The following is a 136,913-nucleotide window of genomic DNA, read 5'->3' as shown; positions in this document are numbered from 1 at the left end:
ACCACATGGAATTCTTAAGACTTTTTAAAACTACTTTTCCCTGCCAAGGAGCAAGGAGGTAGCTTACCAATGGAGTTTCCATCAGCTCTGTTACTGGTCCTGATAATGATAGGGAGTTGTGTATATTACAGAAAATGTGAAGAGTAGAATAAACTAGGATGAACAGTATCAAAAAGTACTCTGATGACTTAGCACGTTTCCTTCCTAGTTTTCCCCCCAATATTTGCAATTTGAAATAGAATGCCTGTGTAGAAGGTGGGTAGTAGCTTGAGAATTATAAAATGAGCTTCACTAAATAAGTCAAGGAATGTAAGTGACATCATATCATGATCTTCCTCCATAAGGAAGCCCCTATATGGCTGTCACTAATTTTTTTCTTTGCTCTTCACTACAGGTCCCGGCATGTATCACTGCATGTATCATTACAACGTGATTTTAATTTTGTCTGGTATTTAATATTTAAATAAATTAACTCATGTTCTGTTTCTGTCTTGAATGTCACTCAAGAGTATGAAGGCCAGACTAGTCCACATTTTGGATGCAGCTTGAGGGTTTTATTTGCACTGCTGTATAATATTCCACTCGGTGTACAGTGTTGTTTACACTGTCTTCTACTCTCACATAAGGGTTAAGGAGAGGATGCTTACATCCATCGCTAAAATTTTATATTCTACTTCATCATTTAACACTGCAATGTAAGTGCTCACCACAGCATTAAAACTACTAAGTGTCACTGTATGTATCCAGTGTTTATATTTAATTTTGTATATTTTGGGGGTTTTTATTTAGATAGTTTCAACATCATTTTACTGTAAAATAAAGTGTCGGTGAACATTTTTACACATAAAGATTTTTATCTGAATTTGAAAACATTTCCTTAGGTCATTTCCAAAAATAAAATTACTATTTCCATTAAAAATTCAAGTATTTTAAAGTCAAAGTTCCCTGCAGAGGGGTTGTGGACTTACTTCTCAGGAATGGTGAGGACAGATGGCCTAGTCTCACTCACACGTGAGTCTATCCGTTTTCTTCAAGGCTCTGGACACAAATTCCACCAGGCTCTGCTGCTCCTGCCTCTGCGCGGGCCCGCCCTGCCCAGGGGCCGCCATGGCTGTTCCTGGCGCGCCACTGGACTCTGCCCCACAGACCCGCGTCGTGGTCCCGGGCTCGGCCCCTGGGCCTCTCCTCCCCGTGGGCCGCTGGTCAGGGATGTGCCGGCTCGCCACTGGGGCCACCAGGCGGCGCCGCCCCGTTATTGTTTCACATGGTCCGCACCGCCCTTTCCATTGCCCTGAAACACGTCTCTGCACCTTATTCGCCGCCCGCCCGCTCATTATTCCGCGCTCGGCCCCTTTGCCTCGTTCCTCCCTCCCGTTTCCCGCCTTGCTCGCCACCTTTCTCACCCCACCTGGCCGTTGACCTTACCCATCCCCCTGCCGTCGTCACTGTGCGTTTCCCCTCATTACCCGTCGGGGCCACAAGGCGGCGACACCCGCCCGCCGCCGCGCCTTCACTACCCGCTGGGATTCTCGATTTCCCACGATACCACCCCGGCCCACAAGGCGGCGACACTCGCGCCTCTCGCCTCTTTATTTCGCGCCAGGAGGAGCCGCCTTAGCGCGAACTTCCGGTCCGATGGCGAGTTGGGCCGATTTTCCCACGATACCACCCCGGTCCACAAGGCGGGCGACACTGCCTCATCACGCTCGTTTAGGTTGCCCCTGGGAGCCGCTCTTGGCGCGGCCACTTCCAGTCCAGCTGGCTTTCAGGTAGTGATTTTTCCCACGATTTTTTCCACGATACCCCCCAGTCCACAAGGCGGCGACCATCGCTCCACTCGCTCTATTAATTTGCCCGCGGGAGCCGACTTGGCGCGGCCACTCACGTTCCGCCTGGTGCATGCCGGGAGGCGCAGAGTGATGACGTGCTGCCGAGGGCGCGCTTAAAGGGCCAGACGGCAAAGGGCTGCTCACGGGCCGGCCGGAGGACTGAGAGCACCGCTGGCCGCGCCGGACGGTGGCGGGAGCCGAGACACTTGAGGCCGCGCGCCCGCGGGGGAGGGCGGCGGGCTCCACCGGGACGCGGGACGGGAGAAGTGACGGCCGGAGACGAGGTCTGTCCTCCGGTTCCTGAGAAATCAGGTCACCAGCCTCTGCAGGGGACTTTGAATTCAAAACACTTACATTTTCAATGGACACGGTCTTATTTTTGGAAATGGCCTGAGGAAATGTTTCCAAATTCAGAAAAAACACTTTATGTGTACAAATGTTCACTAACACTTTATTTGCAGCAGAGGGATCTGAAACGGTCTCAATCGAAACCGCCAATATATACAAAGTCGAATGTCAACGCCGGATGCGGGAACACGGAATGGGGTTGAATGGCGTGGAAGGGGCGTACGTCAGCGCGGAGCGTGGAAAGTGGAGAATTCTCGCGATGCGGCCACGCCGCCACAGAAGGAAGTGTTAAGGAAACGTCCTCTCCTCCCCCTCGCGTGAGGAGAACACGATGTGCACAACTGCGTCGAGTGGCCGTTGCGCGGCAGTGCAAGGACGCGGCCTGGCTGCATCCAGGACGCGGACGAGTCTTGCTTCCTACGGTGGAGGGACATCCAGGACGGAAACAGGCCGCCGGTGAGGGGGGATGGGGAGAGGTGGGGACGCGGGGGTGGCTGGCGGGCGACGCGGGGGGTGACTGGGGGGGAACGTGGTGGCTGGGGTCCCCCCCTCCCTGCAGCCTCTCTCGCGTCTCCTGCTCCCAGCCGCACGCACCCCCGGCGCGGGTTCCTTCCGTGTGGGGGCCCCACAGAGGCGGGGTTCAGGCGCTCACACAAGGCCCGCCCCCCGAGAGCAGGAAGTGAGCCCAAGGGGTCACCTGCACCTGTGGCCCCGGTGTCCCTCCGGGCCGGCCCTGCCCGCGTCTCCGCCTCCGCTTCAGCCTCTGCGCCCCGGAGCCCGCGGGAGAGCCGCGCCGGGAGGGCCGTGGAGCCGCAGTAACGAGGCCTGCCCCGGCTGCGGGCGCCCTGGGGACCCACCCCGTGGGCAGGAGAGCGGCCCGGGGGGCCTGTGGGTCAGCGGCTCGGCCGTTGAAGTCCGAAGGAGAGTTTGGCGGAGCTTCCCCTCCCCCCACCCCCCGCAGCCAGGTGGCCGCCCTGTCCTCGCCCGCTGCTGTCCTGTCCGCCCTCCTGAGCCTGGGGGGTCCCGCCCGCGGCCCTCCTCTGCCCTGCCAGCCCCTCTCCTGCCCGCCCCCCCCCCAGCCCGGGCGGTCCCGCGTGCCTGCTCGGGCTCCGGCCCCGCTAGTGGGCTCGGTCTGGGTGGGCGGCGGCGGCTGCGCTCGCGTCTGCCAGTCCGTCTCCGAGCGGCGACCCCGGCCCGCCGGTGGCCTCATCCCGTCAGTGGAGGGCCGCGGACCACCATGGGGCTCCCGGGGAGACGTTTCTCGAGGCACAGACGCCGCGCTCCCCGCGGGTCCAGCTCCTGAGGGCGCCGCCCCGTCCCCAGGACAGACCCCGCGGCGGGCACGGGAAGGCGGGGGCGGCGGGGCGAGAGGGTCGCTGCGCACTGAGCCGGTCCCCAGGCACCCCTGGGCGCCTCCTTCCTACGGGGGCCCCGGCGCGCCCCCATTCTGCCTCCCTTGGGGTCCCGCTGGTGGCGAGACCAGCGTGCAGGGCCACGGGGAGTCGGGGGCGCGGCGCGGGTCTGTGATCGTCACCCGTTTTCCAACTGGGGAGCCCCAGACGTTTGCGGGAGAATCGTTCGTCCCAGCGGTGGGGGGCCGGCGAGGGCTGGACGGCGCAGCTGGGGCGCGCGCGGGCCGCGCCTGTCGGGCTGAGGGCGCCCAGGGCCGCTGTGCGACCTGGGGGCGGTGCCTCCGCCTCTCTGGTCCGCGCGCCGGCCCCGCCCCAGGCCCCAGGCCCCGCCCCCGCGGGCACGCGCCGCCCCCCCCGCGCCGCTGCGGGACGGGAGTCTCCGGCCGAGAGGAAGCGGCCCGAACTCGCCGCGCCCGGCGGAGGCCGCCCAAAGACCCCGGAGCGGGGCCCGACGGGGAGGGCGCGGCTGCGCGGAGTGCGCATCTGTTCCCTCGCGATGCTGAGGCGGGGCGATCCCCGCGCCGGCCCCTTCCCCTCCCTGCCCGTCCGCCACCCTCCACCCACCCACCCCTGCCCGCCCACACGCCCGGGAGGAGACGGGTGCAGCCCGAGGACGCGGGGTCCCCCAGCACACGCCCGCAGCGCCCGAACCCCTGCGCGATCTGACCCTCCCCCTTTGTGGCCGCTGCTTCCCTGCCCCTTCCTGGGCCCTGCTCCCCTCGCAGCCCTGCCCCGGCCCGGGCCCTCCTGTCCTGAGGGCTGGTCCCCCGCCCCCCAACCCCACATCTGCTCCCCACGAAGCCGCAGCTCCCGGGACAAGGGGCACTGGCTCGGGGTTCCCTTCTCTGTCCCGCAGGTCCGGAACCGAGACTGCGAAGGAGCCGCCAGGAGCAGGACGCACGGGCTGGGGCCCCGCCGGACTCTGTAGCGGAGAGTCTCACCGCGCGCCGGCACCACCCAGGGGCTGGAGGGCAGAGATGGTGGCTGCAGGGTCGGGGAGCCCTGGAGGCGGGGGAAGGGGGAGAGGGGAGGGAGGAGGGGACCGAGGGGGAAGGGGCGAGGCCCTCAAGGCTCAGGGGCTTAAGCACACCAAGGGACCCCCCCCCCAGAAGCCGCCGACTTCTCGCACCCTGCTGCTGCAGTACCACGGGGCCCGCTGGGGCGGGCAACTTCTGCAGTCAAAAGAATAACCAGCCACTCCTCCCCCGGGCACGGAGCCCCCACCAGGTACTAAGTCCCCCCCAGAGGCACCGAGTCCCCTCCAGAGGCACTGAGCCGCCCCAGAGTCCTCCCTGGGGCCCCCCAGGCGCCATTGTCTGTGGTCCCCCGTTTCCCAGTAAGCAGGGGCTCTTGTGAATATTCGCTCATTTTGCCTGAATGTGCCCCCACATGGGCGGCCCCTGGGGATTCTGTTCATTCTCTTACACCCTACACACGTCATACCCCCCCTCCCCGTGCCCACAGCCTGGGCACAGCGTCAACTGACGAACTGCCCTGTGCCTAGAACAATAGGTCTGCACAAAAATCCACATTTAAAAAAAACGAGGTTTTCCAATTATACCGAAAAGTTTAAAGTGTGATGCATTCCCTAATCCAACACCTTTGAAAGTTTAAGCACCACCAAGAAAAACAAGAGTTTACTGGCCTTATAATAGATAACTGCTTTTGAAATAGGTCATGGAAATGTCTACGTTTCCGAATTTATTTTGAAATAAATTATAAGATCTGGCTTCACTTCACTAGTAAACTCCTTCGCTTGCGAGTCTAAGCAAAATCATCTCCTACACAGCTGCAGTGTCATCCCAACAGAGTGAATCTCTTCATGTCCTTGTCCAGGCCATACTCAGGTTTCCTTGTTCCACCCCCAAAAGTTTGGAAAACATGATTTATTTGAAAATAAGCCAATGATCTGCGGGTGTATAGCTGGAGGAGGAGAACCCAGACCCAGGAAGCTGCTCAGCTCAGCTCAGCTCAGCTCAGCTCTGCGAAGGAACCAGGGGCTGTCAGACTTTTTGCTTCTGGTCTGGCATTACCTGCACTGGCCCTGGCACACAGTAGGCCCTCAGAAAACATCTGGGAAATGAGTAAGTGGGGAAAGCCCCAGCCTGGCCCTGGTGGCCTGGCCCTGGTGCCTACCAGGTCAGGAATTGGGCTTCAGCACACAGTGGGTCCTCAGGAGTTGTAGGGTGAATGGATGCACGGTGAGCATCCACAGCTGTAGCCCTGGGGGCCCTCCAAGTCAGAAACCAAGCGTTCCGGTTCTTTCCTGTGCCTGGCCATTGGCACACAGTAGGTCCTCACGAAGCCCCCCCCCACCCCCCTCCCCCACAGCTGAATGCAAGTTCACCCAGCATCCACCCTAGAGTCCTCAAAGTTGAGGGACAACGCCCAGTTGTTTCCTCCCAGGGCCGCAGACACCATCTAGGGCTCAGCACCCACTAGGTCCTCAAGAAATGCTGTGCTGGACTATTTAGCGGAACGCGCTCAGGCCCGGAGCCCAGGGTCATAACCACACAGTCCAGCTCCTCCCTCTCGCCCACATTTCCCCCCGCCCCTGCCTCCGCACACAGTAGGTGCTCAGGAAATGCCAGCTGGGTGGTTGAACGAGTGAAATGAGACCCCAGTTTCCAGGGGCAGATTTCACTCAGGCGAGAGCCAGGCCTCCCCCGCAGGAAGTCAGCGCCCCCTCCCGATGCGTGATCTCGGGACGCCCCTCACTTGGCTTCCACTTGAAACTCCTTACCGGGGTGATTTCCTCACGTCGGCACGCGCGGGTCTGCGCCGGTCACCCCGACGGACAAACGAAAACGCGGACGGGCACGTGGCGGCCCATGGTCGCCCTCTCTCCCCTTCCAGCCCGTCAGCACCACGGGTTCCTGCGCTTCCAACCCGGGGTGCTGTGCTGGGCCGGGCCCCGCCTTCCCCGCCGCCCGGGACCTTAAGAGGCTCGGCGTCAGCGGGGGTCCTGGCCTGGCGCCGCCCGGCGAGCGGAGCGACCCGGGGGGTGGGCCCGAGGCCAACGCCGCCCAAGGCCGCCCGGCAGGAGGCCGGACCTCAGGGCAACCCCTGCGCCCCCCAGCCCCCAGGCGGGCGCCGACACCCGCTCCACAATTCCGGCCAACCGGGGCGTGACCCCCGCAGTCTCCGCCCCCGCTTCCCAGGGCCGGGGCCATCGGGTCGGGTCCCGCGCCCTTGCGTGGCTCGTGCTGGTGCGCGTGCCGACCCCCCCCCACCGCCCCCCCCCTCGCCTCGGGCCGCCCGGTGTCGGCGTCTCCCCGGCAGCCGGGCGGGGGAGCGGGGCCGTGGGCGCCTGCCGCCCGCACACCCCCGCGAAGGGGGTGGATTTGGCGGCGGCGCCCGGCGCGCGGTTCCGGGAGGCCGGGGCGCGCGGGCGGGCCGGGCCGGGCGGGCGGGCTGTGCGCGCGGCGCCCGACGCCGGGGGATCGCGGGCGCAGGTTTGCAGGGGAGGCGGTCGGCGCGCTCGCCGGGGTGGGGCCTGCGCGCTGCGCGGGTGGACCAGCTCCCCGCGGGGCCCGCGCCCGCCTGGGCTGCCGAGACGCCCGGTAGCCCCGCAGCCCACACGGAGCCCTGCGCGCCCGAGGTGCCGAGCAAGCCCGGTAACCCTGCAGCCCGCCCGGACGCCCGGCCCGCCCCGAGGCCCCCGCAGTCCGCGGGGCCCTGATCCACCGCCCCCGCCGTGCCCGGAGGCCGGAGGTGCCGCCACTGTTCGCCCCAAGTCTCCGGTAGGAGACGCGGGGCCAGGGGCCCATGAGGCGGGCCGGGGGCTGGGGGCCGAGCGCTGCGGGTGGGGAGCGCGAGCTCGGCGTGTCCGGAGCCGGCGCCGGGACGGCGTGCGCGGGTGAGGCGACCGAGGGGCGAGTCGCGATCCTGCAGCCGCGGGGGAGACCGGGGCGCTGAGTGGTCGCGGGGTCCGGGCCGGGGAGGGACCCGCAAGCTGCGGGGCGAAGCCCGCACTGAGCCGGGGTCCCGGGCGGAGCCGCGAGTTCGTGGCCGAATCCTGGGGTCCCGGAGCCGCAGGACGCGAGTCTCAGGCGGGGTCGGGCCCGAGCCCGCTTCGTGGAGGGCCGCGGCGGGGAGCCGGGCCGGCAGCGCATCCCCCCCCCCCCCCCCGTCCCCGCAGCCGGAGGTCGACCAGAGGCCCCGGCGGCGGGAGAGGGGTCGCGCGGAGGGCCCGGGGCCGGCCGCCGCTCCAGGCGCCCGCGGGGATCCGGGGCCTCGCCCCGCCCCCGAGGCCGAGGGTTTTTTGGCCTCAAATCGGCGCTTTTTGCCAGCAGAGTATTGGTGGCTCCTCTTGCTGGGCGGAGCCCCGCGTGCTCCCTCGGCGCTCTCGGGGTCTGCGCGCCGGCCAGGGCGCTTGGAAGCGGCGCGCCGCGCGAGCAAAGCCGGGCACCCTACGCGGTCTCCCGGCGGATGCTGCCTCTGCCTAGCAGCGGGGCGAGCGTGTCAAGAGGAGCGCAAAGAGCATCGCGGGCTCCAAGCAGCGGGCGGGGCTGCTGAGCTTCCTGGGCGCCCGTCATCCCCACATCCGGCATGGTGAGCTCTGTGGCCTGCACCGATCTCCCTTTGAGAGGGTGCCCTGCGCACAAGTGGATGTGCAGAAGGGGCTGCCCTGGCTGTGAATGTGCCGCATCCGGGCGGGAAAGATGTAGGTGTCCTGGTGGATGCGTGTCTGCAGTGAAGATGCCTCCATGGGCTCCAGGGCCCTGAGGGATGGCCTTGGGCCAGCCCTGTGGTTGACACAGTCTCATTCTTATGATGCTCACCAAGAGGCATGGGGGTCGTTCTTCCTGGCCTTGTGTGGTGCCCATGTCAGAGCACCCATCCCCCTTAGGACTGTGCCTGATTTTGAGTCTTGGGGCAGTGGTGTTCCCACCACTTTTAGACTCTAGCACTGCTTTAGTGTGCACCCTGGGGTCGACCAGATGGGCCAGTTTTTAGGCATGGCTTAGGGCTTTTTACTTCCAACACCAAAAAAAAATTACTCAAATCAGCTTGTGGAGTCATTCCCGTCCCACTGGTCGACCTTAGCAATGCAGTGAGTTCAGCACAGTCACAGCTCGGAAAGATGTGGGGCCACAAAAAGAAAAACTATAGGGGTCCTTTAGATAGCAGTGCAAGCAGCCCTGATAGGCACCCCAACAAGTAAACTCTCCAGGAAGGATACCTCATTGAGAGGAGGGCACATGCAGCAGGTGCCCACTTCAAACTGCTTGTTGAGCATCAGGAGTAGAAAGAATAAGGAACCTTCATGCATTCCAGATGGGTTGAGGCCAGAGAAGACTAAGAAACAGCAAAACCACAAAGCTGTACTGGACAACGCGACTAAACATCCAGCCGTTGAGGACAAGACGTCACCAACAGCTCAGGCAGGAGGCTCAGGCCTGGGGCACTGCCCCTTTGCACATCCACTTGTGCGCAGGGCACCCTCTCAAAGGGAGATCGGTGCAGGCCACAGAGCTCACCATGCCGGATGTGGGGATGACGGGCGCCCAGGAAGCTCAGCAGCCCCGCCCGCTGCTTGGAGCCCGCGATGCTCTTTGCGCTCCTCTTGACACGCTCGCCCCGCTGCTAGGCAGAGGCAGCATCCGCCGGGAGACCGCGTAGGGTGCCCGGCTTTGCTCGCGCGGCGCGCCGCTTCCAAGCGCCCTGGCCGGCGCGCAGACCCCGAGAGCGCCGAGGGAGCACGCGGGGCTCCGCCCAGCAAGAGGAGCCACCAATACTCTGCTGGCAAAAAGCGCCGATTTGAGGCCAAAAAACCCTCGGCCTCGGGGGCGGGGCGAGGCCCCGGATCCCCGCGGGCGCCTGGAGCGGCGGCCGGCCCCGGGCCCTCCGCGCGACCCCTCTCCCGCCGCCGGGGCCTCTGGTCGACCTCCGGCTGCGGGGACGGGGGGGGGGGGGGGGATGCGCTGCCGGCCCGGCTCCCCGCCGCGGCCCTCCACGAAGCGGGCTCGGGCCCGACCCCGCCTGAGACTCGCGTCCTGCGGCTCCGGGACCCCAGGATTCGGCCACGAACTCGCGGCTCCGCCCGGGACCCCGGCTCAGTGCGGGCTTCGCCCCGCAGCTTGCGGGTCCCTCCCCGGCCCGGACCCCGCGACCACTCAGCGCCCCGGTCTCCCCCGCGGCTGCAGGATCGCGACTCGCCCCTCGGTCGCCTCACCCGCGCACGCCGTCCCGGCGCCGGCTCCGGACACGCCGAGCTCGCGCTCCCCACCCGCAGCGCTCGGCCCCCAGCCCCCGGCCCGCCTCATGGGCCCCTGGCCCCGCGTCTCCTACCGGAGACTTGGGGCGAACAGTGGCGGCACCTCCGGCCTCCGGGCACGGCGGGGGCGGTGGATCAGGGCCCCGCGGACTGCGGGGGCCTCGGGGCGGGCCGGGCGTCCGGGCGGGCTGCAGGGTTACCGGGCTTGCTCGGCACCTCGGGCGCGCAGGGCTCCGTGTGGGCTGCGGGGCTACCGGGCGTCTCGGCAGCCCAGGCGGGCGCGGGCCCCGCGGGGAGCTGGTCCACCCGCGCAGCGCGCAGGCCCCACCCCGGCGAGCGCGCCGACCGCCTCCCCTGCAAACCTGCGCCCGCGATCCCCCGGCGTCGGGCGCCGCGCGCACAGCCCGCCCGCCCGGCCCGGCCCGCCCGCGCGCCCCGGCCTCCCGGAACCGCGCGCCGGGCGCCGCCGCCAAATCCACCCCCTTCGCGGGGGGTGTGCGGGCGGCAGGCGCCCACGGCCCCGCTCCCCCGCCCGGCTGCCGGGGAGACGCCGACACCGGGCGGCCCGAGGCGAGGGGGGGCGGTGGGGGGGGTCGGCACGCGCACCAGCACGAGCCACGCAAGGGCGCGGGACCCGACCCGATGGCCCCGGCCCTGGGAAGCGGGGGCGGAGACTGCGGGGGTCACGCCCCGGTTGGCCGGAATTGTGGAGCGGGTGTCGGCGCCCGCCTGGGGGCTGGGGGGCGCAGGGGTTGCCCTGAGGTCCGGCCTCCTGCCGGGCGGCCTTGGGCGGCGTTGGCCTCGGGCCCACCCCCCGGGGTCGCTCCGCTCGCCGGGCCGGCGCCAGGCCAGGACCCCCGCTGACGCCGAGCCTCTTAAGGTCCCCGGGCGGCGGGGAAGGCGGGGCCCGGCCCAGCACAGCACCCCGGGTTGGAAGCGCAGGAACCCGTGGTGCTGACGGGCTGGAAGGGGGAGAGAGGGCGACCATGGGCCGCCACGTGCCCGTCCGCGTTTTCGTTTGTCCGTCGGGGTGACCGGCGCAGACCCGCGCGTGCCGACGTGAGGAAATCACCCCGGTAAGGAGTTTCAAGTGGAAGCCAAGTGAGGGGCGTCCCGAGATCACGCATCGGGAGGGGGCGCTGACTTCCTGCGGGGGAGGCCTGGCTCTCGCCTGAGTGAAATCTGCCCCTGGAAACTGGGGTCTCATTTCACTCGTTCAACCACCCAGCTGGCATTTCCTGAGCACCTACTGTGTGCGGAGGCAGGGGCGGGGGGAAATGTGGGCGAGAGGGAGGAGCTGGACTGTGTGGTTATGACCCTGGGCTCCGGGCCTGAGCGCGTTCCGCTAAATAGTCCAGCACAGCATTTCTTGAGGACCTAGTGGGTGCTGAGCCCTAGATGGTGTCTGCGGCCCTGGGAGGAAACAACTGGGCGTTGTCCCTCAACTTTGAGGACTCTAGGGTGGATGCTGGGTGAACTTGCATTCAGCTGCGGGGGAGGGGGGTGGGGGGGGGCTTCGTGAGGACCTACTGTGTGCCAATGGCCAGGCACAGGAAAGAACCGGAACGCTTGGTTTCTGACTTGGAGGGCCCCCAGGGCTACAGCTGTGGATGCTCACCGTGCATCCATTCACCCTACAACTCCTGAGGACCCACTGTGTGCTGAAGCCCAATTCCTGACCTGGTAGGCACCAGGGCCAGGCCACCAGGGCCAGGCTGGGGCTTTCCCCACTTACTCATTTCCCAGATGTTTTCTGAGGGCCTACTGTGTGCCAGGGCCAGTGCAGGTAATGCCAGACCAGAAGCAAAAAGTCTGACAGCCCCTGGTTCCTTCGCAGAGCTGAGCTGAGCTGAGCTGAGCTGAGCAGCTTCCTGGGTCTGGGTTCTCCTCCTCCAGCTATACACCCGCAGATCATTGGCTTATTTTCAAATAAATCATGTTTTCCAAACTTTTGGGGGTGGAACAAGGAAACCTGAGTATGGCCTGGACAAGGACATGAAGAGATTCACTCTGTTGGGATGACACTGCAGCTGTGTAGGAGATGATTTTGCTTAGACTCGCAAGCGAAGGAGTTTACTAGTGAAGTGAAGCCAGATCTTATAATTTATTTCAAAATAAATTCGGAAACGTAGACATTTCCATGACCTATTTCAAAAGCAGTTATCTATTATAAGGCCAGTAAACTCTTGTTTTTCTTGGTGGTGCTTAAACTTTCAAAGGTGTTGGATTAGGGAATGCATCACACTTTAAACTTTTCGGTATAATTGGAAAACCTCGTTTTTTTTAAATGTGGATTTTTGTGCAGACCTATTGTTCTAGGCACAGGGCAGTTCGTCAGTTGACGCTGTGCCCAGGCTGTGGGCACGGGGAGGGGGGGTATGACGTGTGTAGGGTGTAAGAGAATGAACAGAATCCCCAGGGGCCGCCCATGTGGGGGCACATTCAGGCAAAATGAGCGAATATTCACAAGAGCCCCTGCTTACTGGGAAACGGGGGACCACAGACAATGGCGCCTGGGGGGCCCCAGGGAGGACTCTGGGGCGGCTCAGTGCCTCTGGAGGGGACTCGGTGCCTCTGGGGGGGACTTAGTACCTGGTGGGGGCTCCGTGCCCGGGGGAGGAGTGGCTGGTTATTCTTTTGACTGCAGAAGTTGCCCGCCCCAGCGGGCCCCGTGGTACTGCAGCAGCAGGGTGCGAGAAGTCGGCGGCTTCTGGGGGGGGGGGGGTCCCTTGGTGTGCTTAAGCCCCTGAGCCTTGAGGGCCTCGCCCCTTCCCCTCGGTCCCCTCCTCCCTCCCCTCTCCCCCTTCCCCCGCCTCCAGGGCTCCCCGACCCTGCAGCCACCATCTCTGCCCTCCAGCCCCTGGGTGGTGCCGGCGCGCGGTGAGACTCTCCGCTACAGAGTCCGGCGGGGCCCCAGCCCGTGCGTCCTGCTCCTGGCGGCTCCTTCGCAGTCTCGGTTCCGGACCTGCGGGACAGAGAAGGGAACCCCGAGCCAGTGCCCCTTGTCCCGGGAGCTGCGGCTTCGTGGGGAGCAGATGTGGGGTTGGGGGGCGGGGGACCAGCCCTCAGGACAGGAGGGCCCGGGCCGGGGCAGGGCTGCGAGGGGAGCAGGGCCCAGGACGGGGCAGGGAAGCAGCGGCCACAAAGGGGGAGGGTCAGATCGCGCAGGGGTTCGGGCGCTGCGGGCGTGTGCTGGGGGACCCCGCGTCCTCGGGCTGCACCCGTCTCCTCCCGGGCGTGTGGGCGGGCAGGGGTGGGTGGGTGGAGGGTGGCGGACGGGCAGGGAGGGGAAGGGGCCGGCGCGGGGATCGCCCCGCCTCAGCATCGCGAGGGAACAGATGCGCACTCCGCGCAGCCGCGCCCTCCCCGTCGGGCCCCGCTCCGGGGTCTTTGGGCGGCCTCCGCCGGGCGCGGCGAGTTCGGGCCGCTTCCTCTCGGCCCGGAGACTCCCGTCCCGCAGCGGCGCGGGGGGGCGGCGCGTGCCCGCGGGGGCGGGGCCTGGGGCCTGGGGCGGGGCCGGCGCGCGGACCAGAGAGGCGGAGGCACCGCCCCCAGGTCGCACAGCGGCCCTGGGCGCCCTCAGCCCGACAGGCGCGGCCCGCGCGCGCCCCAGCTGCGCCGTCCAGCCCTCGCCGGCCCCCACCGCTGGGACGAACGATTCTCCCGCAAACGTCTGGGGCTCCCCAGTTGGAAAACGGGTGACGATCACAGACCCGCGCCGCGCCCCCGACTCCCCGTGGCCCTGCACGCTGGTCTCGCCACCAGCGGGACCCCAAGGGAGGCAGAATGGGGGCGCGCCGGGGCCCCCGTAGGAAGGAGGCGCCCAGGGGTGCCTGGGGACCGGCTCAGTGCGCAGCGACCTCTCGCCCCGCCGCCCCCGCCTTCCCGTGCCCGCCGCGGGGTCTGTCCTGGGGACGGGGCGGCGCCCTCAGGAGCTGGACCCGCGGGGAGCGCGGCGTCTGTGCCTCGAGAAACGTCTCCCCGGGAGCCCCATGGTGGTCCGCGGCCCTCCACTGACGGGATGAGGCCACCGGCGGGCCGGGGTCGCCGCTCGGAGACGGACTGGCAGACGCGAGCGCAGCCGCCGCCGCCCACCCAGACCGAGCCCACTAGCGGGGCCGGAGCCCGAGCAGGCACGCGGGACCGCCCGGGCTGGGGGGGGGGCGGGCAGGAGAGGGGCTGGCAGGGCAGAGGAGGGCCGCGGGCGGGACCCCCCAGGCTCAGGAGGGCGGACAGGACAGCAGCGGGCGAGGACAGGGCGGCCACCTGGCTGCGGGGGGTGGGGGGGAGGGGAAGCTCCGCCAAACTCTCCTTCGGACTTCAACGGCCGAGCCGCTGACCCACAGGCCCCCCGGGCCGCTCTCCTGCCCACGGGGTGGGTCCCCAGGGCGCCCGCAGCCGGGGCAGGCCTCGTTACTGCGGCTCCACGGCCCTCCCGGCGCGGCTCTCCCGCGGGCTCCGGGGCGCAGAGGCTGAAGCGGAGGCGGAGACGCGGGCAGGGCCGGCCCGGAGGGACACCGGGGCCACAGGTGCAGGTGACCCCTTGGGCTCACTTCCTGCTCTCGGGGGGCGGGCCTTGTGTGAGCGCCTGAACCCCGCCTCTGTGGGGCCCCCACACGGAAGGAACCCGCGCCGGGGGTGCGTGCGGCTGGGAGCAGGAGACGCGAGAGAGGCTGCAGGGAGGGGGGGGGGACCCCAGCCACCACGTTCCCCCCCAGTCACCCCCCGCGTCGCCCGCCAGCCACCCCCCGCGTCCCCACCTCTCCCCATCCCCCCTCACCGGCGGCCTGTTTCCGTCCTGGATGTCCCTCCACCGTAGGAAGCAAGACTCGTCCGCGTCCTGGATGCAGCCAGGCCGCGTCCTTGCACTGCCGCGCAACGGCCACTCGACGCAGTTGTGCACATCGTGTTCTCCTCACGCGAGGGGGAGGAGAGGACGTTTCCTTAACACTTCCTTCTGTGGCGGCGTGGCCGCATCGCGAGAATTCTCCACTTTCCACGCTCCGCGCTGACGTACGCCCCTTCCACGCCATTCAACCCCATTCCGTGTTCCCGCATCCGGCGTTGACATTCGACTTTGTATATATTGGCGGTTTCGATTGAGACCGTTTCAGATCCCTCTGCTGCAAATAAAGTGTTAGTGAACATTTGTACACATAAAGTGTTTTTTCTGAATTTGGAAACATTTCCTCAGGCCATTTCCAAAAATAAGACCGTGTCCATTGAAAATGTAAGTGTTTTGAATTCAAAGTCCCCTGCAGAGGCTGGTGACCTGATTTCTCAGGAACCGGGAGGACAGACCTCGTCTCCGGCCGTCACTTCTCCCGTCCCGCGTTCCCGGTGGAGCCCGCCGCCCTCCCCCCGCGGGCGGCGCGGGCCTCAAGTGTCTCGGCTCCCGCCACCGTCCGGCGCGGCCAGCGGTGCTCTCAGTCCTCCGGCCGGCCCGTGAGCAGCCCTTTGCCGTCTGGCCCTTTAAGCGCGCCCTCGGCAGCACGTCATCACTCTGCGCCTCCCGGCATGCACCAGGCGGAACGTGAGTGGCCGCGCCAAGTCGGCTCCCGCGGGCAAATTAATAGAGCGAGTGGAGCGATGGTCGCCGCCTTGTGGACTGGGGTGGTATCGTGGGAAAATCGTGGGAAAAATCACTACCTGAAAGGCCAGCTGGACTGGAAGTGGCCGCGCCAAGAGCGGCTCCCAGGGGCAACCTAAACGAGCGTGATGAGGCAGTGTCGCCGCCTTGTGGACCGGGGTGGTATCGTGGGAAAATCGCGGCCCAACTCGCCATCGGGACCGGAAGTGTTCGCGCTAAGGGCGGCTCCTGGCGGGCGAAATAAAGAGGCGAGAGGCGCGAGTGTCGCCGCCTTGTGGGCCGGGGTGGTATCGTGGGAAAATCGAGAATCCCAGCGGTGTAGTGAAGGCGCGGGCGGGGCGGGTGTCGCCGCCTTGTGGCCCCGACGGGTAATGAGGGGGAAACGCACAGTGACGACGGCAGGGGGATGGGTAAGGTCAACGGCCAGGTGGGGTGAGAAAGGTGGCGAGCAAGGCGGGAAACGGGAGGAGGAACGAGGCAAAGGGGGCCGAGCGCGGAATAATGAGCGGGCGGGGCGGCGAATAAGGTGCAGAGACGTGTTTCAGGGCAATGGAAAGGGCGGTGCGGACCATGTGAACAATAACGGGGGCGGGCGCCGCCTGGTGGCCCTCAGTGGCGAGCCGGCACATCCCTGACCAGCGGCCCACGGGGAGGAGAGGCCCAGGGGGCCGAGCCCGGGGACCACGACGCGGGGTCTGTGGGGGCAGAGTCCAGTGGCGGCGCCAGGAACAGCCATGGCGGCCCCCTGGGCAGGGGCGGGCCCGCGCAGAGGCAGGAGCAGCAGAGCCTGGTGGGAATTTGTGTCCAGAGCCTTGAAGAAAACGGATAGACTCACGTGTGAGTGAGACTAGGCCATCTGTCCTCACCATTCCTGAGAAGTAAGTCCACAACCCCTCTGCAGGGAACTTTGACTTTAAAATACTTGAATTTTTAATGGAAATAGTAATTTTATTTTTGGAAATGACCTAAGGAAATGTTTTCAAATTCAGATAAAAATCTTTATGTGTAAAAATGTTCACCGACACTTTATTTACAGTAAAATGATTTGAAACTATCTAAATAAAAACCCCCAAAATATACAAAATTAAATATAAACACTGGATACATACAGTGACACTTAGTAGCTTTTAATGCTGTGGTGAGCACTTACATTGCAGTGTTAAATGATGAAGTAGAATATAAAATTTTAGCGATGGATGTAAGCATCCTCTCCTTAACCCTTATGTGAGAGTAGAAGACAGTGTAAACAACAACTGTACACCGAGTGGAATATTATACAGCAGTGCAAATAAAACCCTCAAGCTGCATCCAAAATGTGGACTAGTCTGGCCTTCATACTCTTGAGTGACATTCAAGACAGAAACAGAACATGAGTTAATTTATTTAAATATTAAATACCAGACAAAATTAAAATCACGTTGTAATGATACATGCAGTGATACATGCCGGGACCTGTAGTGAAGAGCAAAGAAAAAAATTAGTGACAGCCATATAGGGGCTTCCTTATGGAGGAAGATCATGATATGATGTCACTTACATTCCTTGACTTATTTAGTGGAAGCTCATTTTATAATTCTCAAGCTACTACCCACCTTCTACACAGGCATTCTATTTCAAATTGCAAATATTGGGGGGAAAACTAGGAAGGAAACGTGCTAAGTCATCAGAGTACTTTTTGATACTGTTCATCCTATTTTATTCTACTCTTCACATTTTCTGTAATATACACAACTCCCTATCATTATCAGGACCAGTAACAGAAGCTGATGGAAACTCCATTGGTAAAGCTACCTCCTTGCTCCTTGGCAGGGGAAAAGTAGTTTTTAAAAAGTCTTAAGAATTCCATGTGGTTACAGAAAAACATTTTAAGACGACACATGGCCTCCCGCTAGCCACGCGGGTGAGGGCAGAGCAGCAGCGTTGGGAGTCAATGTCAAGGTCACCTCATTTTTTTTTTTCAGTGAGGAGGTTTGGATTTCTAGCCTGAACCTGTGCTCCGGCTAGCTTTTAAACCCAAATAAACAACTTTTGCCCCTTTCCTTCATTTTTAAATTTAGAAATTTATTCGGTTTAATCCACAGCTGTATATAGCTTCAATTAAAAATAAAGTGAAAACCAGGCATTACTTCAAAGTCTAGGCCCTTCCAGCTTCCAAATACAAGAGAGTTGTCTACACCTATAGGAGGAGCAGGACAAAATAATGAATGGGGCCATGCTATTTCATAAAACAAAATTTTATATAACTGAAAGCTCCTCCCTGTGACTAGTTCATTGCCTTTACAAAAAGGGGGAAAAAAGAATAGAACAGAGGGGCCTCCCTGCGGGTGCAAGGGGTTAAGACGCTGCACTATAAAGCTATCACCAGCCACTGCAGCACGAGTTCGATCCCTGTCCAGGAAGCTGACCCACATGGCACAGCAGACCTCTCCTGTCATGCCCACTGTTCCCCTCAGCAGTGTATTTCAGTCGATCTGCCTGTTCTGTTCCCCACTCTGTCTCTGGTGAATCCTCTCACAACCTCCCCCCTTCTCTGGCTTATACCCCAGTTCTTGTACGCATAAATAACTTTTTTTTAAAAAGATTTATTTATTTTATGCACACAGGAACTGTGGCATAGGCCAGAGATGTGGGGGATGAGAGGATTCATCAGAGACAGAGTGGGGAACAGAACAGGCAGATCTACTGAAATACACTGCTGAGGGGAACAGCGGGCATGACAGGAGAGGTCTGCGGCCATGCGGGACCCTCTCCGGTCAGCCGGGATTGAACCAGCTCTGCAGAGGCTGCGGACAGCTTCACAGAGCAGCGCTGAACCGCCTGCGCCACCAGGGGAGGCCCTGTTTTAAATACAATTCACTTTTTAAAGATTTATTTTATTTTTATACAAGAACCGGGGTACAGACCAGATGCGCAGGAGCGTGAGAGGATTCACCAGAGACAGAGCGGGGAGCAGAACAGGCAGACTGACTGAAATACACTGCTGAGGGCGGCAGTGGGCAAGACAGGAGAGGGCTGCTCGCCATGTGGGATTCTCACCGGCCGAACGGATCGAACTGGGGTGCAGAGGCTGTGGACAGCTTCACAGTGCGACCCTTGACCGCCTGCGCCACCAGGGAGGCCCTAAATACAATTCTTCACACAACTCACTTTATTTGCATTTAGAGTTAGGACATTCTACCTTTTGATTTTTAGACCGTAAGAGGTTATGGAAGAATTTTGTCTTTATTTATCCCGCAGGCCCAGAGGTGATCTTTTTTCCAAAGTCCGAGCCCTGAGCCATTGGGCGACAGGGCACCCCATCGCCTCGGCAGGGGCACATTTGCACCTTAAAGCAAGCAGGGGGTAGAGAAGCAGGAGACTTCCAAGAGCTCACCTGGTCATCTGGGGCGCACAAGTCAGGCTCCTGGCCAGAGAAAGTCCATCAGACACTCCCTGAAGCTTGTAGTCCACCCCCAGGCCTTGTGCCAACATAATTCCAGCTAATGAGCAGGTCACAGTGGGCTGGGGCAGGCGGGCTAGGGCAGGAGGACAGGCGGGTCTGTTGCAGGCTCCGGGACTCCCAGCCTTTCACCGACAGTGTCCACCGCAGCCAGACCCTAAAATATCTGCAAGTCATTAAAACAGCAAACAAGGTTGCTTAAATTTCTGGGAAAGATTTTTTATTTTAAATCATGGTTAAAAATCCCCTTACCTGAAGCTGATATAAAAGCAAGGTTTGGGGCCTCCAGGATGGCGCAGGGGTTAAGCACAGCACTACGAAGCCATCCGCACGAGTTCCATCTGATGGAGGACAAGAATGGAAAGACGGGGAAGGAGGCCTCACAAGCCTAAAACCTGACTCACACAAGGAGGTGGGGGTCAAGGAGAATCACATGACCATTAACCCAGCTGTGGAGGTCATGACCCTTAAGCACCAGTGCCTTGTCACTAGGCAGGAGACCCAAGCAGGCTGAGATGCTCTAGGGAGTGGCGCACAGGCCTGCGGGGAAAGATATGGAGATTGGGCCCACCCTGGAATCTCTGGTCCTTCTGTAGTGTTGCCTGTTACCCAACATCAGCCACAAGCAGCCACTCCAGGGAGGAGCGACCCCTCCCAAAGAGGAAAGGACTGAATCGGGGCAGTCTCTGCACAGGCTCGGGGCAGTGCTCCCACTGCCCACCTGTGACTATGCAGGAGCCTCTTTTCACCAACTCTCTCTCCCTCTGCAGGGCAACAGCCTCCTGCCTGCCGTGACCTGTCAAGGCCGCCCGCCTGCAACCATGTGGGCCTCTCTCAGCAAAACCTGTCCCTTTCCTTTTCCCTAATAAACCTGCTCTTCAAATAGAACTAATGTCGCTGTCTCATGGAGAAACATGCCTGGGGAAGTCACCGTGTGCCGCTGAAACGGGAGCTCTGGGGACACCTTCCCCAGAGTGAGCCCCAGGACCCGCACGCACTCAACAACCTACAACATTTTGGCAACCACGAAGGGACTCTACACGTCATCTGGTGCCAACATCCCATCCCCAGCCAGAAAGGTGACCCCCAGGGCGCCGCAGACCTCTCCTGTCTCCCCGCTGCTCACCTCAGCAGTGGATTTCAGTCAGTCTACCTGTTCTGTCCCCCACTCTTTCTCTGGTGAATCCCCTTACCCCCACCCCCGCACCTCTGCCCTGCAGCCCAGCTCTTGTGTTCATAAGTAAATAAATCTGTAAAAAAATAAAATAAAATAAAATAAAGCATGACTAAAACATCATTTACCTGGAGATCCTGAAATGGATCCTATTGCAAACATTAAAAAGCAACTGTTATGGGGCCTGCCTGGTGGCGCAGGGGGTTAAGCACCACACTGTGAAGCAACCCACAGGCTGCTGCAGAGTTCGATGCCCAGCTGGCCAGGGAGCATCCCTCATGGCGCAGAAGACCTCTCCTGACTCGCCCGCTGCTCCCCTCAGCAGTGTCCTTCAGTCAATCTGCCTGTTCTGCTCCCCACTCTGTCTCTGGTGAATCCTCTCACCACTCCCCCGCCCCCGCCCCCGCCCCGCATCTCTGGCCTGTGCCCCAGCTCTCGTATGCATACACAAGAAATCTTTAAAAAAAAGAGCAGCTATCACCCAAATACATTATGAGAAAAATGAAGGCTCTTGGCCCCACATATCATGTTTCTCTTTGCAAATCATGGTGCAACAAGGTGTGGCCCAGACTCTGACATCCCGGAGTCTCTTCCGTGGTGTGGTGGTTAGGGGTTGGGGTCCGGCCAAGCTGCAGAGACTGGGGGTGGTGCACGCCCCTGTCATCAACAGTGATGGCTGAGGCCGAGGGGGCGGGGCCGCGCCTGCGCAGAGCCCGGAAGCGGAGCCCCGGCGCCTCAGGCGGAAGCGCGTGGCCCCAGAGACTACATTTCCCACAAGCCCGTGCGCGGCCAGGGTGCCGTCCGGAGGCGCGTCCTGAGGGTGGCGTTGAGGGGCCTTGGGGAAGTGGGCGAGGCCCTGAAGACTCGGGGCGCAGGAACTGCTGCAGGGCCGCGATGGGAAGGCAGGAACGCGTGGTGTCGCCATGGACTTGGGCTCCTCACACTCCCCCTCCTCTGGGGCTCGGGCGCTGCCTCCTGGCGAGGGCGAGAAGGGGCAACTCCTCGGCGGCCGCGGCGGGGCAGCTCCACGGAGGGCGCCCCGGGGTCCGCGCTCGGCCGTCCCGGTCGCCGGTGAAGGGCGGGCTGGGTCGCTCCCGGGGGGGCTGCGCCTCCGCCCCCAGTCCACCCGCCCCCGCCGCGCTCGCCCCGAGTCCGCTGGAGGCCGCCAGGCCCGAGTCCCCGTCCCCTCGGAATGTTTCTTGAAAGGCCTGAGCGGGCGCGGCCGGCAGCGTCTCCTGAGGATCGCGACATGGAATTGCGGGCGCCGCTGTCCCGGCAGGCGCCTCCGACAAACAGCCCCGTTTCAGGAGTAATCGCCGCTGGGCCGAAAAATAAGCAAGTGCCGCCCAGGCCAGTAACACCACGAAATGCGTCCCTGGGCACACACACAGCCTGCCTCCCCATGCGCACGGTGTAAACACCCGCACTTCTTTTCCAACCGTTCTGTCATTCCTGACCGACGTCTCAATGTCTTCACATGTCGGATTCAATATGTATCAGCAACATGACAATGTGCGTGTGTGCGCGTGTAGGCCACGAGAAGGTCCCTAACAAGCTCAATCCCTGGCCAAGGAGGTGACCCAGCACACCTCTCCTGTCTTGCCCACTGCTCCCTTCAGCAGTGTATTTCAGTCGGTCTGCCCGTTCTGTTCCCCACTCTGTCTCTGGTGAATCCTCTCAGCACCCCCACGCCTCTGGCCTGTACCCCAGTTCTTGTGTGCATAAATAAATAACGCTTAAAAAAAAAAGATAGGACTAATGAGGAGCATTTCAACTGCACCATCATGAACATGGGTGCAGAGTCCTGAATAAACGATGCACACTGAATAGAAAAGGACCTTTAACAACTTTACCGCATGAACAACTGGGAGAACGTGCTGGAATTAAAAGGGAGACCCAATACATGAAAAACTCTCAATGCAAGACTCCAGAGTAGCAGAATCGAGGGTGAAAACCGCATGATCATAGCCACCCACGTAGACAAAGAATGAGACAACAGTTAACACTCTTTCATGACACAGTCACTCGGCCCAATAGAACTGGACACACTAGCCAGGACTGCAATCCCTAATATTAAGCTGTCGACATTATGCAGAGTTATCTAAAGGATCGGAATAATCCCCATCAAAATTCCAGTGACATATTTGAAGGAAGAGAGACCCCACCCCCAAAATTCATGTGGAAAGGAATAAAAAGTGATTGTGTGGGGACGCCTAGGGACGTAGACTCACAGGAGCAAGGGCCGAAGGATTACAAGTTCCACTTGCAAAATCCACGGTGGCCACGTCACCCCTTTTGGATATAAAGGGGAAACTGAGCAGTACCTTCTTCCAGATTTAATGTGATGCGTTATGCACACCTCCCGGGAAATGAACCCCAAGCCCTCGTCAGGAGATCAGGGTAAAACCATGGCCAGATGAAATATTCAACATTCTTTAATAATAAAAGCGATGATCAGCATGCTTTACATGTTATCCAGAAGAAGAAAATATACTATATATATATAAAAAATATACTTTCCATTAAACTATTAACTGTTCTTCCCAACATTTAATTAATCTTATTTATTAAATAAATTTTATTCCCAAAGATTTCATTTTGTTTTATGCTTGTCAGGCAGAATTTTATGTTCATTTTTATTATATTCCTATGCATAATGTGAAAATTCCTGCCAGAACGCAGAGGTAATTCATATGAGGGAAAGAGATTTTTTGGTGGGGGGGGGCAAGGAGTCAGACATTCTTAATTATTTAAAAAAAAAACACAAGAAACTCTTAGTGTCACCCTGTAAACCCTGTGAACGTTAACAACAAGGATTATGTCGCTATCCATTACTCCAAGGACAGAGACTGAAATTCAGCCTGGCCCACACACCCTAGATCATCTGTTGCCATCCTCCTTCCATTAAGTAAATAGAAAAATATACCCAGCTCATGGGTTGGAGGAATCAATGCTGTCAAAATGGCCATCCAACCTAAAGCAATTTAGACATTCGATGCAATCCCAATAAATATCCCAATGGCGTTCTTCAAAGAAACAGAATAAAGATTACTGAAGTTTATAAGAAAACACAAAAGACCTCAAAGAGCCAAAGCTTTCTAGATATTAAAGGGGGGAAATGAAAGTATCTCACTCCTGATTTCCAATTATACTGTAAAGCCAGAGTAGTTAAAGCAGCATGGTAATGGAACAAAGACAGACACACAGATTAATGGAACAGAATTGAGAGCCCAGAAATAAAACCACATGTTTTGGGACAATTCATATATAAGACAGGAGCAAAGTCCATACACTGGAACAAGGAAAGCCTCTTCAATAAAGGATCCTGGAAAATTGACTGCCACGTGTAAAATAATGAAACTAGACCATGATCTCACATCACACATGAAAATCAACTAAAATGGATAAAAGACTCAGATATAAGACCTGAAAACATCAAATATATAGAGAAAAACCTATGCAAAATGCTCCCTAACATAAATCTCAGAAACATGTAAAGGAGAAAGTAAACAGTGGATACTATATCAAACTAAAAATTTCCATATGGCAAAAAAGACAGTAACCCAAACAAAGAGACACGGTCTGAATGGGAGAAAATACTTGCACACCCTATACCTGATAAGGAATTAATATCAAAGACCTACAAAGGACTTATGCAACTCAACAAAATGAAAACAACCGAATCAAAAATGGGAAAATTAGCTAAAGAGTCACTTCTCCAAAGAAGACAAACAGATGGCCAATAGGCACATAAAAAAATGCTATCATTTATCATCAGGGAAATGCAAACCAAACCATAATGAGACATGACCTCACCTCACAACTGTGAGAATGGCCCATAGTTAAAACACACACACACACACACACGTACACACGCAAGTGCTGGCGAGGATGTGGAGGAAAGGACCCTGTTACACTGTTGGTGGGAGTGTGAACTAGACTAGTCTGGACCCTATGGAAAGAAGCATGCGCGTTCCTGAAAAGACTGAAAATGGATCTTCCACATGACCTGGCAATTCCGCTCCTAGGGATCTACCCAAAGAGCACAAATGAGGGGCCTTCCTGGTGGTGCAAGGGGTATATAGTCTCAGCACTATGAAGCTCTCTGCAGCCACTCTGTCCTGAATGCAATCCCTGGCCAAGGAGCTAGCCACATGGTGCAGCAGACCCTCCTGCCTCCCCGCTGCTCCCCTCAGCAGTGGATTTCAGTCAGTGGACCTGTTCTGCCGCCCACTCTGTCTCTGATGGATCCTCTCACCATCCACCTACCCCCCACCAAGCCCTGTGCGTACACACACACACCCCGCTCTGCCCTGCATCCCAGTTCTTCTGTGCATATATAAATATTTAAAAGATATCTTGATTCATGAAAATGTCCCCTGGCTCTTGATTTACAGGAAGAAATGATTGGAAACCATCTCAATGAAAACCCCAGGAAACAATCCACTCTACCTCTCAGACTTATCAAATGTGACCATGTTCAGTCAAGAAAGTGGAATACAAAATTCTCGAGATAGTGTTATTCCAGCATGGATAGAAAACAGGAATGAACTCACCTAGTGTGCAGTGGACAAGAATGGACTTGGCGTCCAGTGGAACACGATACAGCAGTGACAGCAGCAGGCTCTAGCTGAAGCCAATCCTGGAGATCATCTTGCCCACATCTTGTTCAAAGAGTCTCCATAGAAAATGAATCGAAGAGGACTGATTAATATTTCACATACCAGACAAAATAAAAATCATGTTTTCATGCTACATTTCCAAATACACCATTATGTGAGACCGTGTCGTGAACAGCATGGGGAATCGTTATTTTTGTTAAGATTTATTTATTTATTTATTTACACAAGCACTGACTGGGTACAATCAGAAGCGCGGGAGGGTGAAAGAATTCACCAGCACCAGGGTGGGGAACAGAACAAGCAGACTGACGAAATACACTGCTGATGGGTCAGCGGGCGACAGGTCTGTCGTGCCATGTGGGACCCTCGCCGGGGGCCGGGGATCGAACTAGCTCTGGAGAGGCTGCGTGGGCAGCTTTGCAGCCCAGGGCTCAACCGCTGCTCCACCAGGGGAGGCCCAGGAATCGTTATTGTAAAGGTCACCTATTGGTGGGAACTCAGAGAGGAAGATGATGACATGTGATGGTATGTTTCTTCCCCAGTTCATGGGAGTTCATGTTGTGATTCTGTGATTCTCTTCATGGATACGAACTGTGCTTATACACAGGTGTTCTAGGTCACAATTCAAAATAATGGAAATCACCCGAAAGAGAGTCAGCTAACTCAGAAAAGTGTTTCTCTGTGGATGAAAGATCATCATTGGCCATAGTTCATTTTATTTTCATCTACGGTTGAAATTTCCTAGAATGTACACAGCTCTCTCTGAGGATCAGAACCAGTTGACCCTAGCTCATGAAAACTCACTGCTGCACTTATATCCCCGATCCTTGGCAGGGGTAAAGGAACCAGTCAAATTATTTTCAAAGTGAATCATTCTATTGTGGTCATAGAAAAACTACTTTAAGGGTGATACTATGGCCTTCCTGCCAGTCAGGCAGGCTTGGGCAGAGCAGACTCACCTGGAGTGAATGTCAAGGTCACCTCATTGATATTACTGAGGCAGTTTGGGTTTCTGGCCCGAACCTAGGCTCCTGATCATTCATAAATCCAAACAAACACATTTTGCCTTTTTTTTTATTATTAAATTTAGAAATATATTCTGCTTAACTCAAAGCTTTATCTTGCTTTCATTAAAAAAGAGAGACAACAGGACACTCATTGACAGTCCAGAGCCTTCGCGCTTTCCAATACAAGAGTTCTGAAAGCTGTACATACCTATGGAAGGAAAAAGGCCAAATGACAAATGGAGCCATGACATTTCAGCAAACTAGATTTGAAATAACTGAAGACCTCCCCCCTCCCCCCGCTGCCTAGTTCATTGACTTTACCAAAAAACAAACCACAAAAAAATAGGACAATGTAGAATGAAATTCCTGTGTTCCAAATCAACTCGTCCCACATTTATAGCCATCCCCAGGGTCCCGCCAATGGCATCCTGTCATTTTCTGTCTCCTCCTAAAGCTCAGATCCTGATGATGGTAGTGGAGATTCCATGGTCAACAAGAAAGATGGTGGCAGCAACAAAAAGCATTCCACTTTTGTGGAATTACAGCCGTGCACTGACCCGGGCAGGCTTGCCATCCCTACGAAGGCAGAAGCATCATCAATTATTTGGGTGCTAAGACTCCAAAGAAGTAAAGAGGAAAGAAAAACACCTCTAGGAATAACAGAGCCAGGTCAAGGGGCCGTAAACATGCCAACATTAGGGTTCTCCACCACAGAGTAGGAGTAACATCTCTATAGTGTCATTAATGATCACTGGCTTCAGTCACCTCCAGCAGGTGCTCAGTAAATGCAATTTCTTTCTCCTTCCTCGAGGAGCCCAACTTCTCATAAAAGGGGACTGCAAGGTGCCGGAGTCCAGCTCCAACCGGGGCAGGGTCCCCTAAGGACAAGATGGCGCTGGCGAAATGGAGGGATGAGGGGAAGAGGGAATGAGGAGACAGACACTCGGTTGAGGTGCAAGTATGTCCTGATGAGGGTCTCAGGGGTCTTTATTTCTACAATACAAGCAAGCCCTGGGAGGACATAAGCATATGCATTAAAGCAGAAAGGTAACAATCATCAGGTCTTTCTCAAGGACAGCCAGGGGTCTATTTGAGCTCCTGCAGAGGTCATGACATTTATCATTCTTTGTAGTGAAGAAGGCACAAGTGCTAAACAAAGTGTCCTTAGAATAGTCATTTATCTTGAACAACCAAACAATCATCTTATTAATATCAAAGCTAGCAAAACAAAAACTTATGTGACTGACAACATCTCTATATTTACCACTGTGAACGATTAACTAAGGGCTCCGGGGATCAAAGGATGGAAGTTATGGGGGGGAGGGAAAGGAAAACAAAGGGATTTTTTTCTAACTAACCTATAAACTTAAGATTAACATGTAACCATAGGATCAAAGCAAAAACAGAAGGCTTTCATATAGAAATCATCATCTAATATTGTTTTAATAAACTATTGATTCAATATTAAGGAACCAAGGGCCTGGAGGACGTCAATGCCGGGCAAGCTGCACTGACTTTTCCCTAAACCCAAGCTCTCAATTAAGGGAGGAATTCTCCTAATCTATTAAAGAGTTTTTCCACCTATTACTCCCATACTTATCTCGTCAGCCTAGTTTCCATACCTAACTAAGATCAAGGGAAAACTCCTTTCTCTATAAGATTGCTGACTGTTGCTTCAAAGAACTATAAATATTTTACCAGGGATGATTATAGCTTTTGGTTCCCAGAACAGCTAATCCGTGACATATCAGTTGTTGTAACATTGATTATTTCCAAATGCACTCTTTGTGCTACCATGGTTATCAGCTCAGTCAGTCACAACATTGTTGTTGGCTTATTCTTGAACGCATACTTTAACAATTGCCATGACAATGGTCACATCCAGGGGAATCAGTCATAAACAAACGGGTAGGATCCAGCAGGAGCCAGCTATGGAGCCTCCTGACTTTTCTGGAATTTCCCCCATACCCGGACCTTGTCAGACGGCATGAGCAGCAGGGCCAGCGTCAGCCAGGAAGGAGGTAACACAAGTTTGACACACTACAACGGTTAAGAGGCAAAGTGGATTATCCACAAACTGCCCAGTTCCCAGGTGAATGAGTCACTGTGGCTGATGCAGCCCCTGAGGTAGGAATCTTCTTGGCACCCGGTGTCATAGAGAAAGATCTCCAGAGCTCAGGAAAGGGCGCTTCCCGTGTCTCCGATGACCCCCCATGAAGAACTTGGCACACCCCGTTGGTGACAGGGCCCGGCTGCACCCGCTGTTTCTCGGGTGGGCCCTTCAGTGACGCAGAGAGGGCCCTGCTCGCACTGCACGAGTCGGCTGATAACGCATGTTAGAAAACCAGAGACGAGCACCCAGGGTGCGGCGGCCGCGTGGCTCCTGGTCACTCGCGGCTCAGGAGAGCCTGGATTCTACTCCAGGGAGAGTCTCAAGGTGCCTCCTGAGGCAGTTTCCAGGTGTGAAAGCCCCTTCCAGGCTCTGAACGGCCACATCGGCTGCCCGGCAGCACGAGGGCTCAGACATGGGCCCGGCCGGGGCAGCGCCCCAGACCCCGCGAGGAACGCGGAGCCCCGGCCCTCGCTGCCCGCTGGGCACAGCTGCACCCGGGACACTGGACGCGGCTCGGCCTCCGCCTGCTGGACCCGGGGCGGGCGGGGGGGGGGGCCCGGGAGAGTGGAAAAGCCGTTCCCCGAGCTGCACTGAGACCCGCGGGGATAGAAACGCGCAGCCCGCGGGGGGGGGGGGGGAGGCCCAGGACCCGCCGGGGCGCCCTCGCGGGTCGCAGTCGGGAGCAAACGCCTCGGGAAGCGGCGGGGCCAGCGCAGGAGGGACCCGGACCCCTGTGTCCTGCAGGCCCCACAAGGCACCCCAAAGCCCAGTTCTCCACATGCAGCCCGCGCCGGGGCCGCCCCGAGCCCTCGTGCTTCCCTCCCTGGCCTCACCTGTCCGCTCCCCGCCGCCGGCTGCCCAGGACAAGCGCAGAGGCGCCCCCGCGGGGATCCTGGAGGACCAGGCTCACCTGAGCTGGGGGCCGGGCCCGAAGGACCAGGCTCACTCCAGCCGGAACCTCACCGCAAGTTGAGGGCCAGCGGGGCCAGGGGCCCGGCCTGGGAGAGCGCGCACGCGCGGTGGCGGCGCAGGTGCGGCAGGTGCTCGGGCGGGGCGCGCAGGGGCTCCCGGAGGCCACGCCCACCCGGCCGCAGGCGGGGGCGGGACAGTTCGCGAATAAACGGTGAGGTGTGGACAGAGGCCTCCCCCTCCCCCAACACTGTGCCCCCGCGTTGTCCGCCGGGCAGGAACACGGCAGGCCAGGCTGCTGGCATTTCTGGGAAAGATTTGTTTTTTAATCATTCTTAAAAATCCCCTCACCCGAAGCTGACATCAAAGCACGACGAGAGGCCTCCCTGGGGGCGCAGGGGTGAAGCACCGCGCTGTGAAGCCACCCGCAGCCCCCGCAGCACGAGTTCGAGCCCCAGCCAGGAAAGTGACCCACAGGGCCCCCAAGACCTCTCCTGTCTCCCCACTGCACCCCTCAGCAGCCGATGTCAGTCAGTGCACCTGTTCTGCTCCCCGCTCTGTCTCTGGTGAATCCTGTCACCCCCTCATCTCTGGCCTGTCCCCCAGCTCTAGTATTCATAAGTAAATAAAACTGGAAAAAAAATAAAACAAAGCAGGACTAAAACTGAGCTGAGCACGACCTGCACTGTCTTGGGGTCACGATGGAGAGGAGGAGCCAGGGACGGTGCGGGGGCTCCTGATCCCCAGCTCCCCCCACGCGGGCAGCGGCTGCCGTCCCGACCCGGTGCCCCCCAGGCCAGGGCCTCTCTGCCCGCCCGCCCTCCGCAGAGGCCGCGACCCGCAAGGCCCCGCCCGGCCCGTGACCCTGAGATGCCAGGGGGGCTCCAAGCAGAGCAGGGGCGCTTGCACCCCTCCCGGCCCCCCAGGATCTCCAGCTGCTGCACCCCCAGGACTCCCCGAACCCTCTTAGCACCCCCTGGCCCTGGCCACACTCGCCGCGGGGGAGAGGGACACCTGCACCCTCCGCTCACCCTCCCACCCCCAGGGGCAGATTGTACCCCGAGGACGCCCTGGGTGGAGGGGCCAGGTCACTGTCAGGGAGGACACCCCCTCCAGCCAGAGGCAGCCGGTGACCGCGCCCCCTGCCAGAAAATGCAAATAGCCCCCCTTCCTCCCCGAGACTCCCACAACCCCTGGGCCTGACGGGGAAAAGCCCGCACCTGCCCCCGGCAGAGCTGACAAGCCCCGGGCACAGCCTCAGGTGAGCCAGGCCCCGCCCACCCGGCTGCTTAGGCGCAAAAGCGAAAACTTTCAGAACCGTCGGTAGGGGGCGCCAGAAACCCCCTGGACCCTTCACACCGCCCCCCCACCCCGCCGCCCCGCACCCTCTACCCCCATTCCCGGTACCTTATTTCCAGCGGGGTTGCTCTGGTTCTTCCTCTTCGCTCCTTGCTCTACCGCAGCCTTTATGTTCTCAGCCCCCCAGGTCAGGTGTGCCGTGTAAGCCGGCCTCGCCTTCCCCCAGGTGCCCACCCCTTCCCCCAGGTGTCCCCCTTCCCCCAGGTGTCCCCCTTCCCCCAGGTGTCCCCCTTCCCCCACGTGCCCACCCCTGCCCCCACGTGCCCACCCCTGCCCCCACGTGCCCACCCCTGCCCCCACGTGCCCACCCCCAGGCGGCCGACGCAAAGCCCACACTCCCAAAGGCCCCCAGTTTTCCCAGCTGCAGGTTGCCACAAAGGTGTTCGGTGCAAACCCCGAAAGGAAGCAATCTTCCCTGACCCTCCCCCACCCGCCATTTGCTGTCTCCGGACAGTCCCCCCTGGTTTCTCTTGGCCTCGGCACCCCGCGGCCGTGGCCCGCACAGCTGAGCGCGCTCCGAGCACGACCTCACGACAGACGCCGCGGAGACCCGCTCCTTCCAGACAGGCGCCCCGAGGGCGGAACGAGGAGCCCGTGTGCAGGACCCCATGGTCGCTCCCGACTGCCCCCCACAGCCCCACTCCGTCTGGGCGGCCTCCGCGGTCCCGTGCGGGGGCGTCGGGCTCAGCGCCAGCCACACCCCACCCCCACCCCCTGCTGTGCGCGCACTGAGGTCTGAGACGCTCAGCTCTTGGGGGGACCGCCCGGCCCGGGGTACTCACTGCCGTCCCCGCCGCTCCAGGTCTCCTCACCGCCGCTGCCGGCGGCCCCTGCGCTCAGGCAGTTCCTATGCACGCTCCACCCCCAGGACCTCTGGACGGCCCCCCACACCCCGCCCCTCCCAGGGTGAACCACTGCTCAGTCGGGGCGCACCATGCCGTCCCATGAGGGGCGTGGGGGCTCGGGGGCCTCTCCCGGCTGCGGTCTCAGCACAAGCCACACCCCACGACCGCCTGAGGTCTGAGACCCTCAGCTCTTGGGGGGACCCGCCCAGCCCCAGGGGTACTCACTGCCGTCCCCGCCGCACCCGGCGGCCCCTGCGCTCGGGTCAGCCTTTTGCCGGTGGGCACGGCCGGGCCAGGGAGACCAGCGACCCGCGGGCCGCTCCGGGCCCCTCCCCGCCGAGGGCTCCCCCACGGGCCTCGTCCCCACCCGCCCCCTGAGGCTCCCCCGCCCTCGAAGCTGACGGGCTCGCCCTCAGGTGCGGTGAGGAGGCTCCGCTGCTCCGGGAGCGTCCGCAGCTGCGGCCCGCACGTTCGGGGCGCCCGCCCTCGGCGCCCGCTTTCGGCGCGTCTGGGCGGCTTTTTGAGACTCGCGCCTGCTGCGGAGAACCGCCCCCCCCCCCGCCGCTTGGGGCACCCCGACTCTCCTCTCCGGGGGCACAGAGGATCCCCTCGCTCCCCCCGCCCCGTCCCCAGCCTCTGGCGTGGCCGTGAGCCCCCGCCGGCCCGTGGGGGCGCGCCAGGCAGAGGGTGGGGCGTCGAGCTCCTGCTCCCCGGCGGCGTCTGCGGCTCGGGGTCCCGTCGAGTCTCCGCCGGCAGCTCCACCTCACCCCACCCCTAGGTCTCCTCCAGCAGCTCCCGGGCCGCGTCGGCTTTCTGGGGTCTGGGGCGCCTCCAGGGTCGTCCCCACCCACGGGCAGAGCTTGGGGGACGCTCACCCCAGACCTGCTCTGAGTGGGGCTAAGCCCGTCGGTGGCCCCCGCCGTGCGCACCGGCCCCCGCGGCGCCGGGTCGGGGCGGCAGAGAGGAGCCGCGCCCCCACCCCGCCCCACTCCCGCCCCAGGACTCCGGGGGCCGCGTTCCCGTGGGCGCCGGATCCTGCCGCCCCGGCCGGCTCCGGAGGGCTCCGGGCACACGGGCAGGGGTCCGGGGGCTCCCGGGGCTGGCGCGGGCCTCTCGCGTTCTCCCCGACATCGAGCTGGGCGCCCGGGCAGGGCGGGCAGAGGCCCGGGGGAGGCTCCCGGCGCCTGCGAACCCAGACTCTCCGCGCTCTCGGGCGGGCGCTGCGCGGGCGGGCGGGGACTGGGGGCGGGGGATGCGGGGCTGAGGTGGGGGGCTGAAGGGCGGGCGGGCGGACCTCCCAGCGCCCGGGGGATCTGGACGCTCACGGGGCTCTCTCCGCTGTTCCCGCGGGGTCGCGGCCGCTCTCGCCGCGGCTCTCGCTGGGGGCCGGAGCCCGCCCCGCCGCCGAGACGCCGCCTTATATGCTCCGCCCCGGCGCCCAGGTGCGCGCCCTCGCCCGCCCCGCGCCTCCCGCCGCCAGGCCCAGGTGATGCCGCAGGGGCCCTGGCGCCCGAGCCGGAGCGGCTGCCTCTCCCCCACAGACCCCCCCGCTCTGGCCCTGAGCCCCCCACGGTGCGCGCCCCGGATCTGCTCCGGGCTTCGCTCCACCAAGGATCACAGTGTCTTGTGTGTTTCAGGAGAGACCTTGGAAAAGTCACTAGTGCTCCGCTCCGGTGGCTGCAAACGCGGGAGATTTCCCAGCAGCTTAGGGGCTCCCCATGTCACTCTCGGAACCCCCCGCAGCGTAGTGAACCTCATGCGCTGCGCTCCGCGTGTTCTCATCACAGGCCTCCATTTTGCATTAAACCAAAATATTCCAGGGACCCAGCACATCGCCCCCCAAAATAAATCATCTCGGTTCCCATGTGGAATCCAATCTCCCGGCCCATTTCAACCCCCAACACCTGCTCCACTGGGGAGAGCATCTTCTTCCATCTCATCGGCTTCTCTCTTTGGCAGCTGTTCCTGACCCAGCTCCGCCTTTTCACAACCATGATGGGTTTAGTGTGTGCCCCTGACGGAGGACAAGAATAGAAAGACTGGAAAGGAGGAGCCCCAAGACTAAAACCTGACTCCCACAGGAGGTGGGGAGTGAGGGCAGTAACATGACCATTAACCCAGCTGGAGAGGTCGGGCCCTTAGGCACCAGCCCTTAGCACAAGGCAGGAGGCCCAAGCAGGATCAGATGCTCTAGAGAGTGGAGCACAGGCCTGAGGAGAAAGATAGGGAGATTGGGCCTCCCTGGAATCTCTGGTCCCTTCCTAGTTTTGCCTGTTACCCAACATCAGCCACAAGCAGCCACTCCACGGAGGAGTGAGCCCCCAAGGAGGAAAGGACTGTATCAGGGCAGTCTCTGCACAGGCTCGGAGCAGCGCTCCCACCGCCTACCTGTGCCTATGCAGGAGCCTCTTCACCAGCTCTCTCCCTCTGCAGGGCAGCAGCCTCCTGCCTGCCGGTGACCTGTACCAGGCTGGGACTTCTCACTGACTTCCCTCAGTGGAGGCCGCTCTCCTCAAGGCTTCCCGCCTGTAACCGTGCAGGCTTCTCTCAGCAAGCCTGTCCCTGTCCCTTTCCCTAATAAACCTGCTCTTTAAATATGACTAACGGCTCTGTCTCCTGGAGAAACTCGCCGGGAACTTGCCGCGTGCCACTGAAACGGGAGCTCTGGTGACACCTTCCCCAGAGTGACCCCAAGGACCCCACACTCCAAAAACCCCATCCTATGGCACCCAATGTTTGGTTTTTCACAGCATCAGTGAGATTTCTCCAGTTGTCTATCTTCATGCTATTGCAGCCTCCTTTTCTGGGAGGAGTTGTTCAGCGACTGTTTGGCGTCCTACATGGACTGAGGGGCCCAGGCCAAGGCTACTCTTTGATCTTAAATGGCCAAACCTCACATGAAATTGTAAGCAGATCCCAGAGCAAGTACAGTGGGCAGAGGAGCTCAGCCAGGCCCCACCCCAGCACCCCAGCCTCGAGACCCAGGAAAGTGGGCACCCCTGGGACACAGCCCCTTGGCCTCTATGTGCCAGTTAACAGCCCTGCAGGCCATCACAGTTGAAGAAACTGGGGCTCAGGATGCTGCTGAGCTGCTTGAAGACCCCTCTGAGCTGTGGAGTGGGACTGAGACCCAGGCAGAGTAGAAGCCTGGCCCCCACGGCCTGCCCTGCATGGGAGGAGACTCCAGGCCGAGCTTGCAGTGTGGGTTGGAACCCAGATTGTGTGAAGCCAGAGTTGGTGATTTTTCTGGTGCACCAACTGTGATAGCGAGAGCAGGTGCTGGCAACCTCAGCCCCTCACATCAGATCTGCCCACTCCCTGTTTCTGTGCAGCTGTGAACTTTGTAAGAATGGCTTTTACACTTTTTTTTAAAGATTTATTTATTTATACAAGACCTGGGGTACAGACCAGATGTACAGGAGGGTGAGAGGATTCACCAGAGACAGAGCGGGCATCAGAACAGGCAGACTGACTGAAATACACTGCTGAGGGGAGCAGCGGGCGAGGCAGGAGAGGTCTGCCGCACCATGTGGGAATCTCCCTGGCTGGCCAGGAATTGAACTGGTGCTGCAGAGGCCACAAACAGCTTCACAGCGCGGCTCTCAACCTGCTACACCACCGGGGAGGCCTGTTTTTACACTTTTTAATGCTTGGGGGAAATCAAAAGAATTTGTGGCAAGTGAAAATGATACGAAATTTACCCTTTGGTAAGTGATGGCTTATAGAAATGCAGCCACACCTGGGCGTTTGTCTATCACCTGTGCATTTGCGTATCATGTATGCCTGCTTTCCTGCTGCACCTGCAGACATGAGCAGTTACAGCAGAGATGGCCTGGCCTGGGAAGCCTGACATGTTCACTCTCTGGCTCTTTCCAAAAGGTGTGCCCACCCCTTCTAGAGGACATCTGACCAACAGGCAGAGGCCAAGGCCCAGGTGAGGAAGGCGAGCTGCTGGAGTAAACACCATGCTGTCAGCGCCACGCGGGCTCAGAGGCCGTGCAGCCCTCCTCCTGCTCCCCTGGCTTCCTGCCACGAGCTGCCGCTCAGTTGCTCCTTAAATTCGCTGGTGTTGGCTCTAATGGCTGCTCTTCTCCTGTGCCCACTCCTCAGTGCCAGGCATAGTCAAAGGATGTCAGTGTAGCTGACAATGAATGGGGGTGGGGGTGACTCCACTCATGCATTTGGACAGAAAGATTGTCCCGGAGCTGGCCAAGACCAGCAGGGCGCCACTCCGTCCATCCCCCAGACTGTCCACAGCCCGAGGCCCAGCTCCCAGTGCTGTCTTCCGGGCGGCTGCTGAAGGCCTCTGCCCTGAGGCATACTTCCCCATGACCCCCAGAATCACATCCCACCCTCCGAGCCTCAGATGCCATGTCCCTGGTGGTGGTGAGGAGGCCATCCTTCTGAGTCCCGAATTAATGGACAGCGCTGCCGGCTGTGATGGTAATCCTGACCCCGTGAGGAACCAGCCCCTTGCTCCAGGGCAGTGGGGCTTGGCTGGGGTCTTCCCAGATTCCTCTTCTAACCAGGAAAACCACTGGATGGGAGCCAATGCCTTAGTCAAACTCATCAAACCAAAGAAAGAGGGGTCCACAGACAGCCCCCCCTGGCAGCTGGAGGCCACAGACCCAGTCTCCCCACCTGCTCGACCTCTCTGATCTCATCCAGAGAACCCTGAGACCCCATCGAGCTCAAACAGTGCGAAAGAGCGGGACGCCCAGAGCGGGACGCCCACAACAGGCCAGTGGGGAAAGGTAGGTGAGGCCGGCCCCCTGCGTGGGGTCAGACAGAGGCTGAAGGTGATCTCAAGGACTCACCCTGGGGGCAGAGCCAGGGGGGTGGGGGTGCACACACAAGGGCAGGTGTGTCAGGGGGAGTGCAGGGCACTCTACCCCACAAAGACACACACACACAGGTCACTGGAAGAAAAATAAAGACCCACAGAGACACACAAAAACATGATGGGCTGGTTATTTTTAAAGATTTATTTATTTATGCATACAAGAGCTGAAGTACAGGCCAGAGGTGTGGGGGTGGGGTGAGAGGATTCACTAGAGACAGAGTGGGGAGCAGAACAGGCACAATGACTGAAATATACTGCTGAGGGGAGCAGCAGGGAGACAGGAGAGGTCTGCTGCGCCATGTGGGTCAGCTCCCTGGCTGGGGATGGAACTCATGCTGCAGTGGCTGCAGATAGCTTCATAGTGCTGAGACTTAACCCCTTGCGCCATGAGGGAGGCACGAGGGGCTGATTTTTGACAAAGGTGTAAAGTGCAATTCAGGAAGGAGTCTTTTCAACAAACAGTCCATGAGCAAAATATGCGCCTGCACCAAAGTCTCACACCTGGAATAAAAATGTACTGAAAATGGCTCATGAACCTAAAAGTAAAGCAAACTGTAAATATTTTAGAAGAAAACAGTCAGGATCTACAGTTAGAGAACTTAGACTTGACACCAAAAGCACAATCCATGAAAGTAATCATTAACATTGAATTTCACAAAATTTGAACTAGCTCTAGCAGTCAGGCAAGAATTCCATCACTTCCCACCGTCCTGTTCTATTGGGTCCTCAGGAGACTGGGTGACACCCACCCATACTGGGGAGGGCCATTTGCTTTACTGTGGGTTCCAGTTCAAATGCACATCTCTTCCAGAAACACCCTCACAAACACACCCAGAGTTTGACCAGCTGTCTGGGTGTCCTATGGCCCAGTCCAGCTGCCACATAAAATTAGCCATCACAGTAACTAAGTCCGAATAGCATTAGTGTGGGAATAAACGAACAAGCAATGGAGCTAAATTACCCCAAACCAAACCCACACCTAGATGGAAACCTGACAAAGTGGATGTGGCAGTACTACGAGAAAGAGCTGGACTGCTGAGCACAGGAGCTGTGATAATTGATTATTAATGTGGGAAAGTGAAATTACTTTCTAACCACCTACCAAAAGAGCTGCAAAATGGTCAAAATATGCAAAAAAAAGAGTTTTTGGATACTTATTTTGCACATGGGAAGATTCTAACAAGAGTGATAAAGTACAGTTGGGCAAGTTGCACACTGTGCAATCAGTCCTCAGAGGCACCATTCACAGTCCAGTCTGTTGTTAGGCCTGTGGAGTTCACTCTTGTTAAAACACGGCGTCCCTGATACAGGATCTCATTTATGCTCCAGGTTCCGTTTTCTTCATTGTTCTTTTCTGTTTTTTCAAAAAGATTTATTTATTTGTGTATACAAGAGCTGGGGTACAGGCCAGAGGGGGTGGGGTGGGGTGGGGTGAGAGGATTCACCAGAGACAGAGTGGGGAACAGAACAGGCAGATTGTCCAAAGCACACTGCTGAGGGGAGCAGTGGGGAGACAGGGGAGGTCTGCTGCGCCATGTGGGCTGCTCCCTGGCCGGGGATCGAACTGGTGCTGCAGAGGCTGCCTGCGCACAGCCTCATAGGTTGCATCTTAACCCCTTGCGCCACCAGGAAGGCCTCGTTTTCTTCATTTTTCAAATGAGGAAACCTAGGCTCAAAAAGACATGAACTCGGCCAGGTCACACAGCAGAGCGGAGCCAGGATTCACACCTCCTGCCCCCGGCCGGTCCTAGCAGACCAGACTCTGCACGCGGAGTTGGTGAGGAAAGCGGGGTCGCCCTGGTCCTCAGGCCCGCGTGCAGTTCCCGCCAGTCCCAGGACAGGCCTGCTCACCCCCCTGCAGGGCTGGAGGGCGCACGGAACCGGGGAGGCCCGGGGCCCGGGACCGTCGGTCCAGGCGGGGTCCCCCGGGACCAGCTGCGCCACCCCGCGCCTCCTCTCCCGGCACGCCCACGCAGGCCGGCTAGCGGGCGCTCTGGGGTTCCGCCGGCCCCGCCCCCGGCTTGGGCGTGGTCACGCGGTCACGTGGCGGGGCGCCCCGATTCCCCCCAGCCCCGCCCCGCCCCCACCCCGCCGCCCCCGCACTGGCGCCCGCCGCCCCCCGCTCCGGAGCCGACCGCGCCGCCGGCTGAGGGCGCCTGGGGTCGGGTCGCGCCTCCGAGCTTCGGCTGCTGAGGTCGGCGCGCCACCCGCGCGGGGCTCGGGGCGCCGGCTCGCTGCGCGGAGGGTCCCCGCCTGTAGCGGCGGCTGCACCGGCGGCAGCCAGCGCCTGAGCGCCCCGAAGCAGCAGCACCATGGATCTGTCCTTCATGGCCGCGCAGGTAACGGGGCGTCTTCGCGGTGCGCCCAGGGCCGCCAAGTTCGGAGAGGGGTCGGGGCCACGGTCTCGCCCCCCGCCCCGGGCTGGACCTGAGGGCGGGGCGGCCAGGGCTGCGCTCTCCGGGCGCCGGCGCCCCGTCCTTTCCCGGAGCGGGGTCCCACCTGGTGCGCCCCGGGGCGCCGGGCGCCGCTGCGGGGGTGGGGCGGGCCGTGCGCCCCGAGCGCGGGGAGGTCCGGCCGCGGACCCCTCCTCGCGAGTAGGGGGGGCCCGGTGCGTCTCCCCGCCCTGCCCATCCCCCACCTGCCTCCCCGCGCTGGTGTCGGGGAACCCTCCGGCGGGCGCCCGGGATGCGGGAGACCTCGGGCCGCCGGCGACCTGGCTGTTCCCGGCTCTGTGCCTTCGCGAGGCGCCAGGGAATGCCGCGGGCGCCCCCATTTCACTTTTCTCCCTTCTGCCTGGTGAGCACAGCCCCTGGCGCCCCGGGGAGCCCGGGAGATGCGCCCCGAGCCCGCCCGGACCTGGCGCGCGGCGCTGCCCTCATCCTTGTTTGCTTTGTGCTGAGCCTGGAGCCCCCCGAGCCTGCCGGGCGCGCCGGTACCTCCTCCCCGGACTCGGCGGGCTCCCAGCTCTGCCCTCTGCTGCTGGGGACACCCTGGAGTCTCTGGGAGGGTTGGGCGCGCTCCGCCTTCACTGGCCGAGCCAGAACAAAGGCGCGCGCTGGCCTCCTCCGGGGGTCGGTGGCCTCTCCGGCCGGGGGACCCGCATGACCCCGGCCTGCGGGGGTGGGGGGCGCGTGCGGGGCGCGTGGGGTCTGGAGAGTCGGTGCCGTGTGCGGCTGGTCCTGCGGGAGCCCCGCGCCGGGAGGCCCCTCTCTGCCCCGGGGTGTGGCAGGTGCCCCACTTGCTGCTGTTTTTCGTGTTTTTTTTTTCCCTCTCCGAGGAAATAGAGTTAGAGGGACGCTCCGCTTCCTTCCCTCCCCAGCTTCACTGTGGTGGGAGCCTGCTTAGACAGTAACAGCGGAATTCAGGCTGTGTAGACAGATTTCCCAAATGCAGGCGCAAACAAGATGCAGAATCCCAAGTTTACTCCACAGAACCAGGTCCCACCGCTGGCAGCCTCTTAGCAAGATTTCCAGAAAGTTAATTGCTCTTGTGGCTCGCTCTCTCTTTTTTCCCCTAATTTCCGTCTCTTGTTCCTAAATCCTTTTGTAAATAACGTCCTGTGGAAATCATTTTAGATCGTGGTGACCTTAGCTACGTAAATGACGAGGCTTTGTCAGATTTGTTTCTAGACCAGAGGAGCTCATACAAGGTCTGTCTCTGCCCTTCCCTCTGGATCCCACCGGACAGCTTGTGTTTCCATGGTTACAAGATAAATTGATCACTACCCACCCCTAGGCTGGCTAGAGCATCATATGTTGCTATGGTAACTTGACAAAATAAACGTAGAGGTTTTTTTCCAGCATTCGTAGGCAGAGCCTGCAGAGATTGGATTTGTCCTTTTCTTATTTTGTTTACTATTCTTGTTTCATGTGGTCAGTTTATTCCTGTCAACAGATGATTGGGCACTGATTACACATTCAGCGCTGAGCTGGTCACCAGGAACAGGAACAAGAAGTGCCAGCAAATGTGTAGACCTGAGGTTTGTTGGGGGCCAGGGGCGGGGCAAGTGCACACATTCTTACGCAAATCCTTCAAATCTGTGATGCAGGCCCTGTACCCCCATTTCACAGATCAGGAGACCAACGTCCCAGATTGAATACTTCGCCCAGGACACACCATTGGTCAGGAGAAGTGGGTTTCACATCTGGGTCTCAGTATCTGCACAGGTGCTGGGTTTCTGCCTCATTACTTCATCTTGAGAAAGACACTACCTAAAGGGCAGGGGAGGCATCTTTAAAACTGACTCACCTCTTCTGCGCCACCCCAGAAGTGCTCTTCCTGTGGTGCGTTGTGCTGGGAGGGAGTGCTTTCTGGTGTTGCTCTGCTGCCCTCACCCACCCCAGCCAGGAGGGCAGGATGTTTACCCTTATCTGCTCATTAATCAGGGCCTGGCCGCAGTGAGTGCTCCCCACACATTTGAGTAGGGGCTTGGTGCCTAGCCTGGACTTGCTATCGGGGTGCACCTAGAGAGCACAGAAGCCAATGACTAGGTAGGATACCCAGTTTTGAGAAAACAAAGGTTTTGTAGCAAATCAGTTGGCAAAGATAGCAGGAGAAAAATTCAAATCTGTCTCCCCAGTTAAGAGGCATAAAGTTCTGTGGGGTTTGGCGACTGAGGTTAAGAAAGGAATTCAGGGCCTCCCCTGGTGGTGCAGGCTGTTGAGTGCTGTGCTGTGAAGCTGTCCGCAGCCTCTGTAGCGCTGCCGGTTCAATCCCCGCCAGCAGGCAGGGGTCCCACATGGCGCGACCTCTCCTGTCTCGCCCACTGCTCCCCTCAGCAGTGTATTTCATCAGTCTGCCTGTTCTGTTCCCCACTCTGTCTCTGGTGAATCCTCTCACCCTCCCGCACATCTGGCCTGTACCCCAATTCTTGTATAAATAAATAAATAAATTCTTTAAAAAAAAAAAAAGAACAAAGGAATTCAATTTTATTGAGTAAGGAGTGAGCTGAGGGAGAGGAAATTTGAGTTGACTGGAGTTCATTGGCTAATTCCAGGGCAGCTCACACATGGGAAACACAGACTGGCTTTGCTTCAGATCACTGGAGCTTTGAATTTCTGTTGGTGGCCCCTCTCCTTTGGGTTGCCCCCCCTTTACACTTGGGTCTTCCAGTTCCAACCTGCCTGGAGCTCAGCTCAAGGTTAGTTGTTTCTGCGCATGCTCCAATTGTGTGATTTTTTGATAAGGCCTGTGCTTTGATCTGTGAAAGCACAACTCAAAGGGAAAATTAAGTTTTTTTCCCCCTCTTGTGCCCTAAGGTCTGAGAGCAAGTTAACCTCAGTTTTACAGTGGCCACGGTGCATGTGAGCAAGTCACTGCCCCACACACCAGCAATGGGCAGATAGAAACATCGGTGCCTCCACCCACTTGTTCCCGCTCCATGTGAGACGCTGGGACAGGGGTGCTGGGGAATAAAGTTGAGCGGGATATAGACTTTCTTACTGGGGCTTACCAAGTATTAGGGAAGTAATGGGACAGTGATTCCCAGCGGGGGAAGGGATCAAGTGCTGGGCCTGGCACAGCCTGCCATCTAGTAGGTCTTCCAGAAATAGCTGTTAAATGATCAGATGAGGGTGAGGCAGGGTAGATGTGCCAGAGAAGACAGTAATAGAAGACTGACTTTGAGGTGCCCTCCCTCCTGAACCCCTACCATCACGGGGGCCTGGAGGAGGGGGTTCTGCTGGGTTCGAGCTGCCTTCCCCTGGTGCGCATGTGCATGATAGTCCGAGGGAGGGGAGCCCTGAATACATTCACAGATTCCTTCAGGGAGTCCGAGGGGGTGAGGGTAGGAGAACCTGGGAGCTAAGGCCAGGTTACAGAAGAGTGAGTGTTGGGGTGAGAAGTTCGGACCTGATCAGTAGGCGGTGGGAGTCAGTGCAGGTTAAGGAGCAGGAATACTTCACAGGGGAGCAAGCTTTGTGACTTGGAAACTCCTGCCCAGAGAGGCAGAGCCAGAGGAAGGTGGGGGCTGGGAGTGCTCTCTTCTCAGACTGAGTGAATGAAAATAGCTTGTGACTTCATTTAAAAGTATTTTTAAAAAGAAAAGAGACCAGATTAGGTGACCCCCGCCCCAACTCAAGCCTCATTTGTCTTCTGCCTGTTATGAATTGTGATTTCTGTTTATGCCTTTAAAAGACCGTTTTAGGATATAAGCGATTTTACAAAGATTTCCTTCTCAACAGCTAAGCACTGGACACTCTTGGATGTCAGGAGCAGACATCCATTATCCAACAAATATTCTTTTGCAAATGTGCCATCCCTGGCACTGGGACAGGGCCTGTGATTAAGGGCTTACAGGAGGCTGTGGGCGCTGAAGGTACAAAGGCTCAGCTTGCAGCCCCACCTCACCCTGAGCCCTGGAGGCATGCTGCACCGTACCCCCACCCTGGAAACACTCCAGGCCCTCTCTGCCCAGTCCCTGAATCGCCAGATCATCCGGAGGGTTGAACAGTGGTCTGGGGCATCCTTTTCTCTACGGCTAGAGGCGGCCAGGAGGGCAGGCTGCCCAGGCCCCCAGGGACAGGGAGGAGGGGAGAATCACAGAAACTGTGGACTGATCCTCCAATCCCCCCATCTCTGAAGGTGGCTCCATCCCTCCTTCCCCTCCCTCCTGGCCATGCACACTCACCACTAATCAGGAGGGGGATTCTGATTCCCCTCCCCTTAAATCTGAGCTGGCCTCGGGACTTCCTTGACCAAGGGAATGCAGAGTGAGTGCAGCCTGGGACTTGGATTAAGCCTTTAGGAGCCAGCTGCTTCCTCTAAGCACCCTGGGAACTCTTGTTCTGGGGGAAATCATGTGGAAAGAAGCACGGAGCCCTTGAGTCTGCAGGAAGGGAAGGCTTATTTAAGGAACCTACTGTGTGCTGGGCCAGCATATGGGATGAATAAGAAGGACGAGCAGTTTCTTAATTATCCCATCTACTTCCTCATGGCCTCCTTTTATGGGGTATTGCGGAGTAAAGCTCGTGGGAATTTTTGGTAGTCTCACTGGTTCTACCTTCACTTCTGCCAAGTTAAAACACATCAGCTTTATTCATTTAAAATCAAAAAGTGGCTTCCAAATTCTATGAATTTCCTTTATACCTAAAATATCCATGAGTGCCTGTGCAAACAAGGCATCCACTGGTATTCTGGATTCTCCTACTTTAATCCATATTTTCTCCTCTTAGGCCCTTTGACAAGTCTTATTTACACCTTCCAACTGAACACTTGGTTACCAACATCTGCAGGGAAGCCGGAAATTATCGTTAATTCGCTCCCTGTATCTACCAAAAATTGGGTACACACTTCACAACCACGAATAATCACATTTAACAACACATACACTCAAGTGTCACCATTTACATTATTTACATTGCTCATATAGGTTAGGTGTTTATCTATCTTATCCTTGGCCCTAGGCTGTGATTTCCTTGCCTGCTGCTGTTTGTCGGCCTTCCAGTCCCTTGGGCGAATGGCTTTCTTATTTTCATTCCCTGGAACTGTCGTGTTATTGCCTGCATAGGTTGGCCGCCCCAAGGGCGGCCCCAGCCATTTTTTCGTCCGTGAGCCTCCACCCCACGGTTCAAACCGTGCCTGTGGTAAGAATGTTGTTTGGGCCTTAATGGCATTGTTGCGCCCTATGTTATTTTGCACTGCCGGTTGTCTTTGTCCTGCTCTTGCTGGGCGAATATTTGAAAAGAAGCTCACAACCCTGGTTTCTGTTGTGCCCGCAAATGACAAGCGCAGCCCCCAAGGAATCAAGGACAGCCGATGCAAGCACAAAAGGGAGTTGAATGCAGACTCGAGTCTGGACTCATGACACCCATTGATGCAGCGGTGGATGGCGAGAGCCCCGAACTGGGGAACAGGAAGGTTTTTTAGGGTTACAAGCAGGCTTAAATTTTAAAACAAGCTGGCAGTTACTCATTGGGTACTAAAAGGCTTTGTAGGTGTGGGCACAACTCAGACTCAGTTGATTAGCCAGGGATGCCGTGGTCTCCCTATTTGGTCGTCTCTTTTTCTGTTGGCCACCAGGGTGGTCCGAGAGGGTGAGGCGAGGATGAGACATAGTTCAAGAACATTGCATCATCTTTCAGGAAAGTGAAACCTAAACCTAGAATTCTAAAATGGTGGTTATACACACAAAATGGTGAAACAGTGGTCAAGCGCGTAACAATCCAGTTCCACATTACGGCTTTTTTTTTTTTTTTTTTTTTGGTAATACAGCTAAAAATAAAAGAGACATAAAACATAAAACCTATAATATCAGCATCACTATATCCAAATGTAGCGAAAGCTGCACAACCTTATAACAAAGAGGTGTGTATTGGGTGCGGAGGACCATGAGTTGAATGTTTTGCAGACGCTGTTTAATAAAGCGGACCAGCATATTTAAGATGCAGGGGCCAAAGGTTAAAGCTAGAAGAAGTAATACCAGAGGCCCAGCTAGTGCCGTAATCAGAGTGGTCAGCCAGGGGGTGATGCTACACCAGTTTTCAAACCAATTCTGTCGTGACTCACATTCATGTTTTCGTTTTTCTAATCCTTCGCCAACTACGGCCATGGATTCCCTGAAGACCCGTGTATGATCCGCATAAAAACCGCACTCTTCCCCTGACACCGCACACAATCCACCCTGTTGTAGAAATAACAAATCCAGGCCGCGGTGGTTTTGGAGAACTACTTCTGACAAGGAGGTTAGAGATTTTTCCAGATGAGATATGGATTCCTCCAGGTGACCTATGTCCTCATCTATGGCTGCCCTGAGATCCGCCAGCCCTTTGTACTGGTAACCCAAAGCTGTGGAACCAGTAGCCACTCCCGCTACACCTAACCCAAAGAGGGTGGCAATGGTAAGGGCGGTTAAGGGCTCTCTTTTGGTACGTGGTAGGGACTGTTTTTCAAAAATATTAAAACCTCCGATCCCTCATGATAGTAAATTTTTGGAAACAACCTGACATGCACTCAGAATTCTCCTGTAAGATTGACAACCTCGCCGTGTACACAGGGACTAAGGCCTGTCTGCGAATGCGCCCACCAACCTGCAGCATAGAACCTATTGCTACTGTTACTGGAGGTGATAGCAAAAGTCTGGCTACATGGAGCCTCAGCAGTGCCTCGTCCTAAACAAGACCCAGACCGCTGTACCTCCCTAAGAGTCAATCCTTGCTTAGACTCACTAGGGGTCTTTTTCCATGGACAAGACGAATAGTTCGTGGTAGAATTAATAGGTAACACCAAGGCGGTAGCTTCATAAAAAAGGAGCTGTCGCTGCATAGCATAACCAGCAATATTGGGTGGCATTAGGGTTGGTGATATTAAGTACTTTTTTTTTAATTTTATTTTTATATTCCCCATACAATTGCAACCCCCTTATTTTGACCCCAATCCCTCCCCTCCCCGCTCCCCACCCTTCATAGAGTGTCTCTGGTTCATAGTTGTTTGTTGATTGTGATTTTTACTTTCTTACAGTTATTCATTTTCCTGGTCCCTTATTTAAGTTTTCTAGATTCCTGCTATGAGTGAGACCATCCGGTATTTTTCTTTTTCTTTCTGGCTTATTTCACATGATCCCTTCCAGCACCATCCATGTTGCTGCAAATTGCATGTATTTATCTTTTTTGAATGCTGAGTAATATTCCATGGTGTATATGTACCACATCTTCTTGATCCAGTCATCTATTTTTGGGCATTTGGGTTGTTTCCAAAGCTTAGCTATTGTAAACAGTGCTGCTATAAACATAGGGGTGCAGGTGCTCTTTGGAGTTGATGTTTCTGTGTCCTTTGGGTAAATACCTAGGAGTGGAATTGCTGGATCCTATGGAAGCTCTATGTTTAGTAGGTCCAGAAATCTCCACACAGCTCTCTATAGTGATTGGACCAGTTTGCACTCCCACCAGCAGTGCAGGAGAGTTCCTTTTTCTCCACAACCTCGCCAACATTTGTTGTTGCTAGTTTTTTTAATATGTGCCATTCTCACTGGTGTGAGATGGTATCTCATGGTAGTTTTGATTTGCATTTCCCTGATTACAAGTGATGTTGAACATTTTTTCATGTGCCTGTTGGCCATTTGTATTTCCTCTTCAGAGAAGTTTCTTTTTAGCTCTTCTGCCCATTTTTTGACAGGATTATTTTCTTTGTTGTTGTTGAGTCACATCAGCTCTTTGCAGATTTTTGTGATCAGTCCTTTACCATTAGTGTTGTGTGCAAAAATGTTCTCCCAGTCGGTGGGGTTTCTCTTAGTTTTTGTTATTGTCTCTTTTGCTGTGCAGAAGCTCTTTAATTTGATGTAGTCCCAGCTGTTGATCTTTGCCTTCACTATCACTGCTTTGGGTGATGTGTCTGTAAAGATGTCTTTGATGTGCATATCACGTAGAGTTTCACCTATATTTCCTTCTATGTATTTTATGGTTTCAGGTCTTATGTCTAGTTCTTTAATCCATTTTGACTTGGTTTTTGTGTATGGTGTGAGGTAGTAGTCAAGCTTCATTCTTTTGCATGTAGTGACCCAGTTTTCCCAGCACCATTTATTGAACAAACTTTCTTTGCTCCAATGCATATTCTTTGCTCCTTTGTCAAGTATTAGTTGACCATAAATCTGTGGGTTTATTCTGGATTTTCTATTCGATTCCATTGGTCTGTGTGTCTGTTCTTGTTCCAGTATCATGCAGTTTTGATGATTATGGCTTTGTAGTATAGTTTGAAGTCTGGGAGTGTGATGCCTCCATTTCCTTCTTTTTTTTTTCAGGAGAGCCTTGGCTATTTGGGGTTTTTGGTGATCCCATATGAATTTCATCAATAATTGTTCTATTTCTTTGAAGAATAACATTGAAATTTTTATTGGAATAGCATTGAATCTGTATATTGCTTTTGGTAGCATGGCCATTTTAATAATGTTTAGTCTTCTAATCCATGAGCAGGGGATGTCTTTCCATTTCTTTGTGTCTTCTTCTGTTTCTTTTAACAGTGTTTTATAGATTTCTTTGTATAGGTCCTTTACCTCTTTTGTTAGATTTATTCCCAAGTATTTGATTTTTTTTGTTTTGATATTAAAAGGGATGGTTTTTTTATTTCTTCTTCAGATTTATTGTTTGTATATAGGAAGGCTACTGACTTTTGCATGTTGATTTTGTATCCTGCCACTTTGCTGAACTGATTGATGAGTTTAATTAGTTTTTCTATGGAATTTTTGGGGTTCTCTATGTAGATTATCATATCATCTGCAAATAGTGATAGTTTGACTTCTTCTTTTCCTATTTGGATTCCTTGTATATCTTTCTCTTGTCTTATTGCTCTGGCTAGGACTTCCAGTATTATATTGAAATGCAGTGGTGAGAGTGGACATCAAGACAGATCTTAATGGAAATGCTTTCAGCTTTTCACCATTGAGAATGATACTGGCTGTTGGCTTGTCGTATATGGCCTTTATGTTGTTGAGGTATGTTCCTTGTATCCCAAGAATTTCAGGGGCTTTTATCATGAATGGGTGTTGCACTTTGTTGAAAGCTTTCTCAGCATCTATTGATATTATCATATGGTTTTTATATTTCTTTTTGTTGATGTGTTGGATAATGTTGATTGATTTTCGGATGTTGAACCATCCTTGTGTCCCTGGAATGAATCCTACTTGGTCGTGGTGAATTATCTTATGGATACATTGTTGGATTCTGATAGCTAAAATTTTATTGAGGATTTTTGCATCAGTGTTCATTAGGGAGATTGGCCTGTAGTTTTCTTTTTTTGTGTTGTCCTTGTTAGGTTTTGGTATTAGTGTAATGTTGGCTTCATAGAACGTGTTTGGTATTATCCCTTCCTTCTCAATTTTTTGGAAGAGTTTGTGAAGGATAGGCACTAATTCGTCTCTGAATGTTTGGTAGAATTCATTTGTAAATCCATCAGGTCCTGGGCTTTTGTTTTTGGGGAGGTTTTTGATTACCATTTCAATATCGCTACTTGTAATTGGTCTGTTTAGGTGTTCTATTTCTTTTTTATCTAGCTTTGGGTGATTGTAGAGTTGTAGGAATTTGTCCATCTCCTCTAGATTGTTGAACTTGTTTCCATATAACTGTTCATAGTAGTTACTGATTATTCTTTTGATTTCTGCTGTGTCCATTGTGATTTCTCCTCTTTCATTTATGATCCTGTTTATTTGTGCTTTCTCCTTTTTTTCCTTTGTGAGCCTGGCTAGGGGTTTGTCAATTTTATTTATTTTTTTGAAGAACCAGCTCTTGGTTTCATTGATCTTTTGGATTGTTTTTTTAATTTCTATTTCATTTATTTCTACTTTGGTTTTTATTATTTCTTTTCTTCTACTGGTTTTGGGGTTTTTTTTTTGTTATTCTTTTTCTAGATCTTTGAGCTTCGAGATTAGGTTGTTTCTTTGAGTTCTTTCTTGTTTCTTGATGTGAGCCTCTAGTGCTATATATTTTCCTCTTATTACTGCTTTTGCTGCATCCCATACATTTAGGAAATTGGTGTCCTCCTTGTCATTCAATTCAAAGAATTTTTTAATTTCTTCTTTGATCTCATTAGTCCAGTGGACTTCCAGTAGTGTGGGTTTCAATCTCCATGAGGTAGGAGAGTACCTTGCCTTCTTTTTATGGTTTATTTCTAGTTTGATGCCTTCATGGTCAGAAAAGATGGTTGGTATGATTTCAATCTTGGTGTATCTGTTGATGTTTGTCTTGTGCCCCAGTATGTGCTCGATCCTGGAGAAGATCCGTGTGCGCTTGAGAAAAATGTGTACTCAAATTTTTTTGGGTTTAGTGTTCTGTAGATGTCTGTTAAGCCCCAGCTCTCTAGATCCTTATTTAGAGCTTTAGTGTCTTTACTTATTTTTTGTCTCGTTGATCTATCCATTGTTGATAGTGGTGTGTTGAAGTCTCCCACTATGTATGTGTTTTCTCTGATGTCTGTTTTCAGAGATGACGGTAGTTGTCTGATATATTTTGGTGCTTCTTCGTTTGGTGAATATATGTTAATGAGTGTTATATCTTCTTGAAGTATTGTCCCCTTGATCATAATGTAGTGACCATTGGGGTCTCTTTTTATCTTTTTGAGTTTGAAATCTGTTTTATCTGATATGAGTATAGCTGCTCCTGCCTTCTTTTTTGGTCCATTTGTTGTAGGATTGTTTTCCATCCTTTAACTTTGAGTCTGTTTTCATCTTTTGCAGCTAAATGTGTTTCCTGGAGACAGCAAAAGGTTGGGTTTTGTTTCTTAATCCAGCCTGCGATTCTGTGTCTTTTTATTGAAGAGTTTAGTCCATTTACATTTAGAGTTAGTATTGATATGTTAGCATCTGTATTTGCCATTGTGTTTGTCTTTCCTTTGATTTTATTTATTTATTCTTTTAATAACTTTTTTTGGCCTTCTTTTGTTATTCGTCCCTCTGCAGTTGTGGCTTTAGGACTCCTTGTAGTATTTTTTGGAGTGGGGGTTTAGTCGTAATGAAATTCCAGAGTTTCTGTTTGTCTGGGAAGGTCCTTATTCCTTCTTCATAGAGGAAGGAGAGCTTTGCGGGATAGAGTATTCTTGGTTGGCATTTGTTTTCTTGGAGTCTGTTGACTATGTCCCTCCACCCTCTCCTTGCCCATAGTGTTTCTTCAGAGAAGTCTGATTGGTTTTCTGATTGGTTTTCCTTTGATTGGTTTTCTGATTGGTTTTCCTTTGAATGGTATATTTTTCTTCCCTCTTGTCAGTTTCATTATTTTTTCCTTGTCTTGGATTCTTGGGAGCTTTACTATTATGTGTCTTGCTGTATTTTTCCTTTTGTCATGGAAGTTTGGTGTTCTTCTTGCTTCTTGTTTATCAGTTTTCAGCTCCTCCTTCACGTTTGGGAAGTTCTCTTCAATTATTTCCTTGAATATTTTCTCTGTTCCTACATCTCTCTCCTCTCCTTCTGGGATTCCTATAACTCTTATATTTCCTTTCCTCATGGAGTCAGATAGTTCCCGAAATCTTTCTTCAGTCTTTTTCCTTCGTACTTTTCCTTCCTTTTCTGTTTTAGTTCTTTTTATTTCTGTGTCTTCAAGAGTACTTACTCATTCTTCCATTTCATCTATTCTGCTTTCATTGCTTTTCCCAGAGTTCTTTAGTGCCTCCATTAATTCTTTGATCTCCTGCATTTCTTTTACTTCCCTCTTTAAGGACTCAATTTCATTCTTCTGGTCATTAATTATTTTTCCCTTATCATTGTTTTCCTTTATGACTTCTGTCAGTTTTTTAATCACGGCAATTTTAAATTCTCTTTCTGGAAGGCTCAGAAGTTCTTCCAAGTTACTGTTGTTGCAATCTGGTAGGTGGTTTTCTTTTTGTGGTGTGCTTTTTTCCTGAGGAGTTGCTGGGTTGCATGTGGTTTTTCTACTCCCTACTGCCTGTTTTCTAATTTGCCATATTCCTTGGAACACTGTGTTGCTGGTACTGGCTGGCATCTTGGGTGAACTTTCCCAGCTCACCTCTGGCTCCTCAGGTAGCCTTCTGCTGGTTTCACACAGTCTCCACCAAAGAAAGGTCCCTGTTGCAAGATGGCGATGCAGGGGATGTGCTCCCCTGTCCTCCCGGTCTGCCCCAGGGTGGGTGCTGCTCCCCTCTGGGCTGGGACTGCAGGCCAGAAGGGACTGGGTGTGGGCGAGCCTCCTAGCTTACCTCTGGCTCCTCAGGGAGCCTTCTGCTGGTTTCACACAGTCTCCACCAAAGAGAGGTCCCTGTTGCAAGATTGCGATGCAGGGGATGTGCTCCCCTGTGTTCCCAGTCTGCCCCAGGGGTGGGTGCTGCTCCCCTCTGGGCTGGGACTGCAGGCCAGAAGGGACCTGGTGTGGGCTAGCCTCCTTGCTTACCTCTGGCTCCTCAGGGAGCCTTCTGCTGGTTTCACACAGTCTCCACCAAAGAAAGGTCCCTGCTGCAAAATGGCGATGCCTGGGACCCGCTCCCCTATGCACCTGGTCTGCCCCAGCGGTGGGTGCCGTGCCCCTCTGGGCTGGGACTGCAGGCCAGAAGGGGCCTGGCATGGGCGAGCCTCCCAGCTCACCTCTGGCTCCTCAGGGAGCCTTCTGCTGGTTTCACACAGTCTCCACCAAAGAGAGGTTCCTGTTGCAAGATTGCGATGCAGGGGATGTGCTCCCCTGTCCTCCCGGTCTGCCCCAGGGGTGGTGCTGCTCCCCTCTGGGCTGGGACTGCAGGCCAGAAGGGACCTGGTGTGGGCTAGCCTCCTTGCTTACCTCTGGCTCCTCAGGGAGTCTTCTGCTGGTTTCACACAGTCTCCACCAAAGAAAGGTCCCTGCTGCAAAATGGTGATGCCTGGAACGCGCTCCCCTATGCACCTGGTCTGCCCCAGCGGTGGGTGCCGTGCCCCTCTGGGCTGGGACTGCAGGCCAGAAGGGGCCTGGCATGGGCGAGCCTCCCAGCTAACCTCTGGCTCCTCAGGGAGCCTTCTGCTGATTTCACACAGTGTCCCCCAAAGAAAGCTCCCTGCTGCAAAATGTCAATGCGGGAACGCAATCCCCTGCGCGCCTGGTCTCATATTAAGTACTTTAAAAGAGGCTACTAACAATTCCCACAAAACATTTTTGTTGTCACAGAATTTCCCAATTGGGGGGGTCGGCGTGGGGAGTACAAGCGAGGGAGATCCCGATGAATTAACCTGCAGCGGAGTTTGCAAGGATGGGCCAGGGATATTCAGTTTGTGTACCTTCTGGTCACCGATTGTTGCAATATTGGGACCTACAGGGACTGTCTGTACCGGCTGAACCTGCAGTATTATCTGTATCATACTGCCATGCCACGGCTTCTGGTAATACATCAAGCCCCATGTTAAGCCACTAGTCCACCGCAAGTCTTGCAGACCTTTGTCGGTAAAGGTTAGCTTCAGTAAATTGGCCTGTGGGTGTAAAATCTCCTGTTATATGGGTGAACGAACTGGAGAGTTACTAGGTCAGGGGAGGTTTTCCATTTCCACTCCCTGTCATTGGTATCTACACAACTCCAGTCAGCACAGAAATAATCTAGGGCAGTACCGCAAGTTTTGTGCCATTTACCAGTCTTGTACCCTGGACAGGTAAAGAATCCATTTGACCGCATCGTTTGCCTTGCCCATACTTGATGCAATGTGGACAATTCATCGAACCCTCCCACCATTTGTTCTAAGGAAAAATACAGTTCAGGAAACCAGGTGCGCGGAGGCCTAATTGCAGAAGTCTGATTCCAGACTTCATAGCTCTCACCGCTTCGGATGATCCACATGAGGTTCTTCGGTTCGTGGGGGTTGAACTGGGCCCCCGGAAGCAGTAGAACTAGGCACATCCAGCTGAGGACCGACATTATCACAGGGAAGCGCTCGAAGAGTCAGCTTGAGCGGGTTAGTTGGATGTTTTCAGGCTTGCCACCGCTGCTGAGAGTTGTCAGCCGGCCCCGCCTTGATGTGAGAGTGATGAACCCAGGCCACAGTGCCATCCACCTTTAATGCAGTGGGTGTGGTCAAAATGACAAGATACGGACCTTTCCAACAGGGTTGGAGGCCACGGCCGTCAGTCTTATGCCAGTGAACAAGGACACTGTCCCCTAGCTGGAAGCTGTGTGCCCGGCCAGGAGGGTCCTCCTCCTTCCTAGAGCGCCTTAAGGCGGGGCCAAACTTCCCGATGAGCCTGTTGCACAGCACATACAGAAAGAAGTTCACAGTCAGTAGGCAAAACATTGGGAAGGTGGGCATCATGGAGAGTAGCTGGGGGGCGCGGTCCCATAGATAATTTCAAATGGGGACCACCCCAACCGGTAAGGGGAGTTGCGAGCCTGAAAAAGGGCATAGGGAAGGAGAGTCACCCAGTCCCCGCTGGACTCCAGAGTTAATTTAAAGTTTCCTTTAATGCTCTATTCATTCTTTCTACCTGCCCTGCACTTTGAGGTCTGTAGGTACAGTGGAGTTTCCACTCCGCCCCCAAGACCGAGGCCACAGATTTGGATACCTTTGAGACAAAGGCTGGTCCATTGTCAGACCCTATGGTCAGCAGAAAACCAAAACTAGGAAAAATGTCCTCCAGGAGGACCTTGTCCACTATGCGGGCCGACTCACCCTTTGTCGGGAACGCTTCTGGCCATCCGGAGAATGTGTCCACCAGGACCAGTAGGTATGGATAGCCAAGTTTACCTGGTCTTACCTCAGTGAAGTCTACTTCCCAATGGACCCCAGGGCGTATTCCTCACGGCTCTTTCCTGGCTCGCTTATTGTCGGGGCTACATTTACCAAGGCACACGACTGGCAGGACGTCACAACCTGCCGCACGATGCCGATCAAGTCCCTAATATGAAGATTCCACTGTTTTATTAGGTCCAAGGTTTTTCTTTCCCCCAGGTGCGTGGCACGATGTAAACGTTGGACAAGATCAGTAGCTAAATGTGTTGGCAAAATGGGCTTGGCTTCCCTAGTATACCACCAGTCGTCCATAGGGAAAGGATCTGGCAAGGACTGGATGTAGTCAATGTCCGTGGCACCATGCTTGGGATCTGCCGGTAATTGCGGACACTCTGGGTCCGGCAGCTTTACTGGCAGGGCATCTGTTGGCATTAGGGCAGCTTGCCGAGCCACCTCATCTGCCTTTCTATTACCTTGTGTAGGAATAGAGGAATCCTTTTGATGTCCAGGGTGGTGCATGATGGCCAGTTTCAGTGGTAGCCAGATTGCCGTCAGGAGATCCAAAATTTCCTGTGTGTTCTTGATGCCTTTGCCGTCTGCAGTTAGAAGTCCACGCTCTCGATATATGGCCCCATATATGTGGGCTGTGGCAAACACATACCTGCTATCTGTATACACAGTCAAATCTTGCCCCGACGCTAGGGTAAGGGCTTTAGTCAGGGCAATTAGATCAGCCTTCTGAGCTGATGTCCCGTGCCGTAGAGGCTGAGCCCATATGATCTCCTGCATGATACCACTGCCGCCCCTGCTACCCTCCGCCCCTCGTGGATGAAACTGCCCCGTCTGTCAACCAGACTAGCCCGTCAGGTAGGAGGCTATCTTGCAAGTCTGGTCTTAGCCCTTAAACCTGAGCCAAGATATCGATGCAGTCTAGGTGAGCTTCCAGGTCTGGGGCGGGCAGGAGGGTGGCAGGATTTAATCCCGTGGGTGGCACGAAGATAACTTTTTTCTGGATTGAGCAGTAAGCTTTGATAGTGCGTAATGTGAGCATTACTTATCCATCTGTCCGGGTTCCCGGAGAACTCCCTCTACTGCGCGCGGGGTGGTTATAAAAGTAACCTGTCCCTGCACTTTTGCCGTTTTTCATGGAGGGAAATAATACACAAAAGATGTGGTAACTGAAGAGGATATTCTGTTATCTCTTGAAATGGTGTTAGCTACAGTCCAGGGCCTGTGGGATCCTTCTGAAAGATCTGCAAGAAATCATCAGAAGTTTTCCCTCCCCAGAGGCACCCAGCACTGCTTGGAAGAGAAAAAAATCTAAGCATTCTGGATATCTGCTACTTAGAGGATGTATTTGCTGGCCAGTGACTGCTCTTTTCGCTTAAAGCAAGAACTATCATTAAAATACTAATTGCCTATTATCTTGCCTGTTTTTGACTGAAAGGCCTATCTTGTTATGCTTCAAATTCCCACTTAAAATATGTAAATATTTTATCATTCTAATTAGACTTCCTTCTGGAGAGAATACAATGGTGTGTTTTTGCAGGGGTGTAATGCTATCTCCTTTGCTGGTCTGTTAGCTGTAACTCTTTTGTTAGTTTGGTGGTTGCTTTAGGATTGTAGTGTATACCTTAACTTATCACAGCCCCTGTGTAAGTGATATTATGACACTTCACATACAGTATAAGGACCTTTCAACAATATACTTCTGTTTCTCTCTTGTCAGCTCTGTGCTCCTATTGTTATACTTTGCACTTTCACGTTATAAATCTCACGTGACGTAGTATTTATTTTAGTTAAAAAGTCAGTTATCATTTAAAGAAATTTAAGTAGTAAGAAACAATTCTTTTTTTTTTTTTTTTTTTTTTTATAGAGGCATGTTATTTATTTATTTGTTTGTTTGTTTGTTTTTGTTTATACATGCACTGGGTACAGTCAGAAGCGCGGGAGGGTGAGAGAATTCACCAGAGCCAGAGCGGGGAGCAGAGCAGGCAGAAGGACCGAAGTACACTGCTGAGGGGAGCAGCGGGCGGCAGGAGAGGTCTGCGCGCCATGTGGGACCCTCCTCCGGTGGCCGGGGAGCAGCCGGGGATCGAACCAGCGCCGCAGAGGCCGCGGGCAGCTTCGCAACCCAGCGCTCAACTGCTGCGCCACCGGGGAGGCCCAAGAAACAATTCTTTTTTTATTTTACCATATGGTGGTTATTCCTGGTGTTCTTTATTATTTTATGTTGAGCTATGTTTCTCTGTGGTATTATTTCCTTTCTGCCTTAGGGACTTTAACATGTCTGATAGTGAAGAAGTGCTGGCGATACATTCATTCAGCTTTTGTGTGTCTGGGAAAAAAGTATTTTCTTTGGCCTTCAGTGTTGAAAGTTATTTTTCACTGGGCATAGGATTCTAGCTTGACTGTTTTTCAATATAGGTGATCCTCTTGGCTTACAGTTTTCAGCTTTGTAAGTGTGCAAAAGCAATAACCCTTGAGTGATTGAGTGAAGTTGTGGGCCGTTACTCTCTCGTGATGCAAGTGGCGGCAGCAGTGAATCAAAGCCCCAGCCAGTATTTTCCACTTCACTATATTTTCAACTTATGATGCGTTAATTGGGATGCATTCCTGTTGTAAATCAAAGAACAGAAGATCTGAACAGTTAAAAGCCCTCACTTCATGTAGTCACTAGGCTTTTGGAAACAATTATTTTAAAGAAACTGACTCCTCAAATAATGTTCTTTCTTCCAACATTGACTGGGATTTTTTTCTCATCAGCTTTATGATGAGAACACTGAAGAAATTTGTTTTCTTTTTATTTGAGGATTTTAAAGTACAGAATCTGCTGTACTTTAAAGAGACTGTCCCACCATCTTCCCGTTCATGCTGTATCCAGTGAGAAATCTGCTCCCATGCTTTGTTTCCCTGAATATAATGTGTCTTTTTTTTCCCTTTGGCTGCTTTTATAATTTTTTCTTTCTCATTGATTTGAGGACTTTGATGATGATGTGTCTTAGTGTAGCTTTCTTTGCGCTGGGGATTTGGGAATGCCCCACATCTGTGAGTTTATATTTTTCACACTTTTGGGAATTTTTATGCCATTGTTTCTTTGCCTGCTTTCTCTGCACCCTCTCTTCCCCACCCCGGTGTGGTGGCCTGCTTGAAGTTGGCTCGCAGCTCTCTGATGCGTGTTCATTTTCTTGCTCACTTACTGCACAGAGATGGAAAACTCCTGGAACCATGGTCGGAAAATCTTGGTCCAGGTTCTCTGTTGTGTCTCCCTGTTGTGTCTCCCTGTGTGTGACCTGGACAAGTCACACGCCTCCTCCACCCCCCACCGTCGATGGTGCCACCGATCACACCCCTGCCGCCATGTCTGACACTGTCATGAACCAGGCTCGGCTCAGGGCTCGCTCGGCTCAGAGCATGTCAGTCAGCAGGGCCATGGGCCGCAGAGAATGCACCATCCCAAGGGGCCATACCGGTGGGAAGGTAACACACCCCCAACACTGAACAGGTCCAGGGGATCACAAGGCAGGTTCTCAAAGTGGCTGCAGGCAGGTGCCTGTAGTGTGAGCCGTCCCTGGCTCTGGTTCAGCCCAAGGCTCAGCTCCTGGGGTGGCTGCTGCAGCAGCCTGGGCCCATAGAATTGCCACTTATTGTACGCCAACAGCAGTGGGGTGCAGGAGCAAAGTCTTCTACAAAAGGTGAATCTGCTCAGCCTCCTGATAAATGGCCCCGGGTGGTCCTGCCTGAGATCAGGAATGCCGAGTGCTGCTGACGACATTCTGCCCCAGGAGCATGCGGCCTCATATCCCCGGGACCTCGGAGAAGAGGAGCATGCAGGCTCCAGGTGCCTCCTTTATCTACATTCGGGTAGATAGGACTTGAGGGATTGACTTCTCAGAGCCCGTGGCCCTGGGATCTCTCTAACAGGACTGAGCGTAACATGCTGGGTGCCGGGTGCTGGGCTCTCTGCTGAGTGTGCTATCACAGCCAAGCCTCATGCAGCCCTCAGAAGCAGAAATCAGTTATGCCCATTTTTCAGATGCAGTAACTTACACTCGGGAGGTGAAGTAACGCAGCGCTGGGCTGTGAGCTGGCTGCCAGGCGCCCCTGCTTGTCCCTGTCAGCGACTGGTGGTTTGCCTGCTGTGTGTTTAGACCTGGGCTCAGCTCCAGGAGAGAATCAGAGCAGCAGGGCAGGCCCCACACCTGCTATCCAAAAGTACAGCGTCCCTGTGAAGCCTTTCCGGAGCAAAATGGCATGAAACAAAGAAGCAATTGCCATTCATTATATGGAAAATATCCTGTGCGTTCCCAGACCCTCAGAATAACCTACCAAATCATACCAAATAACACATCAAACTTAAAATAACACACATGTAGTAAAAGCAGGAATGCTGTGGTAAATACACGACCTGTGGAAGGTGGGGCCGCTCGCGCGCCCTCGGCCTGGCCTGGCCTGGCCCGGGAGGCCAGTGTGGGGCTTTGTCCGTGCTGTTCACCTTTTGTCGTAAAAGTGAAAGTCCCCTTCCAATTTCTTTTGGTGCGTGAGAACAGGCACTAAGGTAGGTCTTTCGTAAAAGCGAAGTGGCACTGAATCAGGCTTGGGGTCTGGGCACCCCCAGGTTCTGTCTCGGTTCTTGTCTCGGCGAGGAGAGAAGTCACCGTTCAGACTAGAGTTTGGCAGCGAAGCAAGAGATTTATTGACAGATGAGAAGTAGGACAGGAAAGTAGAGTGGGGTCCCGAGTGGGCTGCTGCTGAGGGGCCTAAGCAGGTGTTTATATGGGTACAGTGGTGGGTGGGGACCTCGGGTGTCTCGGTGCCATGTCTCTTGCCGATGGGTTGGGGCCCGTGGGTCTTCCGGGTTCCTGAGGCCCAAAGAGTCTCCCCGGTTACCTGGGCAGCTTTCCTGAAACTGGCTTTGGCCCGTGCTTTGGCATTGGGTCATTGTGCTGGGTGCTGAGTACCCCACTTTTACTGGGTTGGGGGCACCCTGACTCCCACTAATTGTCCTTACGCAGATTGATCAATGCACTTGGGGCGAGGAGCACCCTGTTCCTGCCTGCTGCGCCCATTTCCTCACCTCATTCCACATCACGTGGGCTTGCTAAAGTCGGGGCACACCTGCCATTGGCATCCCTCCATTCCCACCAGGCTCTTCAGTTTGCAAAGCAGACTCAGAAACCAAGGAGCAGAGAGAATGGGCACCCCATAGCCACATGGGATGCCCACTTGAGGGGCACAGCAGGAGCTAGAAGTAGTGCAGGAAGGGAAGCAGGTGGGAGATGGGCCTCCCCTCAGTGGAAGACTCAGGAAAAGGCTGGGGGCTGGGAGGTGGCCAGGAAAGGTTTCCTGAGCTCAGCTGCACCCGAGGGGGGCTCTGTGTGCAGGGGCTCGGCAGGAGGGCGCGACACCACAGATGGATGGAACAGATGCCGTGTCCTCTGGCACACACCCTGGAGCACAGCAGAGGTGTCCAGACTACAGAATGAGTGAACGATGCCGTGGGCCTTCCCGCCCCACCCAGTTGTTCCCAATCTGCTTAATTCACTCCGTAGCTGTCCCCTGGGCCCCTCCCCTGGGCCTGGGCCCTGCCGGTGTTGGGAGAAGAGGGAACCAGGACAGCCCCCGCTACCGAGAGGCCAGCCTTTCGGTGCAGGAACAGGGGAGCCAAGAGAGCTGACAACACTCAGAGTGGGGTGGCCTCAGAGGAGGCGTTTGAGCAGTCTTCGGTGCAGGGTCTTCCAGGAAGAGGCTTTAGGGCCTTCTGGTTTTGCTGACCTTGCACATGTGAGCGCACCGTAGTCGCAGCAGCTCTAGGGGGGAACAGGCTGGTCGGTCGGGGGTTTCTATAATTTGGGGCGCTAGCTAGTGCCAGTTCTGTCCAATTTAGGGTATATAATGTTTGATGTTGGGTCAGTGAGGCCTCCCAGAAGGGAAGGAGGGCATGGGCAGAAGTGAGGTCCAGGTGTCCCTCCCAGCTGTTCTCTGGAACTTTCAGTCTCCAGGCTCTGTCCCAACTCCAGCTAACCAGCAGGTCAGCCTGACATTTTTTCTTCAACCGTGTGACACAGACCCCCTCACAGCCATATTACACACCATGTCCACTGCCCACACAGCACCAGGATGTCTCATGCTTGCTAGACTCACTCTGAACTCAGGCCCAGGATACTCCCATGTGGGCATTCAGGGGTCTGTGCTGGAGAAATTGCCCACGTGGGGGTGCTGGCCCCTATTTTAGCAGGAAACACTGAACAGGAGGATGCAAAAGGCTGAGGCGACAGTCACACACTTGCACCCTGCAGCCCCTAGTGGAATCGTGCAGAGCCTGAGAGTGAGGCACGGCTCCGGCTCAGGGTGCGAACGCAGAGTTTATTAACAAAGGGGAAGTTGGGGAAAGAAATGGGTTTCTGTCCCGACCCGTGGGATTCATAGGCATGAAAAGAGAAGGGCTAAGGATTGAAATGAGGGACTTGAGACAACTTGATGCTAGCGGTTGCGTCTTTATTTTTTCTTTACCTTCTCTTACTTTTCCATGTCTTTCTTTTCCTGGTCTTTCTACCTTCCCTGGCCTTCTCTCTGCTCCTCTCGCAGTAACCTCTCGCAGTATCCTGTCTACTCTCTCGTGGTTCTCTTCTTATACCCTGGTAGCTCCTCCCATCGTACCTCCCGGTCTCACGTGATTTACAGGAAAACGCAGTGGTTTCTCAGAAGGCGAAATGGTAAAGCAAAACTTCACTCATCGCGTGCATGGGTGTCCCGACCCGCGGGATTCGGAGGCACGGAAAGAGAAGGGCTGAGGATTGAAATGAGGGGCTTGACAACTTGACGCTAGCGTTTGCTTCTTTATTTTTCCTTTATCCTTTTCCTACTTTTACATGTTTTTTCCTTTCCCTGTCCTACTACCTTCCCTGGCTTTCTCTGTGCTCCTCTCTTAGTACGTTTCTCAGTCTCCTCTCTCAGAGTCTCTACCCAGTATCCTTCCCACAGTCTCCCTCTCGAGGTCTCCTCGCCTCATCCTCCACGCAGTCTCTCTCCTCCTCCTCCACGCAGTCTCTCTCCCTATCCTCTATGCAGTCTCTCCAGTCTCTCCCGTGGTTCCCTTCTTATCCCCCCTCGCTCCTCTCCTCGTACCTCCCAGTCCCATGTGATTTTTCGGAAGCGCAGTGGTTTCTCCGAAGGCGAAACAGAAACCGAAACCTAACTTCAGTTTCATGGGCAACACGGCGCGTGCTCCAGGCGGCTCCGGACATCTCCCCCTTTTTTCTTTTAAATGAGACACCTGGCCTGTCTTAGGTTGGCATATTCCTTGACCAGCCTTACCCATCATCGCTAATCCGGCGCACTTGGTCCAGACCGCTGTCTTAGGTTGGTCTGGACGGGCTACGCTCTTACCCGTCTTTGGCTTTCAGGTTCCCTAGGGCTAAGTTGACCCATCCGGGTGCTACTGGGGAGTCCTGGTCAAGTACCATGGCGCCAAGTACTTGCCTGACCGCGATAGCACGTTCTTTGTTTCACTTCCGTAGCCGACGGAGAAACCATATGCTGAATGCACAAAAAGCCAAGAGCTAAGGCTACCACCCTGCCCCAAGCTTGCAACTCTGGGAGGAGTCCTCTAAACCAGGCAATGAGACCCTCACCCGTAACAGGGGTAACACAAATAAAACGGTACAGAGGGTTACACGGTATGTGAGCAGTTAACAAAAGTGTGTCTATCCCTTTTTACATTAGAGCTGTCTGCTGATTAAGCATAAAAAGTCCATTTCGTAAATGTCCATTCATATCTTGCTGTGTTGATAACGCAGAAGCAACACTGACAGCTAAATTGTTTATAGTGTCAGCACTTGCAGCAGCTTGCGTGACAGCAATGGCGGCAGCAGCCGTAGCCGCGGCCACCACTATTGAAACGGCGACAATAGCTGCAGTGATGCCAAAATCATGTCTCCTCCTAGGTAGAACAGGAAAATGAAAGATGTGCAGAAGCATCCATGGGCATGATTAAAATAGAAGGTAGACAAACAATCACCGCCCTCTCTACACTCCGGGCCCAGCAGGCCGAGAGGGTGCAGGGCTCCGCTGAACAGTTCAACACAGTTGCATTTCCTGCATTATTGGAGAGGACAAGAAAGAAGGGAGGGGACAAGCAGACAGCAGCAGACAAACTCTCTGACCCATTATTCTGGACACTAACGGATTGTTCAAAGGTACTGTTTGCAGAGTAAGTGCCATTATATAATTTCACCTCACCCTGGCCCACCAGGGCAAAAGGGCACCAGTCCAGACATGAACGATTATTACATACACAAATATCCTAACAAAGTCTCACATAATCATACAAACTAGCCCAAGCTTTCCAGGGTCTAATAGCTTCGTAACACCACTTATTAGCATTTTCAAAATGCAAGCTGTCTAACTATCAGTAGGGAGGCATCAGTGTTACCTAGAATTCGGCCAGCTGCAGTCATCAGTTTTGCTAGGAACTCCACATATGGTTGTCGACCCTTGAATGACCTTTGTTAATTGAATGTCAGCTCCGCCTCTATCTCCTATTGCCTTATTCCAATTGGCACTGTCGACCTGATCCTGCTCCAGAAACCACTTACTAGTGATACTAAGGGTCTCTACAAATCTTTTAAGAATTTTTCTTCTAAGAGGAATGTCGGTTCATCCCACAGGCCGATGGGGTTCAGGAACACGGCAGAGGGGCTGGGGATGAAAAATGCGTCTACTCACTTGGCTGGAGGCAGGAACACACACACTTTATTACCGAGGGGGCAGGGATATATATATGAAAGTCTGCGCATGCTCTTTTCTTGGCTTGCACATGTGCTTTGGTCTGCGCATGCGCTTTACGTGGCTTGCACATGCGCTTTTTGTAGCTTTTGCCTTGTGCAAGCACTTTCCATGGACCTTGCAACTTCCTGTTAAGATTGCATCAGATTTGTAGTTCTTTCGGTTGGCGGAAGCAAACACTACCTCAGGTCCCTCTGTCAGCCAGAAAGCAGCATTGCCAAGGCGGTATTGCCAAAGGTTACTAACAGTGGAACCCCAAACTCTTTTAGGAGAGCTTCCAGGGAAATAACTAACTGCCCCTTGGACATTGAATTGCCCATGATCCCAGCTACCTTACCTTACTTGCCGGCTCACCACAGCTGGTCCTTCAGCGGTTCCTTTGTTCTTTTTCGTGCCCCACGTTGGGCGCCACCTGTCCCAACCCGCGGGATTCGTAGGCACGAAAAGAGAAGGGCTAAGGATTGAAATGCGGGGCTTGAGACAACTTGACGCTAACGGTTGCTTCTTTATTTTTTCTTTACCTTCTCTTACTTTTTCATGTCTTTCTTTTCCCGGTCTTTCTACCTTCCCTGGCCTTCTCTCTGCTCCTCTCTCAGTAACCTCTGGCAGTATCCTATCTACTCTCTCGTGGTTCTCTTCATATATCCTGGTAGCTCCTCCCATCGTACCTCCCAGTCTCACGTGATTTACAGGAAAACGCAGTGGTTTCTCAGAAGGCGAAACGGTAAAGCAAAACTTCACTCATCGCGTGCATGCGCAACACGGCGCATGCTCCGGATGGGTCCGGACAGTTTCTAAGGCCACAAATGGTCACCCGTCCTACCCTAGAGAGTGCCTGCAGTGTCCAGTAGTCCAAAGCAAAGGCTGCTTATGCAAGATGTCACTACCCCTCCAATGCAAGCCTGGGGCTGGTGGCATACTGGTCAGCGGCAGACCAGGATCCAACTCACAGTGGCAGTTAAAGGTGCTCAAGGTGGTGCTGATGAGGTCACCCTGTTAAAGGGCAACCCCGATATGATATAGGTTGCCTAACTGAGTCCTCACCCACTTGCTTAATGGGGATTTATTAATGCTAAACTGCAGGCACACGCAAAAGGTTAATAAAAGGTTTATATACAAGGGAAGGGGAAATGAGGAAATGAGTAACTCAGGGAGAAAAAGAGGGAGATAAATTTGTCAATGCGTCCTACCCATTCTGCTGACCTGGAATCCCAATGACCCACTGATAGCTGGCAAAAAGCCAAGCACCGTGGGGCCAAGAGGGCAATCCCAGCTCACATGGCTGGTTATATACCCAAACAAAAACATGGCTGCTTAACTCTGCCTTCAGGTCCCCGCAACCCTCCCTTCGGTGATCATGGGATTTGTAGTTCCCAGTGTCTTGATGGAGTGGGGGTGGAGTCCATAAAGCCTGTATGGAGCCTGCTCAGGACATCCTTTCCCCTAAAGACCCCCACATCAGCCAGCAGCTCCTACCCCGTACCAGTGTTACAACTCTTTCAGAGACACAGGGCACAGGCTGGCAGTGCCAGGTGACAGGTGATGTTGGAGGCAGGGCAGGAGGCAGGGGCAGCTCTCAGGCTGCAGTTTGACACGGAGATCAGATGCAGAGGACTCGGAGGTCTCCAAGGTCTCAGGGGTTGTGGAGGCCTCAAAGGTCTGCATCTGGACAAATCTGCCTGAAGCCCTATAAAACTTTGCTTATATCTTCTCAGGGGACACACCTTTCAAGCCTGTTCGGTGTGCTTACTTTCCTGAATGGTCTCAATACCTTGAATTGTGCCAGTGGGAGCTTAAACTGATTGGTCTATTGGGAGCTCAAACTTGGTTCTCTTTTCCAAACCAGCATGATGTGAAGACCTGACCTGTGCTGGCCGGGCCATCTGGCTCTGGGCATGCAACACAGGGCCTCAGGGGGCCCTGCAGAGGAGCCAGGTGCGGGTCCAAGTGGCTGGAGTATGGGCTGCTGTGGCCATCAGAGCCCCCAGGCTGACATGCGAGCTGCCCGCAGGCTGCAGGCTGAGCACAGATTCCCTTGTCTTTCAGGCCTCTCTCCCTCAGCTTGTGCTGCTGCAGGGCAGAATTTTGGTGCTGCTGGACTCTAGGGCCTCCTCTGACACTAGTAGGGACTCAGCATTTGCAGAGCCCTGTGTGGATCGGTGTTGGAGTGGAGCCCCCAGGTCTGGAGCAGGGTCTGCACCCTGGTTTGGAGCAGGCCTCTGGAGGAGGTACCCTCTTAGACCTCCTGCTCTTCCTGTGCCCCCTCCTCACCTGTCTGAACAACCACCCTGTCCTAATAATGCCCCAGAAGCCTTCACTTTCATAGCACTTGCAGCTTCCCTATGGCTGCTCCCTCAGCTTTGGAAGACGGTCACTTACTGGCTCTAGACCTGTTACCCTGCGTGTAGAACTGAGTGGATGACATTTGTCTGGATGGGTAGCGTGGGCATGAGGAAGAGCCATGGCACAGGCCTGGCACGAGTGTTCTCTACACCCGAGAGGCCCAGAGACAGGGAAGGCTCTGTGTGTGGCCACTGGCTTGCACAAATCCGTGGCTTTGTGCCATGGACCAGCGCAGCGGTAGACTAGCAAGGCCGACTCAGGGATGAGAAACTGTGCAGGATGGTCAAGCATTCGGCACATAAATGACAGACAGACACACTTCAGGAGTGAGTATCTGACTGTAATGTGTTCAAATTATCATGCATTTTTATACATTCTCAAACAGCATTGGATTACATAAAATTCATTTTTTCAGCAAATGACAATGCTTATGCAAAAGATATAATGTCTTATTCTTCATAAAAAATGAAGGCAGTGTTTCATATCAAGGTACAAAATACAATTTTCTAGGTAATGATTACAAGGTGCTAAGCATAAGTGGTTAACCATACATGAAGTACAAACTTCATTATTTTAACTCTGAACCTGTTTTGCTAGTTCTAACTCAAGTGCGTTGATTTCTCTGAACAATTCTTTCCAACAACTCCAAGTGAGGTCTTGACTGTTGGGGGGAGTTTTCTAGCTACATCCTGTAGTTGATTATTAACATCTTGTTTACTCTCCGATGGCGCCCAAATCTCTCTAATATGAGTCTCATTTATGGCATTAACCAGAGAAATATTATGTTTAAATTTGTCAGTTACTTCATACAATAATTCCATGAAACGAGGAAGATTAGAACAATTGAAGGAATTGGAGAAAAACAACTCATGACCAGAAAAATCAGCAGAAGACAGTTCAGTTACAGTACCGGCACCAGATACATTCTTAGGAGTTAGGAGATGAACAGACAATAAGTTACTTATTTTACTAGGCAGAAAAAATAAACATATTATGAGCATAACAATCCGCAGCAATCTTCTCGGGGTCTAGTGTGTTATCCGCAGTAATCTTCTCGGGGTTCAGTGTGTTCCTCCCGCGTGCTCGGTACCTTGACTGTGCCGAACATCAAGGACTAGATTGTTATCACTTGAGTTCTGCCGCGGGAGGGGGCACCGCAGCTTTGGGGTCTGTTGTCACCCGTGCCTCCTCCAACATGCCTGCCTCCAGCTGGCAGCCGCTCCCAGCTCAAGCCAGCCCCCGATCCAGAGCCTGGGCTCAAATGGGAAGATTTGGGTCCCACTTTTGAGCTCCTGCTCCCGGTGACGCATGGCCCTGGGTGGGTGAGGCTTGGCGTTGGCATTTCTTGCTCATCTGTTGGTCACGTTTTTTATTTGCAAATAATTACAGGCCAGGAAGCAAAAGCCCTGTGCCACTGTCCTGGCCATGACTGCTCAGGCTTGGGGAGCTGGTGGAGGACATTTATGGCCAGATTGGTGGCGAAACCCTCCTTAAGCAGTGCTGGTTCATAACTTTGGGTAACCAAACAGCTCTCTAACAAATGGTAATAAATATTCTATAAACTCAAGGCAGTAAGTCAGTAAGCCTTAGGACTTGCAAAACAAAATATTCATTATAACAGCAAAGCCGGTGGCTCGTCTCAATAAATAGAATGAAGTTTGACCTTTGAGGACAAGATGCAAACTTTATATAATTTGAGCTTAAATGTTTTAGCAACCATTATATAAATATTTAATCATTTTTCCTCTTACCCATCTAAACAAAGATAAAAAAAGTCCTGAGTCATTAGCTTCATAGTCTCAGATTTCAAGCATCATATCTGTGGATTCCGTTTTATTACTTGTTTCTGGTTTTATTTTTTGAGGGACAACTTAGAGCCCATGCAGAGTAGAACTCTAGTGCCAGACCCGTCAGTGCTACAGAAAATGACCACCCCGTGCCGGATGGCTGTCCTGGGACGCCTCTTACAAATTTAGAATCAGGGAGGGTCTCCACCATCCTAAGTGATGGTGAGTCACCCCTGTTTGTGAGCCATCATGACACCATCACCAGGGGTCATGTCACCCCTGAGCTGTTTGTGCAGTGAGGGTGCTAACACCCACCTTCCTTCTGGAAGTATGGAACTCAGGCCCATGCCTGTGTGGTCAACCCGCAGTGAAACCCTGACATGGAGTCTCTGTAGTTGCTTGTGTCTTAGACATTTGGTCACAACCTGTTGCTGGGGAATATAGGTGTGTCCCCATGGGGAGGGGATGCTGGAAGCTGTGCCTGCTTTCCTGGGACTCCTCTGGCTGATGTATGGTGTCCTTGGGTTGCAATAAGTGGTAGCCAGGAGTTCTAGACGATCCTCAAACCTGGGGGTGGATCTGAGGACCGTGGCTATGCAGACATAGGCACTCACACAACTGCCACCAGGGTCCAGATGCGGAGCGTTTCTAGGGCCCCTGGAGGTGCTCTTGCCCCGGAGCCTCCCAAGTGTTAAGGGGTGCCTCCCTCCCTGTACTCACCCCTCAGAAGCCAAAAAAGGTCAAAGGGCAAGAAGTGGTGGAAGGAAATCAGGTTTAGCCAAGGAGCCGGCACACCCGAGGACATGACAAACTGTTGTCGCACAGGCCATCTCCCCAAACCTGGGAGAAGGGGCTGCTTCAGGGCGTGCAGAAGGGAGAGGCTGCAGGACCTGCATCCACAGGATTCCCAAGACTGGGCGGCGTTTCCAGGAGCTGCGTCCACTCCGCTTTGTCTTCCAAGTCTGGTCTTGACAGCTCCATCAAGGTGCTCCTGGCGCTTTTTATGCTGGCCATGAGGCTTGTCTTAACCTGACCTTGTTACTGCCTCCATCTTGGTCTCGGCTTGTCTTGCCTGGTTTTCTGGTTTTGTCAGCAAACATGAGCAGGCAGGGTGGGGAGCCTAGGTTGGGTCCAGGCTGGAGACATCCCCTCCGGTGTCCGTCTCCTGCCGCTCTTTCTCCAGGGCTGAGGGTGGAGGCTCATGTCCCTGAACTGCTCCCTGTGGGTTGGGGCAGAGGTGGCAGCTCCTGTAGGAGCAGAATCTCTCCCTAGCAGACCTGAGATGAGACTCAGCGTAGACCCTTGAGTGGCAATTATTTGGAAGCTTTAATGTCTCCAGCCATTTGGAGACAAAGAAAATTAAGTAATTTGGGACATGAGTCAAAAATCCAAAGAGGCACATAGCTCACAGTGGCAGTGGCATGGGGTTGAGTATGGATCCTGCCCGGCTGAGCTAATTAGAAAAGCCTGGAACAGGAGGCCAGGGCCAGGGTGCAGGTTTTTCAGGCCGCCTCCAGGAGCCCCCTCTTGCTCTGCATTCTCAGTTCCCAACCAGCCTTGGAGCGCAGTTCAGAGCTGTTGTTTCCACTTGCTCGGGATGGCAGATAAGCTGCCGTCTGTAAGTGGAGCCTCCAAGAGAAAAGTTTAAGTTTTTTTTTTTTTTTTCTTGTGCGCTTTATGGTCTGGTGAAAGCAACTTAACTATTTAGCCTCTGTTTGGTAAGGACTTGGTCATTGTTATTGAGTGTTCTGAGCATCCTCCAATCCTGCAGGTAGATCTTGGAGTGCCTCCTTCTAGCTCAGTCACCCCTTTACATTGTCTTGTGCACAGAAATGCCTTCTCATTAGGCATGCAGCTTGCTCACAGACACACCTCTCATCCCCTGGAAATAGCTGTGCTCTGCGATGTTTTATTTCCCTGGAAAATGCTCCTTGATGACAACATTTCTACCTCCCTCCTCTCTGACCCCCAGCACTTCACCACTCGTCATACTTTTAAAAACCTGATGAACATTGGCTTATTTTAAATGATGTGTCTTATTAAAATGCTGCCGGAGGGGAGGCTTAATAGTCAAGCTCCCTGCTGAGATTTTTTAAGACTCCAAACCCGCACCAGCTCCAAGAAAATTTCAGAGCTGAGTAGGATTCGCCCAGACTGTTTTCCATCGACTTTAATATTGTGGTTTTAGCCAACCAGACAGCCACTCAGCAAGGTGTAGACTTACAGGGGTCGCTGTGAAATGCTTCTTGAGTCATCTCTCAAGCAGAGCCTTCCTCTCCAGAGAGAGCCCCTTAAGGAGTGACAGCTTTCCACAGTTTTAGCAGGAGGAGATATTGAAAGGGTGATGTTTGCACTGTGTTGATCAGGGACAATCACAGCAGAGAAGTCAGCATCAGCAAGGAGAGGCCGAAAGACAATGTAACACTCTGGTCTTCTGCATATCTGCAAGTGGGCTCAGTAAGTCCCATCACTCAGTTTCATGTCGAGCATCGGTTGTGCCAGTGTGTACGAACAGCTCTGCAGATAGAACACTTGATCTCGTGATGCCACCCAGCATGTGCTGCTTCTCCAGTCACTTTGTGTTTGTCTTCACACCATGCAGGACGTGCTCTGAATGTCACCCCATTCTTCAGAAGAGGACTCTGAGGCCCAAAGACTGACTCATTGACCCAAGTCATACAGCAGACGAGTGGCAGCAGGGATTTGAAGGCCTGCAGTTGGCATCCTAGCCGCTCACTGCATTGCTAAGCTCAACCTGCCAAGCTGCAGCGGAATTTACAGGCTAGTCTTTACCTGGGGGCAGCCCCTCAGAGGAGACCTAGCAGGTGACGTGTTTCTTGACTTGGAAACATCCACCCCCAAACTCTCGTGCTACTGCTACACTACTTGGCCAAGCCTCCTTTCCTGATGGACCATTGGGAGTGCCGGTCACCCCGCTGTTGTCTCCATTGCTGTCCAGGCAGGTCCGTTTTCCTTTCCTTACCCTTCCAAAGAAGCTTTCTCCTGCTGGGGCTCTTCAGCACTCATCACCTGCTGTGGGATAAAGTCCCAGTCCTGGGGCTGGCCCCCTGCCTACGGGCTGACCCCTTGTCCCCATGCAACTTTCTGGTCTCCTCTCCAGCTAGGCTGAGACATGGGCAGCCCCAGGCAGTGACGTGGGATGCCCGTATGCTTTGTCCAAAAATGCCTTGTCTCCTTCAAGGTCAGATGTGCAGAGACCTCCCTCCATGGGCCCCCCCTTGAAGCCAGCATGCCTCCCAGCCATGAGGATGCTGTGGGTACAGAAGTCAGGCTGTGCTGTTCTTGTAAATGTGTCCCCCACCCACCCCCCAACCACGGAACACGGGGCTGGCATGGAGTAGATTTGGCACAGAAGATGAAGGCAGGTGGGAAGGGGTGGCAGCCCCACATCTGAACTACCCCCCATACTCAATGCGGGAGCACTGGCAAGTCCCCGCCCCAGACACAGTTTCCTCAGTGGCACACTGAAGACAGCAGGAGCCCCAGTTTCTGCATCCTCGCAGACCCAGCTGCCCCATGGGAGATGTGCTTTTGGGTGTGGAGTTTGCAGTGCTGGGCACCTCGTTTCGTAGCAGTGTGTTCCAGTCAGTGGTGTGCATCCCCCAGTGTCCCGACCTGCGGGATTCGAGAGGCACGGAAGAGGGGCTGGGGATGAGATGAGAGACTGACACACTTGATGAGAAGCTGCAAAAAAAGGAACTTTATTTCCTCTCCGCCTACCCTTAAGTACCTTATGCTGCGCCTGCACTTTGCCTGTTCCGCATGCTTGGACTGCGTGGCTTTCTCTGATTGGCCCTAGTGTCTCGTGTGCATCTTTTACTGGCTGCCTGTTAACTATATGCATTTCAAGCTACGCAATAGCTGCCACGGCCCCGGACATCTCCCCCTTCTTTATTTATGTGCGAACCTGGCCTGTCTTAGGTTGAGGCGTTCACAGTATCATCCTTACCCGTCATCGCAACCGCTGTGTCTGCACAGCGGCGCTGTCTTAGGTTGGTATTCCCACAACGCCTTCTTACATGTCATTGGCTCACAGGGCGCGGAGAGCTATGTTTATCCATATTGGCTCCTGCTGTCCAGGGGCCCATTGCGTCTGCCGTAAAGCACGGCACAGGATGTGGAGGCGATGCACATAGCGGACAAGAAGGCATTGTGCTATGACCAAGCTGCCAAACAGCACGGATGCCAAAAGGCTGAGACCACTCCAAACCTTAGCAAAAGACAGGGCTTTCAAGATCCAAGATGTGAAGGTTCCAGGCTGCATTACTTCAGCCCTGGAACAACCTGTTTTGCCGATTGCAAGGTATAGTTAAGAAATTGCTGGCTCCAGGGGCCACGCAGGGCAGCATTAAGGCTTTGTACAACCGCTGGATGATTATGCAGAACAACCGGCATCACACAAGAGTATTGGTAGGTAGGCATGCATGCAATATGAGAGGTCAACATAAACATCAATTTCTTCTTGAAGCAAGGCTATCTGCTGATTCAGGTTTAGCATCCCTACATGAATATGATTGTTGAGTGCGTTTTGGGTAGTTAATGCGGCAGCGACCTCCGACGACAAGGTATTGATGGCATTTGCAGTGGCCTCAGAATTTGAGATGGCCAAAGCCGCTCCCGCCACCGCAGCAACCACTGCCGCTGTAATGCCAACATCCCTTTTGTTACGGATGATGAACGCTGTGGCTGGGTTGCTGACGTTGACTGGCAGTAGCAGTGTGCCAGGGATCCTCATGATCACCACCAGTTGTCCTCGCGACACGTTCCAGCATGATTGAAGCTGACACGGAACATCGGAACAATTCAGCTCTTCTTTCGCGGAGGGCGATGAATTAGTATCAGCATGTCTGAAGTCCAGTTCGCCTGAGGCAACATCATCTGGAAGCAGAGGGCATTCGTGAAGTTCCAAACCCCGGTGACATTTGCGGCCGAGGAGTCAAAAGGAACAGAGGGAAGGCCGGTGGACAGGTTTGTGGCATAAATCTGGGGAAACACGCCACTATATCGATAGACAGGAAGCAGGAACGGCGGATGGTGTGTCACTGCCCAGCGGATCTCCACTGACACCGTCACGGTCAGGGTCATCAAGAGCAACATCAGGATCCGCGGGTGCACAGGCTGCATCTTCATGATTCACCGGGGGCGTGGAGAGAAAAGGGACCAAATGCGACGGTAACCAGATGGGACGGTCAGCCGACCTAGGGAAAAGACAAACACTGCCTGGTGTTTGGGTTAACACCGGCATGGGCGGTTGCCAATCCCCTGAGGACGGGTCTTTCCACCTGCGGTACGTAAGGGAGGCCAGCCATCCGGCGTCCAATGACGATCTGCCACCGAGCGGGAAGAAGAGTCCAGCGTTAAAAAATTTAAGGTAAATAACGCTAAGATTAATCTGTCCTTGGGGGATCGGTACTCCCCCTTTTGTTTTTCAAGCATGGACTTTAGGGTGGCGTGCGTGCGCTCCACTATAGCCTGACCCTGGGGATTGTAAGGAATGCCAGTGCCATGTTGTATAGCATGCTGACTGCAAAAGGTAGCAGAAGCCTTGCTGGTATAGTAAAAAAGCAGTCTTTGAGATCCAAGACAGCTAAGTGATATTTCCTGGGGATACCGGAGGGGTCCAAGACCCCCAGTTGGACTGGGCCCATCAATTGCATGGCCTCATTCACTGCTCTAAGATCTTGTAATAGGCGCCATTTTCCTGATTTTTTCTTGATGACAAAGATAGGGGTGTTCCAAGGTGAAGTAGAGGGGACTAAATGCCCTGCTGCTAATTGTTCATGTACCAGCAAATGAGCCGCCTCCAATTTCTCATCTGTAAGTGGCCACTGAGGGACCCAGACTGGTCGGTCTGTTTTCCATCTAATGGATAAAGGGGTCCGTAGAGGTGGCGTTTCAGTGGCCACTAAGAAAAAGGTGTCTGAGCGACCATCCCTAGGCCTCGACGGTCCCCTTCTGTCCTGATGTCTGAACGTAGGTCAAAAGAGGAAGGGCCCTGTTCCAACTTCCCCAATCCCTTCCCTGGGTATAACTGTTATTTATCATCATCTGAGTAACATGAGGCCCTGCTACCAGTAGAGCTCCCATAGCACTGAGAACACCTCTGCCCCACAAATTCATGGGGCTATTAGAGAGAACATAAGGTTGGAATCGCCCAGAATGACCCTCTTCATGTTTCCACTGCAGTACAGCAGAACTGCGTTGAGGGTTTTTTGTAGATCCAAGACCCTGAAGGGTAGTGTGGACTTCCTGGAGAGGCCATGATGACAGCCAGTGTTTAGAGGCTATGATTGAGGTATCTGCACCCGTATCCATGAGGCCGATGAAGTCTTTTCCCTGAATTTTTAGTGCCATGGATGGTTGATCCTCTAGGGACAACGCCAGCTTGATGACGCTGTCTCCCGAAGACCCTGCCGCAGACCAGCACAGCAGTGGATGATGAGGCCGTCTCAGGGTTGAGATCTCGCAGGGTGGTCAAGGATTAGGCGAATAAATGACACACAGACACACTTCAAGAGAGTGAAAATCTGAGTGTAATTTTCTTTGAGTCGGTGGCCAGTATATATATGTTCTCTAAAAGCATAGTGAACGAAATCAGCTTGTTCATAGGTTTAGCTTATCATTGACAGGACAGTGATCTATGTCCGAAGTTACATCTGGACCTAGTCACATTCCTAAGTAGTCAGACTATTAATTTTTCTTTTGTTCTATGTAATTACTTTTTTGTTTTAATAACTACTCACTGCCACTAAATCATTATTAATTAGCATGGGTGAATTTACTCTTTACAAAGTAATATCTTTTCATTAAGATTAAAGCTAACAAAGCCAAGCACACAACAGAGAAATCATTAAACTAACAATTCCATTATTACAGAGAGTTTAGTGATGTTTCATTTGAATTAGCCTAGTTATTAAATTACGTATGTTTTTTAATTAGCAACCAAGGACCTTTTTAGAAGGGGAAAAAGAAAAGATTTTAGAAAGACAGTTGTAGTAGAATAAAGTTTGTGGGCCTTGAGAAAGCGAGATAAGGTTCCGTGTGGTCAGCATTCCTTTTAACAATCTTTGTGGCAGCTTCTGGTAGTCATTATTGCTTAACAGGCATCCGGTTTATCTGTATCTTAGGGAGTTTGCTGTTCTCCCCCTGCGCGCACGGTTCCTTGCCCACGCTGGACCTCAGGGACCATGGCAACAGCCATTAGCCCTAAAGGTCATGGCAGGGGGAGGTGCAGCAAGACCCAAAGCCAGAGGAGCCCCTAACCTGTCGGAGGCACTTCCCTGATGAAGGCAACAATGGTAGGGGGATGATTTGTGCAATACGGTTCCCCTCTTGGATGGCAACCACGCCACGGAGGGCTTGGGCCATGACTTTGATTTCACCTGTGTAATCCTGATCAATGAGACCTGGAATAATTGAGAGGCCTTTCAAGGCACTAGAGGAGCGACCAATTATCAAACCAAGGGTGTTCTCCAGTAAGGGGCCATACACGCCTGTCGGGAGCAGCTGTACGCCCATGGTAGGCGTCAGTACTGAGTACATGGTTACGGAGAGGTCATACCCTCCGCTGCCTTTTGTGGCACGAGGGAGGTCAGAGAATAATCTAGCTGGGAGCTCTGTATGTCTGCCATGGTCTGTACTGCCCCGTACAGCTGGGGAGTCCAGGGCTTCGGCCCCCCGCGGCCGTTTCCCTGTTGAAGGGGGCGGCCTTCGCTGTCAAACTTGGAGCGACATTCATTTGCCCAGTGGGAACCCTTCCTGCATTTTGGACAAGGACCAGGTGGCAATCTCCGTGTGTTCTGAGCACTAGGTGGAGGAATCATAGCCCGTCCTAGAGTGGGGCACTGAGCTTTAAAATGGCCTGCTTTTCCACAGGCAAAACAGATGCGGTTGTTGCCTCCTGTTCCGGGAGGAGTTAGAGCCTCGTAAGGCTGACACAGTCACGCTGCCCGTGATCGACGCCTCACTAATGTCCTTGCACAGCCGTATATAATCCTCAATGTTTTCCCTATTCTTCCATGGTCTGATAGCGTCTTGACACCATTTATTAGCATTTTCGAAAGCCAACTGTTTGACAAGGGGAATAGATGCCTCTGTGTTGCCTAAAATACGACCCGCTGCCATCATCAGCCGAGCCACGAAGTCTGCAAATGGCTCAGAGGCTCCCTGGACTATACGCGTCAAGTTTACATCTGCTCCTCCCCGATCCCCTATGGCTCGCCAAGCCGCCTTCGCCGCTACAGCGACCTGAGCGAAAACAGCAGGGTCATAATCTTTCTGGTGGTCATTCCCTGTGTGTTGCCCCTCCCCGGCTAGCATGTCTTTGTTGCGGATGGGAAAACCCGCCGCTGCATTCTGACGAGCGGTGTGCTCGCAGTTCTCAAAAAAAAGTCCCTTCCAAATTAGATAGTCTCCAGGGGGCATGACTGCTCGGCATAAGTTTTTCCAGTCATCAGGTGTCGGGTTCTTACCAGTGAAAGAGTCTAGCTGGGACTGGGTGAAAGGACTCTGCAAGCCATATTGAGATACACTTTCCTTTAAGGTTTTTGTGTCCTTAAAATCGGTGGTGGGCTGATGCACTCTGTGTGCGAAGGCCTTGGACATCTACCTCATGTACAGGGTGATAATGAGAAGGGGGTGTGAATAAGTCTTTAATGGCTTTCAAAAGCTCCAGGATGCCGACGGCATCCTGCCCCTCACGCCCCATCTCTCCAAAGGGCCGCTCCTCATAGGGCGCGCCAGGTGTGGCACAAGGCGGCTGCTGTGGAGGGGAACATAAGGTGGCGGCCGCTGCCCAGGCTCTAATTTGGGCGGTGGCCGCGTCTCTTCCGCATCTGATTCCTTCTCCAAACTGGATTCGGAGGAGTCATCATCAGATGAGATCGTCTTTCGGGGCCTCCGGGGCCCTTTTTCTGTCAGCCCTGTCACCTCAAGAGCCCGTCTTGGCTGTGCTCCACGGCGTCCCTCTCCGACTCCCGGGCAGAACAAAGGGCAGCAGTAGCCGCGGCGCAAGCCTCCCTGCCGCCCGTCTGCCAGGCATCTCTAATTAGTCGCCATAGACTTTCAACCTTGGGGGGACCACATCCTTTCTGTACAAATCTCTATGTAGCTGTAGGTCGCCCCCCACCTTCACCCAACCGTCCAACGTCACACAATCCTGTTTCAGGAACCAGAGGCTGGTTTGACTCAATGTTTCAACTAAGAGCCATACAGCTCGCACTTTAACTGGGGTGCCATAATTTTCGAGCAAGACCTATAAAACACGCACCAGTTGCCCCTTGGACACGCTAGTGCCCATGACTCCCAGTCTCCCCTTACTTACCTTCAAAACACAGCCGGCCTACCTGGAGACGGGTCCCTCAGCGATTCCCTCGTGTCTGGGCGCCACCTGTCCCGACCCGCGGGATTCGAGAGGCACGGAAGAGGGGCTGGGGATGAGATGAGAGGCTGACACACTGGATGAGAAGCTGCAAAAAAAGGAACTTTATTTCCTCTCCGCCTACCCTTAAGTACCTTATGCTGCGCCTGCGCTTCGCCTGTTCCGCATGCTTGGACTGCGTGGCTTTCTCTGGCCCTAGTGTCTCGTGTGCATCTTTTACTGGCTGCCTGTTAACTATATGCATTTCAAGCTATGCAATAGCCTGCCACGGCCCCGGACATTAGGTGTGTGGCTCCTGAAGTCATCACAGCACCCCAAGGAGGGATGTGTTTTCATTAGTCTCTTTTTACAGATGCAAGAAGTGAGACTCAGAGAGGGTGAGGGTGGCACACGGGTCCTTGGTGGCAAACTCAGACCTGGAGTACAGATGGCGCATGCCCCAGGTTTCCTGTTGGCCTAGCTGGGGGTGGTGTTACCTGTTGTCATGGACCTTTTGTTTCAGTCCATTGGTCCACTCCAGGAGCTGCTTGCTCTTATTTAAAGGTTTGAAAGTAGAAAACAGGCTACCAGGAGAGCCTGTGCATTTTCCAGAGTGATCAGCATCTGGGCCTATCTGTGTGTGTGTGCACGCATGTGCACACATCAATTACTGTATTTCTTTAAAGTCAGTGAACCTCTGTGTAACCAGTATGTAAAAAAAGATGCCTTTGGGTGAGCAAGATTTAAAGAAAGAAACACTTGGGCATAATCTCACAGCTTTCTCTCTACACCTCAACAGGATAATTATTCCAATACTCAGTCTTCTATTCCAGTAAGCACATCCTTCCCTAATGAGGAATTATTCAAACCTCCTGAAGATAAATGTCTCTCCAGCCGGCCTGTGCCCTGCACATTTTGAAGTCAAAAGTCCCTGCAGGCAGCTCTTTTAGTTGCTCTCTGCCCCATTTGCTGAGACCCTGCCGTGTGTACTCATCACCCCAGGCTCCCCTGCTGCCTGGCAGACAGTGGAGAGAACGGGCCTGGGGTGTGCTGGCACGTCTGGCTGCGCCGTCAGTGGGAGCAAAGCCTGAGCCCCAGCCCTTCCCACTTCAGCCATGGAAAGAGCGTCACGTCTATGCTCCCAGTTCAGCAGAGAAGAAAGCAAACCCCAGGCCCACGTATCTCTGCCTTCCGGCTCCTGTCTTCCCTGTCTGTGGCTGCGGCGGTCATGGAGATTATAGCAGCTCGCGGAGTCTTCACATTAGTCACGTGAAACACGGAAAAGGCCCAGAGCCCACTTGCAAACATCTCAGATAAGGCTGGACCAGAGTTTCTCAACAGAGGAGTCAAGCTCCTGGAATGTCAGGGGCCACCTTTTGGGTTGTCCTGGACCCTGTTAGGCCTTGGAGGGAAGGTGTGGCCTCGCCTCTGAGATTTCTTTCCAACATGCAGGTCTTCTGGGGAACATGATCTCGGCCTGATTTTGCCTGAGCAAGTCAGGGAGCATTTACAGAGGAGTTGCCACCTGCAGACACCCAGGGTTGAACCTGACAGCAGGGTCCTGCCTAGGGCTGAGGCGGGGAGGTGAGGGGGTTCCCTACACATAAAACCATGACTTTTATCTCAGAAAAAGACAAATCTTGCTCTCAAAAGCTCTGCAGGGAAACCGAGGTGGGTGGCTTGTTGGAAGGTTGGGGGCAGAGGCCGGGAGGTTTCTGCACCTATGGGCCAGGCCTTAGCTAAAGACGTGGACAGTCCTTCTCAGAACCTCCTCGCCAGGCGTGCCCACTGCAGAAGAACGAAGCTGCCTCTTAGAGTCCCTTTCATCAGAGAGATGAGACAGGGCATTTTGAGGACTGACAGGTGCCTGCCAATCTTCGGTTGCTCGCCTGGCTCTGCTGACCCCACCCTGGGAATCCCTCCAGGCCAACACCATGACCTTGCAGTTGGCCTGGTCACCATGCCCCAGGGGCCAGCCTCCGCCACCCTCCCCCCCACCCCAGCCTATTTCTCTCACAGGCCCATGCAGGGGACCCATTTGGTTCCAGCGAGGGTCCTGAATGTCTCCAAAGATGGTTTTGAGCTAATTGGGGCTGAATAGGTATGAATTTATGACCTTCAGTAGCTATTTCTTAAGGAAAGCTTACAACCTCCCCATTGTTTTGTCTCTGCTAACTGCTGAAACTCCATGAAGGGGGCAGGCGCTTCTCCGAGCTGAACCAGCAGAGGCAGCGACCCCTCCCCACAGGAACCCAGGCCTGGCAGGGGATGGCGGCAGGTGCAGCCTGGAGCCTGTCCTGAGCTGGTGGTGGCTGGGTGTCCCTGGGGTCCTCAGCCAGCTGCCTCAAAATGCCAGTGATGGCCCTTATGTCTTACTGTGGGCTGGTGGACACAGTGCGGGGCAGGTCCCGGAGTACTGGACCATATCTGGCCTCTCTGCCCCCTTGGGCCACTTTCCTCTCATTGTTGGTAATGGGAGATGAAGTGCTGTAAAGAGGCAGCCTTTCCTCCTGCTGCGTCATGCTGGGTTTCTATGGCAACAGTTTCAAAAGCGGTGAATTTGCGTTTTTCTCTTCTGCAATGTTCTCAGTCTTTGCAAAAACATATTTATTTTCTTTTTTCTTTTTTTTTTTTGGTCTCGGGGTGGGGGCACGTGCAAACAGATGTGTCTGGCCATAGCTGAAGCTCTACGTCCACCTGCATCTCCTGTTTGATGCAGTAATCGTAGAGTGCAACACACAGCGACTAAGTCAGTGGAATTGTTTTACTAAAAAATATTTTTAATACCTGTTCTGTGTGTGTGGATATGCTAGGCACTCACGATTGAAAGAGAAATTAGACTTGGTTCCTTCCTTGGTCACAGTTCCCAAGGAAGTCGATAAGTACACAGCTCACTGTAATACCATGTAATAGAAAGTAACTTAATGAAGTATAATATAATAATAAATACCCAGCTAACTAATGTAATATGACAATATCACATAATTAAGTGTATAGTTAACAATGTAATTTAAGTAATATAATGTGACCTGGTATATTCTAACATGCCACATAATGTAACTTATAAGTACATAGCTAAAAATAATGTAACATGACATACTATAATAAGAGCATATAATAAAATGTAAGTACACAGCTAACTATAATGTAATGAAACAATGTAATGTAATGTCACTATGTTGCTAATTATAATGTAATTAACACATGTTATAACATAATGTAAGGTAGCCACTAGCTCTAGTATTAATATAATGTAATATGGCATAATACAATAATATAATTGATAAAATGCATTATAGTGCATGTAATAATAGAGTGTCACTTGTGGGACTGAGCACTGCTCAGTGGTTCATTCATTCTTTGGCTAAACAAGCTGCTTCTGGTGGCAAAAGGCCCCGTTTCGGCTGAGTGACTGCAAGGCTAGGAGTCTGCAGGTCGGGATTTCAGTTCCTGCTCGGTTCTGCAGAGCTGTGCCAGCCCGGGGCAAGGACTGCGCTTCTCCAGCCACCATTCCCAGGTGTGTGGTGCTCAGGGGGAACCTTCCACAAGACTTCTAGAGACGGGTCGGGTGTGCAGCTCTCAGAGTAACCAGCATTGCCTTCAGTCTTCAGCTTCAACCTCTGCAGAAGGCAGCAGAGCCTGCCCCCCTGCTACCCTCGTGGGGATGAGACAAGGATTTCCTTCTTCCAAACGAGACCACAGCAGGGTCTGTCTCCACTTCCCCGTGTGTGGTGCGGGAGCCTGGCATGGCTGGTGGGTCTTGCCCCGCACCTCAGAGTCTCTCCTTTCTTGCCCCCAGGAAGCCCTTGGGAGGTGAAATGCGGACCTCGTTTATAGACATGCACGGTCCAGGATGCCCTTCAGACATGTCACTGAAGGACCCAGATTTTGAGTTTGAACTGTTGGGTAGCTCTTGAAGCTTCATTGAACATGCACACGCCCACATGCTCTGTCCCGCGCACACAGGCCTGTGATGAGAGCATGCTGTTCAAATATTTATTGAAGTGTTTATACTATTTAATATTTAAAATGAAGTAACGTCAAATATAAAATGGAGTCACTAATGTCAAAGCACAAGTTACCACCCCCAGATGGACTGGGGACCACCAAGGACACGGTGTCAGGGGAACCAGCCAGGGGCCCATCAGGCACACTGACCCTGGGTAAAAAGACTCTCACAGAGGTGTGAAAACGGCAGCAGGAGACTGAGCAGACAGCAGATGCAGCTCCACACAAATCCATTCGTCTGAGACACCGCCACCCTTTGGGGCTTCACTGAGAAGCACCTGCTTGCTGATGCTGCAGGGCCCACGCTGCGCCCCCTGGCGGGGCTGGAGCACCTCTGCCCGGGCAGCTCTGTCTGCTGGACACCTTGGGTAGAGGCCGCTGTTTGGCGGTGACACTCCCGGTGCCACAAGGCTGTGGTGGGTGCTGGCTCGGGTGGGTCGTGAGTTCCCTGCTCACGCGAGGAGCAGCTGGGCGAGCGGGACTTCACTGGGCGTGGGTCATGGCCCGCCAGGGTGTAAGTTGAGAAGCTGCAAATAAATTGACACGTGACAGAAGCGTGTGAAACGTGAATTCACGACACTGCACCTTGCTCACTGAAGGATGACGGGACAAACACCCAGACTCTTTCTGGAAGCAGTTTCTGGCTCCAGAGGTTGCAGGGGTGATGAGAGCTGCCCCACCTGCTACTGGCAGTTCTGGGGCTCCAGACCGGAGGCGTTTGGGGAGAGGGTTGCCTCCGCCTGCCTTGCCCCTGCTCTGGCAGTGCCCTGCTTCCCTTTGTGCTCACCCATGGGGCCCGCAGGGTCCAGGCAGGTGGCTAGACACACGGGGGTTGATGGTTGCATAATGGGGTGCCGTCTGGTTTGCAGGGACCAGCCACTCATTCTGATCTCTTGAGCTGCCTAGCTAGAGATTCCATCTCAAATGCCCTGAGTCCAATATAATATTCCCGTGTAAGCCCCGCCAGCCCTCCATGTCCGAATGGACAACTTCTGAAGAACAGACGCAGAAACCTGGCGTCTTGATGCACTTCTTAAAGTGATCAGGCTCATGTCGCAGCCGGGTCAGAGCTAACCAGCACTGCCCTGACCCCCAGGCGTTCCTGGACTCACTCCCTGGAGTGGCAGGTGCTGGTCCTGTCTGCTTTGAAGGTCGCTGCCGTGGAGTTCCTGTGACGGGTCTGCATTTCCCTGAGTCCACAGTGTATGACGTGGTTCTGCTTCCTCTCCCTCCAGTGCCCACGTGGCTTCCACACTTTCATCAGAGGGGCCTCCTCATAGGGCGAAATGGTGTGAACAGACCCCGGGCCCCTGTAGCCTCCCCAGTGTCTGGTGGCCAATGTCCTGACAGCCGTCGTCACTTTCGGTCCCTGGACATCACCACGCTCCCAGCCTTTGGCCAACTTTGTGCCATGACCCAACCTTCTCTTGGGGTGGAGGGCAGTATTATCCAGCCCGGGAGGCAGCCTGAGGGGACCTTAGCACCTGTGGAAGCTCGTGAGAACCCCAGACAGCTCAGCAGGAGATCAGCCCTGGGGCGGGGTGGGGGTGGTGCTGGCTGCACTCTGGGGGACTCCTGAACAACTGCCCCTTTCCTTGATGGTGCACGTTATGTCTGACCAGAGGCAGCGGGATTTGGGGGCTAAATACATCAACCTCCCCGTCCAAGTAGCCCTCCCTGCCTCCCTTCCTCCGGATTTATTTCCTTCCCAAATTTTGATAACTGCACTGTCATCTTACACCGTTGACTGTATCTTTTAATTTCCTTCTCAGCCTTCCCCTTGATCTGGCACTTACTTAGAAGTATGTGGTTCCACTTGCAAGTGATCAAAGATGTTCCCAGTATCCATCCGTCACTGATTGCTACTTGAGTTCTACTGTGGTGAGATGACCCATCTGGTGTCATTTTAACTCTCAAGCTTGTTAAGGTGGGTTCTGTGGCCCAGGGCTTGGCCTGCCTTGGCGAACGTCCACTGTGCCGTGAGTTCCATGTGCCGGCACCAGCTCGGTGAATGGAAACTGGGCGCTGCTGGTGCTGGTTATGTCTTCCTCCTGGCTGTGTTCTCCTTCTGTTACTAAAAGAGGGGTGTTGTGTGCCCTGGCCTTTGAATATCATGCTGTGAGACTCAGCTGGGTCCCCAAAATGTACATGGTGAAGTTCTAATTCCAGGTACCTCAGAAAGTGACTGAATCTGGATGGAAGCTTTGAAGAGGTGATTAAATTAAAACGTGGGCCTTTATCTGACATGACTGGTGTCCTGATAAGGGGAAATTTGACACAGACGCCCAGAGGGAAGACCCTGTGAAGACGGAGAAGACGGCTGTCTGTAGCCAAGGGGGGGGCCTCTGGAGAACCCCAACCTGACGACGCCAAGATTCCCGAGCCCTGGCATTCTGTAGGCTTGGGAGGCCAGGGTTGAGAAAAAGGAGTTATATTTTATTGGTTGAAAAGTGGGTTTGGGGCAAAGAAAAGTGGACGTGGCTGAGGTTCATTGATTGGTCACAGGGCGCCCCGTGTATGAAGTCCTCAGTGCTTCTTCCCTGTCGTCCAGCGTTCCTAGGGGTCACCTGTAATGGGTGTACCCTGAGCTGGCCAGCCCCAGAAGCTTTTCCATTGGGTTTTCATTTTTTTTCTAGCTGGAGTCCTGGTTCAAACAGGAAATGAGCTCAGCAGTGGTGCAGGCCGGGCCAGTGGGCAAAGCTGGGCCTGGAGCCAGTTTGCAGGTCCTCCAGGGACTCTCCATCCACCCCTGCCAGTTTTCTGGCTCCCTGATGCCTCTCTCTCTGGCCACAGGCCCAGACTTTGCCTGCAAGGCGCACCTGGGACCCCAACTAAGTTTGCACAGGGGAAGGTGAAGGCTCGGCCTCCCTTTTTCTCTGGGCCCTTGGGTCCCCTCAAGGCATCACGTTCACAGGCGTCATGTTCACCTTGAAGCCACTGCTCCTGGCTTTTCTCAGGCTCCCAGTGGAATTCACTTAATACTAACTGGATCCAGACATGGAAAAAGAGGCCTAGAGGTGGACGCCGCTAACAGGCCGTGCGTGGCCACGAAGAAGGCTCTGCCTGGACGCCTGGGCCCCCGGGTGGTGGTGACAGCCGGCCACCCCGTGTCACAGCTCAGAGCCTCGAGCCTACAGTGTCAGACGAGCACCTGCATCCCCACAGCACCCACGGGGCATTTCATCCTCATTGCACAGATCAGGAGACAGGCCCAGGGAAGGCTAGTCCTTGCCCACATCTCACAGCCGGGAAAGAATAGAGCCGGCAGTCTCAGGCCTGACTCTTCAGGCCACAGAATCAGCCCAACCCACCCTGCTCTGTCCTGCTGAAATGTCTCCTCCTGGCGTGAGATCAGATGTCGCCTTCCGACCCCTGTTAATGTGGGGTTATTGTTACAACTGTGTGTGTCTCTCTTCCTTGTAACTGTTGAGCTCTTCCGGATCAGAGGTCAGGGGTAACCTGACCTAGTGTCTGTCAGCTGCTCCTGTTGCCTATGGGCCTTCAGCGTTTGTTGAGTGAATAACGAAGGGAGGGAAAGACTCTCCATCTATCCAACCTTTATGTCTGGATCACGGAGACCCTGCAAGAATTAAGTGACAAGGTCAATTATCTTGACAGTGTTTGTAGTCTGGCTGGCAGCGTCTCTGGAATTTTCTGGTGAACTAGGTCACGCAGAGCTCCTGGGCCACAGATGGCAAGCTCTGAAGAAACGAAACAGAAGGCACAGAATTGTACAAATTTGCAAATTGCTGCTATTTTTCAGCTTGGTTGCATGAAGAGTTGCTATTTAGCAAGTAAAAATACAGGATGCTCAGTTAAATGTGAATGTTAGATCATTTTTTTAGTATGATAAAAGCACAATATTTAAGTATGCCCAATGCAAATATTTGGGATAAACATACTAAAAACATTTTTATTGTCTATCTGAAATTTAGGTTTCACTGGGGTCCTGTGTTTTCGGGGGTCTATATAAGGGCTTCTCCCTGACCACCTTGCCATCTGGCTTTCCCCATAGGGCTGTCTAGAACTGATTCTGGCCGCCTCAGTTTTTGGCAAGGACTTGTGAGCCCTGGCCTGGACCGCGGCCATCACTCTCTGTGCTGTTGCCAGTGACTGTGGCTCAGAACCCGGGTGTCTGGGCCCCAGCCCCCTCCAGAGCCACAGGCCCGCTGTTGGGTGGGGCAGTGCCAGTGAGGTACCCCTGCACAAACTTACCTTTAAAATCCATTGCCCAGGAGCCCCAATTCTTCATGTGGCTGGGCCCAGATGCTGCACGCCAGGCCAGGCCACGTTGGCCACATGGGGTGCGGGCTTGGTGGGGACAGGTCGTGGCCAACAAGCCCTACTTCCCAGACCCCCAGTCCAAAGACACCCCTTTTCCTCCCCTCCCCTCCTCTGCAGGGTGGTTATTATTCAGGGGAAACCTGAGCCTCAGCCAGGTCAAGAAATGGGCCTCCCTCATCCAGGAGGGCAGTGTTGGCCTAGGGGCCAAGCCCCAGCCTCCCCTCAGGCCCTGGATTCATCCATTCAGGAGTCTGTGCCGACGCCAGCTGCTGTGCTTGCCGGTCCCCATCAGGAAGATGGGCCTTTCCAGATAACACTGACCTTGAACTTTGACCATCATCTACTCTGCCCTGGGGTCCCCTTTTCAACAAACCAAGTGTTTTTCTGACCTTGATGGGAATATCTGTGATTGGGGAAATGAGCCCAGATGCACCCCACTCCATGTCCTGATTGTGTCTAACTCAGCAAGAGGAAATGTCTCCTTGTTCTGTGTCTTGGGGTCACACTTTCCTGCTTGGTGGCCTGACTAGTGTTTAATACTAGAGGTTGTACCCCAAGATTACTCCAAGCACACACCTTACCCCAGGTACCATTCTCAGGGCCTGTGGTCACACCTGCTCACGGGTGTGAGAAGACCCTGATGCCACCCAGAGGGCTTCTCCAGAAGTGACTTAACAGACCAGAGCCATTGGCTTTCTTGGTGGCGCAGGGGTTAAAGACAGCGCTATCAAGCTGTGGCCAGCAATTGTAGCATGAGTTCGATCCCCGGCCAGGGAGCTGACCCACATGGCACAGCATGTGGGTCAGTTGCCTCTCCTGTCTTGCCCCTGCTCCCCTCAGCAGTGGATCTCAGTATATCTGCCTGTTGTGCCCCCCCACTCTCTCTGGTGAATCCTTACCTCCCCACACCTCTGGTCTACACCCCAGTTCTTGCGTGCATAAGTAAATAAATCTTAAAAAAAAAATAGACCAGAGCTGGCTGGAGGGTCTTTGCAGGGACATTCTAGATGCCTCCGTTACCCCTGCTCCAAGGTGACAGGCGCCATCACTCCTCATTCTGTTATGCCTACTCAGCTCTGCCCGGCTGCCCAGTGACGAGACTGAGGCTGGCCTCTTGTTTTCTAGTCTTGGGGTTTTGCCTTTCCAGCTTACTTTCGTGTCTAGACCAGCACTTTGAATTCAGACTCTGTTTTACAAGGAACGCTGTGTGCGGGTGAACGCCAAGCTCCCCACCTGGTCTCCAAAGGCCGCGCTCCTCTGCTCAAGTGGTGCTCGGATTCTACCTGCTGACACTGTCGTGGGTATCCTCTAAAGGGGGCCATGAGATTCGGGGTCCAAGTGTGGGGCTGCCTGAAGGTGGCCACCAGGCGCCAGGCCTTCTCTCTGTTCATCTCTGACGACTCCTGGTCCCAGCACACCCTTTCTCCTCTCCCCCCGCCCCTTCCTGTCCCCTCCTTCCTTGCTCTCCTGGCTCTCGCCTCCAGCTGGAGTGTGACCCCCTGAGATCTGGCCCTCAACTGCTCAGCCCTGTGCCCACAGTCTAGAACTGGCACCTAATTAGTACAAGCAGCTGAGCAAGGCGGCCTTGCTCTGCTCCCTGGCCCCGTGCAGCCTGTATCTCCCAGGCGGGATCCAGAAGCAGTGGCCCTTTCATTTCCAGACCCCGGTGCAGTGTCTGACCCCAAGGTCGGGGAGGTGTATACAGGTGGTGAGCAGCCCTGTACTTTACAGACACACCTGGCGCTCAACCCTGATGCCACCACGGCCTCAGGCCACGACCTTGACCTCTGCGAGCTGCACGCAAAGTGGGATGGAGCAGAACCTCCAGCCATGTGACTCAGTGACCAGATGAGAGTCTGTTAACAGCTCTAGCACATTCCCTGGCCATAGCTGGGCCTCTAGCTAGCAGCAACATCCAATAACCGTGTCCTGGATGAAGACTGAAGTCTCTCTCGTTCATTCGAGAGTCATTCAGAAAACATTTCTCAGGGACCCAGTCAAGGCCAGGGCCAGCACAGGACTGGGACACACTGCCAGTCAGTCCCGAGAGGTCCCGGAAGGGCGTGGAGGGGAAATCAGAGTCACTCTATGGGGAGTTTGTGCTCATCCGATGCTCTGAAATGCTCCTTCTGGTGACTTGAAAGAAGGTTCCCTAGCTGGGGCCCCGTGCCAGCAAAGGAAAAGGAGCAGGTGTGCACACCCAGCTGTCCGCACAGCTGTGCCAAGACCTCACAGGAAGATGCTTTAGGGAAGATAAAGGCTCCTGGATCTCCAGGCCCTGGAGAGTGGCGCAGTCATCGCCTGCATTAGAGCAGGGCTGTGGCGCTGTGAAGGCGGCATTCTGATGGGCCTTTATTCAGGAATCTAAGCCCATGCCCCACACTCAGATTGTAAGGAAAAACACTCACATGGGACAGTGAATCCCCCACAGTAACAAAGTATTCATTCTCAATTTTCTCTTTATTCTCTTTTATGCTAATGTTCGCCCCTGAGCATGTCTTGCTCTTAAAGCTGGAAGAGGGACGGGCTCTGACAGCGCGCTGTGACGGGGCTGGCCCAGAGGACAGGGTCTGTAAGTCCCAGCCAGCGGCAGGGGTGTGGGATGAGCTGCCACCTGCAACGTGGCCCCGAGCATCTGCCTCGAGGCTGGGGCAACGCATGTCGCTCACTGTCCGTGGTGACAAGCAGGAGAGCCCTGCTGGCCGCTGGGGACCTCAGGGATTTGTTGGGCCTGACGATGTCCCCCGAGGCCATGAGCCCTGGTTAACTCTCTCTCTCCTTCTCCGCAGCTGCCCATGATGGGGGGAGCCTTCATGGACTCGCCCAACGAGGACTTCAGCACCGAGTACTCCCTCTTTAACTCCTCCACCAACGTCCACGCGGCGGCCAACGGCCAGGGCCCGGGGGAGGAGCCCACGAGGTCCTCCAATGATGCCGTCCTGCTCTGGATCGCCATCATAGCGACGCTGGGGAACATAGTGGTGGTGGGGGTGGTGTACGCCTTCACCTTCTGAGGGCGGCGGCCGGAGCAGGTGGACAGCTGCCCTGTGCCCGGCTCACGGGCCGCGCTCTGCAGTCGGAGCCTCGGGGAGCTCCCGCCTCGCTCTTTCTGGAACGTGAGCCCTGACCAAGCCCTCCGGCCCAGAGGCGGCGACCATGAGTCCAGGAGATCCACCTGCACCCCTGATTTCAAATATCCCGCGCTGTCGGCGAGCTGTTTTGGAAAACACGAGGGCGTGGACTTCCAGCCCCAGCGGCATGATGGCACAGGCCTCAGAGGCACGGGCTGGGCAAGTCTGGAAGCTGCCTTCCAAGAACGCGAGACCAGAGGGAACAAGCGGGACTTAAGATACAGAGAGGGGCTGAGGGTGGTTTGCGGGCAGTAGAGGATCACTACGCGTCCTCTTTTTATGCAGACTTCATGGGGGGGCGGGGTGCCCAGCGGGACTGTCTCCCCCATCTTGGTTTCCTATTCAGTCCCTTGAAGTATTAGTGGCGGTCACTTGGGGGGACCATAGAATGTTCCTCATTTGACTTGGAAATGGCGCCTTTGTCACCAGACAATGGCGCCTTTGTCCCATCCTGCTCTGGTCTTTGCATGGGCCTTTTGAGGCCCAGATGCATCGGGAAACCCCAGGATGGGGCATTACTGGGGAGGCGGTGGGATCTCCAGGTGGACTGATGGCCTCTGCCGCTGGACGAGCTCTCTCTTTGCAAATAGAGGGAAGCGCCTTGAAAAATCAGTCATGCCAGGCAGTTAACCCCTCAGCCCCCGCACCTGTAGGTGCTCTTTGAGAAATCACAGCTTTTAGAGGTGAACAAGCGTGTGTCCACCCAATCACCTGTGGAGTGGCAGGGAGGGGGTGTGACTTGCCTGAGAGCTCAGGGCAGCTTTGGGGAGCAGTGGCAGCAGAGGGGGATGCTCCTGTCTCTGCTCGGTGCTCTGCATGCCCCAGCCCAGCACTTCTCAGCTGCTTGGGGCAAAGCTGCCCTGGAATTTTGCTGTGTGGGCAGGGAGGTCAGACACCTGCCATTTAAATCTGGCTACTTGCATTTACTTGCAGGTTTGAGAGTCCTTTGTACTCAAGTCAGTCCCCTTAGTTCCTGAAGTTGGTGGCTGGGAGGCCCATGCAAAGACCAGAGCAGGATGGGAGAGGCTCAGTTTTCTTCCACTCTTGGGGGGTCTTGCACAGTGTCTGCCCACCCCCACCCCCACCCGCAAGCAGCCTCCCTGTGTCCCTGTGCAGACAAACAGGGAGCAGCACAGACTTGGGCTCACTGGCTCCCAAGCCACAAGTGTCTCTCCCTGCACTGTAGAAAAAGAAAATAAATGGCAAATCACCCCAACCCCCACCCCCGTGGTTGAGAGACATGCACGCCTGGGTAAGGAACCCCGGGTGTGTTTGGGGACAATGCCAAAGGGTTGCATTTGTCACTGTGTTCCCAGAAGACCATTCCTGATGGCAAGCAAAGGAACATCTTAATTGTCCAGAGGCAGCCACTTGGCCCCGGGTGGTGGGCGCGGAGCTCTGGCAGCTCCTGCAGACAGTGCCAGCTTTTATTGGCCTCATCTGTCACTGCAGCCGCCGTCTGCCCGAGGCCTTCAGCTCATGCAGAGGTCAGAGCGCAGCACACTGGCATGAGTGTTGCAAAGAAGAAGGGCTGTAGGACCTTCTGCCTGGACTCCTCTAGAACCTGCTGTTTGCATGAGTGGAAGCACCCAGAACCAGGCCGGGCAGGAAGCCAGCGCCTGCAGAGGCCTCTCCGCCAGCCCCGGTCTGCCCCGTGCAAGTGTTTTGTCAGACCAGTGTCCTCACGAGAAGACCTGGGAGGGAGGTCCAGAGCCAGGTGGTGTTGGTGCTGTGGGGGCTCACTGCAACCCCGTGCTCTCTGATCTTCACCTGACCCCACACCCCTGGGCCGCCGCAGCCCTGTAAAGAGGCAGGTGGCAGCTCCCTGGCCCAGTGGGACAGGGTGTGTCGGCCGTGGCGTGTCACCCTAGAGAGGACTCCGCCTCCCAGAGCCGTGGGGTGTCTGAGCATTTCTCTGGGTGCACAGGCCTCACCCCCGCAAAGGTTTTTTTTTTCCCTGATATAAAAGTTGGTTAAATTCAGCATCAAGTCCTCTCCCCTTTCAGCAGCAGGGCCTGGAAAGTCTGGGGATTTAGGCTCCATCTCTCTACCTTTGGTTTATCTGGGTCACAGTGGTTTTGCTCAGGTGCCCTCCATCTATCTCCATCCTTTTTCTGTTTTTTTCGCCACCATCACCCAGATTACAGCGGATGGAGACATGCACATTAGGTTCCCAGCCAGAGCATGGCTGCCCCACACCCAGCCTTCGAGGAAGGGCAGAGAGAGGCACCCCCAACACTGGGGCCAGCTGTGTGCCCAGGCCCCAACCTGGACCCAGGGGCTCATGCCTGATCCTCCTGCTCACCTGAGAGCAGCGTGGTGCCGGCACAGACCAGGAGGCAGGAGCTCAGAGAAGGGAAGTCACTTGCCTGAGGCCACAAAGCCTGAGCTGGGATTTGAATGTGGACTTTGTGCTCCAAAGCCAGGCTCTTCCTGGGACACTGCCACCTTCATGACTGGGTGGCCCCTTCCAGGTGCATTTACACTAGCCCCCAGGTCCACAGAGGCCAGGTCCCCATCGTGGTGTGGCCTGGACTGGCTGGACTTCCGCTCTGCCATCCTCAGCATGGTCGTGCTTGTCCTGCTGCCCACGGCCATATCCAGGCTTCAGGGCAGGGGTGGCGGTCCCTGTCACCTGCCCCTTTCTTTAAAATGGAATGCAAATCTCCAAGGCCAGAGAGGTTCTCAGAGACCAGCTGTCTTGGGATGCAGGTGGAGGCCCAGCCTGGGAGTCCAGGGGTGGAGTCAGCACAAGAGAAGGCCCCCAGCAACCAGAACCGCCAAACAGGCACAGATGTCTACGCTGCCCATCAGGCCCCCGCCCAGGATCTGGCCCTCCCTGGAGCCCCATGGGTTTTGCAGGCAGTGGGTGCGGGATATCCTCTCTGGGACCCCAGCCTGGGGCTCCCAAGCTGGCACTTCCTGGGTGTACTGAGCCGGAGCCCGCCGTGACCAGATGGGCCAGTACAACCTCTTCAGTAACTACATTTGCTGGAATATTCTCTGTGCTGGCCCCTTCACCTCCCCTCTGCTGGCATCAGTGTCCACATTCCAGGATCGAGAGCTGCTGTCACTGGACCCGCCACTCAAGCCAGGCGTGTCCCCAGGAATCTGCCTCTTCAGGGCCGATGGTACAGCCTGTTTCTCTCTGTCACTGCTGCCCCTCCCCTTGCCCATGAGATCAAGGTCAAGAAGCCAATGAGACTTCCCCAGAGAGAGGATTCTCTCCTTTCAGGAACCCGCAGGACCCCGGGGAGAAAGAAAGGACAGGCTCATCCTTTTAGCTGCAGAGGTGACAGGTCATTTTTCAGCCGTTCTAAATGGACGGCCTGGATGCCGGCCAGACCACAGTGTGTGTCTCTCCTTCCTGGAGACCAGAGGCCCAGCTGTCTTCCCCGCTGCCTGAGTCCTTCCAGACACACTGTCCTTTTCTTCTGCAGGATGTGACCTCCCTCCATTACCAGTGGTGATGTTATTAATAATAGAATTACATAGAATTAGCCATTAGAACTTGTTACTCTCCCTGCTGTCTGTTGCATGTCTTCCTTGTGCTCTGTGCTCTGTCTGTACCTCTGTCTTTTCACATCCCCTTGGGGGCCAGGAGGCAGGATGCTGAGGTTCATTATTGTCCTGCTTTCCTGTTGGGGGAAACTGAGGGCAAGCTCTGTGCTGGGAGCTGGGGTTCAGCCCAAGTTCTGTTGGCTCTGCAGGCTGGGCAGCCGTCCCCAGAGTGATTCACCCCAGGCGAGGGGTGCTGGGGTGGTGGTGGTCCTGGGGAACAGCTCAAGTGTGAGTCCTGGGCAGGGTTTTATCCAGCTCAGCATCTCAGGGCAGTGAGAGGCCTTAGAGGGCATCGAGTCGGGGCCTCTGGTTTTCAGAGGGCAGCTTGGACCACGTGGCTGGTTTGGGGAGAGCTGATGGCCCCTGGATACCCTCCCTGGGGCCCCCAGCACTCTGTGCATCACCAGGGAGCGCAGCTGTGGCCCTGGGACAGGCCTGGTATTCTCAGCGACTGCACTGGCCTCTTATGTCCTGTGCAATGCTCGCTGACCATCCCAGGGCAAGTCTAGTGAGCTGGGTTGTCATCTCCAGGATGCCCAAGGGGACAGAAGGCAGCATTAGAGCCGGAAGCTCTCCTGCTGGCCATCCTCGGGCCCCTGACCCCATGTCTCAGTGGAGAGGGTGGCAAACTGCCCTATGATCCCAGAGGGGCTGAGTGCACAGTCTCCCAGCAGGAAGCGTGGCCTTTTGGAGAATCCCAGGTGATCTGATAAATGGTGCCCAGATGCTGCCAGAGTCACTTCTGAGATGAGTGTGTGAGCATGCCCTTCCTTTTATTTGGGGGTGAATGGAGGAGCTGGCAAACCACAGTGATTGGAGAAGAGGGAAGATTCCCTCAGGGTGAGGAAGTGAGTGTCAGGAGCATGGAGTGGTCAAGAGGACCTAAGTAGACCACATAAATGTGGGGGTGTAAGTCTGCATGTTTGTTCAGTCACAAGTCACACATTGGTTATCAGGATAGAAAACAGAAGTGGGAACGCCCTCGAGAGGCCATGACCTCCAGCCCCGTGTCTGACAAGGATCATCATCTGCCTCTGGCCCCTGGCAGACCCCCGCGGCCAGGGAGATGTGAGGTCCGCCCTCCTCAGGAATAAATGGTGACAGAGCACGAAGCATGCAGGCAGGGAAACTGTGCTATGGCCGTGGAGGGTCCAGAGCCCTGATCCTTCACTGGGCTATACACACACACACACGCACATGTATGCACACGTGTCCCTGCACACAAACACGCATGCAACCACACATGCACATGCATAAACACATGCATGCACCCATGTGGCTGAGCAGCTACCAGCAGCCCCAGGGCCTGTCTCTCCAGCCATCATGCTCCCCACATCTTAGGGATCCCAAGGATCATCTGTGGACAGCTCCAGGCATTCCCCAAGCACCAGGGGTTCCAGCCAGGGCTCGCGAGCTGCAGGTGGTGCTTCCAGGCTTTTACATTTGAGGAAACTGAGGCTCCACAGGTTTGAGAACATTGCCACGCCAGTCAGCAGGAGGGCGCGTCTTGAGCTTCTCTTCAGGGTTCCTAAGCCCCAGACCAGCTTTATTCCCTCCGGGTCCCTTGGCAGTTTCTGGGGACAATTTGGGGAGGAGGCTGTTCTACTGGCATCTAGTGAGTAGAAGCCAGTGATGCTGCCGCGGGGTGAGGAGGCTGAGGCTGAGAAGCCTTGCACTATCTGGTTCTATGGCTGGCGGTGTCCCCCGAAGCACCCCCTTCCCCATTGGTGAGTCATCAGTGAGCAAAGCCCTCCTGAGAGAATCCCGCCCCACACACAGTTGGAATCCAGCACGTGTGGCAGAAATCCATGCGGCTCCGCTTCCACTTCTAGGGCTTTTGTGGGCTTCTCAGCCTAGGTGGAAAGAACCCTCCAAAGTGGGGGGCTGACCTGGACCCCACCAGTAACTCTGGGACCTGGCCCCTCCCCGATGGTGGGAGAAGCTTAGAAGGGGTGTGTGGGTCTGCTTACCTGCCTCTGGGCAAAGCTGCACCTTCTCCTGGCTCTGCCCCTCCCACGTGCTCACCCCACGTCCCCAGTCACGCGCACGAACACTTTCTTCTTTCTACGTGTTACAGAAACCTGATTCTTGTAACTAACTGCCCTTCAGATTCGATTCTTCCCGCCGAGAGCATCAGAAATGCTTGCGTGTCTTCCGAACGTTTTCATGATCAACTTACAACTGTGAGTAGTTGGCTGAATAAAATGGTGTCTCACTATTCCTGTAGGCCTTCGCTGCTCAAGCCCGTTTTCGCTCTGAGATCACTGACTTTTACTGCAGTGAAAAGATTATTTCCTAATGTGGGGTTTCCATGTGCTCTTTGATCAAAGTCACCTACCCTAAGGGGTGTCAGATTGTGGCTGTGAAATCACCTCCCGTTGCTGTGTGCGTTGCTGTCATCAGTTTCTATTATAATTAAAGAAAACTGTCAGCCCTGAGTGTTTGCCTCACACCAGCGCCTTGTCTGCAGGGGGCGGTCGCATATCCCCACAAGGCTCCATGAGGATGCCCCTCTGTCCCACCCAAAGCAGGACAGACCCTTCCCCGCCCACCCTCTGAGCTCCCCGCCTCACCCCTGTAGCAATCACGTTGCTGCATCCACCATCCACTTAACGGCATTTTAGCCTGCAGGCCTCATCCCTACAACTTCCCATTTGGCCTGGGCAGGCCCAGTTCTCAGGCTCCTGCAGAGGTTGGCCTGACCACGTTTGATCGTTACACCTGCCAGCTGCCAGACCTTCTCTGCAAACTGTACAGTAACATTAACTAACTAGGTGTTGCCTTATGCCCTGTGCAGGGGCTTTGCAAAAGATTAGCTGAAGACAATAAGCTGGGAATGGGGGGCATCATCTTGAGGGGCAGGGGCAGGAGAACCACCAGAGGAGGGCCTCCTGACCAGCTGGTGCCAGACCAGAGTCCAGTTTTAAGAAAACAGGTTCACATACGTTTTTACTCATTGAATATCTACTGTGTTCTCTGTACTATTCTAGACCCTGGGGGTGCATGAGTGAGCAAAACAAGGTATATTTATCACCCTCTGATAGTAAATATAGAAAAGACGCAAATAAGGAAATAGCACATCAAGTGTGACTAATAAACAGGTGCTAGTGTCCATTGCTAACAATATAGTGCCGTATACACAACATCAGCTACGAGGGTAGGTCTTATGTTAAGTCCTCCTGTGGTCTCCTGCGACAAACCAATAACAAAACCTGGGATGAACTTGGGAGGTTTGTCTCCGGCCTTGAAGGTGCTGGTGGCTGTTTATATTAAATATGCACAGCCTTTCACGTATCAATCATATCACAGTAAATTGGTTTAAAGAAAAGACAGAGATTTGGTCTCTGTCCTGGTCCCTGACACAGAGCTCCTAAATTCCTTGGAATTGCCCCTCCTCCATGAATGGAACAGAGACCATCACAGTCTTCACCTGCTCGGCTTCTAGGGCCCTACCTAGTCTGTCACCAGAGCATGGCAGGCCCAAATTCGAGGCCGGGGCCACCCAAAGTTGTCTGTGCCACCGCTGAGTTCCATACCCCCTCACTGCAACCTTGTCCCCACGGTGGGGCTCGGGATGGGCCCACCATCCCTTCCACCCCGAGGAGGGTAAACATGGGCCCGAGGAGGGTAAACATGGATCAGGAAGTGAAGATCCCAGTTCCTGAAGGATGGGGCACAGGGGACCACCTGCTGGTCTAAATGACGTGCAGATGTGGTACCGCAACTGGCTTTGCAGATGCTGCTACAGACCTAAGCTTCAGATACCAGTGTGTGCTCTGAACTTTGTGGCATCACTCGCTGGACCTCATGTAAGTGTCCAATTATATTAGCTGCATGTATCTAAAGACCAAAACCAAATGCAGAGTTCAGAACTCATTTTAACACACTCTTTTGCTAGGGAAGTCACAGGGATTGTAAATTCAATCTCAGTTAAGTCTAAATTTATGACAAAGGACCTTTAACTGAAAATGGCCAAAGCACCAATATTACATATTGGTTGTGCAGAGAATTATAGTTTTAATTCTGGGGTATTAAATGTTACTTAAGAAGGTCGCATTCCCTTTAATTGAAGAGAAAAAAAGATGCTTGTTACAAAGTCACACACACAAGTTTCCCACCTCACTGGGCGTCCCTTGTTCCCTGTACTAAGTCCCCTTTGTTGAGCGGGGGGAGAGGCAGGCAGGAGCATGTTTTGGTGAATATTTCGTGTAAAAATGAAATGCAGCCTGAGGGGTGCAGGGCAGGTCAGTTGTGAGTCCCCGTGGTAGTACCGCTGGGGGTGTCAGGAGCTGGAAGCCAGAGTAGAGGGGGTACTGGTGGCTCTGGGATGGCAGCTGAACCCCCACACTCCTACCTGTAGGATCCGGGTGAGGGGGGCGAGAATTGGGACTGCCTTCAGAGAAGCGTTTGGCAAGGGCCACGACTGCCTGTCCCTTACTCCCGCCTGCGCTCGCTCCTACAGGAAAGGAGTCTGTGCTTGTCTGCACCTGTGTTGAGGCGCCCTCTTAACCTTCTGGAAACCCACTCAAACTCCTGCCTCGCCCAGGGAACGCCCGGGCCTTGAAGTCCTTCCCAAAGGTTGCCACTAGGCGGCACCGTGACTCTCCGGGCCCAGGAAGAGCCTCCTGGAAGAGCAGCGCAGGAGGGGACCAGCAGGGGGCAGTGTGGGTCAGGAGCGGGAACTCAGGGCTGGTGGGGTTCCGACCAGCTCATGCTGCTGACTGTGGGGAGCTGCGTGGGGAGCGCAGGAGCGGAGACTGTCCTGCACCACTGAGGAAATGCACCCAAATCCCCTGCCCTCTCTCCTCAGTAAATACCAAACGGCAAGAAAGCCGGATCCAGAGTGGTGGGCTGCAGGGGACACCTTTCAGGCTCTGCTTGTGGCCCAGATTTGTTCTGATAAAGCTTTCCATCGAGTGTGTGATGCACAGACAGAAAAACACACACCTATGTTCACCGTCACCACAAACCCCTAGAAACCAAGGGTTCCGGCAACCAGCTGAGCAGTCTCAGCTCGTGCAGACACCCACAGAAAGCGCAGCCTTGTAACCGTCATTGTAGTTCGTTGCATTATATGGATGCTCAGCAACTGCTCCCGTCACACCAGTATTTCTTTCTCTGACCTTTAGGATTGTGAGTCTTCTATCTGGGGCTCTGATCCACTCTGTATTTTTTTTTTGCAAGGAGTTACAGAGACTGATCCAGCTTCACTCTTACACGTAGCCATCCAGCTTTCCCTGGGCCCCACACTTAAAGGGTCCTTCTGTGTTATCCTCAAATGCCCTTTCCTGCAGGACAAGGGGAAAGGACCAAGAGGGCCTGTGAATCTGGATCCCCCTTCTAAACACCCTTAAGTACTCAGACCCCAGAATCCTGTGTCCTGCTCTAGGCCTGGGTGGCCTGTACTTTGAAAGCTGACTACCCTGGGCAGTGCCAAGGGGCAGCTTTTTCTGAGACAGGGTGGGGACATTCGATGGAGCTGAGGTGTGCAGACTGGAGGATTGGCGGGGGTCAACAATGGAGGCAGCCCCCAGGCCAGCCACTCTCCCTGAGCACCTTGAACCAGCACAGAACCCCACAGGGCATCAGGGCTCACTAGAGAAAAAGAAGCAAGAGCATACGGGTGTTTATGGAGAAACTGATTATAAGGAATTGGCTCATGTTCTTTCGGGGCCCAGCAGGCCTGCGACCTGCCAGATAGGCTCAGGCTGGAAGGTCAGGGAACACTGGATACTCAGGTAGCAGCTGGAAACAGGCAGGCTTTCTAGCCTGCAGTCTTGAGAGTCCTTGTTCTGTCAGAAAGCCAACCTCCCTCAGTTTTTCTCTCATGCCTTCAATGGTTTGGACAAGGCCCACCGTGAAGTGGTGCACCATCTGCTTTATTCAAAGGCTACCAGTTTAAATGGTGATCCCACCCACAGCAGCGTCAAGACTAGGTGTTGACCAAACAACTGGGAGGCCACAGCTGAACTTAGTGGACACAGAAAGTTAACCATAACAGAGTCCGTGTCCAAATCAGCCTTCCAGGTTGTTGCAACATAAGAGGAGGCATCCTCACCCCACAATCCCCAGCCCAGCTTTTACACCTGGGCCACATGTGCCTGGGTGCCATCTGTGCAACTGCACCCCTGCTGGCTGTTAAGGGTAGTGCACCTCTACCTGCAACCCCAGTTTGGTTTTTTGCTTGTTTCCCATCATCTAAAATTAGAGTTCTAAACCTCACCAGACTCAAATCACCCACTCCATCTTTTATATCATCCTGTCCCTTGATCCCTCCCTCCCCAGCCTCAGATCCCTCACTGTGTTTATTAATTTTGCTAGTTTTTGTAAGTATTTTACTTTATCGAGTCACCCTATGTAAATGTCCAGCATCTGTCCTCATCCTTCTGACTTGCTCTGCTGCACATCATCCCTCAAACCCCCTGCATTTTGTGGGAAGTGGCTGCATTTCCTCCTTGTGCTGGATGGTGCCCTTCTATGGGCTGACCACAGCTTTTTGACCCCTCCAACTTGGGGATTTAGGCGTGTCCATGCCCTCAGAATACAAATGGCGCTGCCATGAACACTGCAGAGCATATATTTTTGTGTGGATCAAGTCTGGCTTTTAAAAGCGTCGGTTTGGAAATAGTTGAGGGAGCGGAGAATTCGCAGCTTGATCCAGCTCCGTGAACATGTCAGATCTTCCAAAGTCCCACCCACCTCCCAGGTGCTGGGAAGTGGCTTGTTCACAGTCCCATCTGCAGGAGCAGGCTGCAGGGGTGTCCCCTGGATTTAATGGGTGGCTGTAGGCTGCTGGCCTTGCACGTGTCCCTCTCACAGACGGAAGCCAGACCACCCTCTGGAGGGCTCAACAGAGAGGCCTGGTCCCCCCTCAGCTGGGTTTGCTCCCCATTGGGAGAGCCAGGCCAGGGCCTACTCCTCCCTAAAGTGTCTTTAGTTAGAGTCTGAGGGGGATGGAAAAGGGAGGAAAATATCTGAGGATGCAGATCTGCTGCAGGAGGCCTTGATGCCCCAGCCAGATAAGACACTGGCAAGCAGTGAAGCTCAAAGGGCCTCACACTGCGGGGCCGAAGCTAAAGAGCCTCACACCGTGGGGCTGAAGATTCCTTGTGCTTCACACCGTGGGGCTGAAGATTTAACATCCCTTTATTTTTTGTTCTTGGTCATAAAAGGAGAAAAATTTATCAGAAAAGTACATTAGGCAATAAATTATATGTATCAGTAGACTGCAAGCAATTGGCACAGAAAATTACCTGTTTAGAAATTAACTACTACATAATTTGGCCCACTTGACAATGGGAGATAATTTACTGTATATAACTGACAAGCAAACCAGCACAACTATTATAGTAAGTCCTTCTTTTGCCTTTTTAGAAGTTTCCTTTTATTTAGAAGTTTCTTAGGAAAGTTTTTAAATGAAGTTAACTGTGTTAAGAAGTTTCTAGGTAGAAAAAGTTCCGATAGCTGAGTAGCAGCTGGTCTCTGGCTGAAGGCCTTATGAACAGAAGAGTCTTTTGATGTTTAGACTTTAGCTGATAGGGATGTCCTGGCGGCTATCCCCTGTCTTAGGTAACTGTCTAGCTCAAATAATAAGTTTTAGTGTTAGGTTTGGTTTTTTATCTATTAACCTTGACGGCTACCATCTAGCTGAGACCCGTAGGAGCCAGTAGTCCATGGAAATAAACTACTCTGATTGTTTCTGCTTTGCACATGATAATGCATTTTTTCCTGCTTACTAAAAATGAATAAATAAAGACCTGTTGAGTCTCTCGGCAGAAGATACTTGCACCTCATCCCGTGTCAGTGTCTCCTCACTACCTCATCCCCTTCCCCTCAGCCCTTTCGTTTTCACCGACGCCGTCTCATCCTTTCAGGAACCCCTGACACGACATTTTGCCAGAGGCTGGTCCACGGCACAGGTCAAATCTGGCCTGCTGCTGGCTCTGTCAATAAAGTTTTATTGAGACCCAGCATGCCCTGGCCAGGTCTTGCCTCTGGCTGTCTGAGCGGCACTGTGAGTGCGGTGGGCAGGTGCCACCACAGTCACCGTACAGTTGCAAAGCTGAATGTTGTTTCCCTGGTACCTCACAGGAAAGCTTACCAACCCCACTGGAGTGGTAAGATGGAGAAGCAGCCCTTCCTTAAGCACTGGTAGATCCACCTCAGACCCAAACACAGGGCCTCTTTTCCTGGACTCTTCTGTGCCATCTTTGGAGGCAGCTAACCCCAGGAAAATTAGGAGGAGGCACTTGCGTGCACAGCCAGCCCTAGGCAGGTGCCTGCTCCCACTGGCTCTCATCTCCCCCCATCAGCCCTTGGGTAAGACAGCGTCTCTGGGGCTGCCTTGGGTACCGCATATGACACAGGCTCATGACACAGAGGCAGCCGGCCTGGGGACATCCTGGCACAGACGTCCAGCTGGTGCCACTCACCAAACTGTGTGCCTGGCCTGGACAACATCTACCCAAAGCAGAGGGCACCTCCTCTTAATTCTCATAAACCTGCCTGAGGACCCGTATGAGCCAGCATGGTACTGGATTCTGAGTCCAGTCCTGACCCTGACCTTGGCAGAAAGGACACCAATTCTCCGAGTTTCAGTTCCTGTAAAATGAGAGCCCTCGCAAGCTGGACAAAAGGCCTCCAAAAACTGTACATGTCCCATTACCTCCAAGCCACAGTGTCAGCTCACAGAGCCCAGGGTCTGGGCAGGGGTGAGTAAGCGAAAGATTGAGAGGAGGCCACATTGGTCCAAGCATCCTCACAAGTGCTGGAGTGTGCAGGGATGATGGAAGCTGGAGGTGTGAGGTCCAGCAGGGCCACCAGCCAAGGACTGTGGCGGCCGCTGGAAGCTGAGACAGGCAAGAAAATGGATTTTCCCCTGGAGAGCCAGAAGGAACCAGTCCAGCTGACCTGTGTGTTTGCCCTGTGAGCCTGATGCCAGAGGCCTGGATCCGGAACTGCAGTTTTAACCACGCTGCTCTGGTGATCTCTTCCAGTAGTCTCGGGAGACTCTCGGGCACCTATCTTGGAGGATGACTTTAGGGATGAACTCAGAAGAGGCCCCTTAGCACCCTGTCCCCGGAGTCTGGGGTGGGTCTAGGTGATGGGGTGCCATGGCACTAATAATGAGACTTCCTCACCCCTACCCCCTCTCCCTGCCACACCCCCTGGCCCAGGGAGACCTGCTGCCCCAGGAAGCTCCTGGGAAGATAAGGCCTGAACTTGACATTGTGGGGAAGGGCAGGAGGCCAAGGAGAGCCAGATGGTGGAGTGCACAGACATGACAGCCCCGGCCCTTTCCAGAGTGGTCGGGCCCTGTGGTGTGATGGATTTGCAGGCAGCAAGCCGGGGCAAAGGGAAAGGCATTTCAGCAGCTGGCAGGCCAGATCTTTCCTTACGAAAACAAATATTCAACCATTCCCTCCCCTAACTCAGCCCACTGCCCACTTCCAGCCCAGCGCCAGCCCGGCCGGGTTGCCAGGGACTTCCCTAGTTTTAGCACTGGAGGCCCTGAAGGGGTTCAGAACACACCTCCCTGAGATGTGCCACTTTGGCACATGGATTATTTTGAACTGATGGTCCTGCACCCTCAAGAGAAAGGCTTGCCTCTCCCTTAACTACCCGGAAGAATTTAGCTGGAGCCTTGTCCAGAGTGAGAGCTCTTCCCAGAAGGAACCTGACAAGACCCACAGACAAGACCCCCGTAAAGAGGGCCAACACCTAATGCCAGGACATTTGCTCTTCCTCGAGTCCTGAGTTACTGTCCCTGCCTCTGAAGCCCCTGACCCCTGTCCCATTCCTTGACTCAAGACAACAGACAAGTCTTTACTGAACTCACCCGGGACCCCTCTTGTCTCCAGGGCTTCCATATGCAGGGAATGAAATTTTTTTTTCTCCTGCTAATCTGGCTCTGTCAACTTAATTATGAGAACAGCCAAAAGAACATCGAGGGAGCCGGAAAGAATCGTGCCCTCCCCCACCCTAGAGCCCATGTCCAGGCAAGCACCCAAATCACAGGCAAACAGGGGCGCTGGTCACGGGATTCAGCCTCAGTATCAAGACAGCCCCATGGGGCACTCGCCCAGCACCCCCTTCCCAGGAGAGCAGCACGTCATGCCCAGCCTCAGGGTCCTCCCCACACTGACCCTCTGCCCAAAATGTTCTTCCAGTTTATCAAGACTGGCCCTGTTCAGGGGCCTAACCACCCTGTCTGTGGTCAGGTGGTAAAGCCTGTCTTGTCGGTGTCCCTGCTTCTGTGTCTTTTCTGCCATAGGCCTTGACCCACCCTCCAAGTACACAGGACAGCTGGCCCTTGGGCAGAGCCTTCGTTCAGTGTCATTCTGGTGCAATGTTGATGAGGGGACTCGATTCCCAGCCAGGGCCCCGTGTGTGTGGACTTGGCACACCCTCCCTGGGTGTGGGTTTCCTCCCACATCCCAAAGACATGCACGTGAGGGTGACGGATGTGTCAAAATTGTCCCAGAGTGAGGGTGGGTGTGGACATGAGCACCCTGAGAAGAAAGGGCACCCTGTCCAGGGCTGAGCCCTGCTCTGTGCCCTGAGCAGGGCAGCACAGGCTCAGCCGCCTGCAACTGGAACTGAAGAAGTGGGCTGGAAAATGAATGAATGAACGAAAGGATGCTTTGATTGTTAAACGAATTTTCACTATTAGAAGTGCTTTGGGGCTTCCTCCCCGCCCCCTCCCGGCTCTTCTGCTGATGGAGCAACCAAAGTAATATCAGACAGATCAGCAGGAGAAAAGAACAAATTCAGTTACATGTGCATGGCGCATCTACAAGGATGTAAATTCTAAAGAGAACAGGACAGCTTGTATGTATTTGTCCTGGGCTAAGAAATAAGACAGGGACCAGGGCCTTCTAGGAGAGAGGAGGGAGAGCCCCAAAGTCCAGATGCCTGTGATTATGTTTTCCCTGCCATGGAGCTAGGCTCCTCTGATCGAAAGGTTATTTTTGGAGATAACCCAATTTTCATTCTTCTAGGAAGCTATGGGAATTTCTCTCAGGCATGCAAGGCCTCAGTTAACCTCAATTTGAAATAACCCACATGCCAAAGTGACATGCCTTTGGGAAGCCTGCTCTGTGCACTTCGGAGAGGCCTGTGCTTCAACTTACTGTGGATTTGTTTGTCTCCTTCACTAGATTTCAACAACTTCATTTACCTTGATTCCTCAGTCCACCACGGCGCCTGATAATCAATAAAATTCTTTTTTGTAGGAGGGAGGGGAGGAAAGGAAGAGGGAAGAAGGGGAAAGGACAAGCGGGGGAGGAGGGAATCCCCCAAGTCCATGTCCTTCAGAGCACAGCCCTCAAGGGGATGGATGGCACAAAACACTCTCAGGTAAGTGACTGTGTGAATGGCACGAATTCAGCCTCTGAAGAACACAGGAGGGGCCTCCCTGGTGGCGCAAGGGGTTAAGCACAGCACTCACTATGAAGCTACCCGCAGCCACTGCAGCACAAGTTCGAACCCCAGCCAGGGAACAACCCACATGGTGCTGCAGACCTCCCCTGTCTCGTCCGCTGCTCCCCTCAGCAGTGTATTTCAGTCAATCTGCCTGTTCTGCTCCCCACTCTGTCTCTGGTGGATCCTCCCACCCCCATGCTTCTGCCTGTACCCCAGTTCTTGTATGCATAAATAAATAAATCTTAAAAAAAAAAAAAGAACATGGGAAAGAAGTTATGGTTTCAAGTTGCTCAGACACAAGCCCTGCCTCACAGCTGTATCCATCAGGACCTCGTGCCACCCCGTCCTTGGGTGGACACAGGCGCGTGCAGCTGAGAGGTCTCCAGCACAGGTCTAGGCGAGGCCTGCGGATGTCATAAAGACCAGAGCAGTGAGCTTGGTTCCCGAAGGGGACTCCATCACCCATCCTGTACACCTCCCCCAAGTGCTGAAGCTAATGTTCCCATACCCCCAAACTGTGCAAGCGCTTTCACCCTAGTGTCCGTGACAGTGACTGGGTTTCAGCAGCCCTCTGCCGTTCTCCCATGAGAGGCAGGAAGCTGGGCCAAGCAGGTGCAGCTCAGGCTGGGATGATGATGCCACATTTGCTTCTCACTTCCTTCCATGAAGTCGTGCGAGTGCGTGCTGGTGCCTAGACAGGGAGACAAACAAAAAACAAACCAAAAGTGCCTCCCCGGTGGTGCAAGTGGTTAAGTTATAGCGCTATGAAGCTGTCTGCAGCCACTGCAACACGAGTTCGCTCCCCGGCCAGCCAGCAGACCCCTCCTGTCTCCCCACTGCTCCCCTCAGCAGTGTATTTCAGTCAATCTGCCTGCTCTGCTCCCCACTGCTCCTTCCCTGGTGAGTCCTCTCACCCCCCACACCTCTGGCCTATACCCCAGCTCTTGTATGCATAAATAAATAAATCCCTAAAAAAAAAAAAAAAAAGATACTATGAGGAAGACCGAAGACTGGGCCTTGTTCCACTTTGTCAGGGAGACAGGAAGATAAATAGCAACAAGAAGGATAAAAATAGATAGCCACCTTTGAAGGCAGATTTGAAAGAGCTGAGAAACTCAAATGTGTATACAGCCCCATCAGTCAGAAAGTACACCTCAAGATATTTACTTTGGAAAATTCCCACAGGTAAGCACAAAAAACATACACAGGAATTTTTTGTTCAGTGTTATTTGTAGTATCAACAAACTGGACATAAGCTCTATTGATTCATGGAAGATGGAGCAGAAGTTAAAAGGAAGGAAGATTTAACTATGAAGATGTAGGTTAAATGTTTTTTCAGGCTTTTCTGCCCTCCCACCATTAGGATTGTCCTGCCTGCTGGGGCACCCTCAGCTGTTACACTGTCGTAAACTGACTTGTTTACTTCTGTGGGCCATGGGGGGAGTATTGAGACAGGCACCAAGAGAAGCAGAGGCAGGGGAAAGAAGCAGAAGAGGCACAAGAGAGAAGGGGAGAAAGAAGCTCAGAGCAAAGATTTGCTGGGGGGCTTTGGAGGCCTGCTGGCCTCCTGGCCCCCAGGCACCCCTGTCTGCCATGTACCTGGTTGCTGCACTACATGTAAAGCTCAATAAAAGCCTGAGAAACCCACCAATGCCTCCAGGACTCTCCTTTATCCGGTCTGGTCTGCTCGGATCATAGGAAACCTGCTCAGTGCCTATTCCTGGCGCTACAGAAGATTTCCAAGGTGTGGTCCTTGCGTACAAGAGCGCATCGTATAAAAATAAGTGGGATGTAATACCATTTGAAGATGAAAAAAGTCAACATGTGCCCATAGAGAGGAATGTAAATGCTCAGGAAAAGGTGGTAACCATGGTGTAGGAGAAGAGAAAGAATCTCTTCCTACCCCTCTGGGTTGTTCTTGGGCTGAATGAGCAATCAAATTAACATCAGACGGATTAGCAAGAACAAAGAACAAATTTAATTACATACATACAGGGAATCTACTCATATGTGGATTCTGAAGCTAATGGGGCAAATTTGGGGTATATTTCCTGAGCTAAAGAATGAGATGGGGCCTGGGACTGCCAGGAAGGAAGAGGGGGATTCGCATGATGATGACCAGATGCTCATAATTAGATGTTTGTCTGCCTTGTAGATGGGCTTCTCTGAGAGAAAGGTTATTTCTGGTAAAAACCCTCCCAGGTAAGATCCCTCCAGTTTTCATTCTTCTAGGTAGTTAGGGGAATAGTGTAAGTGTCTCCCCTTTTTTGTTTCTGATTTACTGGAATCTTTTAGTCACACTTTGGATGAGAGGGATGGATTCTGGAGGGCAATGACTCAGTGTCACTACAAACCAATCTCAGTTGTACTGTTCCCCCATATCCACCTTTACTCATGCCCCTTCCTGAAATTCATCATGAGAAAAAACAGACAGACCTGGGTTTGAATTCAACCCTACCCTCCCTATCATTTAAGGGAATCTCTCAACCTTTCTGAACTTGCATTTCTCAAGCTATAAGCTGGGTTGACATGTAATACAACTGGCCTTTTACCTCTGCATTCAGGGAGTTGAGGGTAAATGCCAATCCATTCTCCTCAGTTTGATAAGTGTCTTTGAAGTCCGTGACTCTCCCTGGGAGCTCTGCTCCACCTCCAAACACTTCCCACTATGTGCTTGGCACATATTAGTGCTTAATGCATCTTTTAATAGGGATATCTTTAAATAGAGATTTCAAAAGTAGGTATTTATGTAAAGTGTTTCCAAGATGAATGGCTTTCTTGACTGAATATGCTCTTGAAAAGCAGTGCATCTCCCATAAGGGGCCAGTGTGGCGTGCTGTGGGCAGCAGCAGTGTGGGGTGCTGGCCCAGACATTGGCACAGTCAGACCTGGGATTTAAGAAGCAAACTCAGGCAGTATAAGTGGAGATCTCTCTCTGTATCAGCAGCAGTGTAGGATGGCACCAGGGTATAAATTGAGGGGAGATACAGAGGAAGAAAACTTACCTCTATTAGGCTCCTGACTGAGAACCCTATTCCCATATTAAAAAAACAGATTAGCAGGAGAAAAACAAACAGAAGTTTAATAATTTCACCTACTTCTCCTAATGACTACCCCCTGTATTCATAGAAAATACCCGGTAAAAGTGAGTAATTCCCCCCAAAAGCCCAAACCACCACCTTAAATACCATCTTCAGTCAAAGAAAAGAGATGTGGAGGCTGGGGGCAGGGGAGTGGAGGCCAGTAAGGGAGGTGAGCAAGTAAAGCGCAACATAAAGAGATAATGTCACTATGTGAGTTTATTTTTTTTTTAAAGATTTATTTATGCATACAAGAGCTGGAGTACAGGCCAGAGGTGTGGGGGGTGAGAGGACTCAACAGAGACAGAGTGGGGTACAGAACAGGCAGACTGACCAAAGGACACTGCTGAGGGGAGCAGTGGGCGAGTCAGGAGAGGTCTGCTGCACCATGTGGGTAGGTCCCTGGCCAGCCAGGGATTGAACTCTTGCTGCAGTGGCTGTGGACAGCTTCATAGGTTGCTTCTTAACCCCTTGTGCCACCAGGGAGGCCCCCTATGTGGGTTTAAATCTCCACTGTTGAGTTTTGAGAGACTTGGTCATTCCCTTCTTCTGGAACAAAGAGAAGACACCGTTACAAATGCAGATTTCCCTTATAAATGCAAATGTCTCTTGCAAAGGGTAACTTCTCTGTTTTCAGGGCTTTTCCAGTCTGCTGTTTTTGTTTTTTTAATAGCCAACTCAAAATGTCCCTTATGTCAAAGAGACATATTTTGGGGTGGTATATTCTGCTCCGTATCAGAGATTAAGACACCACAAAATCATCATCATGCATAATAAAATTAAAAGTAATCCCTTAATGTGTGTTACTATATATCCAAGGTCCAAATTTCTCCCACTGTCTCATTTTTGTTCTGATCAGGATCCAAATATTGTTAATTATCAACATGGTTGATAAGTTTCTTCCCTCTAATACCCAAAAAAATCATGCCATTTGTCTAGCAGACTTTCCTGTGTCCTTGTAATTTTTTTTAATGTGATTCTCTAATCTTTGAATTTCCTTTAAGCTGGAAATATAATAAAGAAGCTTTATTAGATTCATGCCAAGTGATTTTGGCAGAAAGAGTTCCTAGGTAGGAACTGGATACTTCCTATTGTATCACACATAATATCTGTTGTCCCGCAGTGAATGGGCAAGTCCCCTCCATATAAAGTCCCTCATTACCCTGTTCTGTTTGGGGGTGACATCCTGATCAGTCTTCATAATTAGGTTTTTGAGGGGTTGCGCAATTCCAGCTGGCTTTTAGAAGACAGATCTGTTCTGAACTCCATCATAGCACCTCTTTTCAGCTCCCTTCATGACTAAGGTTAGAAATTGAACATGTGTTTCATTTGGGCTTATTAAGTAACAACAGTGCAACTGAGTTAAGTTTAAAGATCTAATCAGCTCTATCACATGATTCAGGAATCCAGCAGCCTCTTATCTAGCAGGTGGAAAAGTGGTACAGGAAGTTGAGCAAAAGGGAAGATTTTTATAGTCAGAAAGAGAGTAGGATGAGGTCATTAACAAGGGGAAGTAAGTCAGGCAAGTCACTTTCCTTGGTGGGGGCGGGGGGCGGTTTTCTCATCAGAGGTCCTCACCAGTGTTGACTAGGAAGCTCCAGATTGGTTAGTTTAAATTCAACTTTCGGGAGAGATTGAAACTGCAATTAGGTGACATATTAAGTCTCAGTGGGGTCTGGCATGAAAGACTCCAGTTGGAGCCTGTTGTTTCTTTAAAAAAGTTTCACATTTTTTTTAATAAATAGTCGAGCTGATACTCTTAAATGGAGGGCATTGTATATTTAAAAATGCATACTTTCAGCTTTCTTTGGAAAATCAGGGGTCCATCTGCTGGGTCAGCCCTACCACAGGGCGGAGTGTATAAGGTGTGACAAGTGGCCGACTCTGTAGACACAGCTCGCCGCTGTCCCTTCACCCCTCCCGTCTCCCCCAAAGTGGGGACAGAGCTCAGTGGCATCTACCAGGCACTTGCTGTATTTTCTTATGACAGAGAAATTGTTCTCTATGTTCCCATCAATAGTGGGAGACCAAAAGTTATACTGAAAGGGAAAGTGGTTTTAAGAAAATCAAGAAAGAGAAACTTTCTTTATGAAAATGATATTTTATATTAGAATAGTCAATGTGCTGATGTAACCAGTGGCTGAAGCCATAGACTGTTCCAGGTGGTGCCCCCTGGGGGGGGGGGGGTTGCTGGTGAGGATAGATAGCCCCAAGGAAAATGCTAAAAAGTGGGGTGGAATGACAGATAAGTAATATAAGTGACTGCAGAAGGGGCACAGATTCATTTAGTCTGTGAAATTCAGCCTGGTAGATGCCTGGTAGATGCCACGGGCTCTGTCCCCACTTTGGGTGCGGGTGAAGGGACAGTTTCGGGATTCAGCATGAGGGGTCAGTGGATTTGGGCCCCCACTGGGCCGATCTTCCAGAAGGCTGTTGTGGGTCCCTGAAGGGGGAGGCTTTCAGCAGCCAACCTCAGAGAGAAAGAGTTTGGGGGCTTTGCAAGTAGCCAAGCGACTAAAACTGTTCCCGATTTTGCTGCTGTTGCAGCCTGGCAGAGAAGGGGAAGACTTGGAGCAGGCATCTTACTGAGATGTGTGAGTGTGGCCGTTTGTCGGGTCATTTGACTGCTGCAGCTGATGTTTTGAGGGTCACCCCTCTAGGGCTGTGCTGGGGCAAAAGGTTTGAGCAAAGGTGCAGAGGCAGGAGCTGACTGTGGGGGAGGCCAACGGCACAGTGGGCTAGAGAGTGCAGAAAGAAGCCTGAACAGGGAGGCTCGGAGTCTGTGAAGCACTGGGCTTCTGGTAGGCACCAAGGATTGTCCAACGAAGTGTCATTTGGCAAGAGGAATCATGTAAGTCTTACCTTTCCTTATTAGGAGCTGGCAACTTGCTCTAAGAATGTTTTGCTGTTGTATTTTAATCCTCAATGCCACCCACCAAACACAGCCGACCGCAGTAAACACTTGGTGTTCAATGGGCTCGAGTCACTCCTGGTCAGAACAAAAGGGCAGCACGAGGCTGAGATTGTGCTTCGCCGGGTGCTACAGACAAACGCCATTTTGTGTACAAACTGCCCCGGGAAAGCCTAGGCTGGGGCCCAGGTGGAGGTGGGGGTGCAGCAGACACACCACAGAGAGCCTGTGGTGGGTTAGACATTGGGTGTCCAGTGCAGATGGGGAGCTCGTGCCTGAACACCATGCCCTGATAGGAGAAGAGAGAAGAAAATACATGAGAGACCCAAAGGAAACTCACTTCTTTTGAGTGAAACTCAAAAGAAAGGTCCATATCATTGTGACCGAGAAAGAGGACAGAAATGCAAAGCAGTGAGGAGACTCAGAATAACAGGGGAGAGAGTTATTAGAACTAGATGGGGGTGAGAGGGCAGAGAGGGAGGGCTTGATTCACAGAGGAGACGGGAATAAATGGTTGGGCTGCGGGTCACCATCGCTTTATTAGCACCTGTAGGTTAAGGAGGCAGGAGACCATGGCCCGAGGCTCTCCCTCCCTAGCATTTCTATAAGTGGATTGTAGGGTTGGTGCAACCAGGAGACAGGAGGTGCCCACCCAGTGGCAAGTCAGAGTTCTACTCAGACAGTCCATGCGGGGCCTGCAAGCAACAGGAAAAGTGCACAGACACAGGAAGAGTGAGAAACAAAAGTAGATGCAAACCCAAAAAACCCTCCAATTCCCTTTGAGTTTGTGAAAGGAATATCAGAAAAGCATGGGAGAAATTAGCACTGTGCAAGAGCGTGAATGCACTGGACAAGGGGACATTCATTCCAGATGGGAAGAGTTTCATGAAACACTAAATATGATAAAACTAAAATAAACAGGTTTCAGAGGCTTTAGGAGGTCAGGGAAGCATTGTGTTCACTAAGAGGTTGTAACAAAGACAGGCGGATATAGACAAGGCCTATAACTCAAAGACCACCAAATGCCAATAAAGCAGAGACAAGAATTGAATCTTCCTGAACTTTATTTAGACAGCCAGCAATCTGGAAGACAGCAGGGCTAACACCCTAAAGAAACTTCCTTCACATATCATGTCCAGCTGGATTTTTATAGTGAGTTGAACAAAGACAGTTCAGCAGTAAGCAGGCTCTCAGTGCTGCCAGGAGCGGGGATGTCCAGCCCCCAGAGCTCCTCATTGCCTTCCTGGACACCTGGCCTCAAGCATGTCTCCATGTGCTAAAGCTGGTCAGATAGTATCGGCTCCTGTACTCCTCCCGATGTGCCCTTGGCCTGGAATATTAATTCAGAGCAGACAGGCCATAAGCAATGTTTGTGTACATTTCCTACTATACCATATTTACCTAATCTCCTCCCGCTCCCTAGCCCCCGTCAGGCAACATGAAGAAGAAAAGGATGAAATCTTAGGCTCTGCTACACACAAAGTTACATTCTCAAGAAACATAGCAACGATGCTATGTTACATTAGAAAAATCCTTATTTTCACTAGAAATAAGTATAAAATGGATTAACTTGAAAAATTAATACATCACATTGATAAAATGGAGATATTGATGAAAGTATCATGGTGAGCAGTAGGCCACTACGTATCATGAATTAGGAGGCTGTTGATTACTTCTGACTCACTAATTTCACACTGAGGAATTAATCCCATAGTAAAGGCCAAAGGAAGCAAAAAGCTACACACACAACATATTCTTTGCTATCGATGTGGTCAATCCCTGAAAGAGTCTGATTGCGCTTTGCAAGAATAGTTTCATCAAACATGGTACAGCAAACAAATGAAAGAATAGAGATACCTTCAAACAGTCATGATGACTGTGTAAAGACACTGAAAAATGTTTATAGTGAAAGAGGTTAAAATTTAAAAATAGATTTTGTTCTCTGGTCATGATGGAACAACTGTACCCAATAAATCCTCCCACCATAAACAACCATAAAATGGGACAAAATGTTTTCCACAAGCCCTCTTTTTGCGTGTGTCTGTCCTTCAGCATTGGACATCAAACCATGCAAGCACAGGGTTCTGGAAGAAGAGGACTTACAGAAAAAGCCACATTATAACCCCAGTTTCTTCCGTGAGGACCGTTACCCAACTGTGAGGCAGCAAGCCCGAATCTAAACAGAAAACATAGCTCCTCTGACCCAGGAGGCAAAGTTAGCCTTCAGGGAAGCTGAAGCAGTTGGATTCTGTGGCCAGAGCTCAGGGAGTGGGGCACAGGGCGGAGGAGTGGGTGTATGTCTGGGTTGGGGGTGGGAAGGGTCCTCACAGGTCCTTATGAGTGCTAGTCTGCAAGTGTGCAAGGTGAGACTATCCAGGTTACCAGAGAGTGACTTCCATGGGGTCAAGAGCAACAAAGAGATACACCCAAGGTTGAGTGGCGCTGGGAGACACTGAGTCCAGCCCAGGCAGATTCCATAAACATTTCAAGAAAAATGTAGGGATATTGTAAAAAAAATTGCAATGTTAACAAATTCAGTAACTCAGAAAACTCAAGTTACCAAAGCTGATTCATGAACAGATCATCTAAAGAGTCCTAGTGATAGTAAATGGCTAGAATTACTTATAAAACCTCGTCAAGAAAACTCCAGGTCTAGGTGGTACCAGTGGTGAATGCCTTAAAAAGAAAGAATACCAATCACCGGCAAGCTCTTTCAGAAAAGAAAGGAAGAGGGAACAACTCTTCACTCATTTTATGAGGCTTGCATTAGCAGAATTCCAAAACAAAGATTTTGCAGAAAAGTACAAATATCTCTTACAAATAGAGACCCAAAAAGCCTCAAAAATATATTAACAGATCAAATCAACAATATGCTAAAAAGAAAAAAGGATATCACTACATCACAGCCAATTGAAGTTTATCTTAGGAATTCAAGTTCAATCTTTTAAAAAATCCACCACTAAAGCCACTTTGAGAAACAGCTTGGTAGTTTCTCCAAAAGTTAAATATGGAATACTACCCTCCCCAGAAACCACACACCTAGGCATCAGTCCTTGAGGAATAAATATACTTCCACTAAGATTTGCACTCAAATGTTGACAATAACAATATTTATGAGTTAAAAACCGGGAGGCACCTAATTCAGTGCATCCACTGATGAAGACAGACACGCTGTGCAGGCCCATTCAGCTGTAAAGAGGGACTCAGACACCCTAAGTGGGGACAGAACTCGGAAATAAGGCCTCCCTGGTGGCGCAAGGGGTTAGGACACAATCTATGAAGCTGTCCACAGCCACTGCAGCATGAGTTCAATCCCCCAGCCAGGGAGCTGCCCACATGGCCAGAAGACCTCTCCTAACTCGCCCGCTGCTCCCCTCAGCAGTGTGTTTCAGTCAGTCTGCCTGTTCTGCTCCCCACTCTGTCTCTGGTGAATCCTCTCACCCCATGCAACTCTGGCCTGCACCCCAGCTCTTGTATGCATAAATAAATAAATCTTAAAAAATAATAAACAAATTCAGAAACAGTGTGCTGACAAGAGACCAAGGAAAGCGAGGCGGCTGGCAAAGAAAAGGTACAGGAAGAGAGAAAGTACATCGGGGTTGCCTGGGAACAAGGGTGGGGCAGCAGACGCAGGAGGGAGACAGGAAGTTTAGGAGCAGGACATGTTTATGCAACGATTTCCAGAGGGACAGATTACTTCCTGAGGCCCAAACGAGAAAGAATTTCACTTCCTTCTGGCACCATCCGCGGCTGAAAATATTCCCCCAAATGCCCCGTCTCGCCCCACATTTCCCCATCCTTCGGAAAAAGAAGGACATAAAAGCCTCGCGGCCTGCTAACGAGCGCGGATGCGCCGGGGTGGGCGCGGCCCAGCGTGGGGGACACTGGGCGGGCAGGCCCCGCGCCCCAAGCGCAAGCCCGGGCAGCAGAGCGCGGGGAAGGCCCCCCCGAGTTCAGAAACATGACCAGGTGGTTGCCCAAAAGGAGCTCAGGGGAACCCAGGGCAACCAGTGGGGCTGGACGCCAGCGGGGCGCCCTCTCTTTCTGCGATCCAGCAGTGGGGCCATTAGGGAGCTGGTCGGACCCCAGCGCCTTCTGGGGGCCGCTGAGCCCGGGCGCAGGAAGCGGCGCCGTGGGAACCCGGCCCTGGATCCCGCACGCACACATATATGTCCACAAAGGGAGGAAGTGGCTGCCCAGGCCGGAGCGATGGGGCTGGGAGCTTTTGTCTATGGCGCTGCTTGGGTGTGAGAACGCCGGAGAGCTCTTTAAGGTTGCACCCCCAAATCTGAACGAGTCCAACCTTCCTACCCAAATCAATGGAGTGGCGCTGTGATCCCCCAGCTTACCCAGTTGTGGGTCCTACCGGGAGGACCTGTGCCCAATATGGCCCCTGTTGCCCTGCCTGCAGGCCGAGTCTGTTTCCAACCAGACGGGCAGGTGCCTGGGGGTGCAGGCACGTGTGGGCTAAATGGTCGTGCAAGGCCCAGAGCTTTTCCTCGGCAAGAAGCACGTAGGGCACATTTGGGGGGAAGCCCTGGTCTTGGCGTAAGGCAAGGTGCCCAGGGACTGTGTATCCTGAGGGTTGGGGTTCTCAGACCCTCTGCTTTCCCCCCATAGTGTGGCACAAGGGCCCAGGCTCTGGTCTCTGGGCCTGCAGCTGGTCCTGGCGGCCCCCTCCCCTCCCCTCCACTTGTAAGATGAGCAAGACTGCAGCCATTTTGAGAAATAACTGCCATCTCAAAAGGGCATGGCTAGCTTCGTTTCGGGCCAAAACCACAAGCCAAGGGTAAAGGAAACCAAGCTGGCACCATGAGAGCTAGCCAATCAGGGTGGACCCTGCCCCCGGTGTGAAAAGTCCCCGCATCCTGTCAACAAGTACAAAAACAGCTGGTTGCTCTGGGAGGGGTCCCTCTCTCAACCTGATGAGACTGCTGCGTCAGTACTCCAGGCAGAGCTGGGCCCTAGCTTAAGCTAGCAATAAAGCCTTTTTGCTTTTGCATCTCTGGCTCTGTGTGGTCTTTGGGAACCCTGGACGGAGTTTAGGCGCCAACTCCTAACACATGGGTTCTGTCCTTTAGGGCCGCTGTGGAGCCTGGAGGATTCCAGCCGAGGAGCATGGGCAGCAGGCGCAGGCAGGAGACCCCGAGGCTCAGGGTCTTTGCCATGGGTCGCCTTATGCACAAGAAGTTCAGCCCGCAATAGAGGGGCAGTGTGCACCCCGTGGACGAGCAGCGCTGCCAGGGCCACTGGCGCCTGGCACTGCGGGGGAGTTTGGGGGGTTGTGGAAGGAGTGTGGCTGTTGCATTCCCACGCAGGCGCCCCATTTACTGTTGGTGCCGGGCATGTGAAAGCCTCGGCTTCCTCAGCCCCTAAAGGAGGGTGAAGCTGGAACCAGACGGCTGATGCCCTGCACTCTTCTCGGGCCTGCGCCATTGTACAGGTGTCGGTCCGCTCCTCTCTGCACAAGATGTGAGGTTGCCTCCCTTGCACCCATAATATATTTGTGGATTTTGCTTTTTGTTTTTCTTTCCAAATCAATGTAATGCTCAGAGTTCACTGGGCAGGCCCTAAATCCTTCTCTGCAACCTCGAATTCTAAAAAGCTCTAAATGCCAGATGCTTCTCGTATATGGTGGGACAATCAGACCTTTCCCGGCTGAGCATGACGTGAGACTCTTCATGGCTTTTATCTGTCATTCCCTATGGCTTTCTCCCAAAATCTGAGTTTGTTTAGGAGCAAGGAGTTTCTCAAGCTCCCCTGGAAGTATTACATAATGTATTGGTAAATGCAATGTTTTCCCTCTAAACTCTGTAAACTCCTGAATTCCGGAATGATTGATTTCAGAGGGAGTTGTTTTCACTCACAACATTTCTGACAAGTGTGTGGCATTGCTTCCCCCGCCAACCATTTCTCCAACTCTCCAAAACCACCTGGTGTCTTACTGCTCAATTCCATTCTGACGCCAGCCACCGAAAAGCACTCCCAGGTTATCTACACCTCTGGCTGAGTTGGCTTCAAAGTTGGGGGTTCCCCCAAACCCCTCTCCATTCAGACCACAATTTTCCATAACAGCTAATAAAATGCCAGGCAGCACTCTATTTACTATTACTGGCTTATTTTAAAGCATAGAAACAAAGAGCCATGTGAAGAGGTAGGTAGGGCAAGGGCTGAAGGGCCCCAAGCATGGGGGTTCGTTTCCCATGAACTTGGTTCTGCCACCTGCCAGCAGGCAGATGTGCTATCCACAGAGGAACACCCATCATTCAGGGATTTTATGAGGGTTCCATTTTATAAAGACAATTGATAAATCATTGGCCATTGGTCAATAGGGGGTGTAGTTCTGACACGCTGGTGATCAATGTTTTTATTTACATTAATGAGTAAATCAAAAGTTGGTATTTCCAGATGGAGGAAGGGGTTTTGCCTGAAGAGAAAACCTTGATGAAATTCTATAGTTTTCATATCACTTGACCTTATAATTTACCATCCAAACTAAGACACTTTTGAGAAGGGGAAAATTATTAACAATTATGCCAACACAACAGGTTTCTGTTCTTAGTTTATAAATGGTAAACAGCATTGCAATGACTCCTCTGGCCTATTTTTTAAAAGATTTCTTTATCTATGCATATAAGAACGAGGGTGTAGACCAGAGGTGTTGGGGGGAGGTGAGAGGATTCACCAGAGACAGAGCAGGGAGCAGAACAGGCAGACCAACGAAATACACTGCTGAGGGGAGCAGCGGGTGAGACAGGAGAGGTCTGCTGCGCCATGTGGGTGAGCATCCTGGCCGGGGATCAAACTTGTGCTGAAGTGGCTGCGGATAGCTTCACAGTGCTGATGCTTAGCCCCTTGCCCATCAGGGAGGCCCGCTTCTCTGGCTTTGATGATGAAACCAAGGTAGATCCCAGTGTCCTAGGCCACACAAAACTTATCTAGTTTTTTTCCTGAGACTTCCTTTTATAGATACAATAGAACCTGACCTTTATTGTTCATGTTACAAACTAAGCAATAACCAAGAGGTAGAAACAACCCAAATATCTATCAATGGATGAATAAACGACATGTATTATATTCATAGAATGGACTATAACTCAGTCATAAAAAAAAAAAAAAGAATGAAGTACTAGCACATGCTACAAATGGATAAACCTTGGAAGCCCTATGCTAAGTGAAAGAAGACAAACACAAAAGGTCACATAGCATATGATTTCATTTGTATAAAATGGCTACAGTAGAAGAATCCACGAGACAAAATGCCTGTTGGTAGTTGCCTGGATTGGGAAGAGGAGTGTGGAGAGGGCAAGGTTTTCTTTGTAGGTGATGAAAATGTTTTGGAGCTAGGTAGATATGGCAGTTGTGCAGAAATCCATACTAAACGCCACTGGATTGGCGCTTTAAGGTGACTCATTTTATATTAGTGTGAATTTCATTTAATTTTAAAAAGAAAAAAAGAAGAAATGATTTCAGGATCTTTTCACGAGAGAACAAAACCTCTGCACCTCTCCCAACCGCTGCCTTGGAACTCGTCCTGGCCCCTCCAGGTCACCCTCCCCTCCCGCCGTCCCTGGCCCCAGAATCATGGCCCTTCCTTAGCGACCAACCCCACAGGCCCAGTTGTTGCTGTGCTTCCCTTTCCCCAGTTCCTTCTCAGGATATCTCATCCTTTCTGGAAGACGCCCTTCCCTTGGTGAGTAAAGAGAGTCACTTCCCAAGCAGCCTATTTTGGGAACCAGTTGAGTATGTAGAAAACAACCCCCATATAGGGAGGTACTGTCCTGCGAAGTACCGCCTCGCCGGAGGTGAGAGGTAGGACACTGTCCTGGGGCCTGGAACTGGGAGGAAGTGGACACTTCAAAAGTTGGCAGGGGCTGCTGACCAGGTTTCCTGTGGTCTGCAAAGTACTCAGAAGTTTGTGTCCCTGTCTTTGTAGCTCCAGACAGGCCTGGATGTGTGAGAATTAGTCACATGCTGCCCCGGATTCTGCACATTGATTCTCAATCAGTTTTCCTGCAGGATAACAGAGGGGCTATTTTCTACCTCTCTTTGGAATACAAATGTTAGGCAGGATGCCAGGGTGTACTGGCAGGACAAATCCATAAGCTGGGAATATGTGGGGGTTGGGGTTGAACTGGAATAGTGCAGTCAACTCATTGGGTGGCCTTGAGCAAGCCCCTTCACTTCAAATTTAAATTGAGAGGTTTCCCTTAAACCAGACAAAGGTAAGAAAATTATAAAGCTCCAGGGCAGAGGCCTCCAGGCACTGCTAAGACAGCGTGAGCCTTGGAAAGGGTGGTGTGCAGTGACCTGGGTGCCCCCGGGTCAGATCAACTGTTAACGGGGTTGCGCATCACTCCAGTCACAAAATGCAGCACCAATGGCCATTGAAGTTTGATTTCCAGACAATGTCGGGTAGTGAACATTGGAGCCAATGGGCTTGAATTGCTTTTTTTACCTTTAATCGGTGATGCGGTTTTACTTTCTCCATCTATAAAATGGGATATAGGCATATCACACACACACACATACACACTCACACTCACACTGCAACTCATGTTGCAGATATGAGGGATCATGAATGTGACTGTGACTGAAGGTCTTTGTCTCAAGGGTCTGTTTGGCTTTGATGAATTAATCCCCTCAAATTTCAAATAGTCAATAATAGGTATCAAGTGAGGGATATTTACTGTGGCTCACTTAAAACTGGGGGGCCCACGGCTGCCCTGAGCCACACACTTGACCTGAGAGCCGTGGGAGGTCCTGGTTTTACGGGGTTGGTGACCAGGACAGGGTAGCGGGGAACAGCATCATCAGGTTTTCTGGAATGGGCTACGCTGGGGGGTGCAGATGGGCTTCAGGCTTCTTCACGTGTCACTGATCTCACTGGCACCAGGGGGGCACATTCCAGCAGGCTAATGAGTCTAGGTCACGTCTAGGTCAGCCTCCTGCCATCTGCATCTGTGCAGCCACCAGCTGGGTCTGGAGCCCTTGCCTGAAAGCAGGAAGCCTCTGCAAGATGGGGGTCTGTTTCCCCTGGCGACTGGCTGCTTTCCTATTAGCCTGCGGGCTAGGTGACAAGATGGTGAGGCCAGCAAGGTCTGGGACCAGGGGGTCCTGAGCCTAGAGCAAGGTCTGGGTCCAAAGTGCCTAGAGCACAGTAGGTCATCATGAAGAGTGGTTGTTATTCCCTGTCTCAGCCCCCCACCCTCCATCAAGATGAGTCTTTCCCTAGAGGCCAACTAGCCCATCAAGTGTCAGACACTTGCGGGGGGCAGGGCAGTACCAGCGTGTCAGAAAAGTAGGATGAATAATATTAAGCCACTTCCCCTGTACCAAGAGCCCCCAAATATATCATCCTTTTAATTCCACTGCTAGGAATGTGTCTAAACACAATTACTGGGGGTGGAGGTACAGGAAGATCTGATCTGCATGCAATCGTTTCTCATCATGTCCACTGCAATATGTGTAGACGCGTGTACTCTAGTAAAGCCCTTTTGCTGCACATTTGAAGTGACTGACCCATGTGGTAGCAGCAGAGATGAAAAGGCACACATGAAACAATGTCAAGTTTTATGAATTTGGCTGCCAAAGGCATACACATGAGGATAATAACTAGGAAGGGGCTCTGGAAACGCAAATCATGGACGTGACGATGGAAAGGCATTATGGACGCAGCTTTTTAGTGTTGTAAGGCTATTTTGTGATAAACATTCTTTTTACTTATCTTTTTCAATGATGCAGTGGGATAGATGATGTCTGATCCCCTCCCCCCAACGTTATGGCCCCATGTTAGTAAGTTGTGTATCTTTATTTCAACATATATTTTCTCGTTGGTAAAATGACTTGTTGGTTTTCTTCCCATGATCCTTAGACTCGTCTGTTAGTTATCTATGACCTCACCATTTAGCGACTTAGAAAACAGTAAACCTTCATTGTCTCACAGTTTCTGGGGGTCGGGGTCTGGAAGAGGCTTGGGGGGTTTCTGGCTCAGGTATCTCATGGGGCTGCAATCACTGGAAGGCCCAACCGGGACTGGAGGGGTGGCTCCCAAGCTCCTCGTGTGTGTTGTTGGGAGGCCTGGGTGCCTCTCCATAAGGCTGCTCACAACCTGCAGCCTGAGCCCTCAAACCTCCAAAATGAGTGATTCACAAGAGGGAGACAGAGTTCCAGACCACAGCTGTGGTCTTCTGCACCCCGTGTCAGAAGTAACAGACCATCCCTCTGCCACGTGCTATGAGTCAGCAGGACAACTCTGAGACAGTGTGGGAGGGGAATCTCCAAGAGGTGGGGACCTCCATGGGTGGGCATGGGCCACTTCCAGGCTGGGCGCTATGTCATACCACAAAGCTGGCCTCTGTCCTGTGCTCTGGTGGCCTCCTGCTCTGCACTTCCCACATACTCAGGGCCCGTTGGACATGGTACTGCCCAGCACACTGTGTCTACTTCGTCCCCAAGAAATCCTTATTGGCTCCACAAATAGATGGTTTTCTGTATTCAATAATGGCATGTGAGGATTAGACACAAGGTATGTCTGGCTCACATATGCACCTCACACAGAGGCTATTCATCTAAAAAAAAATAGCACAGTTCTTTTTATTAGCAAAATGGGTTTCCAGGAATAGCAGAGGAACTGCAGTTTGGGAAATGCAGGCTATGGTGGGCCATAGGCAAATCCAGAGGGAGGCATGCTTTTGTAGAGAAGAGGGGTGGGGAGTTAGAGGGGCTGTAGGAAACCAGAGTCACTAAGGAGGCCAGACTGCGGGGAGCTGACCATATCTCCTGGCTGCTCACCAGCACTCCTGCTTCTCACTGGTGGCTGCTTGCCAGGCAGGGTTAGAGTAGAAGGTTTCCTGCTCTGGGTGTAGGACGCGCCCTCCTGCTGGGCCTGCAGGGAAGGCAAGTGCTCCTGGGCTGGCCAGTGCACCTGTGTGAGAGCGCCCTCCCCAGACCTTCCTGCTCTAGGTCACTTGTGGTTCCCTTGATTGGTTTTCACAAAGCAAACTGTGTAGTTATTCCTGCTTTGACAAATGAAACAGAAGCTCAGTGTACTCAAGATGATAAGGTGATGGGTAACAGAGCTATTTGGTGGTCCAGAACTCAGGCAGACCGGTTCGATCCCCGGCTGCTTAGGGTCCCGCATGGCGCGCAGACCTCTCCTGCCGCCCGCTGCTCCCCTCAGCAGCGTATGCTGGGCTCTGGTGAATTCTCTCAACTGTACAGTGCATGCAACAAGAATCTTTCTTTCAGGTCTGGGCTACAATTAGTTGTCAGATGTCTCAGAGTAGGATTTTCAAATCCCATTGCACATGCTGGGAACCATCTGTCAGGTCTCGTGCCTTGTCACGTGCCTTCCCACCACCCTTACCTGCCGCTAGCGATGTGCTGATAAATGCTCAGCACCCAGCCGCGGGAGGAAACAGAAGTCATGACTTGCAGTGAGTGCTGATTGGCGTGGTGTAAATGTTCCCACCTTGGCTACCTTCAGGCTAGCAAGATGATGTCGCCAGATGCAGATTTGGAGAGAGAGGCCCACAACCCACACTCGTAATCCTGGATGAGTCTTCTCTAGCACACCACCTCCTCCTCAAGTATTTGAAACTTCCAGAAAGAACAGAGTGTTACAGGGCAGGGAGAGGGGCACCCCAGAACCCCCAAACTTGCGTGTTTTAAATAGACTCTGCCATTGGCCACACCAAGACAAGACATATAAGACCTTTAATGAAACGGAACTTTAATATAATTAACGTACAACAAAGAAAAGACAAAAAAATACAGTTTCCAAATCAAGTACCCAAAGTTACCCATTCCCCTCATGGGTAAATGTCCAGCCAAACAGGCTTGGCCCAAAGCAGGACCCGAAAGCTACCCCAAGTCTAAAGCACCTTCCGGCCGGGACCCATAGAAAAGGGTCAGAAACAGCCAGACAAGTCTGGGAGGAAAAAAGCAAAACAAAATCAAGATACAAGCTGCCATTGTTAACCTCCCACAGATCTCTCACCCACGTGTTTCAACCGGTAGGACCAAGAAGCAAGCGCAGTTTCTTTATGTCTCTCTGCTCCATGCTCCTCCTCCAGGTCTCCTTCTTGCTCTCCATCCTGCTTCCTTCTTCCTTTTTCTGTCTCCTCTCCCCCTTCTTCTCTCCCTCCTCAGCTCCATCCTGCCTTGGATGGGGCAGGGAATATGGAACCTCCTCTTTTCCTGGGGACCACCCTGTTACAACAGAACAGCCTCAGCCCCATGGTGCACCTGTTAAGGTGTTTCTGCCTTCCTACTTGTTCCTGCTCTGCCTCTTCCTGTGGGAATAACCTGTTCCCTGAATGTGCACACAGAATTCTGAACCTATTGTCAACCTGGCATTTGTCTCCCCCAACCTGGTCCATCTCCGAAGCTCTGATTCACCACTTATATATGTGTGATTTGGAGGTACCACCCCATTCCTTCACCCTTCTCAAGGCAGGTTCTGGTTAAGACCTCCGATGTCCCAGCTACCCCAAATTCCTCTTTATGGTAAGCTGACAGCCTCAGTGGGGGCAGATGAGGGTCCACCTAGAGCCCCAGCACCAAACCTTCACTTGTGGGAGGTTGGGAGGTTTCATTATAAGCACTCTCATGTTAGGGCAGTCAGGACTATACACAGAATCCAGAAGAGAGAGCAAAACTGGTGGAACTTCTTGTTCGCTAAGTGAGATCTTCTAAAATCCTAAAATCCACAAAAGCATAAACATAGAGTGGGGGTGGAGTCAGGAATAGCTTTTTCACTGATTCAACTCATGTCATTCCAGGTCCTTAATGCACACAATTCTCTCTGGGTTGCAATGGGGACAAGTCGACCAGATGCGGCCATGGCAGACCCTAGGACCTGAACCTCAACTCCCTTCTTTTGCCTTCTGCCCCTCCCCAAATCGTGCCTCCTTGACTCTGGGCTCCGCTTCAGTGCTTTCTGGTTAGTTTCAAAGGAGAAGCAGTGCCAGGAGCTCCAGGAGCATCTGAAAGAAACCCAGACCTTGAGTGAGGCCCGAAGGGGTATCCACGCCAGAAAAGGCTCAGTCAGCCCTTCCAGGGGTCACGTGACTGCTGTCCAGATTATGGACAGTGGGTCTTGAGAAGAGGGTGTAATGGCAGGTCCAGCCTGGCGCACTCTGTACTCCACTCTCAGCCTCGGCAGAGTCTTCGATCTCCCAGCAGCTCCCAAGAACATCTGCTCCTTCTGGGACTCCGTGAAGGGACAATGCAGTCGCTCGAGGACATAATCTAGTTTCCTGCCTCAGGAGAAATTCAGAATCACTTCACAGCTTGAGTTTCCATTTTTTATTTTTTCCCTGTCCCCTCCCCCTCCTTCTCTTTAAGCTTCATAAAAAGAATTTCTTTTGGAGAAATTCTCGAAAGGAAACAAAGAATTTCGATTTCAAGATAAAGTTTCGTGGAAACCCTTTGACGTTTTCACTTAGGAAACCCCGCATCGTTTGGTGTGGCGTCTGAAACTCCCTCTTGAGCTGACGTAGCCGAGCCCTGGAGTAAGTCAGCTTCCTGTGGAACTGACACTTCCTCCGTGGTGGAAATCAGCAATGGCCTCCCAGATATGTGGCTGCTCTGCTCCTTACTCCCAGGAGAGGGACGCCATTGTCTCCTGGCCTGAAGTCTTCACATGAAACTCTCAGGGGTGGGAAGTGAGTACCCATGGAGCAAGCATTGCACCCAGAAGCAATGTTTTGGAAACTGACCAAATTTAGCCCAAAGCATCATTGCCAAGACTTTGGCAGACTTGGTATCCCCGAGTCCCAAGGGGAGGAGACGGGACAGACCGGCAGACGGGACAGGTCCTGAGATGGGCAGATCAGAGTGGGGCAGAGCAGAGGGGGGTAGAGGAAGATAATTGGCCTCCTCGTTGTTTTAAAATGTACCCAGACTTTTGCTTCAATTGGGAATGGCAAGATGACAGAGACAATAGCCTTGAAAGAAGAGCGTGCTACTTACATTTCCTAGGAAGAAAGGCCGTGCCATGCCAGGAGGAGGAGCACCATGCTGAGGGAGCACCAGGCCAGCCAGGAGGCAGGAGGATCCAGGGGAAAGCATGGGCAGAGGCTTCATTCTGGCTTTTGCAGGATGAAATGGGTGAGGCTGGGTAGGTGTTTTCTGGGTGAGTTTAAGATTGAATATCTTGAATAACTTCCACAGGCTCTGGGAGTGGTTCCTGGTTGTTCCGTGCCTAGCCCTGGAACTCTGTGGGGCAGGGGAACCCTGACTTGGTGTGGGACTGGTGGAGCAGGTAGAGGGAGTGTGGGCTCTACACTGGAGGGTGCTTTCCAGCTCCAGGATAGAGCAAGCCCTGGAGGAGACCCTCCTCCCTGGGTCCACAGGCCTTAGGATGTCAAAGCATCATAAAATATAAACAATAAAAGACATGATCAAGCATCCCTCCTGTAGTTTCTTCACCCAATGTCTGTGGGTTCTAAAGTCAGGCAGATGGGGTTTCAAACCTTGACTTCTTACACTGATCAAAGACCCTGAGGGTCTGCTCTGTCGACCTCAGTGTGGGGGTCACAGCATTTTTCTGCAGAGGCTCTAGAGACTGGGGACTTTCAGCATCATTTCAGAACCTAACAAAAGGGCAACTGGAGGGGCCTCCCTGCTGGCGCAGGAGGTTAAGCATCAGCTCTTTGAAGCAATCCACAGCCACTGCAGCACAAGTTTGATCTCTGGCCAGGGAGCTACCCACAGGGCACAGCAGACCTCTCCTGTCTTGCCTGCTGCTCCCCTCAGCAGTAGATTTCAGTAGATCCACCTGTTCTGCTCCCCACTGTCTCTGGTGAATCCTCTCACCCTTCCACCCTCACACTTCTGGCCTCCACCCCAGTTCTTCTACACACAAAAAAAGGAGTGAAACATACAACTTTTAGAAGTGAATTGTTTCACTTTCATCTTAATGTAATGTAAATGAAAACATCAGCCAACATTCACATTGTAATTCACAACCATAGGTTGGCTATGGTTTGGCAAAATCTTTCTGTCAGGGTCAACTGTAATGGAATAGGCAAAAAAGAGTAGTGCATGTTTTAACACTTTGAAAGTTGTGTCCTACTCATCCTTATACTGTCAAATTTATGATACACATATAAATGTGTGATTTTGCATACTTTTTTTGAGAGCAGATCTTTAAAGGTTTACTAGCACACCACTGCTTGAGCCCCATTCCTGGTTACTAATGATCATCCAGGCCCTGGCTTTTTCAGAAATCTTCCAGCTGAGACTAATATGCACACAGGCCAAGAACCACTCTTCTAGAAGGAGGTGGGAAAACAGCCTGCTGGTATCTGGCCTGGTATGAGCCCCCCACCTCCACCAAGTATGGCACAGGGTCTGAGCACTTTGGGGTGAGAACCGCAGATTTTAGGGACAGTCCCCACCTGTGGCAGGAGTGTGGCCCACAGCTCACGCCATGCCGGTGGTGTCTGTGTGGAGGGGTCTTCATGCTCTGTCCGTCCTTCCTAAGGTCCTCCCTGCAGACTGAAAGCCGGGCCAGCACTGTGTCATATTTGCCTAGAAGACTGGCATGTGGCTGATGCCTACTGCATACTGGGCAAATAAATTAATAAATCATAAGAAGATATGATTATTCCAAGCACCCAACAATAATATTTGGATAAGCAAATGATGAAACAATTATTCAATGAAATATTCTGCAGTCGTTAAAAACAATTGGGGAGGAAAGTATTTAATGACATAAGAAAAATGTCCATGACATTAGCATCGCTAAGAGAGCTACAAAATAGCATATAAATTATGATCAATTTTATTTAATAAAACCCACTAAATAGATTCTGTAGCTTGACAGGATATGAATCAACTCCTGGTCTGTATCTGATTCATTCTGGAGAAACCAGCGCTTCATGACTGTTTGGATTTTTACTGAAAACAGTCTCCAAAGGAAGAGTTTTTTTAGTTCTTGATTATTTTCATAGCCATGATGCAGACTAGAAAGGGAATGCACTCTCAAAGATTCGGAGCGATGTTTTGCTCTGAATTTGTGTAGAAATCCCTGCTTAGCCCCAAAGACTGACACCTGCCCTGCAGCAGTTCAGCTAGGACAACTTTAGGTGTGACATCCACTTTGGATCAGAACGCAGAAACCTGGGATTCGAACACAGAATGGACGAAGGCTCACCTGTGACTTATCTTTAAAATGGTTAATCTACAGGGCCTCCCGGTTGGCGCAGTGGTTGAGCACTGGGTTGCGAAGCTGCCCACAGCCTCTGCAGTGCTGGTTCGATCCCTGGCTGCTCCCCAGCCACTGGAGGAGGGTCCCACATGGCGCGCAGACCTCTCCTGCCGCCCGCTGCTCCCCTCAGCAGTGTACTTCGGTCCTTCTGCCTGCTCTGCTCCCCGCTCTGGCTCTGGTGAATTCTCTCACCCTCCTGCGCTTCTGACTGTACCCAGTGATTGTATAAATAAATGAATACAAATAAATAAATAAATAAATAAATGGTTAATCTACAGAGTTTTAAAATGCAATTATCTTCACTTACACTACATAGCTAAAAGGTGGAGAGGCAAGGTGATAATGATCCAAGGGCTGGGGAGATTGGGTATGAGGATAAAACTGCACCTTGACAAATAAGGCAACTGAGTGAAGTTCCTCCAGGATGGTTCCAGAAACCACTGGCTGAAACTGAATAGGGACGACAGCTGTTTAATATGCTTAGCAACCCTTTGCAACTCGAATACACTTCACCAAATAAATCATTCACCATTGTTCTAGGTTTAAAACTCCCCTGGACATTGCAGAACACACATTCCTGTGTGCGTGTGCCAAGAATGAAAAACACCCGCCAGCCGGCTCCCTCTGGCCCCGAGGTGCACTGGTGGCGTGTGAGTCCAGCCTTGGCCTGTCCCTCAGCCCCCTCCCCACCCTGCATGTGGAAGAGGGAAGTGCTTAAGAAGCAGGGCAGAACAAGCTTCCCCAAAAAGGGTCAAAACTTGCAGCCACGTCCCCCTCCATCCTGCAGTGTAGGCCCAGGGGAACCGAACACCAACAAGAATTCAAAGATGCAAGAAGGAAATCTGACCTCATGTTCTCCTGGCATGCAGCAGCTCACACAAACACATCAGATGCGTCGGACAATATATATTCTGATTGAAGACTCACCCTGTGGCTGACTCCCCCAAAGGGTGGGCCCCTTACAATGTTGAGAAAGACCTGTGTTTACACTCCAGTTTTAGAGTCTGGTTGATCTCACTTTTGCATTTTAAAAGACACTGAGTGCCTACAGGATAAATAACTGGGTACAGAAATCAGACACAGGTTCTTTCTTCTAGAAGGCTATAGTTCAGAAGGGGAGACAGATGAAGAGGACCATGGTCATCCAAGACTGGACTAAGCAAGTCCTCGAGGTCATTGCCGCCCATACTCTCACGGCCACAGGCATCACCTGACAGCCCATTCCATGCCAGTGTTACAGCACTTTGCAGGCTTTGCTTCATTCCCACAACAGCTCACGAGAACGTTCCCATTAAAATTCTACTTTATAGATGAGAAAAAAGACACTCAGAAGCGCTAAGTAATTGGCGCAATATCTTAAAATCAACCCCTGGCAGACTTAGGATAAGAGCTCAAGTTTGTCTCCAGAGCCTCTGTTTACTTCCATTATTTTACAGCCTCATATGCGGTGGTGATGGGGTTGGGGGTGGGGGTAAACTCTGAGAAGGAAATTGAGGGAGTCCTTCTGGAGGAGGAGGAACTGCGGTAGGTCCTTGAATAACACGTTCAATTCTAAACAGTGAGGAAGAAGGAAAATGACATTCTGAGCGAGCTGCCTCAGCAAGTTCCCGGGGATTAGAGACTGGTGGTTCCACAGAGTGAGGCTGGTGGCCACTTACTGGTCTTCAAAGGGGCCTATCCTGTCTTCATGCCCTTGTCCTATGACTCCTGTTACCCTTCCAAACATAATCTCAGATTCCCCCTCAGAAATTGGCTGGTTGTGTTCTAGAGAAGTCTTGATGTTCTGCTCAACAAGTGATGAAGCCACATGGCCCAGGGCAACACAGATGCTAAGAGCAACACCCTCAGCCCCTGCACCCCACAGCCACATGCCCTCTCTTTATTTGGGGGCCACATTGTACATCTACTAAAATGCCGACCAGCTGGTGGGCCCTGGACTTGCTGGGTCAACCAGGTGGCCAATCTCCATCAGCAGGAGAGCAGCTGGAGTCATGCATTCTTAGAGTAGAATGTCGCTCAGCAACGGAAGCATCCCCCGGACACACAGCAACGTGTGTGATTCTCTGGCAGGATCCGAAGTGACATACTACGGACCATACACCATAGCTTTTATTTCAAGTTTGATAATAGGCCACAGCACCTTGTTCTATGATGATAGGAAGCAGAGCAACAGTTGCCTTTGAGGTGGGGACTTCACTAAGTGAGGGGACTTTCAGCAGAAGTGGTCACATTTGCAACTGGTCAGTGATGGGGAGCTGGGGCGACATGGGCCAGGACACCCTAGGTTGGACATTAGAGATCTATATGTAGGCTGCTCCTCAATTAAAGAGGAATGGCATAGCCAGTTGATACACTAATGAAAAAGAAATTCAGATATAGAATGAAAGAAGTGAACAGTAAAAATAGGAAACGAGATAAAAAGAAATATAAAGAAGACAGGGCCTCTTCCAGGCAGCTGAGCCAGAGCGCACAACCTGGGGACAGAACTCAGGCCGGAGTTTTGTCCCACTCGGCTCCTGGACCAGACACCCTTGGGCAGGGCGCCTCCTTGCCAAGCCCATGGCAGCCTCATCCAGTACAGGGAAGTGCATGGGTGCGAATCTAGAAGTTAAAATCTGATGAAAGTGGTGACGAGAGGGTGGAGACCTGGGGTTTTTATGGCTGTGCCTGAACTCCAAGAGTGACCCTTCTCTATGGGTGCCGGGTGGGGTAGGGGGATGTCTAGGTGAGACAGGTCTAGGGGCCAGAGTTCTAGGTTGTCCTTGGAGGGAACGCAGTATCGAAGTCCAAGAAACGTCCCTTTTGACCAGCACCCCAGCAAACCCTTATTCAGGAACAGCAAGTACTGACTTGTAGTTCCCCGGTTACCCAGTCCCAACATTTTGTGATTTCACCCTCTGCTGAATGTACAAGAGCAGCATTGCAGGGGCCTGCATGTGGAGGAGAATGCAGCACTGGCCACGTGCCTAATGTGCATTGAGAAAAATGCCCAGAGACCAATCACCTGTCCAGAGTAATGACAGCGGAGACATCACTACATTAGCTTCGGGAAGGCAGCCGCGAAACCTGGATTGTGGCATGGCTAATCACTTCAGAGACTTGCGCTTCCTGGATTGTAACTGGCGCTGGCCCAGGATGGCGGATCAGATTGCCCAGAGCTATATGATGGGCTCATTAGCTGGAAAACCTCCTCACTTCAAAAGGCACAGGACTTGGAGACCAGGGAAGTGCCCACACCCTCCCCCTCGGCACACCGTGCTGGGTTCCCAAGCAGACACTAACTGATCTGCACAGAAACAGCCCAATTATGAGCTGGATTGGCACTCAGATGGCTGCCTGCAGGAAATCAGAAGTCTGATGGGAGAAATAACCTCTCCTCTTGTTCATTGAAATATTTGCTGGGCCACAACCCACTTCAGACCCAAGCTACTCCTCTGGTCTCCTGGGAGCATACAGAGGCTTGAAAACAATCACATTTTGAAATATGGAGTTGTTGAGATATGATTTGAAATCTCGAGTCGAAGAATGAAATGAATGGGAGCCCTCAGAAGGGAGCAGCTTGTCTGCTCCTGTGGGGAGTCTTCAGGTGACAGACGCAAAAGCTGATTGCCTGGTTTGGGGGAAACTGGTCTCTGCTGGGGTTTGATAGGGTGTTTGGCTTAGAAAGAGCTGGATTTGAGTCTCTGCAAAAATAAAGCACAGCCCGGGGCTCCCCTGGTGGTGCAGGCAGTTGAATGCCGTGCTGTGAAGCTGTCCATGGCCCCTGCAGCGCAGGTTCGATCCCGGCCGGCCTGTGAGAAATCCCACATGGCACAGCAGACCTCTCCTGTCTCCCCACTGTTCCCCTCAGTAGTATATTTCATCAGTCTGCCTGTTCTGTTCCCCGCTCTGCCTCTGGTGAAACCTCTCACCCTCCCTCGCATCTGGCCTGTACCCCGGTTCTTGTATAAATAAATAAATAAATAAATAAATCTTTAAAAAAAAATAAATAAATCTCAGCCAGGTTTGAGGATGAGCAGAGCCAGGAGGAGGCCGTGGTGGACATGAGCTCGACTCCTCAAGATCCATCCACTACCATGATTAATCTAACCTGCCAGCACACAGCGGTCCCCTGGAGACAATCTTCAAAGGGTGAGAATATCTCCTAAGTTGGTGTGACCAGACTAAAGCGAAAGATTCCTAAGGTTGGGAAAGACATCCTCTGTCTCCTCCCACTGGGTGTGAATAAGGAACCATAATGACTGATCATCATTGGCCACCACCTCGCAATCATGAGGTGGACTAGCCTCAGGGTAACATCCAAGCTGAGCAGAGACAAGAAAAAACCTAGATCCCTGACGAGAGTGTCAAACCTTGATTGAACTGTACCTGAAGTCCCCTGACTCTATGGTTATGTGAGAAAAATGTCCTTATTGTTAAAGACTTTTTTGCATCAGATGTCTCAAATTTGCAGCCAAAAGCCTCCTTACAGCAGCATCCTATAGAAGGGGTTGCACACAGAAATCTAAACAGGACAGAGAATAATAAGGGAAGCCGTTGAGAGCATGAGAACCTATAATGCTTGCTTCAAACTTTCGCAAAATGTCTGTTTTAGTTCATATGTATGAGAAATATATATAAAAAAAAAATCAGCATAGGTGCAATGGTAAATGGTACCACCATATAACCTCTTTGTGGAGACAATAAGGAATAGTAGGGACTGAGGTAAAAGGAAGTGCTCATATCCTACCCAAAGGACTTCAGCAAGTGGTGGCAGGCAGGACCGTAGGCCCAGGGTGACCTAATCTTCTGACTCTTCAAAGCCATAAAATCTGATTTGTCTCTGAATTCTCCTTTAAAAAATGAAAAACCAAAAATCAACACTGCAGTCCAAACAAAGCACATCTGTGATTGTTTATCCTGGTGGAAGCGCAGCTTGACAGACTCAGGCTGTAACGTAGCGAGGAGCCCACATTTGCCAAGTAAACAACCAGCTTTATACAAATGTTGTCATGGCTGGTGATTTACAACACTGAAGATGAAGAAACAGCCTTCATTTCTAATAACAAGGATCAGCGAAGGAAAACATGACAAGTCCAGCCAGTGGAAGATTATGCAACTGTTTAAAAAGGATATTTACAACGTAACTTGAGAGAAATTGTGATATTTTGCTAAGTGGCGGGGGTGGGGAGAATCTCTCAAGTTAATGACAACTCTGGCAAAGAATGCAAACTAAAGCAACGCATTAGGAATTGACCCAAAAGCCAAGCCACCGAATAATAACAGGAATTGTCTCTAGGAGGAGAAAGTATCACTCATTCTTCTTTTCTGAACTATTCTTATTTTTCTGAACTTTACAAACTTTCTATACTCTTATAATCATGACAAAAATAACTTTGTGGCTAATCACTTCGTGGTTTCCAAATCACTAGGGCAATGGCCCTGCTGGTCCTCTTGGGCACCACTGTCTGCAGGCCAGGAGCAGCTGGCATCACAGTTACTGCCTTCCCCAGAGCCTCATATCATGTCACCCTCTGGGCAGGCGTGGAAGGCATAGTTGACCCCGGCGGAGGAGCCCACCGCCCATTTGTGTGAGCCAGACACTGAGGACAAGGCAGCGGATTGCTGGTTGGCACTGGGGCGGCAGAAACCCAGCGGCAACACTGGCCCAGTCTTCACAAGGACAAGAGCTCCCACAGGAGGTGGCACCCTCTCCAGCTGGCAAGGGCTGGCAGAAGTCCTCTGAGGAAAGGTGGGAACAGGGCTCCAGGGGAGGATCTGAACTGTTCAGAGCTACAGAGACAGGAAACGGTTAGGCAGGTGGCAGAGCCAGGTCACCCGGGGAATGAGCCGGACCTGCTTCCCATGCCAGCCTCATAGTTCTTGGATCTGGGTGCTCTGGCTATTGGGGAGTGGGGGACAGCTGTGTGCTCTCTCTCACTAGCACGGGGGCCAGGGGGCCATGCAAGGTCACCAGATCCCTGTGTGGTTGTCCCAGCCAAGGAGAGAGAGAGGAGGAAGGAAAGAAACATCTCTGAGCACCTACCACGGGCCTGGCATCAGGTGTGCCACCTGGCTTGACCCTAACAACTCAGTGAGGCAGATCTGGCGTCTTAGCTTGGAAAGCCAAAGCCCAGAGAGGTCGGGGAGCTTGCCGGGGGTCACACAGCTAGGAAGAAGGAACTTGGGCTGCCTCTGGGGCCCAGACTTCCCACCTCGCCTAGGCCGGGAGGGCAGGGCGCAGGTCCCGGGCCTTGTGCTGCCAGGGGCCTGGCTGTCTGCGCAGGAGCTGCTCCCAGGCTTCTCGCCATGCCCAAGCCAGGCCCTGGTGCCTGAGTCCTGAGAGACCACTTTCCTGAGCAACTGGACTTCAGACCAGCTCCACTTCGAAAGACTCCTCCAGGCCCTGCCCTGCGGGGAGGGAACGACTGTGTCCACAGAACTTTCCTGCAGGGCCAAAGCCAGACCAACAGATTCCAGAACACTCCATCTCTAGAAATCCCCTCCTTTGTCGGCAAAGCAACATCAAGCCCTTTGAAAGGACAGAGGACCTGGCCATGAGACGAGGAACGAGACTCACCGGACACAGCCGGGGCCGGCAGAACAGCGGGGCCTTGAGGCGCCACTTGTATGGAGCAGAGAGAAACAACACAGAGGGTCAGACCACACCAAACTGAGGGCACAACTGAGGCCACCAGGTGGGGAGGGCCAGTGGGAGTGGGGGAGGGCAGGACCCCATGGAGCACAGTGGAGTATTTGGGGGGCTTTGGTGGTGGGCATGGTGTGAAAACATACATTGTAGAGGTTTGAAACTGTAACCCTAAAATAAATACAGTGTGGTAAACAACTCTTGCTCAATAAACATTAGATGATAGATGGTTAGTAGGTAGGTAGATAGATATATAGGCTGGGGGGGGTAGATAGATGGATGGGTAGGTGGGTAGATAATAGATGAGAAAGAGCTATATGACAGGTGTGTGGGTGGATGGAGGGATGGAGGGGTAGACACAGATGACAGAAAGACAGACAGACAGATACATAAAAGCCTGCCACACAGGCAGATCGTGGTGTCTCTGGGCCTGACATAGAACCAGGACAGAGGGACTACTGGTTTGATCCACAGACCCAGCTCGGGAAGAACTGGGTCACAAGGAGCCCCCTGAAAGCTCCCTGGTCAGCTGAGCAGGGGGTCTTGGGCAGGTTGATGGGGGCTACAGTGAGGGGTTACTCTCAGAACATGAAACTTGGGGACCGGTGGGAGGCAGGGGGAGAGGAAGAGGGGTGAAAGGCCAGAGTCATAACACACAGAATGTGACAGGATAGGGCTTTGGGACAGAAGCCAGGAAGATGTCAGGTCCGTGTAATACCCAGGGAGCCAAGCAAGCTGTGTGGGTGCAGTGCCCACCCGCCCTTCCCCTGGCCTCCAGAACAGTCCTACACACACACATACACACACACACACACACACACACACACACGTGCACACGTTCTGCGAGTTTTGTCTCTTGTGCTCCATTGCAGAAACAGGGTGAACCGGGCCCATGTCAGGCTTGACACATTTGGGGGAATACAGGGTGTTGAAACAAATCATGAATTGAATTTGGGGGGACCTGGGGGAATTGGAGATCTGGGGCCAGAGACATTCATGGAGCTCAATTTCCCAAGAAAAATTGGAACATGTTGGATTCCCCAGGATGGGATGTAAAGGCTCCAGCTGGCCTTCTCTAGATGGCCTGAGGCAGGGAAGCCATGCTGGGCTCAGGTCTCAATGGTTCATGTCCTGCCCCCCATATCCACAGGTGCCCCCCAACTGCGCGGCCATCACACAGCATCCTCATGGCCTCCCTTTCTAGACTTGGGGACCCTCAAGGCCAGACTGAGTTTTCTTCACCTTAGAGCCCCTCACTGCTGGACTTAACTCAAGTCTCAGGAAAGACGCGCTGGGTGGAAGGCAATGGGATGGACATTTCTAGAGCCTGAGACTGCATCAGGCTCTGAGGCTGGGAAGTGAGTCAGACCTAAAGCCTGCAGCAGGGTCCTCAGTGTAAAAGAGCAGGTGCCCTGGGCAGGGATGTCCTCACTTCTGGAGGCTCTGAGGCAGAGGCTGCGAGACAACTTAGTCAGGAATGGGGGGGCTCACTGGTAGGTGGTGGTCGTGACACTGCCAGCCCTCTGGCCCTGGGGCCTCTGGATGCCTGAGATCCTGGCCCCCAGAGTTGGGAGCCCACAATCCAGCAAGCAGTCCCAAGTGGAGGGGGTGGACAAGCACTGAGTCACGCTCTGGAATGCCTGTATCAACTCACCTCCTGTCTTAATTACCATTATAAACACATTAGTGGTAAGTTCTGTTTGTTTGCTCCGCAGAATTTATGTTACTGCACGAAATGTAACATCAAGGCTGAGCCTACAAATATCTGACCACCCAGATGGAGTCATCTTTGTATCTGGTCTGCTCATCACCCACGTTCAACTCCCTGTGCCGGGCGGGGTGGGGGGCGGGGATGCAGGAGCTGCCCACCCCACGACCAGCTCATCCTTCCGGGGCCTCCCTGGCCCCACCACTGGCTCCGAGGGGCAACCTCCTCCCTGGGAACTGAGAGCCACTTTGAGCTGGACAGGAGGGGTCACAGATTTGGAGGGCCTTCCTCTGCTGGCCACGCTCTCTCCTCTCGCGCTGGTCTCTTTCCTGACACTCCAAACACAAATCCGTAAATTACTAAGAACCCAACACATGGATCAGAGGCGTTACCACACTGGACCAGCTGCTTCTGGTCTTCTTGATAAATTAGGCCTTAAATTTCCATTTCACAGTTGGGGATTCAGAGACTGAAAAGCATCAGGGATTTCCCACAACCCCATGGTCACGGGTTAGCCTGGGCCAGGTGGTCGGCTCTATTCTTGCCTGGCTGATGCTTCCAATCCTGCTCCCAATTTTAGCTAGTGGCATTGATCGCCTCCTGGTTCTTTAGCTTTCCAAAGTCATCTAACATTGCCTTCATCCCCACTGCATCTCTTAAGATTGACTCGAGCCCTGTGTCAGAAATCTGACGACAGTGGCTTAACCAAACAAGCATCTATTTGTGCTCTATGACCTGGAATATGGAAGCAGGAGGTCTAGGGTTGGTTCACCTGCTTGAGGAAGTCATCAAGCATCCGGATCTTTATAGTTTCTTGCTCCACCACTTAAGTTTGAAGTTGTCATCCTCGTGGTGACAAGAAGTCTGCTTTATCTCCAGGCATTGCGATTACATTCTGAGCAGGGGGAAAAAACACACCTGAGTTTGTTGCTTTTCCTGTGGGAAACAATAGCTTTTCCTGGAAGACTTGTTTCCGTAGCATTGGCACAACTGGGCCACGTGGCCGCCCGGGAAGGAGCAGACTTGGCACAGACACGTGAGCTTCTGTTGATAATAAACAGGAGAATGGATAGTGGATGACCCATCAAATGCCTGCCATGCAGCTCCCGCACTGAATCAGCTCCTGAATCTTGGATTATCTAACTTCCCAGTTTCCTCACCTCCTTCCGCTTGCCAGGATTTCTACCCCAGTTCAGGCCACCAGCAGCCTCCTCTTACTGTGCCAGGCTCCCCTCCGCTCTTGCCCCCTCTCCACGCCGCCCCCAGCAATCCTCCTAAAGCACAGAACACAGCTGCTCCCTGTGGGCTGGGACATTGCTAACAAGAGGAAGCTTAGATTCCCCAATCTGACACTACAGATTTTTTTTACAGCCCAGTCCCCAACCTCCTCACCTCTTGAACTTCTGCTGTTTTAGTCACGCACGCCCCTACCTGGACTCATGTCACCTCCTCTGTGGAGCATGTCTTCCCTCCGGCCTGTTACGAGTGTTGGGAATTCTCCTTTCAGGCTCAGCTCAAAGGCCACTTTTCCTGAAGCCATTTGCTGAGCACCCCAACTGGAATCAGTCTCTCCCTCCCCAACATGGCTCTCGATGGCATCCCCTGCCGCCCGCCGTGGCATCCAGCTGACTGGCACAGAGCCTTTGTTGGCTGTCAGTGCCCCAAGCCCATTTCTCTACTTCCAGTCACAGTCTCTTGGGAACCCACTTCCTCCCCGTCCTAGTCCTTGGGGCCCAGGGATTCTGCTGGCACTGTATGAGCCTTGCTCAAGCCTCTTTTGCAGCCCTCGCCCCCACAATCTCTTCAGTTACTCTAGACCCTAAAATCCCTCCTCATTTGAATCTGTTTCTGCTGCTTTTCTGTTTGCGGTGGTGAAGAGTCTTCCTAGACAGCTTTGTGTCTCCCTCCAGCTGGGTTGGTAGCTCCAGGGGGCCAGGTCAGTAGCTGGTGCTACTTTGCCCCCTGTGCTTGGCACAGAGCCCGTCTGAGAGTGGGAGGGCTGTGAGCTGAGACCCTGGAAGATGTTGAGGACCCAGCTGTGCCCTCTGGAGCCTCCTGTGATGGGCCGGCTCCTGAGGCCAGTTCTGCTGAGCTGCGTGGCCTTCCCTGACCCCTGACAGGGCACAGCTGGAATGAGCCTTATTAGTCCTTTTCTGCAGTGTCGCTGGATGGAGTCAGAAGTGGGGAGGTGGGTTGGGGCTTCCGAGGGATTTTACCTCTGAGGACCCAGGAGACCGGCTTTAATAGGCTGTGCCCCTCTCGCCTTTAGGCCGCTTTCTCTCTCTGATTCTGAAGGAAATCACCTGGCTGAGCCCAGCGCTCTCCAGCTGCCCCTGTCCTTCCCATGCCACCCCTACCTTGAGCCCAGCTCACCTGCCCCCACGGCTGGCACACAGGCCTGGCGGTGCTTCCACAGACCTGGGACTGTGTTTGTCCCACTCATCCTGTGGCTGAGAGTCACCCCTGGACCCCGAGGCCCCATCTGTGGTGGAGGAGGACTTTTTGAAATCTGCCTTGGGGGGCTCTTCCTACACCCCATAAGCAGCATGTAGTAAGATGCCAGGAACTGGGGGGTGGAGATGAGGACAAGATGGAGGTTTGGGCAAGAGCACCCGGCAGCCCAGGGTCAGGAGATGGCAGCGGGCTCTGGATGACCAGAGGCAGCTCCGCTAAGAGCTCAGACGGCACATTCCAAACTGAAAGAAGACAGGGCATAAAGGGACAGAAAGGCCTGTAAGGTGCCACAGGCGGGGCAGAAGTCCGTGTGTGCAGCTAGGCACTGTGGCAGGGGTGGTGGGACACACCGGCAAGTGGGGTGGGCAGGCAGAGGGCCAACCTGAGGCACTCCGTGTCTCCCCAAGTCCCTAGCTCTCGTCTTCCTCACACCACCTCGTTACCTGACATCTACTTCATGCGGCTTATATGCTTCCCTGAGCCCCACGAGGACGCAGCCTCCCGAGGGCCGGGTCCCACCCCTGTGTCCACAGCTGTGGCCTGGGTGTGGAGGAACAGGGTGACAGGGGGTCGCTGGAGTGCATTAGGCAGGATGTGGCCTGGTGTCCGCAGGCCTCGTGTCAGCATCTGTCCCTGACAGCATCGCTTGGCCCTGCAAGGGGAGGAGAGAGGAGTGGAGGAGGCCAGGCCTGTCTGAGCCCCGGGGAGATGGCTGAGGTGCTGAGAGGCAAAAGTAGGGCTCTCCAGAACCATGGGTGGTTTGGAAGTGGGGTCTGAGGAAAGGAATCCAGGGCCAGTTCTGGGATTAACAAGCCGCAGGGCCACTGGGCCGCAGCTGACTGGAGGAGAACTGTGTTTTGACCTTGTCCCATGAGGTCTGGTGGCCGGTAGTGCTGGTCCTGCTGTCCGTCACCCCGAGGCCAATGAGCAGAGACAGGAGTAGAATCTATACGAAGCGCCCTTATTTTTTCATAGTCTGTGGGCCTGTGATCTGAGAGTGGCGGGCATGTCTCCTCGAGTAACCATTGGAATGGCTCATCTCTCGCTGACTGTTTATGGTGAACGAGAACAGTCAGAAGCGAATCTGCTCACGAGCTCAGCCCATCACAGATGAGTCAGTTTATCAGAACAGCCCGTCTTGGAGGAGGATCCTGCACTTCCGTTGCGTCCAGCCCCCAGAGTTTGTTATCAGCCTTCTGGTTATCTTGATCTTGGTACATCCCGGCCTGCTGGGTTCACGGCTGACGTCAGCATCCCATACTCAGTCGGGGACCAACACGGCAGGAATCTCAGTTTGAAGCAAGTTTTAGTTTAAAGAAAACGACCATCGGCCACAGAGTGTGTGCGTGCAGCCTGTGCAGGGTGTGTGTGCAGGCTCATAACACATAACTGTGGCCTTTGCTCCCCCAACCCCCGGCAGTTTGAGGTGTCCACTGCCCAGGGCAGCAGGGAGGGAGGAGGAGTCTGGAGCTCAGGTGAGAAGCCTGGGCGGTGGACGGGAGTTTGGGTCAGCACCTGGTGGCCTGGGAGGCCCCAGCCACGCCAGAGCACTTACTGAGTGAGGGCAGAGCAGGGAGGAAAGCTGAGGGCTGGACCTGGTGGAAGAGGGGGGTTCAGCAAAAGAGAGCAAGGGAGCAGGCTGTGGGGTGGGGAGCTCAGAGAGGGCATCGTTTCCGAGGAACCAGCTGGCTGGCACAGCAAGCGACACTTTAGGTGGAGGGACACGAGGACAGAGCGCTGAGCAGCGGCCTTGGCAGATGGAAGCGTGGCTGCCCGTAGGACCATGTCACGGAGAATGGTGGGGACAAGAGCCCTTTCGAAAGGCTCCAGGGGAAGGAGGAAAGTGAAACCAACAGTCGAGACATCTCATAGAGGGCCAGGGAAGGAGGCAGAAAATGGGGTGGGGTGGGGGAGGGTGCAGGTGGAGGAAGTTCCAAAAAGGTGCCATCGGGCACACCGGGGCAGCCAGCGGGACGGGGGTGGCTGGTGATGGTGATCAATATTGGGGCTGGGACTTTCTCATCTAGGCATGTCCATTGTGGCTGTAGCACATGGGATAAGGCATCAGCCAGAGTGAGGGAGGAGGCAGCGTGGGAGGTGTGGAGAGAGCAGCAGTTGACTAGGAAAGGGGATGTGGATGTTCCCAGAGAAGTGTGGGCATCAGGGCTCCTTGGCCCTGGAGACCTGTGCTCCCCAGTTTGCTAGGTGAACAGTCAGCTCCGTGCTATGGGTTTCCCGGCATGCCCGGCAGGCAGGTACAGGCAGGGGGGAGCAGATGCTGCGGGACAGCAGTTTGGAGGAAGTGACCTGGACGAGGACACGATGGGCCAGAAAGTAGGGAACCTGAGCTCAAGGAGGCAAGTGGGCAGCTAGAAAAATTGGTGGCCAG

The 136,913-nt window shown here is 53.2% G+C and overlaps 1 protein-coding gene and 2 long non-coding RNA genes across 4 annotated transcripts; 2 read left to right on the top strand and 1 right to left on the bottom strand.

Moving 5' to 3' along the window:
* Positions 1-2,088: 2,088 nt before the first annotated feature.
* LOC119238345 (uncharacterized) lies at positions 2,089-4,566 on the top strand. Its single transcript, XR_005123555.2, has 3 exons — positions 2,089-2,113; positions 2,291-2,633; positions 4,446-4,566. It is a non-coding gene; the product is annotated as an uncharacterized LOC119238345 (long non-coding RNA).
* An 11,907-nt stretch (positions 4,567-16,473) lies between these two features.
* Positions 16,474-30,158, bottom strand: LOC119239418 (uncharacterized). Of its 2 annotated transcripts, none has more exons than XR_008550846.1 (5): positions 30,071-30,158; positions 24,569-24,690; positions 19,091-19,179; positions 18,773-19,004; positions 16,474-16,851 (listed from the first exon to the last, which is right to left on the bottom strand). It is a non-coding gene; the product is annotated as an uncharacterized LOC119239418 (long non-coding RNA). The 2 variants fall into 2 exon arrangements; XR_008550845.1 differs by lacking the exon at positions 30,071-30,158 and adding an exon at positions 28,588-28,646.
* A 7,806-nt stretch (positions 30,159-37,964) lies between these two features.
* CUNH14orf132 (chromosome unknown C14orf132 homolog) lies at positions 37,965-92,533 on the top strand. Its single transcript, XM_037503957.2, has 2 exons — positions 37,965-38,049; positions 86,198-92,533. Exons 1-2 carry the CDS (start codon positions 38,023-38,025, stop codon positions 86,420-86,422), a joined length of 252 nt encoding a protein of 83 aa, XP_037359854.1. The 5' UTR covers positions 37,965-38,022; the 3' UTR covers positions 86,423-92,533.
* The last annotated feature ends 44,380 nt before the right edge of the window (positions 92,534-136,913 follow it).

This window comes from Talpa occidentalis, unplaced genomic scaffold (assembly GCF_014898055.3).
Source record: "Talpa occidentalis isolate TD23 unplaced genomic scaffold, MPIMG_talOcc4v2.1 talOcc4.11, whole genome shotgun sequence".
NCBI classification, from domain to species: domain Eukaryota; kingdom Metazoa; phylum Chordata; class Mammalia; order Eulipotyphla; family Talpidae; genus Talpa; species Talpa occidentalis.
This window is presented reverse-complemented; position numbering and strand designations above follow the sequence as displayed.

Coding starts and splice junctions, on each gene's coding strand:
- CUNH14orf132 (XM_037503957.2), top strand. CDS start 38,023: ATGGATCTGTCCTTCATGGCCGCGCAG. Junction 38,050..86,197: donor TGTCCTTCATGGCCGCGCAG/GTAACGGGGCGT, acceptor CCTTCTCCGCAG/CTGCCCATGATGGGGGGAGC.